At 46.4% G+C, this 123,094-nt stretch overlaps 2 protein-coding genes across 4 annotated transcripts; one reads left to right on the top strand and one right to left on the bottom strand.

Moving 5' to 3' along the window:
* The first annotated feature begins 8,741 nt into the window (after positions 1–8,741).
* On the top strand, positions 8,742–13,732 carry NINJ2 (ninjurin 2). Of its 3 annotated transcripts, none has more exons than XM_041736442.1 (4): positions 8,742–9,034; positions 12,020–12,371; positions 12,767–12,951; positions 13,451–13,732. In XM_041736442.1, the coding sequence occupies exons 1-3, from the start codon at positions 8,927–8,929 to the stop codon at positions 12,931–12,933; spliced, it is 627 nt and encodes a 208-aa protein (XP_041592376.1). In that variant the 5' UTR covers positions 8,742–8,926; the 3' UTR covers positions 12,934–12,951; positions 13,451–13,732. The 3 variants fall into 3 exon arrangements, with proteins under 3 accessions (XP_041592376.1, XP_041592377.1, XP_041592378.1); XM_041736443.1 differs by having other exon boundaries at positions 12,020–12,251; XM_041736444.1 differs by lacking the exon at positions 8,742–9,034 and adding an exon at positions 9,250–9,989.
* A 790-nt stretch (positions 13,733–14,522) lies between these two features.
* On the bottom strand, positions 14,523–115,415 carry B4GALNT3 (beta-1,4-N-acetyl-galactosaminyltransferase 3). The gene is made up of 20 exons (XM_041736744.1): positions 114,942–115,415; positions 40,933–41,036; positions 39,904–39,981; positions 32,701–32,796; positions 32,090–32,180; positions 31,571–31,671; positions 31,010–31,077; positions 29,309–29,387; positions 29,121–29,187; positions 27,470–27,613; positions 26,546–26,655; positions 25,498–25,598; positions 25,151–25,212; positions 23,692–24,493; positions 21,803–22,122; positions 20,982–21,135; positions 20,654–20,726; positions 20,096–20,249; positions 19,371–19,497; positions 14,523–16,812 (listed from the first exon to the last, which is right to left on the bottom strand). Exons 1-20 carry the CDS (start codon positions 115,108–115,110, stop codon positions 16,704–16,706), a joined length of 3,009 nt encoding a protein of 1,002 aa, XP_041592678.1. The 5' UTR covers positions 115,111–115,415; the 3' UTR covers positions 14,523–16,703.
* Between the last annotated feature and the right edge of the window lie 7,679 nt (positions 115,416–123,094).

Genomic DNA, 123,094 nt, shown 5'->3' on the forward strand with positions numbered 1-123,094 from the left:
CCTGGCTGGCTCAGTGGTTGAGCATCTGCCTTTAGCTCAGGGCGTAATCCTTGAATTCCAGGATTGATTCCCACAGTGGGCTCCTTGCAAGGAGCTTGCTTCTCCCTCTGCCTCTGTCTCTCCCTCTCTCTGTCTCTCATGAATAAATCAATTAATCAATCAATCAATCTTTAAAAAAAAAAAAAAAGAAAGAAAGAGAACCCCAGGTTCTTTGCACTTGCAAAGCACTTCAAAGTTTACAAGCCACTTTCATAAACATTATTCTCAAACTGCCCAGTAAGTCCAGACAAACACTTAAATACCAATTATGTGGTGGTTGTTTTAACATGTTTTCTTTTACTGTTCATTGGCCTTTTTTTTTACTGTACATTTATGTTCATTGAGGAAAAATAAAATACAGAGAAAGCAAAAAAGGAAAAGAATACCTTAGATCCTAGTGTCTAGAGATGACACTGTTAATATTTTAACCCATAGCCTCTCAGATTTACCTATGCATATAAATGTATTTCTTTAAAAATGGGATAATACTAGCACTGTTTTGTAATCACATGATTCCCATTTTTCGTAGGTGCCTAACGGGTCCCAGGTCACATAGCTATGGAGAGGCAGTGCTGAAGCCTGATTCCTGGTGTCCTCCGAGGCCAGTATCCAAATCCTGGAACTGAGCTGCTGCTCAAACTCCAGAGGAGCCAGAGAGACTGACTGTCCCTACTCGATGGCTGTAGGAATGGAACCCCAGCAAAAAAAGTATTTGCAATACTGGGCTTAGGGGAAAAGCCACCCAAACTGTCCTGGTGCCCCACAGTTTAGCATGCGTGAGGCTGTGCTGGGCTGGGCCTGGCTGCCCTGGAACTCCTACCTCGCAAAGCTGGACTTTGTCTTGCAGTAAACAGTCACAGGGATGACAGGGGTCGGCTCTCGGGCAGGGGGCCCAGAGGGAGCAGGTGCCAGGTGGCAGGATTGAGCCTGACCCCAGAGAGCAACTGGATATCTGTTTGGTAGCCTTGAAAGGCCGGGCTCTTTGTATTTTTAGAACAGGAGTGAGGGCACAGCAGTGACCCAGCAACTGCCTCATTGCCCTGGGGCTTTGCCCTGGGCTATAGAAGAGAGTCCTTCCAGCCTGGGTCTGGGCCAGAGGCTCAGGGCAAGGCTAGCCCACCTGCCTGCCTGCCTTCCCTCCTTCCATCCGTCCCTCCCTCCCTCCTTCCTTTCTTCTTCCTTCCTTCCCAAGCATACACTACTGGTCAGATACTGTGTCAGGCACTAAAAGAAAGATTTCCTCAGAGATCTGGGCTTCAAAAGCTAAACAGAAGCTTTCAGAACAGCACAGCTTAACAGAGTTTGAGCTCCAGCCTCAGACAGACCCGGTTTCAAATTTCGACTCCCCCATCTCTAGCTGTGTGATTGCACATATGTTGCCCAATCCCTCTGAACCTACTCTTGTCCTACAAGAAGTGAGAAAATTTGTAAAAACACTTAGAAGAGTAACTAGAAGGCAGTGAGTTCCGAACACATGCAGCTATTAAGAGAAAGGCTATAATCTGGAAAAACTCTGGAGTTCGGCATCCCCAGTAAATCTAGTTCTAGAGAATGTCTGGGGGCTGGGTGAGAACTGGCCTGGACTCACTGGCCATTTTTGCTAAGAGCTTGGCAGAGTCTGGCAGAGGTTCGTTCCCTCCGTGTCTGTAGACTGGACCATACACTAGTTCCTCACAAAGGGGGTGGGGAGGTACAAAGAAGGAAGCTGAGAAACGGTGAGGTTGCATGACTGGCCCGAGGTCACTGAGAGAAGAAAAGGCAGCCAGGCTCAGTTCTGATCCAAGCTCAATGACAACCGTTGGCTCAACCTCCATTTCCCCAGCCCCTGGCCCACGGCTCAGAGCTGTGGCCCAGAGGACAGGAGCTGGGGCGGGGAGGATGTCTGATTTGGCACCTCCCTTCCACATGTAGATCCTCAGGCTGGAAGGGCCAGCAGGTGTGAGAAGCCAGGAGGGGTCTGCTGGGCCGGAGGGGTGAGCTGGACTCCTAGGGCTGGGCAGAGCTATCCTGGCACACTGGCAGGCTGGCAGTAAGGTCGAGACCTCTTTGGATTGGCTGAAGCCATCGGGGGGCATCGACGCAGGGCTGGCAGACCCTGATGACAGATTCCACCCTGGCTGGGGTCCCTGAGACTCTGCTCTGAAAGACTCCACTCTGTCTTGATCCCATCTGCCTCTGAGGCTGCAGTGAGTGTCATAGCGTCATTCCTCAGTGGCATTTTCATCTATGTCAGTACCGAGGCACTGCAGGCACAGAGGCAGCACACACACACACACACACACACACACACACACGTGCGCTAATGCTATAGGGGGTCAGAAGTCAACATGCCCCTGTAAGGGGCTCCATGTAAGAGATGGGCCTGTGGAGCACAGCTTGTCAAGCTTCTGTGAATGAATACAGAAGTGACAAGTGCATCATCGGTTCATTCAGTGTGCCGGCCGAGGTGCCAGGCTCTGCGATACAGCAGTGAACAGCCAAGAGTCCTTGTTCCCATGACGTTGATCTGCTGGGGTGGGATTGAAAAGGTCTTTTTATCTCCTGGCTTCCCCCCTTTATACACTTTATTCTCCGCTAAGCCTTGTCACTTTAGGGGATTAGGAGAATAGGGATACAGGGAAGGCAGCGATCTCTGCCCTGTCCTAGAGGCCTAGGACATGATAGGGCCGAAAACATGTTTGTTGAACTGAACCGGGCAGGAATCTTGGCAGGCTCTCTCGGCAAGCCTGGGTGGGGTGGGAAATGCACCACCTTCCCTTTTCCCATCTCACTGTCAGATAGGCTCTGCTTCATGAGGTCTCCTCACCTGGACGGTCGCCAGAGACTGCGGGCACAGCTCTTACTGCTTCTTATTCTAATTGCCTGAAACCCCAAGGAAATCATCCGCACCTTTGAGAAGCATATCAGCTAGTGGGGACAGGGCGCCTGGGGGGCTCAGTCGGTTAAGGGTCTGCCTTCAGCTCAGGTCCTGATCCCAGGGTCTTGGGATGGAGCCAGCATTGGGCTTCCTGCTTGGCAGGGACCCCGCTTCTCCCTCTGCCCCTCTCCTTCCTCCTCCCCCTTCTTGTGTGTGCACATTCTCTCTCAAATAAATAAATAAAATCTTTAAAAAATGTATAATCTAGTAGGCACCTACAAAACTTATCCACACCGTCACGTGGAATGTCGATATTTTGCTTTAAGATTCATTGTTCTAAAAGTAATTTTCACTTACGTGTGTTTAGGCCTCCTATCTGGATTTAGGTTCCACCACAAAAATCCAAGGTTCTACAAGGCCAAAAAAGGCTCAGTAAATGTTTCTGAGTGAAGACATAAACGGAACCTCAGGGTAAATGTATCAGACCCTTACAAACAGGCACACGATCAGCAGCTGCCAGGCAGCCCTGGGCACTGGGTAGACAGGAGCCACTGGATACTCTGGCTGCTGGTGGGAAATACAGATTTCTATTTATTCACTACGCAGTGGAAAGATCTAAATATGTTACCTCTACATACTTTAGACTTATGTCCACTCTTGAGAGATTTACGTGGCCTATTCTTCTAGGGACTGTATGGTGTCATAGGTTAAGCATACAGGCTCCAGAGCCTGCCCGGGGTTCAAATCCCAGCTCTAACACTTTTAACAGCTGGGGGAGCTAGAGCAAAGTTAGTGGGTTGTTCTGAGTCTCAGTTTTCTCATCTTTAAAATAGGTATTAAAAGAATTCAGTGACAATCCAGCACGGAGCTTAGAAGCCAGCAAGCATCGGCTGTGGCAGTTTGGCAGCCTGGTGTAGACCAGTGACCCTCCAACTTGAGTTCGCAGGAGAATCGCTTGAAAACATAGATTGCTGGGTCCCACCCCTGAGTTTCTGATTCAGTAGGTCTGAGCTGGACCCTGAGAATTTGCATTTCTAACAGGTTCCCAGGTGCTGCTGCTGCTGCTTTCACAGGGACCACCCTGTAAAAACCACTCCTATAGAAGAAAGAATATAGGTTTAGGATTCTGACACTGGTGACTTTGGGCAGATGATCTCTTTGAGCCTCAACGACTTCACTTGTCAAACGGGACTGTTACCCAGCCCCCCCACACTTCATGGGGGTTGTGTCTGGCATACAGCATTATCATTATTATTGTTCAAATCTCAATTCCTTCGCCCTTGAAAGATGAATAGGCCTACAATGAATGGAGATGGGTGAGGTGGGCCTGGGGAGTGCTGCAGAGAACTACAAAGTCAAAGTGAGGCCTAGAGGGATGCCTGGGTGGCTCAGCAGTTGGGTGTCTGCCTTCGGCTCAGGTCTCGATCCCAGGATCCGGGATCGAGTCCCACATCGGGCTCCTGCAAGGAGCCTGCTTCTCCCTCTGCCTGTGTCTCTGTGTCTTTCATGAATAAATAAATAAATCTTAAAAACAACAACAACAATGTTGGGCCTAGAGCAAATGCCAGATGGGTCTGGAAGCCCCAGAGCAAAGTACTAACTTAGACAGTACTCTTGTTTAGGATATTGGGAGAGAGCAGAAAAATCCTTTGGAAATTTCTATGTGGTAAATCCATGATTAACTTTGGACCCTAACTGAGAGATGGTTTTTCCTGAAAGCCACTGACTGGGGGACCTCTTGGGGAGGTGGAAAATGCTTCCTAAGAAAGAGCAAACAGGCCCCGTGGGGTTCCTATCACAACCCCTGTGCCTTCCTGTTCCTCCCCGCACACTCTTTTCCTTTTATATATAGCCCCCTTTTGTTAGAAAGCAACCATCTCACCTCCTGAACTCACAAAGGGATCCAAAGCCCTTGTGTTCCTGGCGGCTGGCAGGTGGAGCTATTTCAGGGAGGGGGAGGGAGGAGTGGCTGGTGGACCGACAGTGGCACTGCAGACCTTCTCAGGCTCTAAAGCTCTGGTTTGCAGCCTGGGCCAAGGGATGTAGCTTCTCAGCAAGACTGCACCCAAGGCTTCGAGGAGGTTTCTGGGTTAGTTGGATATTATTATTACTGGAACAGCAAGCAAAAGACACCCCACCCGAGGTGGTTTACAGACTGTTGATTTTTAAGGGTGAGATCCACTGCTCTTGGCCTGGGGAAGCCTGTGGTCAGAGCGTTTGCCCCAGACCCAGGCCTCAGGGTCTGGGCCTTCACAGATTTTGGCCTGAATCTCTGTAGCAGCTTCCAGTCTGAGTCATTCACTCCCTGAGGCAGGACACCAGCCAGGAGGAAGGGCTATCCCTGGATCAGGGGCTTTTATTTTAAAGGCAGATTCACTGTCCAAACACCACTCCCTTCGCCCAGAAGTCACTGTGAGTGAAATCCCACCCTCAAAGATCCTTTCTTTTTACCTTTTTTTTTTTTTTTTGGGGGGGGGGGACTTTTTCAAATAAAAAATTCCAAGTTATCATTTACTGTGCATTGAATGTGGGTAAGTCACTGAGCTAAGCCCAGAAGGGGCCCAAGTACACTGAAGATGAGTCCGCAGTAAAGTAGGTGGCTGGAGGAGCCATCTAGAGAGGTCTAAACAAAGCTGAAGCCCGTACGGAGCGGGGCAGCCTTTGCCCAGGGTCTGGGCAGAGCCTGCCCAGGGACAGGTTCTAGAAGGGAGGGGAGGCTTGGTGGGTGGAGAGGGCATGGGAAAGAAAGGCCTTCACTCCTGGAGCGAGCAGGAGCAGGCCGGGAAGGGTGGGGTGTGTTCAGGGAACAGTGAGTAATCTGGTGTGGCCCAGGGCTGCTGAGCATCACTGTGCCTGGCACAGGCCAAGGGAGCGGTAATGAGTAAAGGTTAGCTCTCTGCCCCCTCCTGGGGGTGGGAGGAGGAAGAGTGCGCCAGGCCAGAGAAGGGGGGATGGAGGCCAGGTGAGAGGAGACCGCAGCTGGGGTCCGCAGCCCCAGCCCCAACAGAGACCCCAGAGGCCAGTGCAGGTGGCTGTCGAAGAATTCCCCTCCCTGCCAGATGGGCCTGGGGCAGCTCCATGGTGAGGCTCGCTGGGGTGAAGACACAGGTTGCTGAGCAGGCCGAGACAAGCATTTCAAGGACCACAGGGGTGGCTAGGACAACGAGTGATGCCTTCCTTCGAAATTTGGGCTGGGACAGGTCCTGAGTCACAACATAGTATTTAAAATGCCTCTAGGCCCACAGGTGCAAGTATAACCCTGAGTGGGAGAGATGTCTCTCTTGTCTCATATTTGAATACCTTACAGTGTTCAAAGCCCACTCACCCATTTTATCTCATTGATCTTTTTAACAACAGCTTTGTTCGAAACAGGGCAGCTACTACTCCCGTTCCGCAGACAGGAGAAGCCAAGGCCTGTGATGAAGTCATAAATTCTACTTTGTTTTAACCGTCGGCCTTGTTAGGGCGAATAGTTGTTTTCATTTCAAATTTATGATTATTATTTTTTTAGATAGTTCAAACATCCAAATGGCTGAAAATTCAAAAGTTATGGATAAAAATCTCTCTGTCAGCCCCATCTCCTCTGCTGCCTGGGTCATCTCTCTCCAGTTTGAACCCAAGCCCTTTGACTTTGGGATGAGTGTCCTTTCTGCAATGTGATGCAGGACTCAGGGATGCTGCCTAAGGGAAGTTTCACCTGCTAAGGGCATTTTACCTCCCCTTAGCAAGTGTGCATGTGTATCCTTAGGGACAAATTGTCTTCTTTCCTCTGAATTCACATGTTTATCTTTCCATCCTAAATTTTGTTGTTGTTTTTTTTTTTAAGATTTTATTTATTTATTCATGAGAGACACACAGAGAGACAGAAAGAGGCAGAGACACAGGCAGAGGGAGAAGCAGGCTCCATGCAAGGAGCCCAATGTGGGACTCGATCCCCGGTCTCCAGGATCATGCCCTGGGTTGAAGGCAGCGCCAAACCGCTGCGCCAACCAGGCTGCCCTCCATCCTTAATGCTTTGGATGCAGGGAGTATGCCTATGACTTCTGGAAGGTGGCTGGGTAGGGCCTGGTACATAGAAAACTGGGATACACACCATGCTCTGTGACCTTGTACAACTTACTTAGGCTCTCTGAGCCTACAGTTGTTCAGCCACCGTGACCACGCCTTCACCAACCTCACAGGGTTCTTGTGAGGACTCAATAAGATGACTCTGGGCCCATGTTCAACCCTGTGCCAGGCACCAGGTATGGGCTCCCTAGGCACCCTTTCAAACTTAATTCTGACAGAGGATTAGGGAGTTCAGGTACCTAATTAAGAACATATTGGCATAGTAGGTCGCCCAAGTCCAAACGCTTGAGCAAATCATTCTTCCTGGGCTGGGACCCGCCCTTTCCCAAAGCAGCCTTCCAAAGATGGGGCTCATTCCCATCTGCTTTTCAGGAGAGGCCTGGCTTTTCTGGATAGTCAGTCATTTTGAGACCAACAGAAGGGCCAACAGGCAAGGGCTCCTCTGGGCCTATTTTGTCCTCAGCCTTGAGTATGAGCTGATCCACAGGGAGATGATACACACACATGGCTTTTCTCAGGGCTGACAATAATGACTCACTGGAGGGTCACTGATGCCCTTGAGCTGCCTGAGGCAAGTGACTCATTGGATCTGCCTCTGTGCCTGGTTCCCCAGCTGCCTGACCTCTATCTCTCTCAGGGGCATGTCCTCCACCCCTGAGACTCTCAGTCCTGGGGCTTCTGCTCCTACATCACTCTGTGTTCAGAGGGACCCAAGAAATCATGTATTCTAACCCTCCTCATCTCACAGATAAGAAAAGCAGCCCAGTGGTAGCTATAGGCTTGCTTATACCTCCAGCTTGTAGCCGACCCAGGGTCTGAACCCAGATCTAGGGTGCCTTCTGCGATAACCTCCCTGGCTGACACAAAGCCCTGCATCTTGGCCTGTTCCTTCCCCACAGGGCACTCCCTGTCTCCCTCCCGGCTCCAGGTCCTAACACTCAGTAGATGCCATGGCTTTGTGGTAGAACAGCTACTTATCCCTTTAAAATCTTGTTTCCGTGGAAGGACAGAATGATCTCTTGGAGCTTGTGGTCTCCACTGACCATAATGTCAATTAACAATGTAAAAATCTGTTTACTTTTCTGTTAAAAGAGGCATTCCTTTCCTATCCAACTCAAGTTGTGTAAAGAAACAAAAATAGAGGCCAACAAGGATGAAGGGACACATAATTGTCTGGCAGAACAATGGAGCAATCCATGACTTCCAGGGATGGAATCCACACCAGCCTTGGGAGCTGGGACCTGGCAGGACAAACAGGGTGACAAGGAAATCTGAGTAGAAACAAGAGGGAAGGACAAGGAAGAGAGAGGAAATGATTGTGCTGGGGCAGGCCCAGGAGGCAGGCAAACCGGGAAACCTGTGCAGTGGGTCTGGGGTATTCTCCAGGCTCCGTGCACCTTCCCAACCCAATCAGCAAGCCCATGCCCTCTTGGTGTCCAGAAGCCCCATGGTGTTCCAGAATGGAACCCTGGACCTACTCCCATCAGCCCACACACCCACCCCTGCTCCAACCTGGTAAACCCCAACTCTCCTTCTGGTGTTCAGGTGTCACAGGCAGGCCTGATGTTGGTGGGCTGCCTTTCCCACAGGATATGCATTTTGAACAGGGACTCTGGAGTCTCTGGTTGGGCCTGCTGCTGCCCTCAAGTGCAAACGGAGGGGTGGAGCGGGGTGGGACGCAGTAAGAAGCTCCTGAGAGACAGGGTTCCTGAAAGACAGCTCAGACTGAAGGAAAACAGGAGAGCAGCTCGGAAGGGCTCTTTCCTTTAGGGAGAAACAGAGATGGAATGAGTTCCTTCTCTCCACAGCCTCCTCCCTCTCCAGGGATGGGATCTGCCTCCTCTGTCCTAGGTGTGGAAACCGAGGCCCAAAGTGCCAGGCCCAGAGGCAGAGCTGGGCCCAAAGCCTGGGAGTCCCACCCACTCCCCCCACCACCACCCAGATCCTCCTCTGAGGAGCCAGATGACAGGGGCCAGGAGCAGGGGCGAGGCCTGCGGGTTGGAGGCGAGTGGAGGGGGACACACAGGCCTCGCAGGCTGCAGCAGGGGGCCGGGGGCCGCCCCGGAGGGGGTGCGTATGGCCAGGGCCCAGACCAGAGGAGGGAGCAGGCGGGAGCCAGCGACGCCCCCCGTCCCGCGAAACACAAATGACTCAGGCTGGGTGGCTCTGCAGGCGGGCCCAGCCCACATTCCCGCGCCTTTGTTCCCGGCTTAAAGGGCCAGCGCCGAGCCCGGAGCCCGCCCCGCCCCGCCCGCCCTCGTCCGGATCCTCGCCTGTGGCCGCCCGCGGGGTTCGGGGCTTCATCCCGCTGAACCCTCTGGCGCGAGGGGGGCCCAGGATTTTACGCCCGTTCCTCTGCCTCTGCACCTAAGCCGGCCAAGGAGGATCAAGAAAAGCCTTGTCCTGCTTTTTTAAAGATGCTCCCACGAGGGGACCCTTCCGGAGCCCCTGCTTCCAGAGTCTCGAAGCACCTCGCCTTCGCCGCCATCCCCGGGCTGCCGGGTGGGCGGCGGGTCCCCTCCCCCGACCATCGCCCGACCCCGCCCCGGGCCCGTGAGTAGTGGATTTCTCTGCGGCTCACACTGGCACACGTGTTTGTCGGGTCTGGGGGTGGCCCACCCAGACTCGTAAGCCCGGCCCCCCGCTGGGCCCCGCGGCGTCCGGGCTCGGCGGCCGGGTCCTGCCCGCGGATTCCTCGGGAGAAGCAGGGCCAGGCTTCGCCCAGCCGGGGCCCCGCTGGCTTCTTTGGACCTCGGACGCCACCATGTGGACGCTGCGGGGCCTGGGCCTGGGGCTGGGGGTCACCCGCCCACGTCGCCGCCGCCGCCCAGCCAGACCCCCAAAGGGCATCCTTACCTGGAAGGTAGCCCGGGACTAGCACAAATCAAAATCAAAGCAGGCCCTGAATTAGAGAGGAAGAGATGGGCCTGCACCCTCTTCTGCCTCACGGTGCCTCCCACACCTGTGAAACTACAGAGGCTTTCTCAGAGCCATTGAACAACAGAAGCTCCATTAAAACGCACAGGTAGGGGTCCCTGGGTGGCGCAGCGGTTTAGCCCCTGCCTTTGGCCCAGGGCGCGATCCTGGAGACCTGGGATCGAATCCCACGTCGGGCTCCCGGTGCATGGAGCCTGCTTCTCCCTCTGCCTGTGTCTCTGCCTCTCTCTCTCTCTCTCTCTGTGTGTGTGACTATCATAAATAAATAAAAATTAAAAAAAAATAATTATAAAACGCACAGGTAGCAGGGATTCCCAAGTGGCTCAGTGGGTGAGCGTCTGCCTTCTACTCCAGTCATGATCCCGGAGTCTTGGGATCGAGTCCCACATCAGCCTCCCCACATGGAGCCTGTTTCTCCCTCTGCCTATGTCTCTGCCTCTCTCTCTGTGTTTCTTATGAATAAACAAAATCTTAAAAAACAAAAAACTTATAGATAGTATTTTTGGTGAAAGCTTGGGAAGATCTTTGTGTCCCCAAATAATACCCTCTATCTCCCAGACCTTCACACACTTTTTGTGCAATGCTCAAACACAACACTAGAGCTTTGGGTTTAAGGATTTGTCAGCTGTTCATATGCAAATTTTAAGAGAAGGGGTCTCCTTTGATGCTTTCACAGTAATTTCAAACTTTCTCAGATCTTGAACTAAGAGCTACATTTGAAGGGAGTAAAAAGTGCAAAACATGTAGCCACCAGACATACGGGACAGTGGGATAAGGAGAGGAGGCGTGGGGATGGCCCACAGGACAATTTTGGTACCCTTGTTCCCATGCCGGAAGCACTTTGGATTGTGGGGAGGCCTGGGGGCTGCTCCACAGATTCTCTCACTTACTAAAGTGTCCTTTGTACCCGAGACAAACCTTTACCAAATGGGCTAAAGCTTTGGGGCCTTTGTAGGGCACTGGCCAACCAGGCCAGTTGGCTCCAGACAAGCCCAGAATCCAGAAGGAACATCCAGAACCCTCTGAGACCTGCCCCATCCATCCATCCATCCGTCCATCTATCCATCTATCCACTTAGTAAATAACCTGTGTTCATCTGCAAGATTAGTTTCCCTACCTCTAGGCTGTAACATCTTTCAAAGCTTCCCCTCCCTGTCCTTTCTCACTTGCTCTGGTTCTGTTCTTTATCACCCTGACTGCAAATCAGACGGATAATCTTTCAATGGGTCTGGAGCCGATGCTTCTGGGCCCTCCTGGGCCAATCCACCCCAAGTCTCCCCTCCTAAATTAATTTCCTTAAAACACACCCTCATCCTCTTGAGGGGCTGCAGATGGCCAGTAGCATCCAGTGAGAATTTCTGGGCCTGACCCAGAGGCCACTCCGTAGGTCCTGTATTGTCATTCATTCTATTTTTCAGAGTTAATGACTTCTTGAGAGTAAGAGCTGTGTTTTATTTTTCAAAATCAAATCAAATGTAAATTACAAGTCAATAAATCCTAGCCAAAAAATATTAAAAAGACCAAATCAAATGAAGAGCTTTTCCCTAGTGTACATTGCTGTGTGCATCCATATGTACGTACAGACATGCATTCTGAGGAGCACAGCTGTGGCCTCAGTGCTCTTGGCCACAGGGTTGGGTGAGATCCAGACACAGCTTGTGACCTATTTGCTAAGCTGTGCACACAAACTTGAGGCCACAGCATTCTGGGAGAAGGGGTGCCTTTCTTATTCCAGCCAAGCCTCAGAGATCCTGCTGTCTTCCAAGATGCTTTCCTCTCAGAGAAGAAAGAGGCCCAAGGCCAGGCCTGGCCCAGGCAACATGGAGAATAAAATGAGGATGGTATATCTTACAAGCAGCTGAGGACTCTTCCCCACAGTCCCCCACTCTTCTTCAGATAGACGTGGGGAGACCCTAAGGAAACATAAATGCCAACATACCATCATTTCAGAGTTCAAAGGTCCTGAAGGACTTTCTAGTCCAACTCTTTATTCTCTCAGGCCATGAAGCTGAGAAGGGTGTTATTTGCCCTCGGTTTCCCACCCCATTAAGGGAAAGCTTTAAAACTTCTCTCCCCTTCTGGAACCTCCTCGGTCAGCCCATGTTTTCTCTGTTACAGCCTGGGAGCCCCAACCTCAGGAGGAGCCAGCCCATCAACCTGAACCACTATGCCACCAAGAAGAGCGTGGCCGAGAGCATGCTGGATGTGGCCCTCTTTATGTCCAATGCCATGCGGCTGAAAGCAGTGCTGGAGCAGGGGCCGTCCTCCCATTACTACACCACCCTCATCACCCTCATCAGCATCTCTCTGCTTCTACAGGTGGTCATTGGAATCCTGCTCGTGGTCATTGGTGAGAGCCCAGGCCAGGAGTCGGCCTCGGTGGCCCCTGGTGGGAAGAAGGGCCCCAACTGCCTCCCTGCACCCACCTGCTCTTGCACATGTCAACTTCTCAACCATACACTGACCTGTGGTAGGTGGTAGCCCTCCACACCTACAAACGCCCAACTCAACTCCTACATGGTGAGAGCAGACTCCTTGTCCTATCTCCTGGTATCCCACGTAGTGGTCACTCCACAATACCTGCTGAACAACTCTCTTCACTTTCTTGTGGTGTGCATCCCCACTCTTAAGACTCAGTATGAGTTCCCAAATCCCGATTTCTGTAAGGACTGTGTGGATGCCCGGTGCACAGGTCAGTGAGGGAGAAGGTGGCTCAGCACAGTGAATACAACCTCCCTTGCTTCTACCACATGAGAGTCTGAAGTGCCAGACTTTCTCTGACCTCTAGTGGATGCTGCGAGGAAGGTTTCGGGCTGTGGCCCCACACCCCAACCTTTCCCTCCCACTCCCCCACCTTGCCCACAGCACAGCTGAACCTCAATGAGGTAGAAAAGCAATGGCAGCTCAACCAGCTCAACAACACTGCCACCACCCTGGTCTTCATCACTGTTGTTGTCAACGTCTTCATCACGGCCTTTGGGGCACACAAGACAGGCTTCCTGGCTGCCAGGACCTCAAGGAATCTGCTCTGAACACAGCCTGGGACCCAGGTGAGGGAGGATGGGAGGTCCGTGGGTCCAAGGGGTCTCCCAAGTGACCCTTCTCTCAGCTCTAGGGGCTTGAAGTAAGAGTGAGATCTTTGCCAGCAACAAGAAAAGACAGATCTGAGGCAAGGAGGGGATTTGAGAGAAGAGTTTGGTTGGGGGCCCAGAAAGGCCCCTCCTGCTGCTAACGGGTGATTTTTCCTGAGCAGTCAAGCTGGGGTCTTTCTATAGCTGGGGGTGGGTGGGAGGCAGTGTGGTCAGTGCTTGGCTCTGCCCCTCTGGCAAGAGGAAAGATGCAGCGTGGGATCCCTCAAACTGCGGTCCGTGGACCAGTAGTAACACTGTGTGGAAGGTTGCAGGAAACGTCGAAATCTCCAGCCCCACTTCAGATCTACTGAATCAGTGCATTTAAAAAGGTTGATAGGGGAATTGTATGCAGAGTAAAGCCTAAGGACCACTGGTCTGGCCTGCCCACCTCACTGTCTCTTCTCTGCTTCCCCTATAGGTCCTAGGTCCTGGAATGGCTTCTGCCTCTTTACTCTCCACACTAGGACGATGGGCACTTTCCACAGCCCCTAGGAGAGCTCCCAGAAGGGTGGTGGAGATGCCCTTGCTCCCTACCCACAGCTTCTGAATTAAGATGTGTTATTTTACTGGTCTAAGTGAATCCCATCTTGGTCTGGAGTCCTGAGCTCAGACTGCGGTACTGCCAACCTTTCTCTCTGGTGGCGTCTCCTGCACCTAAGGAGTGTCTGCCTAAAGCCAAGCCTGCCCAGCTTCAGGCCTCTAGTTCATACTCCGCTTCATTCCTCCCCTCTGCCCTATCCATTTTCTCCTTTTTGTAAAAGGGAATGATCTCTATAAAGTTTTCTGCAAATCCGCTGAGTCAATCTATGCATCAGGCTGGTCTCTGGATGCCCTCTCCAGCTGTGTTCTGGAAAGGGCTTGACTTCCTTTCCTCTGGGTCCTGCTCTGAGTCAGTGTTCCAGGCCCCACATGCCTTGGGCTAATTACCATCTGCTACATCAATGGCAGATTAGTTAGTTCTGGATTGATCCATGTATGCACAATACTTTTTGAGAACCTGTTATAAACCTATCCAAGCTTTCAAATCAGCACCTTCCCTTAGGTGTGTGCTTAAGGCATACAAACTCACTTTGACCTTTGCCTAGGCCAAAGAGAACTGGGAAGGTAAAGTTGTGCTCATAAAGCATCAGCCAGGCATCCCTAGCTCCAATAGAAATGATTTTCAGACTGTCTCCTACTTCCAAATGAGCCACACCTTGGCTCCTTTCTATGGCCCACCAACCAGCCCCCCACCCCACCCCCCAGCCCTGTGCCTAGCCTTCTTTCCGCCAGGGCGTCTGTCAGCCCTTCTGCACTGGCCCTGACTCCTCAGGCAGTTCCCCACAAGGCAGGCACCAACTAATGGTAAAGGGTGGAGGGCATTGTGGGAGGGTCCTCAGTGTGTCCATCAGAGAGGCCTGACAACTGAGATGCGAACGCTTAGGCCCCTCAGCCCACCCCTCTCCTATCTTGATGGGCAATGGGAAAAACACACAAGGCACTTTGTTTTCTAAGAAAATGCTGTATTTAATAATTTCCCTCTCCCCATCCCGCTTCCTCCCCCCACCCAACACATTTCCCTACTGAGTAGGGGCCAGACCAGGCCCTCCCCTTAAGGCAGATGGTGTGGAGGTAACTAACGGCAAAAGAAAGGCATTGGCCAGGGTCAGGGTCGGGGTGGGGGGAACATGAGTAAGTCAGGCGAGGCTACTGTCATTAAGAGGATGGAGATGGGAGAGCTGTTTGGGTTGGCTCAGGCCTACTGGTGCCACGCCCAAGGGTGACAGTGGCCTTGGAAAGAAAGCTGGTGCCCCAGCCAGCCAGCTGTAGCTCTCACCTATTCCCTACAGCCCTTTCCCAAAGGCAGTGAGCCTGAGCAAGGGCCACGCAAAAAGCCACAGCCCAAAGGGCAGGAATAGTATCCAGAAGCCAGAACCCATTAACTGGAAAATCTTTGACCTTCCTGATTTCTTAGAGGGGGACCTTCAACCTCTAGAAGGTTCTCAATGGGCTCCATTCTCCTAAATGCCCAGGGTGTTCTCTTGGTGAATGCAGGGCCCACCAGGCCGACTCTGAAGTTGTGGCTTGGACTTTATTGCAGCAGGGAGCGTGGGCTCACTGACTACCCTCCTGGGCCCCGCCACAACCTGCCACAACCCCCATTGGTGTTTCCTTACAGCAGGGAGCCCTGCGCCCCCCTCCTTACACGGACACTGCAGTTCCAGAGCCAGTGCCCAATGCACCATTGGTCAGTTCAGCAGCAGCGGCAAAGGCAGCAGCAGCAGCAGCAGCAGAAAAATCCCCAGCCCCAAAGGCACCTGGGGATTTTTAGTGCAAGATAAGTGTGTGATCAGCAGGTGTCAGAAGGGGCAGCTGAAGACAACAAAGGCCAAAGGCTCTTCCCTGAAAGGGCTCTGCTTTTCAGTTCCTTCTGGCTCTACTCCCCTCCAATTGGGGAAGAGATCTCAGGGTGATGCCCTTGCCTCCCCAAACCCATGGTCCTGCCCCTTCTCACCCTAGCCCCTGTTCCTCCATCTTGAACACACCCCTTCCTCTTCCACGCAGGCAGGTGGGGCCTGGGGATCTCCCTGCTGGAGGGCAAGTGTGTGGGAGAGCGGGGCTGTGGGGACTCCAGTCTTCCACTTCCCTTTCTTCCCTTCCTGCTGGACGCCGCCCCCCCTCCCCCCCGCCCCGCCTTCCCAAGTCCAGGGCTTTCTTACATCCTCATCCTCTTTCCTCTCTGCTTCACATTCTCCCCAAGGCTTTAGCCTACAGGTGGGCTAGGCCAGGCCAGGGGCTTCTCTTACCTCCTCCACCATGCCTGTCCTGCGCAGCCTGTATGCCAGACCCTGGGAATGACAAGCCCATGTCCACTAGCTGTCTGTCTCCCAACCCCACTGGGCCACCATAAAAGTGCCACCAGTTCTGTGCTTGTGGTCGTCGGTCTGAAGTTAGCACCACCAGGAGGGTAAGGTTAATGCCCTAATTGGGGACCAGCTGTTCAGTGGCTCCCTGGGAGAGATGTGCATATCTCTGGAAGGCACATGCCTGGGGTAGAGCTGAGAACTGATCCACGCTGTGCCAGCTCCTCTGGTTATAAATCAGCTGCCAGATCAAGGACCGAGGAACACAACACGCTACACCGGAGTGGGTCAGGTATGCAAGTGGGGACGTGCCTTAAGTGCAAGACTGCATCTGTCTCTCATAGTCAGTGCTGGGTCTGGACAGTTACAGTTTTGGTTTTCTGTTAGAAAAGTAAAAACCCCAATGAAATATGTCCAAGAGAAGAGTTTCCAGGTCCTGGTCACTACTCCCCGGGCGGATGCTGGAATGCACCTTATGGATAGGTTGGTAGCACTCAAACAGGTCTTTCTTTCCCAGAAGACTCTGGCACCTTTCCCAGAAGCCTGTCCACCTCTGTCAACTGAGTGAACGGCCCCTCCCGGTCCCTCTCCCAAGGTCCTCCCTCTGGAGGCCTCGAGGGTAGAGACAGGGGCCTTGGCAGCTGCCTGTGTGAGGTAACAGCTCTAGGGGAAGTGACAGTGTTAGCTCTGAGGCCTCTCGGGGCCCAGCCATGGCTCCTGCTCCCCTTCCCTCTCCTCCTCAATGGTGAGCAGGGGTGCTGGGGAGCGAGCACGAGTCAAGAAGTGGGAAGCAGTTGGTTGGTCGGTCAAGTGGGCCGCCCCTCAGGATCATGGCATCTTCATCTGGCGACGGTTCCACATGCCTCGCTTGGAATGGAAGTGATGGAAGAAATTCCTGAGGGAGAGTCGCTCCACTTCCAGGCCTGCTTGGAGGATCCTGAATGGGGGAGGGGTAGGGTGAGCAACAGAAGCAGGAGAGGCAACTGGGGAGAGGCCCAGGCCCCTGGGGACCTAGCCCTCCTGTGTCTGCATCACACCTGGTCCCACCGGGTCCCTGTCTGCCTCTGTTTACTCTCCCTGGAGCATGGGCAGTGGGGTGTGGTGCATAGGGCCAAGGCTTTGGAGCCAGACAGCCTGGATTTGAAACCCAGCCCCACCCCACACCATGTAAAGAGTGTCACTCTTCAGAGTCAAGGTGTGTCAATCTTCTTCTTTTTTGTAAGATCTTATTCATTCATGAGAGACACAGAGAGAGAGGCAGAGACACAGGCAGAGGGAGAAGCAGGCTCCCCAAGGGGAACCCAATGTGGGACTCGATCCCAGGACCCTGCGATCATGCCCTGAGCCAAAGGCAGACCCTCAACCACTGAGCCAACCAGGTGCCCCATCAGTGTGCCAATCTTGAGAGAGAGGAGAATGATACACAGTTGACCCCTGAACAACACAAGCTGGAATTGTGTGGGCCCAGTGACATGTGAGCTTTTTTCCAATAAATAAAGTACAGTGCCCTAGATGTGTTATCTCCTCCTTAATGATTTTCTTATTAACACGTTCTCTTCTCCAGCTTACTTTATTGTAGTACACAGAACATACAAAATGTGTGCTAATCAACTGATTGTTATCGGGAAGGCTTCCAGTCAGCAGTAGGCTATGGGTAGTTAGGTTTTGGGGAAGTCAAAAATATTGTGTGGATCTTCCACTGTGTGGAAGTCAGGCCTCTAATCTCCATGTGGTTCAAGGGTCAATGTATAGATATTGGAGGCTGATGGTAAAGACTAGAGGTGATGGGAAGAAGTGCTCAGTACAGCTGTAGGCACACACCCTATGCCAACCACCAGGAGCTCGGCCCGCAGGGGACACATCACCACCCGTGATGGAGGTGGAGGGGGCAGACCTGACCCCAGCCCTCCCCTGTCACTATATGTGTAGCCTGTGGGGAGGAATCTCTCTCCCAGGAAGCCTATCCTTCCATCAAGGTGGTACCAGAAGTCTGCATCTACCCAACCTGGCAGGAAGACCGAGGGTGGAGGTAAGTAACCACTAGATGAGTCTTCCATCCACTCTGGGATCTGCTCTGACCTGGCTTTGTGAGAGCTGGGTTAGCTAATCTGAGCTCCCTCAAACTCCCTCCTTTGCACTTTCAATTCTCTTAGTACTGCCCCTTGTCGTTATATACAGTATACCTCCCTTATTTTTTTCTCCCTCAAGGGGAAAAAAAAAACAAAACAAAAACAAAACATAAACAGAGCTGGTTTTAAGCCTCTGATGCCCACTAGCTGTGGTATTTGGGGCAGTTGGGAACTTCTCTTCAAGGCTCATTTGGACAGCGGAGACAATCACGCCTCCCTCACAGAGGTGTGGAGAGGAGCAAACAGGGGGCAGATACAAATCACCTGCCAAGTATGGGTGCCCCTGAGGGGTAGCTGTCTCCAGGAAGAAGTGTCCCCACACCCCCAGGGCTCCTCCAGTGCTCCTGACCCACCTGTCACATCCTCTAGACACTGGCTGGTCCTTTCTTTCTTTGACGTCTCTCTCCCTTTCCTCCATCCCCTCCCCTTTAGCCCAAATCTCAAGGTATCATCCTCTTTCCCGCTCCTTCTGTGGCAACAAATTTTTTTCTTCTTCAAACTTTTATTTATTAAAAAAGTCTACCCCCTACATGGGGCTCGAAATCACAGCCCTGAGATCAAAAGCAGTATGCTCTTCTGATTGAGACAGCAAAGCGCCCCTTGTGGCAAAAAAAAAAAAAAAAAAAAAATTAAAGTAAATTTCTTTAAAAGATGAATCTCATACTAACACAGCTTCCACTCCCCTGCCATCAGCATGCCCCACAACCCCTCCAACCAGGGTCCCGGCCTGCTTGCTCCTGTCTCAATGTCCTCTTCTGTCAGCTTGCCAAGTCTGTAGCTGATCCTGTGTTTTCCTTTCTCCCTCTTGCCATTGACTATTTCTTGCTCCGTGAAACTCCCTCCTCCCAGGGCTTCCAAGGTCCCAGGACCTCCTGGATATCCTACTGCCCTTTAATGATCCACACTGTCTCTTTCGCTGGCCCCAAAGCCTTTCCTAACCCTTCATCTGACTTCTTGTCCATTCCCCCAGCCTCAGCTTCCCTGGCAGGTGGCTGCGGGGGAGGAAGGCTCCAATCCAGGAAAATGCACCTGTGTTCTTTGATGTCACAGGGCCTGTGCTGGGACCATTAGCATTTACACTCATACAGCTCAACAGCTTTTGCTTTACCCCAAAGTCTTCCCATGGACTTTAATCTCCATGCTAACCCTGGGACATAGGTAGAGGCAGTATCATTCCCCTTCTAACAGACACAGAAACAGAGTCTTGGCCAGGCAAGTAACATGACCCAAGTAAGTGGTCAGGCTTCCTCTGAGTCCAGTGCTTGTTACCTGTGGATCAGGAGCCTGCAGCCCTGAGGGCCAGGCCTTGGCCCATCTAGCCCCGTTCTGTCCCCAGAGTCCCTCTCAGACACCCCTTCCCGGTCACCTGTCCAGCAGCTCCCAGTCTTCCCCGCCCCAGCGGTCTCGGAACTCCTTGGTGTTCATGCCTCCAATTCTGTCCAGGTCTGACTTGTAGATGCCGAGCAGTCCAAACCCATTCACCTCCCAGTAGCCTGTGGCCAGACAAGAAGGCTCCAGTGAGATGAACCCGGGGCCTGGAGGCAATGGAGGCTGCTGGACTACATTCCCAGAGCCTTCTCTGAAAGAGGACGGTGTGCCTGATGCTGAAAACTGTCTCATGTGAACGAGTCCCTCCCTGTTGTGGGGGGAAAGCCCTTGCACTAAGTTTCAGGGTCCGATGGAAGCAGTGGTCTTACCAGGGGGTGACCACAGGCCCTACAACCCGATCTGACAATAGCAGCCACTGAAGACATAGCCGAGCGTGCTTTCCTTGTCTGTTTCCCTTTCCAGAGGCAGGGAGCCTATCTTTCCATTTTTCTATCTGCATAGGGCACAGAATCTGGCACACAGTGAATGTCTGATAAATGAATGAAGGGAAGATGGGGAGGAAATGTTCATTGTTGCTGCAGCTGTGGCTGTGAGCACAGCACTCAGGCCCTCTCTGGTGGACTGTCCAGATGGGTAGAAGGAGCAGGAGGGGGAAGAGGGGAGACTGCCACCGGAGACATGGTTGCGCTTCCAGCTCTGGGATGAAGAATCAAGGCCAGAGAGAGGGCTCTCCTACCCTCCCTAGCCCAAGACAGGGCTCACCCTCAGGCCACTGGGGGGTGGCCCCGCAATGCAGCCTCATCACCATGGGGGCAAAGGCCATCTTGCCCTCCACACAGTGCTTCCGGATGGTATCGATGACTCCAGCTGGGAAGTGGATGTGGAGATCACAGAGGAAGATGATGCTGTGTGGGTCCTGGGGACAGATGGGGGAGAGTCAGCAGACCCCACAGACCAGGGCAAACCCCTGACCCCACAGAAGTCAAGCCACTCCTGAGGACACTCCTCAGGCTCCTTCCCACTTGAGTGATGGACAAACTTCCACAAAACAAACCGCTGAGCTAATTTCCACAGTATGGGGCCCCAGAGTGCAGTTCTCGGAGTCAGAGGATGAATTCTGACACCTCCCCTCCACCCCTCATGGACTGCAAGGACTCTGGACAAAGGCTCCACTGTCATTTGGCCCTAGAGCAGAGCAGAAAGGACCTCCCAGGTCCTCATTCTTTCCTCCCCGAGGAGCTGACTGCCTCAAACATCCCAGATGTCTCCACCTCTTAACCAGTCTGTAACCACGTCTCCCAAACCTTCCCAGGCTATTACCTTCACCAGGTCTATGCCGGCCTGAAGCCCAGCTGAGCGCTCGAAGTTTCCACGCAGCTTCATGTACTGGTAGCTGCAGGGAGAGGAGAGGAAACAGAGGCAGAGTATAAGGGCTTGGCAGCAGCGATCCCTGGAGGATGCTGGCAGGCCGGGAGAAAGATGATGTGTGCTCCTAAGATAGGATATGGGCATATGAGTCCTCTGGAGAAAGCCAGACACTGGGAATCAGGAAAGCTACATGGGACTTCTGGCTCCACCCAGTACTCAGCATCCGGGATTCTAGAAAGCAAGTGGCTCAGGCTGGGCTCCAGCCAGGGAGCCTCCTCACCTCCGCAGCTTGGACCTCTTGAGGGCCATCTCCACGTCCATGTCCTCACTGCTGTAGTCAGTGATGATGATATTGAAGTGTGGGTCACCAGTGGCCTGGAACAGCTTTTCCATGTCTCTGATGAACTGCTGCACCCAGCGCGCCTGGTTCTTCACTACCATGGTGGGCAACAGGGAAAAAGAAGCAGTGATGCCAAGAAAGGCACCCCCACCACCAGCTCCCGTATGAGTCAGGACCCCATTGGACCTCTGCAGCTACGGAGGAAGCCAGTAGGAATGCAGCAGAGAGGCATGAGGCAGAGGGGGAGCTCACCAGTGACAGGGGCCTCTGTACCCCGTTGCCCACAGAGCCTGCAGGCAGGGCCCCACGGGAAGGCCTGGGCCTGGGGTTCATCCTCAGCTTTCTCACAGTGACCCGACCATGCTCAAGCCCCGTTTTCTGTCCATCCTGTTAGCACCCTTCATTGCCTGTCCTAGCTCACAGTTATTACAAGACTGTTTCGTGCTCCCCCTTCCCTTTATAAAAGCCAGCTAACCTGCTCTATGTTTTGTCCCCCAGAACAGTTGCAAACCCCAATATGACAACCCGGCCATGATCGCGTCCAACCCTGACACCGGGCACACCAGGAAGAGCAACTGGCCTACGAGCCAGCATCTTTTCCAACTGCAACACTTGGCCGTGTGACCTCAGGTCCTTGGCTATTAAGTGGCCTTCCCCCAGGCTCTTGTGAGATCAAATCAGGGAGCAGAGCCTTGGGTGCTCGCAGTTACATTTAGGGTCCCCACTCCACTGATAATGGCCGGGCTCAGCCTGAGGCTCACCAGGGACAATGAAGTGGACCACGGCTCGGTGATTCCAGGAGAAGCCCTGCGGCCAACACAGCTTGGGCTCTGGGGCCCGGACATTCAAGACATGTCTCCGGCGGTTGTGTGAGCCCCAAACCAGGCCCTGCAGGTTCCGGGGCTCGACCTCTTCCCCACCAGCTGGATCGATGCCCTGCCAGCCGCGGGTAGACACATACTCGGAGAGCCGCACCGGGCGCTGCCCCTGTTCCAGCAGCTCGAGCTCCAGGAGGTAACGACCCCCGCGTAGCTGGTCCTGGCGCTTCTCCACGTTCACGATGCGCTGGAGCTGGTACTTCCTGTGGCAGAAAGGGTGGGCCGCTTGAGTAATTCCTCCCCCCGCTGTGGGGAGGGGGCCGGGGGAAATATAGTATGGGAGAAGCCCATGAGGCCAGTGGTCAGGAAACTCTGGTTTTTGCCCTAGAGTTGCCATTGGCTAAGATGCTTACACCAGGGGCGCCTGGTTAGATCAGTCCGTGGAGCATGTGACTCTTGATCTCAGCGTTGTGAGCTCAAGCCCCATGCTGGGTGTAGAGCTTACTTACTTACTTACTAAATAAATAAATAAAATTTAAAGATAAAAGGCTTCCACCAGATACTTAATCTCTAGCGTTCACAGCTTCCATCTTCAAAAATGCACCTACAGACCTGGGATGACCTCTAACATGTGTTAAATCTCTAAGATTCTAAGTATGTAAAGTGAATGTGTTTCCTTCAGAAACGGACCCTCATTAATAAACTCTGTCCACTCACAGTACATAACACACAATGGATTATTAGAGAAATGTTGATTGGTAGCTCAATATCATTAATCTTCAGGGAGATGCAAATCAAAACTACCATGTGATACCATTTCGCACCTGTTAGGATGGCTATTTTTAAAAAAGGAAAATAACAAGCATTGGCACAGATGTAGAAAAATTGACACCACAGAGGGAAATGTAAAATGACACAGCTGATTTGGAAAAGAGATGGGTAGTTTCTCAAAACATTAAACACAGATATGACTCAGCAGTTCTACTCCTAGGAATATCCCAAGAGAACTGAAAACATGTTCACACAAAAAAATTATACGCAAATGTTCATAGCAGCATTGTATTCATATTATGCAGTAGTACAAAGGAATGAAGCACTCAGTACATTCTACAACATGGATAAGCCTCGAAACTGTTTTGCCAAGTGAAAGAAGCCAGATACAAAAGGCCACATATTCCATTAACGTGAAATGGTTATTATAGGTTAATCTATAGCAGTAGAAAGTCGAGTACTGGTTGCTAGGGACTGAGAGGAGGGAGAAATCAAAGTAATGCTAACAGATACCAGGTTCCTTTTAAAAGTGATGAAAATGTTCTGTAATCAGATAGTGGTGATGGTTGTATAGCATTATGAATAATACCTAAAAAACACCAAATTGTACACTCTAAAATGGCTCATTAAAAGTTATATGAATTTTATCTCAATTAAAAGAATGTCGATTGGTTAAATGAATGAATGCAAAAACAAGACGTCAGGCCATGTTTTCTGCCCTCGCCCTTCCAGCTCTTTCCTGGGGTCTTGTCTCTTCTAGTCTCAGTTTTGCCTATTCTATCCTTTACCAGCTCCTTCCCCAATAAAGGGGACCCCATCTTCCAAGCCTTCCCTGTGCTCGACACATGTCCTGGGCCAGGTACCCAGGGGTATCAGAACCATGCCTGACTGATCCGACTCATTCTCAGGAATAGGGGGTCCCAGGTGCTTGACCTTCCAGGGAGCCTGCAGCAGGGGAGCACGCTCCAGCCCCCAGGTTCCTGCCCTCAGGCCAGCTGGCTGTTGAGCCCCAGCCCCAGCCCCGGTCCCGGTCCCGGTCCCAGAAGAGCCCTTTACCTTACCCCCGGCTCCTCTGGTTGAGCTTCTTCAGGAAGACCCGCGTGACCTCGAGAGCCTCCTGCTCTGGAAGCAGCAGGTTGCCAGACGTGTTACAGTTCAGATCGATCCAGTCAGTCCGCAGGGCTTGGAAGTCAACATTCCGAGCACTGAAGGTCTGGTCCCAGTTTACCACCGGGTCAAACATGGGCACATATTCGAACACCTCACTCATATCCTCTTCCTCTTCCTCTTCCTCTTCTTCCCCCTCTTCTTCTCCTTCCACCTGTCCTTCCTCACCTGCAGCTACCACTACCTCTTCCTCACCAGGCCAACCCCTCTTGGGGGCTGGGGGCTCCATCCTATCTCCCCTTCTCTGCTCTGCAATGTATGTCTCAACTTGATTCAGCCACTGGGACTGCCCTAGAGTCTTCCTGGGACTGTTACCAGTGGGCCTGGGCCCCTTGACTGCAGGCAGTTTCCCTGCCAGGGGCCCCGGAGGCCACTTCTCAGAGTGAGGTGGATCTTCGCTAGGCTCAGGGCTGGGTCTTTTCTCTCTCTTCTCTGGTTGCTGGACTGGGACATTGGTGGTCCTCACAGAGAAGGGAGCTGTGGAGTTCTGCTTGGAAAAGGGTGCCAGAAGACCTTCCTGGGGCTGAGCCAGGAGTTTCCGTAGGCTTCGGAGGTGGTAGTCAGTGACATCCTGCCCAGGGGTAAAGGTAGGCCCTTGTTTTCCTTCTGGCATCATGGCATTCTGGTCATTGGAGTCAAGGGTTTCCTCTGCGGCTTCTCCATACTGGGATTCTTCTAGAAGGCCTTCCTCAAAACCTGTTGTTAATAACAACCATTCCTCACATCAGAGTTTCTAACCTTTCCCAGACAAGATATACAAGACAGCAGTTGATCATCCGAATGACACACCAATCAGTTTCAGATGGGGATTACACCTGGGCTCTGCTGCTTGCTTACTGTGCGACCTTGGGCAAGTTACCAACCTCAACTAGCCCATTTAATCCTCTGCATAAAAGGAATAATAATGTGTCTTCCATGGGTTATCGTGAAGATGGAGTGACATAAAATACGCAAAGTGCCTAGCAGGTGCTCGAGGGACCCAACCAATGGCCTCCAACATGCCCTAATTCAAGAAGCAAAGCCACTGGATGACAGTGCTTCTCTATAGCAGAACTTCCCCAGTGACGTGCCAGGGATAGCGATCATTCAAGCAGTCCAAGTAATCTCGTCTTGGCTCTAATTCTCTTCCAGCTGACCACAGCACACTGTTAAAAACAATGTCATTTTCCATACATGGGTTGTATGGAAAAGGTAGGCATACCATCTTCTATTCCTCCAGGTATAGGGGGAAGAACTATGTGGCTTTGATTTTTCTCTTCAGGAGAAGGGCTGGCATGGTCTGAAGGTCCTCTAGAAACAGACCGTGGTCATCCCTCCCAGCCTGACCTGGAAGCCTCAGTGGTCACTCTATACCTGGCTTCTCCGGCCCCTGCTTCTCAGGCTGGTCAATCTTGATGTACTCCCGAAAGCTGAACCTGCAGGAGGAGGGGAGAGGCAGACTGGTACCCAGTACCCTTGCAAGCTAACATGTGAGGCTCTGCTGGAGGCACCAGCAGCAGTGCAGAGTCATGCCCTGGCCTAGAGTGCAGAAATGAGGCTGTGTGGGAGAAAGAGTATCTGTGAGTGCATGGCATGCCCAGGAAGGGCCTAGACTCCTCGGGCTGGAAGGGCATTCACAGCCCCTCTTACCCAGGAAGCTCTCCTGGTCCTGCAGAGCCCTTCTGTAAGACTGTTTTCTTGCCCGACTCGGTGTTACTCACCTGTCCTGGTAGTATGAGTTTTCCTGGTAGAAGCATTTATTATGGGTCTCCATGTGGCTCAGGCGGGTATAGTCATTGGGGTAGACGAAGGACAGGTGAACCTGGAAGAGGAGAAAGCAGCCACAGGAAGGAGAGGGCAGGACCTCGGTAAGAAATCAGCCCACCAGGGTGAAGTCTGCCCCTGGCCGGGACCACCCAGGGGAGAAGCACTGTTTGGAGCTCTGAGAGACAGCACTTGTTCCATTCCACTCTTCAGGCCTCCTCTCCTAGGCTCCCTGGACCAGATGTAACCCCTGACGCAAGCTTCCCAGTGCTCCTACCTCGGCTCCTCCACAGCTGCAGCCAGCACCACTTTCTCCCTGTCCTGCCATCTCATCCTCTCCTGCCACCTTGAAACCTTTACCTGCAACCTCCCAGGGCCCTGGAACAACCCCCCTTTTGCTACTCCACTGCTTCCTGCCCCCCTTAAACAACTTCAGACAATGCCACCAACAAACTTCCCAGTTAGACCCCACCCATTCTCTGACCCAGAGGACAACTCCTGAGACTCCTGTTCACTTCTTCTTGCTTCTAGCACTCCTCTGATGGTTTCTAGATCTGGATATATAGTATGCACACTGCCTCTGCAGTTTCCATCCAGGCTCTCAGTTCTCTAGAACTAACTTCCCCTCCATAGTGCCTCATCTATGAGTTTAATAAGGACTGCTGGCTGATCGCCCAGTAGGACAGACCCAGGCAGGACAGGGTTGGGCAGCTCAAGGAGCAGAGTATAGGAAGCCTCAGGCCAGCCCACCTCCCATCATCATCAGGGTTGGTGTCAAAGGGCTTACTAAGGCCGAGCATTCATTCTCGCAGTTTATAGGGTGGTTCATTGGGCCATGGGCAACTTGGAATGCAAGTTCACCCATCCCATGGACCCCATGAGGCAGTCCTGTCTACTGCTATGTGGCATGGCGGGGAGGAAGAGTCAGCCCTGGTGCCCCTCCATCTCAGCCACAGGTGGCAAGCCCTCTTGATCCTGCCCCCACTGCCCAGCACCAAGACTTACAAAGCGGAGTCCCTGGTAACGCTGCAGGGGGAGCCCGTCCACCAGGTAGCTGGGTTTATAGGGACAATCAGGCAAGACATGGCGGAGATGAGCCTTGGGGATCAGAGGCACTAAGGACAGTAAGGGAAGAGGGATGAGGGTGAGGATGGGAGCCTGGAACGGGCTGCCCTAGAGGCACGAAGGCTCTCGGCTGAGGGGGAGGCCTGATGGCCTCTGCTCTGAGCAGGCACCTTTTTGTATTTGCTCACAGCAGTGGTAGGCAGAGTCCAGTCCATCAGCTGAGGTTGCCAAACCAAGGCTGGCATCACTCGTCTGGGGTGGGTGCATTCTGGGAGGGCCTTGGAGGTCAAGGAGTCAGATGCAGTCCCTGGCTCATGGCATTGGGACCGCTGTACAGGGCTAGCCTCAGTAAAGGTTTAGAAACATCCAAGAGGCTACTGAGTCTCACCATAGGGCAGGGCCAATAACTGAATTTTCTCCTGGTCATTATGGGGGTTGGGATGGGGCTTTCTCATCTTTTATAATGTAAACGCTCCCAAGAATTTATGACTCCAACACCTTGGTGGGAACATATTTCTCTCATTGGATTAGAAGAGTTGGGATCCAGTAGGAAACTATGATATGTGCAATTTTGGAGGGACCCGTAGGGGATTTCTGGGCTCTAGTTCTACTTCCTGTACTGAGATGTGGTTATACAATGTTTGTCGTGTAATGATCTGTATAATTGTAAAATTGTACATATATATTCTTGTACTTTTCTATGTGCATGTTATATTTTACACTGCAAGGGAAAACCAAGATTCTCTGACTTTTGGGATACAGTGGTAGTAGTGACAAGTCTGAGGAGTCTCCTCTACTAACACCCGCAGACCTAGCAGAGGATGGTCCCCAGAACGGATGACAAGTGGACGGCCACAGTTTTACCTCGATAGAGAGTATCCCGAGGGTCAGGCTGCAGCATGTCTGCGAGAGGCGGCTCCTCTCTGGGAAGAGAGTCTCGGGAGCCTACATGGCTGGCTGCTGTCTGGGGGATGTGGCCCACGTCATCCATCCTTAGGACTGTCTCATCTGGGCCCAGGGAGGAAAGAACAGAAGCAGCTGTGAGTCCCAGAGCAAACCCAGAACCAAGACCCCTGCCCCTCTAAGCCCAGGTTTCTGTATCCCCCCCAGGGACAGTATGGGGTATGGGCAATCCCTCTCCTCTCTAGCCCTGCCCCCTCACAGGCTGTGGGTTCAGCTACAGATATCCCTTGGACCCACTCTGCTCGCCCCATGGCTACCATTTTATGTAAAATGAAAAAAGATACCACTTCCTCAAATGTGTTACTGCTCCTGGCTGGAAATCCGACATTGAAGCCTGCTTCATCTATCTCATAAACAGCTATAGAGCACTTACTAAATAACGAGCTAGGCACTGCTCTAAGCAACTGATAAACATCAAGCCATTTCATGTCCATGTAAGCACTGTATGCCTTAGGTATTTACTAATTATTCCTACTTTACAGACTAGGAACTTAGGAAAGAGAATTTATAAGTCATTTGCTGAAGATCATACAACCAGTAAGTGGCAAAGGTAAATCTGAACCGAAGCAATACAGTCTCAGCCTCCAGGTTATGCTGTGTCTCAGACACATAAGCCAGCAATGCAGACTATGGCAGGGGCACCCCTCAGCAGTCCTGCTCCTCATACCCCTCCCCGCCTCAGTGTTCTCTCCAAGTCAGCCAGACCTCCTCTTTCTTCTACACCCAGGGCTGTAGAACCTCTGGTTCATTGTACTAGTTTCTTACCTGAACTTTACAATGGGCCTCTTTCTTCTCGTTTCGCATTGCACCTATGGACTCCAGCTCTCCCTCCTTCCTCTTGCACCAACTCAACAATTCGCGCCCCTTCTGCCTTGACCTTCGTTCATCAGCAACCTCCTCCCACCTGCCTTACCTATGCCACCCTATCCCTCTGTCCTGTGAATGCATACCTCCCCGGCCTGCCCCATCCTGCCCTCCCAGTCTCCTCTCAGAACTCAGCTCTCCCTCCCTCCCTTGGGGTTCTGACCCTGCCTGCTCTTCCTACACCCAGGCCACATGGCCCCATCTGCCAGGTGGTGGCTTCTTAGTGGGGCCTGTGGATGGATAGGAAATCATGAGCAACACAGAATACAACTGAAGAGTTCATTTACTGAAAATAAATCTAAAGCAGATGAGAAGGTTTCTTCAGCTCTGGTCACAGCTTTGCAAAGAACCATGGGTCCTTCAACTGTGAAATGGGAAATTAGCCTCATGGTCCCTGGATGCCCTTGAAATTGTACACAAAACATTGTGTGTGGGTAGACAAGGGCATTTTTCAGGGGCGAGGTCTTAGTGAGCTTCCAGCAGGTTCTCAAAGGGGTCACTGACCCAAGAGTTAAGGACCTTTGACCTTAGGATCCCTTTAAGTTCTGTTCCTTGTTCTGGATCCCCTTTCCACCCAGGTTCCAAGCACCCTAAGCTTTAGCCTCCATACCTCCCCTGACCAAATTCACCTGATGGACATGTTGGCACCAGCTTGCCTGTCTCCAGGGGAGGGGCAGGGCCTACTCACTTGTGAAGAGGGACAGGGAAGGGGAGTCAATAATAGTGAACTTGGCTCCAGGGTCGTTCCGTCGCCACTGGAAGAGAGAGGGTGGATGCAGAGGGTTGGAGGTGGCTGGCTTTAGAAAGGGGTTCAAGGGACAAGGGGCAAGGAGTTCACCTAGTTCAGAGGTGAACTAGGAGGGCAGGAGCTCTCACCGCAACTTCCACATGATCTGTGCCCTTGTCATTCTGTTTGTGCAGCACCTCAAAGTAGTACCTCTGGGAGGCCACCAGGCTGGCAGGAGGGAGCAGAGACACAGAAGGCGATCCTCTCGGGTCCTGTGGTCATCCCTCTGACCCACTCTTCCCCCGTGCCACCCCAGCTTCTACCTCGTTCTTACTACCTGCAGCCTCCCCTAGTCCTTTCCTCTCTGCTCCCACAATCCCAGGAGCTTCACTTTTAATGCTGGCCTGGAGTCTCCATGCTGCCACTTACTCACAGTGTGACCTCAGCATTCTCTTCTGTAAGACGGCCGTAAGAACAGTACACACTTCACAGGATAATCAGGAGAATCCACAGAAATACAGATCTTCCTCAACTTAGGATAGGGTTATGTTCTAATAAACTTATTGTAAGTTGAAAATATTGGAAGTCAAAATGCATTTAATATACCTAGCTTAGCCTGGCTCACCCTGAATGATTCAGGACACTTGTATTAGCCTACAGGTAGGTGGGATCAAGTGCCACAAACTCTATCTATAATAAAGTGTTGAATATCTCATGTAAGTGACTGAATGAAAGTGAAAAATAGCATGGTGGTTTGGGTACAGAATATCGGTGGTTGACCCTGTGATCACATAGCTGACTAGGAGCTAAGGCCACTGCCCAGCTTCGCCAAAGACTACTGTACGCCTTGTTGAAAGATCCACATTCAAAATCTGAAGTACAATTTCCACTGAATGCATATCACTTTTGCACCATCATAAAGTGGAAAAATGGTAAGTAAAAATATTATAAGACTGGCTGTCTGTAATAATAACCCTTACAGAGTTGTTACTATGAGCTAAACACTGTTCTAAGTGCTTTATATAAATGAATTCACTTAATTCTTGTTTGTAGATGAGAACACTGAGGCACAGAAATCTTGAGTAATTTGCCCCAAATCACTGAGGCAGTAAGTGGTGCAGCTGGGATTTGGATCCAGGCAGTCTTCCTTCTGGGTTCAGGACATTGGCTGCCATGCTGAATGATATGTAATGTGCTCGCCACAGAGAATGGCACATAGCAAGGGCTCTTCGGAGAGCTAGACTGGCTTCCTGTGATCGACATCAGTGTTACCACCAAGTATTGACATGGTCTCGCCTGTATGTGCAGGCCACCAGGTGGCACTCTGAAGTCAGGCTAAGTTCCCCTTCCAGCATGTTAAAGCAATTCAGCCAATACAGGCTGGGAAAAGCCTGTCTCCCTCTGGTCTACTGAGGAATCAGGGATCAAGTGATCCATGAGGAACTTTCCGTAGCACAGGCAGAGAGCCAAGTGTCTAGGCTGCACCACTGCTGACATTTACAGAGATGGAGCAAATAGGAAGGGAAAGGACTGGAAGAAGAGAGACCTATTTTGTTTTCCAGTCCTGAGTGTCACTAAATAGCTGTGTGACCTTCATCAAGTCACAACCCTCTCTGAGCCTCAGTTTCTGCATCTGTAAAATGAGGAAGGATGGGCCAGATGGTTTCTAAGTCAAATACATCATTTAGCAGAATGCATGAGTGCCCAGTCATACTGCACATCTAGACTAAGGAAGGCTGGAGACAGGCCGGGTACCATCAGGCTCCCTGCCTCTGATTTGACCTTGGCACTTGACGTAGGTTTGGGTTTTTTTCTGTGCTCAGAAGAATGTCATGAGACTCCCTACTTACCTCACTGGCTTGGAAATTTGGCTCCGAAATTTCCCAAACTCTCCAGGGGCAGTCCACTCTTTTCCAGTCTAGAGGTGTGGGGAGAGCAAGAAGAGGGAAGGAGGAAGATGACAATATGGAGGAAGGGAGGTGAGGAGTGCAGAGATGAGGAAGGAATGGGGAAAAAGGAGATATGTGAGCAAAGAAGAGGAGAGAGAGGGGAGAGAAAACAGGAGACGTGAGGGGAGTGACAGGTGACCTGGGCAAGAAGAAGCGCCACCCTTCTTATAAGGGCCCCAAGCAATAAGTCCCCATGGTGGGCATCCTTGGCACCATGCTAAGGATGCTAAAACCCAAAAAGGAGATGTGGCCCAGTCCCAGCCAAGAGATGAATCTTCACTCTTCCCCAGTTTACAGTCTATCCCTTTATAAAACAGGGCAGGGGTGATATGGAGGATGCTGTCACACCAAAGAGACTAATGGTGATGCAGGTCTCCTGATGCTAGCAGGTGCCTGAGGCACCTCTTCCATGACCTGGTTCCCGGGCCCAGTGGGAGAGCTCTGCGGATGGGCTGACCCTACCTTGCCCACACTGGCCAACAGCTGAAGGCCTGACACCTGGTCATCCCGACTGAGCCAGAACTCAGCGTTGTCATCTGCAGCAATGGCAAACTGTATTTTCCCTGGGCAGTGGGGGAAAGAGTTTTGCAGATGAGAGCAAGAAGAACAGTAGCATGAAGGGCTGAAGGCCTGTTTTACTTCTTAGTAGGTACATTCTCTTCAGGGGGCTTGGTGCTGTGGCTTCCTTCCCTGTAAGGTGGGGGTTCCTCCCCTTACGAGATACCGTGAACATGGGAAAGACTCACAAAAGAGACAAGCTAGGGCCAGACTCTGCAAAATCAGGGCATGAAGTGGCAGCTGGGGTGCAATGGATAAAACCTCATTGTGACCAAATATCCCCTCTCTCCCCAGTGATGGACTAACAGGGTCCAGGCAGCCTAGTGTGGACTTACTTCTCAGCTACAGGCTTATGTTCTCTGGGTACTGTAAAGAATCTGAAGCAAGAAGCAGGAGGATGGGGCTTTGGGGGGCTGGCCTCACCATCAGTGAAGGGGTGCAGGTAGCCAAAAATGCGGAGGCCATAGTTGGTCCATTTGGGGGAAACGGCCAGCTTCCTCAGGGTTGTGCGAATCTATACCAAGAAAGGGGAGGGAAACCATTACTCAGAAGAAGGAAGAGGAAAAAAAAAAAAAAAAAAAAGAAGAGGGAAGAGGAAACTGAAGAAAGTGGTCCACTCAGGGCTGATAGGAAGACCAGAGTTGGGGGGGAAGGGGGACAGGAAGGACTGGGCCATGGCATAGTGAGTGGAGTGTAGACAAGATCTCCACTCTTAATTGCTTCTTTGTCCCTGTGACCTTGTACAGTGCACAACCAGCCCAACTGTATTCAGTGGCTCTGGCTAATCTAGATCATGAGCCACAATGAGAACCTAAAGCTGAAATGATACAGAAAATGGCAGAGAAATCGCCAGGAATCCTGGGGAAGGGAGCCAGAGTAATAATTACAGGCAGAAAAAAAGAAGACCCAAGATATAAAGAAAAGAAAATGAACTAGAAAGGAAGCAGGACAGATGAAGAAGACAGAAGACAGGGGGAGATGAGAGATAGGAGTGGGCAAGGGAGGGAAAAGAGGCTTGGCTAGACAACACTCACGTGGGGGTACAGCGGGAAGTGCAGGTTCCTCCGGAGCTGCTGAATGGAACTGCCACACCAGTCTTCGAACACATGCAGGTTGGCATGGCCCTGGAACTGTACGGGGCAGAGAAGCAAGCGGGTGGGTGCCAGTCCCGCCCCGCGGCTGGAGGAGGCTGGGGGCAGAGACAATGCCCTGCCCTGATTGATACCGCAGCCGCAACCCCAGTCCCAACCTCAGCCCTGGTGCTCCTCTCATTGCTAAGGATCCCATCCCACCCTGACACCCGCAGCTTCCTTCTCATACCTCAACCCCACTGCCTGGCCCTGAGGCCTGGGTCTGGTTTTCTGGCCATGCTTGTGCACACATGCACACACAAAGGCACAGAGTCCCCTGGGCTCTTTCCATGCAAGAAGGGGGCTGGTTTGCATTCCCCAGGCAAGGGGAAGTAATAGCCATGACAGATAGGCAGAGACGACAGAAAGAACTGGAAGGAGGGCCAAGCTGGGGTTTCAGCTAATGATCTGCTCTTCCCCCCTCCCCGTCCCCTTCCCCTTATGCCTAATAGTAAGCTCCACAGCTGTCTGCTGGTGAAACCTTATCTACCCAGTAGTCTTCATGCTTCTGGCTCCGGTTGTGGGGAAGCAGCTGGGAAAGCGCTGCAGGAGGCCTTTGGGGGCCACAGGAGGTCTTTGGGGGCCCCATCCAGTAGGAAGGCCTCCCATTACTCCTTAAGGAGCTGGAAGCCTCTTTCACTCTGCTCAGGCCTCTCCTGGCACAACTACCTGGGTGCCTGGGACCTGGGCAGCCCTGGGAAGGTAGGAGCAGAGGATGTATGCTCTCTCCTCCTCGGCTGTGGCATCTGTGGGGCACAGACAGTTGGCAGCCAGCAGCAGAGGGCCCCCTTCAGAAAAGAGGGCCTTAGAGCCAGTCCTCTCTCTGAGTGGGTGGAAGTGCTGGGAGTTTGAGAGGGGAGGGGAGGCTTGGGGATCCAGTCCCAGGATTTACCCTGACAAAGAGTTTCAGATTACCCCATCTCAGCAATTTTCTCCTCCCCCTCCCCCAGAGCTTAATCTCCAGGTTGTGGGAGATGGGGCCTCAATCACTCTATACAAACAGGCCCTGCCCTTCCCTCCCCAGTGTGGCCCATCAGATATCAAAATCTGGGCTGCCCCAGGAAGGCAGAGGAGGAAGGGACACCCAGACTGGGAGCCCAGATAAAAGGAAGTGGCACAAGGTCTTCAGCAACAGATCTGGGGGGGACAGATGGTGGGGGGGACTCCTGCACAGGAATGCCAAAGATCTGAGGTGCGGCCTCTGAGGAAACACAGCCCCACAGCTGGATCCAGAGAGGACACAGGACAGCCTGTCACTCCCCGGCCCTTTGGAAGTCTGGCACTTCCTGCGCACATTGGCCTGGTCAAAGCTAAGAATGTGGGGCCTTGGAAGCAGCCATCACACTGGGGACTATGAGTGGGGGGCTGGGATGGGTGGGAGAGAGAATGTGGGCTGGGTAGGTGGGGGGCGGGCTGAAGCTTCTTGGAAGGAAAGAATAGGGACATTGTGCTACTTCTGGGGAAATTCCTTAAGTCCAGTTTACAAGACTCAGTTGTCTCCTATAAATGACCTCCTCTTGGCCCCTCCCTGGGAGACTTTCAGGGCAGTGTGCTCGGATCCACAGCAAACTGTGGAGGGAAGGCATCCCACCAGAGAAATCTGTTGTGTTCAGCCAAGAGACTAGAGGCCCCAGGGGGTTTGGGCAAGGGAAGGAGGGAAGGAGGAAAGGAAGAAGGAGCTGGGCTGGCCACCTCCCAGTCAGGGCCTTGCTTGCTATAGCAAGGATAGCCTGAGAAGCTGCAGGGAGTGGAAAGCAGAGGATGTGGGAGTGTAGGAAGAGGACTAGCCCTCTTGTCGGAGGTCTAGGCCCTCGCTCAGCATTACGGGAGCCCTCAAACCATGCTTCACCCACTCTCAGGCTGTTGGTGGGGATCTCTGCAGGACCAGTGGGTGCCATCTTCCTCCCCAGGCCCAGGCTGACAACCCCACTGGGATTTGTGTCTCCAAGTTTTGGAGACTTTGCATCTGGCAGGGATGAGAGATTCCAGCTCATCAGCACCACACTTTGCCCCCTCTCTCTATTGTCCAGCAGGGGCTAAGGCCCAAGGAAGGACACTGACTACTCCCATCACCAGAGTATGCCCACAGCCAATGATGGATTTGAAATTTCCAGTTGTAAGTAGTGGAGAAAATATTTGTTGGAACTGTCTCATTTTAGAGGTGAGATTATTGAGGCCCAGAGAGGTAAACCGATTCCCCCAAGAACACAGCAATTAACCCTGTAGAAGTGGGGAGGATGTCTGGGAATATGGATGCAAGAGGGTAAGGCCAAGGTGGTGGGTCCTCAGATAGGAACATCCACTATCTTCCATTCCCACAACACTGCCTCTGCCAGGACTGTAGTAGAGCCTCCTAACTGGAGACTATGAGTCTGGAGGGAAGCTTCCTTCCCTCCACTGATTCTTCACCCTGCCTGCAAGATTGTCTTTCTAAAGCATAGATCTGATCATGTCACTTTGCTGCTTCAGACCTCAGAAGGTTCCCAAAAGGCTTCAGAACAAAACCTCACCCTGGCACACGAGGTCTTTTCAACTGACCTACCTTCCCAGCCTCACTCCCAGCTCCCTTCTCCTCATGCCACTCCCTGTCACAAGCCTACACTCCACCCACACCCATCTCCCCATTCTTGTCATGCTCCTTTACCTCTTTGCGTCTTCACGAACATTTCCCAGTTGGAAGGCCTTTTTCTTTCTCCCCCACGTGGCAAACCCTGGCTCATCCTCTGACTTCTTCACCAGAATTAATAGCTTCCCTCCTCTGTGTTCCCACAAATCTTAATTATTTGAATGAACAAAAGCTTGCAGAGGCTAAGCTCAGAACCTTTTGTTCCTTCATTTATTCTATAAGCACTGAATCTGCTTTACATTAGTTAGAGATGAAGAGAGATGTGGTCCTCCAAGGAGAGAGACATATTAACAAAAGATGTCACCTGTGCCATTGCAGAGGCATCAGATGCACATGGCATGAAGGCAGAAGCAGTCACCTCTGCATCCAGGAGAGGTAGGAGTTGATCACAGGACATACACTCGAGAATGGATAAATAAAATGTGGTAAAGCCACATAAGGGAATATTACTCAGCCATAAAAAGAAATGAAGTGCTGGTACATGCTATAGCATGGAGGAACCTTGAAAATGTCATGCTAAGTGAAAGAAGCTAATGGTCACATTGTATGATTCCATTTATAGGAAATTTCAGAACAGGCAAACCTAAAGAGACAAAGTAGATTACTGGGTGCCCTGGCCTCAGTCAGCAGGGCATGTGACTCTTGATCTCAGGCTCATGAGTTTAAGCCCCATGTTGGGCATGGAGCCTACTTTTTTTTTTTTTTTTAAGATTTTATTTATTCATGAGAGACACAGAGAGAGGCAGAGACACAGGCAGAGGGAGAAGCAGACTCCCTGCAGGGAGCTCAATACAGGACTCGATCCCAGGACAGGGATCATGACCTGAGCCGAAGGCAGATGCTCAACCACTGAGCCACCCAGGTGTCCCATGGAGCCTACATAAAAAAAAAAATACTAAAAAGTACCCCAAAAAAGCACTTCTTAAAAAAAAAAAAAAGACTTGTTTGCGTAGGGTTTGGGAGGGTGGGGTGGTGAGGAGTGATGGCTAACAGATATGGAGTTTCTGTGGTAATGAAAGTGCTCTAAACTAACAGTGATGGAATTATACACCTTAAATAGGTGACTTACATGGTATTTAATTTATATCTCAATTAAATTATGACCAAAAAAGAAAAAAAAAAAAAAGGTAAACCTGAGAATAAGATTCTGGGTCTCAGCCCTCTCCTCAAGAGACATCACTCACCAAAGCCAGTGTGGCATAACCCAGGGAAATGCTGACTTGCTCTAATCTTATTCTGGATTCACCAAATTTCTTTCTTGTAGCAGTCTCTCTTACACACCAAAGAGAATGCCTATGGCTGCTTAACTTTCTAGAGTGATTTCTGGCTTCAGAGACCCTGCACTGCTGGCTAAAGACTGGGGCAGCGACACAGAGAAGAGACCATTGTCAGCCTTCTTATCCTCTATCCTTGCTCACCTTCAGAGCAGGGCTGTGTCCTAGTGATGCCATCTGGAGTAAGTGAATAAGTTAACCCCTCTCTGAGCCATTACCTGCAAAAGGGGGATGATAGGACAACCTGACAGCTCTTGACACAGCTGGATGTTCAATAAATGACATATGTCATTAACTTGCTGAAACTGTCAAAAGAGCAGGAACAGGAAAGGAGATGGGTACAGAGAAGCACCCATGGTGGTGGGGGAGAGAGCCAGAACCACTGTATAGCTCTGTGGCTACAGGTGTTAGTAATGTAGCCTTTCTAAGGGGGCCTTGTTTTCCTTGTTGGTGAAATAACATGATTGGATCAGTGATTCCCTGAAGATCCAGAAGATTGTAATAAGGATTTTGTAAGGTACTGTTTGGTTTTGGGGTTTTTTGATAAAGTCACCCCTTTTTTTTTTCTTTTAAGATTTTACTTATTTATCTGGGAGAGAGAGCGAGAGAGCACGATCAAGGGTGAAGGGCAGAGGAAGAGGAAGAAGCAGGCTCCTTGTGGAGCAAGACCCTGGGGTCATGACTTGAACTGAAGGCAGACGCTTAACTGACTGAGCCACACAGGCGCCCTGGTAGAGCTAGCTAGTTTTTTTTTATTATTATTTATTTATTTATTTATTCATTCATTCATTCATTCATTCATTCATTCATAAGAGAGACACACACACACACAGAGAGGCGCAGAGACACAGGCAGAGAGACAAGCAGGCCCCATGCAGGGAGCCCGACGTGGGACTCGATCCTGGGTCTCCAGGATCACACCCCTGGCTGAAGGCAGCGCTAAACCGCTGAGCCACCGGGGCTGCCTTAAAGCTACTTTTAATATTTAAAAAAAAAAAAAAAAGTCAATGGAAATCAGGCATTTATCACCAGAAGGCCATAGTGTGACACACTTATTAAAAAAATCAACTGTTTCTTTAAAATGTTAATCCTATTTAATCACTATTTACTATTTGTTCACTGTTTTAATTTTATATATATATATATGTATGTATATATACACACACACATGCACATACACACACCACACACACACACACACACACACACACACATATCTCCATCCTTGATTGGCCAAAAATTAATGATTAATAAATGCAGAATTTTATGCAGTAAAAATCTTTTTTAAAAATTGGTTCATTAAGAAAAATGATCCATGGGCACCTCAGTGACTCAGTTGGTTGAATGTTGGATTCTTGGTTTTGGCTCAGGTCATGGTCTTGGAATCGTGGGATTGGGTCCTATGTCTTGCTCAGTGCAGAGTCTGCTTGGGATTCTCTCTGCACTCCCCACCCCCATGCACTCACACACTCTCTCTCATTCTAAAATAAATAAATAAAATCTTAAAAAAAAAACAAAAAAAAAAAAAGAAAAATGATTTCAACTGTCCTCAAAAGATTGAAGGCTAGATTATTGGATCAATGGTCTTTAAGGCACCCTCTTTTCAAAATACTCCAGGTGAGGTGGGGTGTAATCACCTGACGATGTCACCTATACAAGTGTGACAGTACTGTAATCCGTCCTCTCTAAGGGCTTTGAACAAAGGCAATTTTATGGTGTGGATAAAGTAACATCACATTTAGCATGATAGTGCCTCCTTCACCCCCACCCCACAGCAATAGGTGGATTGGAAATAAAATCACCCAGGCGGAAGAACTTGGTCTGTGATAGGTACGGATAAAGACGGTGGGCTGGCCAATACAACTCAGCCAAGAAAAATAATACAGATCTCGGGACGAAAAGGCACTGGGTTATGGGCAAATTGTAAAATATGGAGCCCAAATTTAAAATTTTCATCCCCAAAGCACCACACTACTATGTATGGAGTCTTGGTATCTACTCAAGATAATCTTTTTTTTTTTTTTAAGATTTTATTTATTTATTCATAAGAGACGGGGCGGGGGGGTGGGGCGCGGTGCGCAGGCAGAGAAGACACAGTCAGAGGGAGAAGCAGGCTCCATGCAGGGAGCCTGATGCGGGATTCTATCCCGGGACTCCAGGATCATGCCCTGAGCCAAAGGCAGGCGCCAATCCGCTGAGCCACCCAGGGATCCCCTACTCAAGATAATCTTGAGCATGTTAATCAATCTCCTTGAAACTCAGTTTATTTACCAGAAGAAAAAGAATCTTTCAGAACCTATATAAGTAAAAGATACCATGGCAACTCTTATTCACACGTTTAACTACTTCCTATATAATTTTCTAAAGCAGCATTTCCTAGAGTGTGTTCCTTAGAACACTAGTTTCGTAGACTATTAAGAGATATTTCCCAAGAAAAAGAAAAAAAAAAAAAAAACGAGGCAGGAGGCACATAGGTTTGGTACCTACTGAGCTAAACCAAGTTAAATGGCTCACTGCAGAACTACTCAGAGCCTTTCCTGTGCTAATGTGTAATTTTCAAGAAGTGGGTGTAGTATATAGTTTCTGAGCCTTATTTAAACAAGACTCTATAAAAAACAAACAAACAAACAAACAAGACTCCTTTCTTCCTGGAATACCTTATGAGACTTACTAGTCTAAGAAAGACAGTCCAGGAAGCCTCTCTTTAAGAATGATGTGGATGTGAAAGTCATGTAGCTTTCCTGAGCCCTGTTTTTCTCACTTCTAAGACGAGGACAATGATACTATCTTACAGGGTCATAAAGATGATATGGGATGATATGCAAAAACCAGTACACACAGAGCAAATGCTCTCCTTCTCTAAAGGAAGAAAACTGAGTAAGCCTGAAGCCCCCCCTTTTTTTCAAATTTGGTGAAAACAATTTTGGGGTCAGGGGATACTTGCACAAGCTGAGGAGGCCAGGGGAAGACAGGCAGAGGGAGAGAGAATTTTAAGCAGGTTCCACCACCAGCGTGGAGCCTAACTTTGGGGCTTAATCTCATGACCCCTGAGATCATGACCTGAGCCAAAATCAGGAGTCAGATGCTGCACCAACTAGCCACCCAGGCACCCCTAGGTGAAACCTCTAGAAGAAAATTTTCTGCAGTTATCAGTGAAAACTATTTTTTGACCGTCTCCAAGAAGAAGAACAGTGGAGAATCCCTTACCTCTGAGAGCCATGGGACGGGCTTATTCCACTTCAGGTAGCTGTTGTTACCACTCCTACCTCGCTCAAAGTCTTGGTCCTACCAGAAGAGTGAAATGGGAACTTGGTGAAAAATTAGGGTCGGGGCCCTTTGAAAGTTCCTGTGGGGAGGTAGAGGGCCAGAAGACATAGTCCCTGCCCCCAGGAAGCTTATTAATATAAGGGACACTGTTGTTTATCATTCATACTGTATCCCTCAAAAATACATCTCCTTACAGTTTCACCAATATATACTCTCCTAAGGTTCTTTTACTTTCCTGAATTTTCTCAGTCTTCTCATATGGAAGAAAAAAAAATTTTTTTCTTTTTTGGGGAAAAAAATCTGATTAGATCAGTCTTCTGAGAAAAGGAACTTGCCTCCATCTTTCACTACATCCCCTCAGGACTCTGCCCAGGTCTGTCACTCATTTGTCCTAATAAGTGGAAGCCCCTTGGGAATATCCCAGCCCTTGGGCCAGCCTTGGAGATCCATGTCTGTGCTAGGCTCAGAGGCTCAACTTTAGGATTCCAGACTGCATTAGACTCCAATTTCCCTAATTTCCACCAGAGCCACTCCTGCCTCCCTAGAGACCACTGGTCCAAGAAGCACTACAGATAAAATGCTCTATTAAAGATCTATGGCCGAGTCATTTGAAGCTATATATGATGTCTACTTCATCCTCTCTGACTCCGAGCAGTGAGCATCTGGGATCATCACTAAGGCACCAAATGAGGTCTCAAGCCAGCAAGAGGCAAGGTGGGATGTCTCTGCCTTAAGCCCTCTGCTACTAATGGAGATGAAGGCCACATTTCTGGAATGGTTCAAGTCTGGGCTTCTGGAACTGTGAGGAAGGCTTTGAGGAGGGCAGGATAGACATCTCTACATCCAGCTAATGAGATCCTGTGATGTCAGACTACAATTCCAGGAACTCTCTCCTTGACCTCTCCTACCACAGAAAAGTGGGGATTTCTGTCAAGGGTATAAGGGCACAGACGGCTGAGGACCACATACCTTGGGGCCCAGCCTCTGGGGATGATGAAACTGAAGGTTTGGATCCACAGCTGGAATGTTCCTGCTGGCCAGAGCCTTGGCCAGTTCTCTCCAGCTGCCATATCCTACAGAAAGGAACAAAGAGAGAAACAGACTCAATATAACTTGAAGAGGTTTGGCGGGAATAGGAGAGGTAAGCTTCTTCCCTTCTGCTGCTCCTCACACCTCTTCGTACGGGGGGCACAAAGTGGGAGGAGAGTTGGGAGATACAACCTTGACCAAGGTCAGTAGCACAGAGGGAAAGGAAATAAGCTCCTATCCCATTAAAATTTGCTGCCATCCTTAATCAAAGAAGGAGCCAGGACAAGTGAAAATAGAGCATTGTCCATTTGTCCATGGAGTGTCCAGCACTACAGGCTGACTCTCCCAGTTGCTTCGTGAGGCTGATTTCTCTGGAAAGCCGCCTTAGGGAAATGGTTGTGAAAGGCGGTAGAATTAAGTTTGCTCCCTTTCCACCTCAGTCCCCTTCCTCCAAGCCCAGGAAGACAGCAGGGTTGTCTCGTTGGCAGCAAGGTCCTACCCCTCTGCCCACCATTATCACCAAGTTGCTAGATGGAACCAGAGCTGAGGAGTCAGGAAAGGGTGGGCCAGGACTTGGTGCAGTCAAACAAATTAATAAACTGCAGGAGAGAGATAAGAGGCCTAGCTATCCCTGGGTTGATCTGGAGGCTGATGTCTACACCTCAAAGAGTCTGTAGCTGGTTCGCTAACACACATCTAGGAAGGCCAAACTGGGTGAGAATGAGGGAACAGAAAACTGTTGGGTGCCAGCAAAGAGTGAAAAAGCAAAGCACTGTGCTGAGGGTGAGGCTGCAGGAGAGTTGGGAGTTCAGTTGTCAGCATGGCCACACACTGGGGGTCAGGGCCCCCACGTTTCAAGGGGGCCATCTGGACATGATTGTCAGACTTTAAATATGTGAAACCAAACCACTGCTGGCCATGAACCCGAATCATAGACTATTGGGAGCTAGCAGAGGCTTTCAAGATCATCTGGTCCTCATTTTAGGTGAGGAAAATGGGACCCCAGCTGGCCAAATTACTTCTCTCGGCTCACTTAGTGAACGGCGACAAGGCTAAGACTGGAACCCAAGTGTCCTGATTCCCACTAGGCTACTACTCTCTCTCCAGCAGCTCCATCAAGATGGTCCCAGACACTGCAGTGGGTGCTGCACAAAAAGGGTTAGACTCAGAGTCACTGGCCGCTGGGAACCAACAGCTGGCCCAAAGCAGAAGTGTCATGAACCCCTATGGGATCCCAGTCGAGACACAGCCAACCAGACATAGAGGAAAGAGCACAATGTATGAATGTGGGCAGGCAGAAGGTGGACATTGACATTTTGCATGTTTATGTAGTTGATTCCAGAAAAGGGATTACAGTGGGGGGGGGTGCCTTTTTTTTTTTTTTACAGTTCTGTTTGGTGTGGCCCTTTAATGCTTAATAAGTGTCTCACAGGAATGATCTCATCTGAGCCTTATAAGACTTATAAGAGGGGTGCCTGGCTGGCTTAGTCAATTAAGCATCCGACTCTTGATTTCAGCTCCCCTCATGATCTTAGGGTCGTGAGATTGAGGCCTATCTCTCAATTTCTGCTTGAGATTCTCTCTCTCCCTCTGCCCCTCCCTGCAACACACATGTTCATGCACACCCTCTCTCACAAATAAGTAAAATTAATTAACTAATTAAATTTTTAAAAGATTCTTGTGAGATAGGCCAGGTCTGATTACCCCCATTTTACAGATGGGGACCGAGCAGCATAGAGTTTAAAGTCACAGTTAGTTGTTCCAAAGCCAGGATCAGAACAGAGCCTCTCTGTCTCACAACCCAGCGTTTTCTCACTCTGCCTACATTTTCCCCTGTGGGCACTTTTTTGGCCAGACTTTGAAGAGTCCCAGGGACAGAGGCCTCAGCTGGGGATCTGTGCCTCTGGGTTTCTGCACAGACATCAAACCTCTGCTCATGTTATGTTTATGGGGACTTCTGCAGGTTTATCCTTCTGCCATCAAGGTCTCTCCTGTTTCCATGGCTGGCCAGCTGGCAGGCAGGAACAGGTCAGACTAGTTCAGTGCAGGGGGATCTCTTGAGGAAGCAGATTCTAGGGCCAGTGAAGTGAGGTGAGGATATGGGAGGGAGGGAAAGAATGCTTCCAGACCTACACCCTGCATTTCTGGATGAGCTCAGGAGAGAGCTGTTCTTTCATCTGTTAATCCCAACTCAGACACAGCAAACTGGAGAGCCCCAGCCTTCCCAAGTCCAAGGAGCTATTAGAATACTAGAATATGCAGCAGGGGATCCCTGGGTGGCGCAGCAGTTTGGCGCCTGCCTTTGGCCCAGGGCGCGATCCTGGAGACCCGGGATCGAATCCCACGTCGGGCTCCCAGTGCATGGAGCCTGCTTCTCCCTCTGCCTGTGTCTCTGCCTCTCTCTCTCTCTCTCTCTCTCTCTCTCTCTGTGACTATCATAAATAAAAAAAAAAAAAAAAAAAAAAGAATATGCAGCAGGCTAGTGGTTGGGGAGCTCAGGTGCCTGGGTGATGAATGAGTCACACTGTGGGGAAGGGTGGGCAGGCTCTGCCTTGCTTGTGCCTCTGAATCATTGGGTCATCTCTTTGACTCTGTTCTTACAACTAAAAGCCATCTACTTCTCGACAAAGTTGTAAGGAAAGAATAATAAAAACACTACTTCCGGGGATCCCTCGGTGGCGCAGCGGTTTGGCGCCTGCCTTTGGCCCAGGGCGCGATCCTGGAGACCCGGGATCGAATCCCACGTCAGGCTCCCGGTGCATGGAGCCTGCTTCTCCCTCTGCCTGTGTCTCTGCCTCTCTCTATCTCTCTCTGTGACTATCATAAATAAATAAAAATTAAAAAAAAAACAAAACACTACTTCCCCTATGGATGGGAGTTATAGTACGTCTCAGACACACATTCTTTCTCATAGACTAATTTTCAGCTCCAGAAAAATTCGCTGACCCTTGGAAGTCACACCAAAGGTGAGACAGCCTGGGGTCAGTGAACTATCACCGTAGGTTTTCAGCATGTCCTGGCATTGGCTGGGAAGTGACGAAGACTCTCTTCTTGATCAAATTTTAGACAGGCCCCCCTGAGTCCTCCTGAGTCGGCCTCGTCCTTGGGCCTTGTCTTTGGCTGGCCCAACCCAGGGTTGAAGAAGAATCCTATTAAGTCTTTTCAGTAGGAAGCCCTCCACCTTTGATACCTGGCCACCTGTGATACCTGATCAATTCCTCATCTCCCACCCTTGATGTGTAGGTCCTCAGCCTCCTGTGGCAGGAATCTTGTTAGGCCAGTTCAGCAAGAATCCCCCAACCCTGAAGTCTCCATCCCCTGGCTGCCTCACTCTGCTGGCTATAAATCCCCAGCCGTCTTTGCTGTATTCTGAATTAAGTTCAGTTTTCTCCTGAGGTCTCTTTCCCATATCATGATAGTACTGAATAAATTCTGCCTTTATCACCTGTAACTAGTGTCTGGCTCTATTTCTCTGTAAAAGAAGGTAAGAGGTGGTTATCTCAGTGAACAAGTCCATGGTGGGTGGGAGCTGGGGGGTGGGTATCAGTGAGGTTAAACCCCAGCAGGCTCTGCACCTGGTGGTCATAGGTGTTGGGATGGCTTTGAGATACTTAGAGACTGGGTAGTCAGCAGCTCAGCCTTTAGTAAGTTCAGGACTGGGAAACTCCCTTTGCAGTCTTCAGAGTATAGGAGAAAGACAAGTAAAGCTTTAGAGTCAGACCTAATTGTCTATCTACCACTTATAAATGGTGACCACTTGAGCAAGTAATCTCAAGTACTCAATAAACTTAAGTACTCAATAAACATTCCTCCCTCAATGAGTCTGGGGTTTCAGACCTGGAAGTAGGATATGAGTTCAAGCCCTTTTACGCTTCTGTAAACTGCAAATGGCCAGTAGTTTTCTTACTCTCTTCCCTCTTTGCTTACTGACCAGAGAAGCAAGCGGACTATGGCCCAGCAGGAACTTAGTGGGAGCAGAGCAGAGCAGATAATACTTCCTGTCTGTTTCCCAGGTATTACTTTCCGCTCCTCCCCACTGCCCATCCATCACTGCGGGGGAAGGGGGGGGCGGGGAGCGGGCATTAATATGTTAATATTCACTGAGTGCATATCAGGCACCAAGCAGGGTGCGGGGCATTTGGTAAATTCCTCTTCCTCTACCTTTGCCTCTGTATTAACCCTGCTAGTGGATACCCAGGCATTGCTTAGCCCCCTGGGGGAACCTGGAGCTAAAGAATGTGCTGATTTAACTATTGACACTTGTCACTTGCTCTCTGATAAGTGAACTCCTCCTGCTCCTGGCCAGACCTTTCCTCCCAGAGTGCCAGCTGCCGGGGCCTGTTTCGCCTGCAACAGGTGTCACATTTGTGCCAGGAGACAGACACCCTGATCTCAGGTGACAGATAAAGCACCACTATGGGCCGCACATTCTGCCCTCACAAAGCTGGGCTATCAAATTCACCATCAGTTGGAGTTTTGCCAACATCGCTCTTTTGTGTAATGTGAACTCGTCAAAAGCCTGAAGACAATCATGTTGGCCCTTTGCTGAAAATATGGGATACGTATATCCCTTGGTGCTTTTTTCAAAGACTTGCACGTACCTTATTTCACTGCATCCTCACAACCTCCCTGTGGACTGTTGTCATCTCCATTTTAGAAAAGAAAAAGACAGAAACAGACAGGTGAAGTTATCAGTCCAAGGTCACACAGTGAATAAGATAATCTATGTAAATTTAGGACTTAGTAGTGGCAGCATAACCAGCAATGAGTGGGTTGCAGCTTTTTTATTATTCATCACAATGTTGCAGATTGGAAACTTGCTTTCATTTCTCCTGACCTCTGGCCTGATTGTTCTCTTGGCAATGTGTCATGTAGTCAACAGGTACACTTACACCAGGAAGAATGGGAGTCCCTTGCTACTCAGGCATCTTTTGGATAAATTTTAGAGGTTCAGCTGACAGGCTTTGCTCATGGATTGGGTAGAGGAGAGGAATCAACAATGATTTGAAGATTCTGACCTGGGCAGCTGGAAGACCAGAGCTGCCATTTACAAAAATGCGGAGCCTAGGCTGGGGTGTCACCAGGACAACTGGAACTGAGAGTAATGTCTAAAAGAAAAGTGGAAGCACTGGTGGGAGCGGGTAGCAGCAAACAGAGGGCCATGAAAATGGTATTTCTGAAGCTCTGTGTCCAGCCTGGGGCAGGGCTCCACCAGAAAGGTCTAGCACCTTGCATGAACTAAAACAGTCGTTGCAAGGACAGATGACTGACCAACCCCCTCCAAGGCAGTGGGAAGGTGGAGCTGAAGGAGGAGCCTAGGAGCTCTGGTACCACAGGCTCCATCAGATGTAAAGGACCCAAAGATCCAGGGCAAATGCAGATGATTTACTTAGAAGCCCAGCCTCCGTCCAGAGAAGAGGTGATGAATCTAGAGGATGAGAGGTTGCCAAGGGAATACGAGGTCATGCCACCCAGGGCACTGTTCAACAAATGCCAGTAACTAGAACTGAGTCCTAGGATAAAAAAACAAGACTGTGGCTCTGTGGTGCTGACCTTGCCCTACCCTTGAGGGCCAGTCACATGTCCACAGCAGAACAAACCCCATGTGGCTACAAGCCAGCAGCCTGGAGACCCCCTCCCCCAGAAACTTGCAGTGACACAGTCAGGGATGAAACCTGGAACTGTCACCTGGGAGGAAGTCCCTGAGGCAAACACAAAGCTCCAGTGGTTTAACCTTTCCTTCCCAGCCCATGACACCATGATGCAAGAGAACTTATTATTCATGTAACCCTAGCAATTAACACTTATGTGTGAGGCGTATACACATATATACATTCATATTAAATGAAATAGGGAATATTTCAAATTCAAATTCAAGTATTTCATATTTGAAATATTCCTTTTCATTTAATACAACAAGCCTACAAGGAAAATAAGGCTTCGAGGTTAAAAATCTTGCTAAAAGTCAGAGGTCGTAAGTCAAAGTGGCCAGTATTTGAACCAAAGAGAAAAGCCTGTGTCCTTAATTGTACTCGTGTCTACTGAATACACTTAAGAATTCTGTCCACCTTACCATCACCATCATTATCACCTGGTGTCAGGCACTCATTTAGTCATCAAACTATCCCCTCCCTAATTACCTGCTGCTTACCAACCACACCTGCCAATCCCCACGCCCAGACTATTTCCTCACTCTTTCTAACTTGGCCACAAACACCTCTCCCATATAAGCCAAAGAAAAGCAAGGGGGAGTGTGAAGACCCAAGTATCCCAAAACAGCTGATAATTGGACATGAAAGCATCTGCATATAGTCCTGCTCCTGTCTTCCTGGTTTATGAGCCTCTTCCTTCACAACATGAAGGCAAACTATCGAACACTGTGCCTGTGAGCAGGGGATGGTCCAGAGGAAGATTAGAAGTGATTTGCTCAGTCTAGCTTGCTCTTCTTCACAGCACAGGTGTGTGCTGGGAGGGGGGGGTGAGTAATGAGGACCAGGAGCAAGGTGGTGTCCAGGTGTCTCCCTAGCTCCTCCTTGATGAGCAGATAGATACAGGTAATACTGTGATGAGCCTCCTCCCCTACCCCCGCACTGCTGCTGCTTAGAGCCGAGCTCAGGAACCAGAACAGCCAGCTGTACCTTAGCTCCCTGCCAAGCTAGCACCTGAGCTGCTGTAATGGTTTTGGCTGCTGGCAGGTTGAGGCTTGCCAGCAAGATGCAAGGGGCTGTACCTACTGCCCTAGTGGGTGCCACCTAAAAGGGCCCAAATGAAGGCATCGGAGCTGTGCCAAGTATTTCTGCTCTGCCTTCAGTTCTTCCCGTAAACTCAAACATCCAGATTCAAGGGTAAAACTTCAAGGGGGTAGATGAGGAAAGGAGATAGAGAAGGTAAATTGCCCTATGACACTGCCACTGCCCTGGGAACGTAGGGTCTGCCTGCACACAGCCTCGCTCAAAACTTTCCATTCCCCAAGCCATGGATTTGATCTGTAGAGGCCACATAAGGTTTGGCTAAGTCCCAAGGCACCTCTAGGACATCGTTATCATCATTACTACAAAACAAAAACAAAACCTAAACCCCTGACATTTAAAGTCCCGTTTGGTAGTCAGTCAGTGTCGACAGGACAATTATAGCCACAAACAGCTCTGTCCATGGGGAATTCTGACTGAAGACCCTTGATGCAATCAATGGGATGGTTTCAGGAAAATCTAGAGGTAACAGGGTCCAGGACTTCAAAGACTGGCCCAAGCCAGTTGAAGAAGTGTTTTCATCCTCTGGTGGACCTAGCAAGGACTGCTTAGGTCGTTTTAGGGTCCCTCAGATCATGATGGTAAACTACTGCGCTGGTCGTTTCCAGTCTTCTTTCTGGACTGGGACACAGACAAGCTTCTGAAAGTGGAGGAAAATGTGGGACAATCCTTTCCCTTCCTGGCATCTTTCAAAGAGGAAGCTTAATCGTACTCAAAAGTAAGCAATTAGGGGATCCCTGGGTGGCTCAGCAGTTTGGCACCTGCCTTTGGCCCAGGGCCCAATCCTGGAGTCCTAGGATCGAGTCCCACATCGGGCTCATGGCATGGAGCCTGCTTCTCCCTCTGCCTGTGTCTCTGCCTCTCTATCATGAATAAATAAATAAATCTTTTAAAAAATTATTTTTAAAAAAGTAAGCAATTAGCAGATTGGGAAAGAATGAATAAATTAATCAGTGAACCAACAAATCACCAGGCATGTACTGAGCACTTGTTGTATACTCAGAACTCCACCTCCTGCTGAAATAGGTAGAAACAGAGGGCTGCTTGGTTGGCTCAGTCAGTGGAGTACGTGACTCTCGAGCTCAGGGTTGTGAGTTCGAGCCCCAGGATGAGTGTAGAGAATTACTTAAAAATAAAATCTTTAAAGAAGAAGGAGAAGAAGAAAGGTACAAACTGAGACATGCGGACCAATATGTCTGTGGACTCGTGTGTGTGTTGGCACTCATACCTGTGTGTGACACACATAAGCCAGCTCTGCTTTATGCAAACAGACCCACATGAGACAGCTAGGCTAACTAGATGTGAATGATGTGATGTTGCTTGATGATTTTCCAGACTTGCAGGAACCTCAGGCAAAAAACGCTCTGCAAACCATTCTGAGATAAAGGAACTGGGCTTCAGGGTCCCAAAGAATTCAGGAGAAGCAGCACAGGTATAGGAAAACCCTGTAAAATGGCAATGGAGTCATCTCAGCAGAAATATCCCCAGGACGCACGTGAAGATTGACATTGCCTAGGGAAGTCTTGGCAGTTTGGAGCCATCGTGGAACAGCCAGTAGCTAATCAAAGGCAGTGCTCTTTCTTCAGCTTCTTTTCAGGTGAGAGGAGGGAGCAGTCGAGGCCCAAGATCCCAGAACTCTTTTCCATCTGGGTGGAGGTTTCCATAGTAATAGGTCTTAGCGGGCCTTCAGGCACACAGAAGGTATTATAGAAAGAAAGAGTTGAAACCAGAAGGAATAAAATGAAGCCCAGAAAGAAGACTGGGGGGGAGGGGAAGAGGAGCTTTGAAAAAGAGTGACCCCACCCTGCCAGCTAATGAGATAAGAGGGGAGAGGTGGGAATATCTGATAATGACTATGCTAATTATGAAGATTGTGCGGTTACTACAGTAAAATGCCCAAATGGACTTGGGAGGGAAACACCATGTTGACAAAGCCTTCCTCTATGCATTAACCCACTCAACCCATTCAACAGGTTAGTACCAGATGCATTTAGCAGAGAATAACCACCACAACTAACAGCTGTGACTTGCTCAGGCCACTCAGTATGCTAGGCATTCATTCATTCAATCTTTGTAATTATCCTTTCAGGTAGATACTAATATGATTCCCATTTTACAGATGAGAAAACTGAGGCTGTGGGGAGTCAAGAGAGTACACATCTACCCCAATGTCACAACCTCTAGATATTTGAGATTTTCAAATCCAAGTGCCTGACTCATTGAAAACATACACACACCCTCTTGTTCATGAGTGAAAAAACAGTAGGATCCAGATGAAGCAGGAAGAGAGAGGGGCCCAGAGGCCAAGAAAGTTTTCTAGGACCACACAAGGACTGGGTTTGGGAACGGAAGTCAGGAGCCACGCCTTCCAACTCCCTCTCCACCTGATGTCTCTTCTTAGACAACACCCTCTTTTAAGCATCCTGTTGAGTCTCTTTTCTGCACCAGGCTTGAAAACGAATCAGATGCGTTATCTGATCTGAAGGGCTGCCAGCTGCTGGATCTGGGAGGGCTGATGAAGGTGAAGGCCAAGCTGAGGTTGTTACAACCTATTTGGGGGAAGGAGAGGTGATGAATGGGACCAGGAAGGCATGGGTGACAGGAGAGGAATCTGGGGACTCTGCTTTCCTTCCACAAAATATCATTGTAACAGGGCCTCACGGGTGAGACCAGCCAACAGCAGAGACCCGAGCTGTGTGTTTGCCCCCATCCCCACGTCAACCCTCCCACCACAACCAACCCATCTAAAGTCTTTCACACTCTTGGTCTCTTTTTTACTTTTACCCCCATCCTGTGAGGCATTTCCATGTGGTGGAAGGGACATAGAGACCCACAGATAGGTTAACAGATTTGTTTAATGTCAAACAGAAGCCAGGGCTGAAGCCAGGCTAGAGCTTAGGCCTTGGATCCTTGGCTCAAGGCTGTGCATCACTACAGGGTGCATATCTGCAGCTACTGGAGTTCAGTTGAGGAAAGCACCGAAAATTAGCACTGTGTTGGCAGGAGCTAGGTCTTATTCATTATTGCACTCTCTCTGTACACATCAGCTGAAATTAGCAGTTTCTACGCATCCCAGCTTCAGAGAGGGGTTAAACTCCCTAGGCCTGATTTTATATTTTCATTGTAGAGATCAGGCACTTGACGCATGTGAAATGATGGCATGAATGAATTAATTAATTAATGAGTGAATGAATGAATGAACAAGGAGGGTTACAGGAGGGGCCTGGTACCTTTATCATCATAGAACTATTTAGTTGCCTTCTGGCCGCAACTCTGGGCTAGGCCCTAACTGAACTAACTGACAGACACTGGCCCTGACTTTCTGAGAAGTTAACCAGCTGAAAGCTTTCTCAACACCTATGGGCACTCACTCACAATGGCACAGATGTCAAAGACACAACACAAAACTACCTCTGAGAAAGCTCTCTTAGGGCCTTCTGTCTCTCTTCTCAAAACTTTAATATCCAAATCTCTGTGAGCGTGTGTGGTAAACATATAATTAACATAAAATTTATCATCTTCACCATGTTTGAGTGGTGAGTGGCATTAAGCACATTCACACTGTCCTGCAATCACCACCACCACCACCACCACCACCACCATCTCCAGAATTTTTATCTTCCCAGACTGAAACTCTGTATCTATTAAATACTAACTCCCCATTCCTCTCTCTCCCAAGTCTCCAGCAACCACCATTCTACTTTCTGGCTCTATGGATTTGACAATGCTAGATACCTCACATAAGCTGAATCATCTAATATTTGGCATTTTGTGTCTGGCTTACTTATTAACATCATGTTTTCAAGGTTCATCCATGTTACATGTGAGAATTTCCTTCCTTTTTTAAGGCTGAATCATATTCCACTGACTGTGCAGACCACATTCTGTTTCTCTATTCATCTGTCAATGGACATGTGGGTTGTTTCCACCTTTTGGCTATTGTGACTAATACTACTATGAACATGGGTGTACACATATCTGTTTGTCTCTGCTTTCTTTTCTTTCATGGAGCACTCTCTTTTAAACTGCTGAAAACTTTGTTCATTCTTTTAGAGATAGACCATGGAATCCAGGCTGCTGTCCTTACAGTAGAGACATGGCAGCAAACTTCTTTTTGGACTGAGAATACAAGAAGTCTGGGGGCAGTGAGTGGAAGGAGGAGGAGGGGTGAGTAGGTGGGATCAGGTAGGAGCAATCCCTGCCAACAAGTTAGGAATAAAAGCAGAAGTTCTGACTGGGCCCAGGGTAGGGCTTTCCCTAGGAACTGTCCTAGTACATCAGCCTGTGTAGAAATTAGCTGTTTCTACACATCCCGGCTTTGGAGGGAGGTTAAGTTTCCTGGGTCCCCAGAAACTCCAGCTCAGTGCTGAGGCTAGTCCTTGATGAGATAGGTACAGAAACTTAGAGTAAGCATTAGAACCTTTTTGTGCATTCTGATATTGCTGGAACATTAACATGGGACAGTGGAGTCATCTCACTGAACATGGTATATATAGATCATCTTTGGACTTTTGAATGCTGCATCCAGGCAATATGTAGTATGACCACATCTGTCAGTGACAGACTGGGAACTAAAAACAAAAACTGGAAAAACTGGTCCTTCACTATAGTTGTGTTCTGGTTAGCATTATAGGCCTGTCTTCCTTCTTTCCTAACTTAGGCCAAAGGTAGTTCTGGAAAAGACTGGAGAGTAGCTCACAGAATCAGAGACAACTACACAACCAAGTCCCAGCAAGGTCAAGAACCAGGGTAGTGATTGGAATCTCAGCAACTAGACCAAGGCTTTGCTCCAAACACCTTCTGTATGTCTCTAGTCAGAATTCAAATTCCCAGGAAAGATAATCCAAGTGGTTTTAGCTTGGGTCAGGTTCCAGGTGGTGGTGGAAGGGTGGGGCATGTTGTGTGGAGTGAAGATAAGACCCCTGCACCTCTTTTAGAAGAACAGATGGAGGGAGGGTGCAGACTTTTCATGGGGATTTGCTGTATCTTCCACGTGGAAATAGCTTAACTCTGAACAATTGACTGTTATGTCTTTTAAATTTCATTTATTTATTTAAAGTAGGCTTCAAGTCCAACATGGGGCTTGAACTCAAAACCCTGAGATCAAAAGTTGCATGCTCTACCAGCTGAGCCAGCCAGGCAGCCCTGACTGCTATTCCGAAGACAAAAGTAGAATTTGTCAGAGAGCCATTCCATTTTTCTAAAAAGATTTTATTTATTTATTCATGAGAGACAGAGAGAGTTGCAGAGACATAGGCAGAGGGAGAACCAGGCTCCCTGAAGGGAGCCCGATGTGGAACTCAATCCCAGGACCCTGGGATCACGCCCTGAGCTGAAGGCAGACGCTCAACCACTGAGCCACTCAGACATCCCGAGTACTTTTAAAGCAGGGGCATATAAAATGCAGATATGGCTGAGAGTACAAGGTACACACACATGGAGTTACTTCTGCAATACTTAAGAGACAGAATATGTAAAAGATGGGAAAGTTGATTATTTAGAGTATGAGAACTTTTCCTCAGGAAAAGTTCCAGACTCATACAGAGAGACAATGTTCAAAACACATTTCTAGGAACGAGGTAAAACAATCATTCGTCAGAGGCTTTGAAAGTGATCCATTTTAACCCCCATCGAATCCATTTTAGCCTCAGTTATAAAAGAGAAAGAGAACATAAGAGTTGTGGTCATGGTGGGGGAGGGGAGTCTGAGGAATCATCACTGAGGGAGCCTCAACATTAGAGCACTGAAGGCTTGAAGACTGGGGTCTTCGCTGCCTGAGGTGGCAAAGCAAGTTAGGGCTGGAATCCAGATCCCCTCTCTTCTGGATCAGGAGCCTTCCGTTCAGACCACAGAACTAACCTGCTTGTGTGTAAGGTGGTTCCCAGGTTGTGAGCCTGATGAGCAGACACAGCAGCATCAGGGTGGCAATGTAGCACTTTGTCACTTGGAATCCTAAGACTGAACACAAACCCCTCTTGTGGAAACAGGTTTGTGGTCTAAAGAGACTATCTGGAGAACAATTTTCTCTGAGTATCTGGGAGCCTGCTAGTTTGGGTCCAGACCATTCCTTTTTTTTTTTTTTTTTTTTAATTTTTTTTTAAATTTATTTATGATAGTCACAGAGAGAGAGAGAGAGAGAGAGAGAGAGAGAGAGAGGCGCAGAGACACAGGCAGAGGGAGAAGCAGGCTCCATGCACCGGGAGCCTGATGTGGGATTCGATCCCGGGTCTCCAGGATCGCGCCCTGGGCCAAAGGCAGGCGCCAAACCGCTGCGCCACCCAGGGATCCCGGGTCCAGACCATTCCTAATCTAGAATCTGTATAAAGGATGATTGTATAATGCAAGGTTTTTAAGCTTTTTGGAAACAGAAGCTGTGTCACACTTACCTTTGACCCTCCAGTAGTATGGAAGGCATTCAACAAATGACTAATGGATTTCATTTCAACAAAAACCTTTTGTTGTTTTTATTATATTCTGTTCTCTATATTTTTTAAAGATTTTTAAAATTTATTTATCTATCTATCTATTTATTTATTTGAGAGAGAGAGTGCGTGCACAGACACCAGCAGGGGAGGGGCAGAAGGAGACGGAGAAGCAGGCTCTCCATTGAGCAAGGAGCCCAATGTGGGCCTCAATCCCAGGACCCTGAGATCATGACCTGAGCTGAAGACAAACACTTATTTTTTTTTAATATTTTTATTTATTTATTCATGAGAGACAGAGCGAGAGAGAGTCAGAAACACAGGAGGAGGGAGAAGCAGGCTCCCTGCAAGGAGCCCGATGTGGGACTCGATCCTGAACCCCAGGATCATGCCCTGGGCCAAAGGCAGGCGCTCAACCACTGAGCCACCCAGGTGTCTGCGAAGACAGACACTTAACCAAATGAGCCACTCAGATGCCCCTGTTCTCTAATTATTAAAAAATACTTAACCTACATACATAGATATAACAACAAGCACATTAAATACTACTTTGCCATGCTATCTATTAACACTCTACGTGAACCGAAAAAAATGCTCTTTTCCTGGCTTAACAACTAATTTTAAAATAAATGGACAAATACAAGTATATTTGGGAATAGGAAAAAAATTTAGACTCAAACGAGAAAAAGGCTAAGTAGAAGCACTAATGGCTCACTTGATATTTGTTTTTTACCTTCACAAATAAGAATCTGCTCTCTGGACTGCAGTGTAATTAGTAAAGTATCGACTTTAGCTTAGACACTACAGGTCTTAATACTACATGACCCTACCATCAATACCATACAATCTCTACCAATCTACTCATCCTCACAAGTGCAATAAAACATTGATTCTTAAGATGGTTGATTAAACTAGTATATGGTTTTTATATCCCATACAATCAAAGCATCCGTTCTATGTCTACAGGGAAAAGTACAATAAATAGAAAAACGAATAATTGATTAAATCAACTGGTTATTTGATGTGTCTGTCAGTGACCATATTTTCTGAACCCCAAATCGGGATATGTGGTGTAACCAAGGCAACAGAAATGTTTGAAACAGTTCATCTTTCCTGGAAACTCAAGCCAAACAGTCATGTTGTTTATTTGACACTAAATCATCAGTTTCACAGACCTCTATTGTCCTTAACCTCACCAAATCTGCTAAATTCAAATGAAATGGCCAAATATGACTGATCCATACAACTCTACCAAGCCTATCTATAGCCAGATTAAGAAGAGCTCTGGCTAGAGGCACAGAGTGGGGCACCTGGGTGGCTCAGTGGTTGAGCATCTGCCTTTGGCTCAGGGCATGATAAGAGGGTCCTGGGATCCTGTCCCACATCAGGCTCCCCACAGGGAGCCTACTTCTCCCTCTGCCTGTGTTTCTGCCTCTCTGTGTCTCTCATGAATAAATAAATAAAACCTTTTTAAAAATAAGTAAATAAAGAGGTACAAACAGCTTGAGAGGATAAAAGATCATTCCAAGATCCTCTATCTCACACCCTGCCTGCCCTCGACCCTCCAACAATTTCTCCTACCACTCTCATTCTGTGCCAGCAGGCCAATCCTGGTCCACCACCATGTCTGGACAGAAGTGATTGCCAGCCCAAACCATACACAGAAGTGGAGATGGCATAGAATCACTGCTAGACCAAATATATTTTGAAATCCCCCCACACAGAGGACATATGGAGATCAGGGAGAAAAACAAAAATATGAAAGTGACCTGGCAAATGAAAGAAACTTTCAGAATTATCATGAGCACTACTGAAAGTTGAGTGAGTGGTTCAACTTACCCACTTTTTGCCAAGTAGACGGTGCCAAGAAGCCAGTCACTCAACCTGAAATTGCGTGCCTGATTGGGCTCAAAGAACCTCAGTGAAACAACAGATCAACAAGGCCTGGAGGGAAAGAAAGAGGAACCCAAGGATAGCTAAAGAGATGAGCTGATAAAAACTGCTCAAGAATTGGACAGATGTACTCTGATCCTTTACCAAAAAGGGGGAAAGTAATAGGCAGAACGTGTAGGAGAAGCCAATGCCACAAGAAAGCTCCAAAGATTAAAAAGCAAGAGAGAGGGGATCCCTGGGTGGCGCAGCGGTTTGGCGCCTGCCTTTGGCCCAAGGCGTGATCCTGGAGACCCGGGATCGAATCCCACGTCAGGCTCCCGGTGCATGGAGCCTGCTTCTCCCTCTGCCTGTATCTCTGCCTCTCTCTCTCTCTCTGTGACTATCATAAATAAATAAAAATTAAAAAAAAATTTAAAAAGCAAGAGAGAGACTACTACCACCGAGCCACGTGCCGCTAACAGTTTAATATTTCCACCTTTCGGATCTGTGTGAATCTCATTTTACCTGTGTGATACTGAAATGGTTTCAGGAACTTTCTCTGACTTGGAGTACTTGTGAACATAAGTGAGGCACAGAGAACTTAGATTATTTTTTGGCTTCCTAAGGGTAAACTTTGATATTTAATGACCTGTGATAGTGGTCAGTATCCCAGTAATACATAAAACCCTTGGGAATCTATTAACTGTTTAGCATTCCCAGGTCTTAGGGTAATACACTTTCCATCTTTCAAAGAGGCTGTTGTCAGCAGTTTGTGGAGTAAGATGGAATATTCCCTTGAGCGGGTGGAGGCAGTGTGGTAGGTTTGCCTGGAGCTCACTACTGTACAAAACAGATCTGGGTTTCTCACAAAGCCTGCACAGTCTACTACTGGTTCTGAACTGGCTTCTTGGATCAGTTTATTAGAGTTGTGATGGTTGCACTGAATGGCTGGTAGTGGGAAGGAAGCTTTACAAGAGAGACCTGGGGAATGAAAGAGGAAGCTGCATGAGTGGTCAGTGAACAAGATTTACTGAGCATTAGTACAGAGATGGCACTGGGCAGGTGGCTGACCAAATATTTGTTAAAGAACCATGTTCAGGGGTGCCTGGGTGGCTCAGTGGTTAAGCGTCTGCCTTCAACTCAGGTCTTAATCCCAGGGTCCTGGGATTGAACCCTGTGTCGGGCTCAGCAGGGAACCTGCTTCACCCCCTCCCTTTGCCCCTCCTCCCTGCTCATGTGCTTTCTGCCTCACTGTATCTCAAATAAATAAATAAAATCTTTAAAAAACACACACACAACAACAACAACAACAACAACAACAACAACAACAAAACCATGTTCAGAGTCAGAAAGCTCTAGAATTGAATCCTGGCCCTGCCACCTTCTATTTGTGTGACCTTTGGCAAGTCCCTTAACCTCTAGGGGTTTCAGCTGTCTCACCCCCACACACACTCACACACACCCCATTCTATTAGAAAGATTAATTCAGTCCATGAACGTGAACGAATAAGCATTGGTTCCCTGCAGTTGGGGTCACAGGCAGCTCCTTTAGCAGTTGTAGTACCAGCTACTTACTGATTGACTAGCTACTGACTCAGCCAGGCATCTTACATGGATAAATTTTGAAGGTACAGTAACTCTGTAAGGTGCAAGTACTACTTTCCCCATTCTCCTCATAATAAAACTGATGTTTAAAGACTTTACATGATTTGCTCAAGATCCTGTAAGTAGCTGAAGTGCGATTCAAACTGTCCTTATTGGTTCCAAGGTTCAGTCTTTTTTGTTTTTAAAGATTTAATTAAATTAAATTATTTATTTGAGAGAGCAAGCATGAGCAGAGGGGAGGGGCAGAGGGAGAGGGAGAAACAGGCTCCCCGCTGAACAGAGAGAGCAGTGTAGAGCTTGATCCCAGGACCCTGGGACCATGACCTGAGCTGAGGGCAGATACTTAACAGACTGAGCCACCTAGAAGACACCTAAAAGTCCACAGTCTTTCCACTACTGCCCAGCTAATCCTCATTGCCACCCTGCACAAACCAATATTCTGGAGATCCATTTACAGTAAGGAGATGGAGAAAAAGGAACCAACCCAGGTCAGGAGTGAGAAGTCACAGCAGACAGCTCTGCCATCGCGGCCAACGTACCACTGGGCAGGATTTTCACACCCAGGTCTGTATCCCTTCTGTGCTTTTGTCCATGACACCACTCTGCCGCAGCAGGTTGCATTTGATAACATGACATGGTGCACAACAAAGCACCAAATAAGGCTCCTGGAACTTAGGGAGGAGGGTCCTGGCGGTCAGGGCAGACTTCAGAAGCAGGTCTCAAGTAAGTATTTTGGGAAGTAGGAGGAGTTGCTGGGTCTGGGAATGGACTAAGTCACTGCCTCTAGGAGACCAAGATTTCACAGAGCAATCTAGATTGTTTCCATTTGCTCTCTCCAAGCCCCACCCAGTTCCCTGACTGGAACCCAGAAGCTTTTTTCTGGGGGAAAAAAAGTAGCCTATGAATACCATCCTCCCTCAATATCACAGTACAGGTGTTTATGGAGCAGAAAGTTATAATCCCCTGTACTCCCCACTCTCTCCCATGCCTCAATCCTTGTGCTAGATGCTCCTCATTTGCCCCATCTTTACATACCTACCTCAGGGTTCAGTCTGTGGACTACTTCTTTTTCCTATCTACACTCCTACCATTGCTAATCTCCTGGTCCTTTTGAATACCATCTATATGTCATGCCTTCCTTAGCTTTAGCCCTGACCCTGCCTGAACTCCATATTTGTATATCTGATTTACTCACTTTCCCACTTGGAGATCTGAGAGGCGTTTCAAATTTAAGAGGTCTTGGCTTTTCCTGCCAAACCTGTTCCTCCTTATCCTCCCATCTTCCCCATCTTAGTGAATGGCAGCTCCAGCCCTCCAACTGCCCAAGTCAGAAACCTCTGAACCATTCTGGACTCCTCACCCCATATCCTAATTCATCAGCAAATCCTATCAGCTGTACCTTCAAAAACTATCCCAAATCTGCCTACTTCTGACTCCTCTACTTCTAACGCCTTCATCATACCCATCCTCTCATCTAGTCTCTGAGTGCATGCCCTTGTACCCTATAGTCTAGAGCAGCAGTCACCCCACTAAAGTGTAAGTCAGACCATATCAATTCCCTGCTCAAAATCCTGCAGTGCCTTCCCAATGCACTCACATTACAATCCAAGATCCTCTGGATCACCTATGAGTAAAGTTTGCTGGGGACAGACCCAGTTCAGTGGTTGTCCTGGCAGTGTTATTAACAACGAGGACTCACTTTTCATATCAAGTGTCCCAATTTGGACAACAAGTCACCCAGCTAATGATGTCCTACAGATTAAATCCTTGGTCTGGTCTCATCTCCTATATCTCTTTAGCATCATTCCACTCCAGCTGTTTATTGCTATTTGTCCCCACTTGGAGATCTGAGAGGCATTTCAATTTTTTTTTTAATTTTTTATTTATTTATGATAGTCACAGAGAGAGAGAGAGGCAGAGACACAGGCAGAGGGAGAAGCAGGCTCCATGCACCGGGAGCCCGACGTGGGATTCGATCCCGGGTCTTCAGGATCGCGCCCTGGGCCAAAGGCAGGCGCCAAACCGCTGCGCCACCCAGGGATCCCAGAGGCATTTCAAATTTAAGAGGTCTTGACTTTTCCTGCCAAACCTGCTCCTCCTCATCCTCCCTTCCTCCCCATCTTAGTGAATGGCAGCTCCAGCCTTCCAACTGCCCAAGTCAGAAACCTCTGAACCATTCCTGACTCCTTACCCCATATCCCAATTCAGATATACTGTATGCCAGATATAACTGCACTTCCTTTACCTGAAACACACTCCCTGAGGTATTTACATTGCACACTTGTTCTCTTTACTCCAGTCTCTGCTAAAATATCAGAGGCCTTCCTGATCATTCTACCTACAACAGACACTGTCTACCCCCAGCCCATCAGTCTTTCTCCCTTACCCTGCATTATCTTTCTTTTTTTTTTTTTTTTTATTATTTTTATTTTTTAAAGAGTTCTTTTTTTTTTTTTTTTTTTTTTTAAATTTATTTATGATAGTCACAGAGAGAGAGAGAGAGGCAGAGACACAGGCTGAGGAAGAAGCAGGCTCCATGCACCGGGAGCCCGATGTGGGATTCGATCCCGGGTCTCCAGGATCGCGCCCTGGGCCAAAGGCAGGCGCCAAACCGTTGCGCCACCCAGGGATCCCTGCATTATCTTTCTTAATAGCACTTACTACCACTCGACATATTGTGCATGCATGTGTATAAAATCTCTTCTCCCCACATATATTTTGTTCATTATGCTTAGCACAGGAGTAGACACAGAATGAATAATGTCACTGTTAAGAGTATCCATATATTTTCACACAAGGGAAAAAAGCAAGAACTTAACAATCACAATGATATGTAACCTATGTAACCTTAATCTCTAAATCTTGGTTTCCTTCTCTAATGTAGTGACATTAGGGGCACCTAGGTGGCTCAGTCAGTTAAGTGTCTTCTTTGGCTCAGGTCATGATCCCGGGGTCCTGGGATAGAGCCCCATGTTGGGAGCAGGGAGTCTACTTCTCCCTCTCCTTCTGCCTCTTCCCACCCTCATGCTCTCTCTCTCTATCTCTCTCTCCCTCAAATAAATAAAATCTTTTTAAAAATAGCAATATTAGTAGGATTTACCTTGTTTGGATTATTATGAAGATCAAATGAGAGTAGCATATAGTAAGTGCTCAATAAATACTGGAAATAATAATAAGAGTTAATATATTTAGCATTAACTATGTACCAGGCAGTGGGCTAAACATTTTACAAATATTACCTCACTTAGTTCCATAAAAACTCTTTGAGAAAGGTACTATTATTACCTCCCTTTATAGATGAGGAAATTGAAATTCAGAGAGGTTAAGTAACTTCCCAAGGTCACACAGCTAGTAAGTGGCAGAGAGAGGATCCAAACCCAAGATCTCTGGTTCCCATGTCTGTTCTTATCCACTATTCTGCTTTTTTTTTTTTTTTTTAAGATTTTATTTATTGATTCATGAGAGACAGAGAGGGAGAGAGAGGCAGAGACATAGGCAGAGAAGCAGGCCCCATACAGGGAGCCCGATGCAGAATGCAGGACTCGATCCCCAGGACTCCTGGAACACACTCTGGGCCAAAGGCAGGCACTCAACCACTAAGCCACACAGGCATCCCAATTATGCTTTGCTTACAAACTCTTTCTATTGCATAGTTCCTTTTGTTTCCTAAAAATTCCAAGTGTACACCACATCAAGTGAACTATAGACATATTTTTTAAAGTACCTCATCTCCTTCTATCCCTCCCCACCATAACTAATATTAACAATTAAGTAAACTTTTTTTAAAGATTTTATTTATTTATTCATGAGAGACAGAGAGAGGCAGAGACACAGGCAGAGGAAGAAGCAGGCTCCCCGCAGGAGCCTGATGTGGGACTTGATCCCAGGACCCAGGGATCATGACCTGAGCCAAAGGCAGATGATCAACCACTGAGCCACGCAGGCATCCCAGTTAAGTAAACTTCTATACTTTTCTACTTGTTCACACACTAATAGAATTTATCCATTTTTTTGTTTTAGAAAATAGGTTCATACTACATACGTATTACTCTGGAACTGCTTTCCTCACTCATAATAATGGACATTTCTTTGGGTCAAAACATTATTAATTTTTTTAAATAGCTGCAAAAATATTCTATAGTGTGGCATTAGCACAATTTAGCAAACTACTTTCCTACTGATAGACATCCAATTGTTTCCAAATGGTGCTTCAAACATGTATGGCTGCTATGGTTTCTACAGATCAAGTTCCAAAGTGAGATTGCAAAGTAAAGTATATTTTTAAAATGTCAGCAATTGAATATTACCTTTAAAAAAAAAGATTTATTTATTTATTTGAGAGAGAACACAAGCAGGAAGGGCAGAGGGAGAGAGAATCTCAAGCAGAGACTGGGACACAGGGCTTGATCTCACATCACCAAGATCATGACTTGAACTGAAATCAAGAATCAGATGCTTAATCAACTGAGCCATCCAGGCACTCCTGAATATTACTTTCTAAAAAGGTCTGAAAACAATTAACATTTTCACCAGCATTATTTACAAGTTTCCAGGCAACTTCATCAGCAGCACATATTAATCTTATAAATTATTGCCAATATCATGAGAGTGTACATTTTAAAAACATAGATGGGCTTATACTATACATCTTATCCTGCAATTCTCTTTTTCCTCCCTCAACAATATTATGGATATTTTTTCAATAGTTTAAAAATGTTGCTGTTTATGTCATACAATTCACCTTTGTGACCTGGAGTACATTTCTTTCCCACCTGCAATAGTTGATGTATAAATAAAATGGCAATGATAATATTGACCTTCCTGAATTGACCAGAGAAGGTAGAAATTATTTCAAAACGGGGCACCTGGGTGGCTCAGTGGTTGAGCATCTGCCTTCATCCTTGGTCGTGATCCTGAGACCGAGTCCCACATCGGGCTCCCCACAGTAAGCCTGCTTCTCCCTCTACCTATGTCTCTGCCTCTCTCTCTGTGTCTCTTATGGGTAAATAAATAAAATCTTGAAAAAAAAAAAGAAAGAAATTATTTCAAAACAAGTACAGAAGCACTCCAAACCCACTAGGATAGCTATCATCAAAAAGACAAACACTTATTATAAGTGGCAAGGATGGTAAGGATGTAGAAGAAATTGGGACCCTCATATAGCGCTGCTGGGAATGTAAAATAGTGTGACCTCTCTGGAAAACGGTTCCCCTCTGAGGAACGGTAGTTCCTCAAAACATTCTATACAGAGTTATCATACTTCTATTCCTTGGTAGATACCCAAGAGAAATTAACACGTGGCAGCATTATTTATAAGAGCCAAAAAGTGGCAACAACCCAAATATCCATTGGTTGATGAAAGGACAAACAAAATGTAATTATACTCATACAGTGGAATACTATTCAGCAATTTTAAAAACCGAAGTACCGATACATGGATGAGCCTTAAAAACATTGTGCTAAGTAAAAGCATCCAGACACAACTTCTCACATATTGTGTGGTCCCATTCATATGAAATGTTCACAATAGGCAAATCCAGGGAGAAAGCAGAGAAGAGTTTCCCAGTGCTGGGGGTGAGGGAAACAGGGAGTGACTGTTAAGTGGGGATGATAAGAGCGCTCTAGAATTAGAGGGCAGTGATGAGTGCACAACCTCGTGAGTATACTAAAACTACCGAGTATTACATGTTAATGAACAAGTAACACTCCCGCAGCCCTTACCTCTCTTTCCACCTCAACATCTGGGTCTCCCTATGCTCCCTTTCCCCCCAAGGACCACCACCCCCAGTTTAATTATCTTGATCCCTAGAGAGCAGGCAACAGGTTTCTTTTCAAAGCTGCCTAGGATCACTTGCCATCAGGGAAATACAAATCAAAACCACAATGAGATCCCACCTCACACCAGTGAGAATGGGGAAAATTAACAAGGCAGGAAACAACAAATGTTGGAGAGGATGCGGAGAAAAGGGAACCCTCTTACACTGCTGGTGGGACTGTGAACTGGTGCAGCCACTCTGGAATACTGTGTGGAGGTTCCTCAAAGAGTTAAAAATAGATCTGCCCTACGACCCAGCAATTGCACTGTTGGGGATTTACCCCAAAGATTCAGATGCAATGAAACGTCAGGACACGCACCCCGATGTTTCTAGCAGCAATGGCCACAATAGCCAAACTGTGGAAGGAGCCTCGGTGTCCATCGAAAGATGAATGGATAAAGAAGATGTGGTCTATGTATACAATGGAATATTACTCAGCAATTAGAATCGACAAATACCCACCATTTGCTTCAACGTGGATGGAACTGGAGGGTATTATGCTGAGTGAAATAAGTCAATCGGAGAAGGACAAACAGTGTATGTTCTCATTCATTTGGGGAATATAAATAATAGTGAAAGGGAATATAAAGGAAGGGAAAAGAAATGTTGGGAAATATCAGGAAGGGAGACAGAACATAAAGACTCCTAACTCGGGGAAACGAACTAGGGGTGGTGGAAGGGGAGGAGGGCGGGTGTTGGAGGGGAATGGGTGACGGGCACTGAGGTGGACACTTGACGGGATGAGCACTGGGTGTTTTTCTGTATGTTGGTAAATTGAACACCAATAAAAATTAATTAAAAAAAAAAAAGAACAGAAAAAAAAAGATGGACTAAAAGAATAAAAAAAAATAGATATAAACAACTACTTAGCTTATAAGTTTCATTTTTAAAAATTTTACTACTCTAAAATTGTGTGGATTATTAAACAGCATTATACTTTAACTGAAAAAAAAAAGAAAACAAGTAGCTGAATCACTCCTATTATTTGTGTAATAATAATAATTTAAATGTTCATTAATTTTCTCTCAAAACTTTATTTATAAGGACACTTGGGTGGCCTAGCAGTTGAGCATCTGCCTTCAGTTCAGGTCGTGATCCCGGGGTCTTGGGATTGAGTCCCGTATCGGGATCCCTACGGGGAGCCTGCTTCTCCCTCTGCCTGTGTCTCTCCCTCTCTCTGTGTGTCTCTCCTGAATAAATAAATAAAATCTTTAAAAAAAAAAAAAAAATCAAAGCTGCCTAGGTAGGGTTTATAGCTAGCACTGCCCCTCCCTTACAGGCCCAACCCCCTCCTCTTTGTACCTAGATCGTTTACTTATTAAACCAATTAGATTAAATGACTCACATTGCACCCTTGGGCATGAGGCAGGATAAACAGCTCAGGAAAGAGTCTGGCTTGCACTTGAAAGGGCCTGCTTCCCTCTCCTTACTTGTCTCACCCCCTGTCCACCCCTCCACCCCCACCACGTCTTTTCTCAGACCACTGGAGGAAACCCTGAGGATAAGGGGTTGTTGCCATGCCTGCCTACCTACTGTGCTCTCTCACCCCCCAGGAAGGCTATAGCAACCCCTCAAGGGGTTGACACAATAGTCTTATTTCAGGACTTATGAGGCCAGCTTGCAACCTGCTCTGCATCTGAGCAAATGTTTCCAGAGTTATTGGTTCTTCAAAGGCTTGTCACATGCAAGATTGCAGGAGGGAATCTGGAGCCCCTTGCCTGCCCTTTACTGCCTCAGAGGGTGGTATCCTACTCCCACTTTGGGTGCTCCATCCCTGCCAAAACTCCTTTGAGTCGAATACTCCTAAAGTAACCTGGACATAGGTGAAAAATATGGGTCAGGGTCTAGATTATTTCTCTAGGCTAAAAGACTGGTGAATTTTCTGCTCAACAAACACAGACTAAACCCTCTAGGTCCTGGAGGAGGAATGAAGGTATGTCGAACACGGTCTCTACCTGCAGGAAAGACTCGGTGGTCCAGCAGAGTAAAAGAGGACTGACACATAAGTAACAATGTATATCAACAAGGGATGAAATAGGGGTGGGCACAGAGGCTCTCCAAGCCTCTACACTTTGTCCAAGAGTGTGGACAAAAGGTTTCTCCGCATCATCTCCTCCCTGCTCCCACCACCCCACCCACAGTGCACTTCTCTGCCCCCGCACCCTTGGGCACCAGCAGGACACACATTACCAAGGCTGTCAGGAGCTTCTCAAGGCCACAGTTAGAAAACAACCCAGCTCTGCTCTCACACCTCCTTCCAAACACCACCTCGGAGGCATCCCTCCTGACAGCTTGGAATCTTGGAGAGAGGTGTGATTTGAGTCAGATCCTGTCCTGGAGTAGAACCACATCCTCTTGCCACCCCCACCTCAACCCAGGCATTTCCGCCTTTGTATATTTATAAGACTCTCTTAAAATAGGTCCCAGCAAACAGGAGCAGAGACCTGATTTGAGTTGATGAAATCAGCGTTTGGGAGAGTAAAGACTCCCTCCTGAGAGCAAAGTTGCTATTTTTCTCCTATCCCGTATCCGGGTTTCAGTATCATCCAAATCCCCCAGGAAGCCTCCCCCTCCCCCATTCAGTTGTTGCTTCTGGGATTTCTCCTGCCCTGGAAACTTCTCTCCTGTCCTCTCAATGAAGATGAGTCTCCTAAAACAATGACGCCAGGTCACCTTCTAATGCTCATATTATTATTATTATTATTATTATTATTATTATTATTATTAGAGAGAGAGAGAGAAGGAAGCTGGGGTACAGGAGCAGGGGAGGGGCAGGGAAGAGGGAGAGAACTCCAAGCAGGCTCCACACCCAGCACAGAGCCCCATGCATGGAGCTCACTCTCACAACCCCGAGATCATGACTTGAGTCGAAATCAGGAGTCAGACACTTAACCCACTGAGTCACCCTGTGCCTCTAATTCTCCTTTTTTTTTTTTTTCCTAATTCTCATTTATTATTAAACAATCACACTTTGCAAAGTACCTGTCGGCTGTCAGTCCCTTTAGCTCAACAAGCCCATTCACTCACTCCTGCATGAGGTCTGAGTTCCACAGAGGAGGGGGAGAAAAGTGACAGTAGAAGGTCTGTACGTACAGATGTCCAGGACCACCAGCAGCCTTAGGACAAGTTGTCCACCATCTTTAAGTGTTGGAAAGCAGGCAGAGATGGGGAAAATAGTGTCATGGGAGTGTGTTTCAAATACTTGCTGAGACCTGGCAGAGATTCTGTGTCGGGTGAGAAAAACCAGCTGAGTGTGTTATGTCTACACCTTTCCCAAGTGGAGCAACTCCCTCACAAGGCATTTGGAGCCTGGCACCTCAGCCCAGCTTGGGTCACACACTATCCTGTAGGGCCTCCCTGGGCTGCATGGCAGGAAAAGACTCTGGCTCCCAGGCTCCTTTCTGAGAAAGGACTGATTCTATTTTGCAGTGGGGAGAGCTCTGTGGAATGAGACAGAGAGGGCTGTCTATGTCTTTCCTTCCTCTGGTTTAAGTCTCAAGTCAGAGAAGGCCAGTCCGGAGTGTGTCTGTAAGCCCAGGCCGGGGGAGGACAGCTCTGGAGCTCAGAAGTCCACGAGGGGTCAGAGGGTGAAGGCCAGGGCTGAGGCAGAGAACAGGAGGCCTGGATGGAGGTGAATGATTCAGTCGAAAGGTGTGAGGCAGATCAGAGGCTATGATGTTCCCAGGGGCATCTGCAGAAAACCAAACCTCAGTGAAACAGGAGAAATGTTAATAACATTAAAGTTGTTTCAAAGTATGCATTAGCTCTTCTGAGGTGACAGAAACAATCTGTGAAGGAAGGTGTAAGCTTTGTCTTCAATAGCTCATACTAACAGGATGTCCAGCCTGCGTGGGAGGGGAGCAAGAGAAGACATTCTGCCCTCGCTGGCTGCAGGACCTCAGGCACATATGTTCTTAGATCTTTTCTTAGATCTTTTATAATAGATAATCATCAGAATAGCTGTTCTTAGATCTTTTATAATAGATAATCATCAGAAATTTCTGTCACAAGTTTATACCAACCTTCTTCTACTCAAGCACTCCTGACAGGTGGCCACCAAGCCACTACCAGAAATAGCCAGTGGCCGGGAATGTTCTGCCTGCCAAAGTAGCTGCCCCACTGTTGGTCCAAACTGGGAGCCAAATTATTGTGTTTTGCAAGGCGTCCCAGAAAGAAGTCCTTCATGGGAGAGGTCTTCAACTGGAAGTGTGAACTCTCACACCATGGAGACATATGTAGGGTGCAGAGGGGCAGGATGCCAGCAGGACCACAGGCCCTTGGTTCCTCTTGTCTGAACTCTGTCAGTCTATTTACACCTGAGTCTCTGCCTCTGATAGTGTCAGAACTCTTGAGGCAGCAGCAAGTGTCTAATTCACTAGACAGCACCAAGCTCAGACAGACGCTCTCTGCCAAGGGCAGTGTAAAATGATGGGGTAGAGCCATTCCATGGAGATTCTAAAAGATGGGCAAGGCCTCACTCACTAACCCAGAAACATGTTCAAGACATATGGTTCTGTGAAAAAAAAGTTGCCATGAAATGTTACAAAAGTGAAGTGATCTAAAAAAAAGTTGTTTTTTTGTTTGTTTGTTTTTTGTTTTTAAACTGTCATAGCCAAGGAACCTAAGGAGACATGACAAGTGAATATAATGTGATGATGTGGATGAGATCCTGGAACAGAAAAAGGACATTTGAAAGGGAATAAGAATAAAGTACATACTTTAGTTAATAACAATGTATCAATATTAGTTTATTAATTGTAACAACTGTACCATACTAATGTTAAGACATTAATAATAGAGGAAACTAGGTGTAAGGTAAATAAGAACTCCCTGGGGGTGCCTGGCTGGCTTAGTTTGTGGAGCATGGGACAAGTGATGTCAGTGGTCCTAAGTTCCAACCCCATGTTGGGCTTTGAACCCCACAATGGGCATGGAGACTACTTATAAAAAAAAAAACAACACAAAAACAAAACAAAAAAACAGACTTTCCTGTACTACTATCTTTGTAATTTTTTGTGAATATAAAACTATTCTAGGGATCCCTGGGTGGTGCAGCAGTTTGGCGCCTGCCTTTGGCCCAGGGCGCGATCCCGGAGACCCGGGATCAAATCCCACGTCGGGCTCCCGGTGCATGGAGCCTGCTTCTCCCTCTGCCTGTGTCTCTGCCTCTCTCTTTCTCTCTCTCTCTCTCTCTCTCTCTCTGTTACTATCATAAATAAAAAAATAAAAAAAAATTTTTTAAAAGATTTAAAAAAATTTAAAAAAACTATTCTAAAATAAAAGCCTTATTTTAACATGCACTTATGTCGGGATGCCTGGATGACTTAGTCGGTTAAGCGTCTGACTCTTGATTTCGGCTCAGGTCATGATCTTAGGGTCATGGCATCGAGCCCCAAGTCAGGCTCTACACCTAGTATGGAGTCTGCTTATCCCTTTCCCTTTATTCCTCCCCCGGTTCATGCTCTCTCTCTCTCAGCATAAATTAATAAGTAAAATCTCTTTTTAAAAAATGCCCTTATGTCTACAAATATAGGGGTTTATAAGGGTACATGTATCATATAGGCATAGAGAAAACCGAGAGGAAGGCATATTAGACTTTTTATGGTTGTTACCTCTGGGAAGACACTTTACATTATATACTTGTAAATATATTTTTTAATGTATTTAAGTAGTAGAGATAGGAATGAAAATATAGGAGAATCAAAACTGGAACATTCTGCCATATTCTGTTGTTCCTGTGATGGGAAGGGCATGGCGCTAGGTGTCAGGAGGCCAGGGTTGTGGGTCCTGTTTTTCTACTGGCTTTGAGATCCCAGTGACCCTCTCAGACCCTTGGTTTTCTCACCTATTAAATGATGACATTTAGGAGTATTCCAAATGTTACCGTCTGTGATTTGATGATAAACACACACAAAGAAAAGCCTCATGTTGCTAGCAGATCCATCATGGTTTCCTTTAAATAATAAAGCCCCCCTAAATGCATTCAAAGCATTTCAGCCCCTAAAAAAATCTGAACCACACAGAATCTTTTAGGGATATATATCTACAGGTACACTGTGGTTTTAGAAGTTAAAAAAAAAAAAAAAAAAAACGAGGGAGACAAATTGGGTTACAGACTGATTTTTAAGAAGTGTATTGGCTGATGCTTAACTGGCTCGAATCTATGCAAATGAAGGAAGACAAAAAAAGATGGATGGAGTTGCAAATGGCAATGCTCCCACTTGTCACTGATCTAGGGCTCTTCATGGGAGAGGGTTGAAAGTCCTTGGCGGGTTCCACAGAGCTTTGTTTCCAGCTCCCCATTCACTTCCCCAACTCCTATCAACTCCAGATACAGGACAATTTGAGAGGCAGACCTATTCAGACCCCTATCTCTCTGAAGATAGCAATCCTGGACTTGGTAATGTGAAACAAGGGTCTTCAGGACACCATCCCCCATGACAGTGAAGTGTGCCAGAAAGACAACATCTAATCCATTGCAAATGTTCTGAAAATGGGACAAGAAAGCATGAGAAAGGCCAGAAATCACAAAAGCCAAACCTAAGGATGGGGCAAATCTCTCCCCCAGGCAAATTTCAGCAAGAGGTAACTCTTGATTTGGGGTTTATCCAAAGCAACTCTCCAATCCAAGAAGGATGGGGATGGAGGGAGCAGTGTAGACTGTACCCTCCTTTCCCTGGCAGGGCTCTTGGGAGTCCAAGGTCGAAGGCTGCAGTAGGAATCAACAGGGAAGAAAGCTATTGTGAGAGCCATTTGTGCTGTTGCCATTTCTCTGCGTGAAGTCAGCATGGTGGTCACCCATCCCTCTCTTTACTCTTTCACCTGATGTTAATTTATTCTAGGAAGACAGCCAACCCCCAGGTTGTCTAAAAGCACAGCTACCAAATAACTAGTTAATTCACTGGTTACATAGTGTAGAATACCTGTTAAATCCTATGATGAAGTCTTCATAAGACCAGTGTGATGTGTATGTGCATGTGGTGGGGGAGGTGTAAGGTTTGAGGGCAAAGGGTAAAGAAAGAAATAGAAGGTTTAGGAATTTATCTTAAAAGAGTTTTTATATTCCCAAGTCTGCGAACACTAGACTAATAGTTTTGGGTTTTTTTTACAAAAGCAACAACCAGCAAATATAAGTTAATATAGTATGAACTAGTAAGTAAACAGTACACATGGAATAATGGAGTGATTAGTATTGAATAGAGTTAGTCTTAGGCCTCTTGGAAGTAGTAAATTTTTATGAGCCCAGCCTAGGCTCTCCCTGAGGTGAATGTACTAACTCTGGCATTCAAGGCAGACAGAACTTTGGATCTGTAAGTCAGACCCACACCTTCATGCTGCTTCTGCCACTCACCCATGCTGCCACATTTGGCGAGTGGTGGGCCATTTTCTGTTTTGGCTTCATGTCATAAAATAATAACTATTGCCCTTTCCGGGATATTATAAGAATCAGTAAAACATGCACACACAAAACCCAAAACTGTTATATATATATATAATTTGTGCTCAGAGGTTCATGGAGGGAAAAAGTGCACAGATCAATTCAAATCAGGTCTGCTTATTAGTTCCCAATATGAAATAAGAGAGATTTCAAAAGCAAACCCAAACTGAGCAGTGGTCTGTGTTATGCAGTCCATGCTTCATTCCAGTCCGTGCGTATGTCATGTGCACATGTCAGCAAATACAATAAGTCTCTCAATGACCCACCACTTGGCACAAAGAGGGGAAGAGACTGGCTTGGCAGGACACCAGTTCTGCCCACTGTCTCAACTAGCTTCTCCCTTATCTCAGCGGGACACCCAAACCCTACTCCTCTCCCCCTCAACTGCTGCCAATGATTTTATAACTGTGGCGGGGCAGAGCCTTTAATTGCCTCCTTCTTTCCATAAAACCCATTGCTTCTGGCAGCTTTTGGATTTCAAATACAGTAGAGGCCTATGGCTGTAGGAACAGCCTCCTCTGGAAATCCTTTTTTGTCTGTACTCCTTTCTGGTCTTCCTCAGCTCCCTTCTTTCCCCAACTCATCTTCTTCTCTAATTTTCTTTCTTCATCCTTCCTTTTTTCCCTGGGGTGGCATCTCTCCCAATTTCTGACTAAGGAGGTCCAAGGCAGAGAGACAGGGGTATGAGGACAGTGCTGTGGGCAGCAGAGACATGGTTTGTCTTGTAATCTTTAGTTGCTGCACAACAAGTTAATTTTATGGTACCTTTTCTCCATAATTAACTGCAGATTGGTAGGGGATGGGGGATGGGGACAGCATCAGAATCTCATTGTCGGGGGCACCTGGGTGGCTCAGTCAGTAAAGTGTCTGACTCTTGATTTTGGCTCAGGTCATGATCTCAGAGTCGTAAGATCGAGCCCCATGTAGCCCCACACTGAGCATGGAGCCTGCTTACAATTCTCTCTCCCTCTCTTTCTGTCCCGCCCCCCCCCCCCGCACCAAAAAAATTTTTTTTAATTTCATTGTCCAAGGGCTGCCTGCTCAGCTTTAGGCTAGTAGCACTTGCTAATACAAGGCAGGTTTAGCTGTCACGTTGGCCAAACATCCTGCGGTACAAAGAAATGGGCCACATTTAATGATCCTTCATTAGTGACCCAGTGACAGGCTGATAGAACCTCCAGGCAAAGTGCCAGAGAAAGGGATATGGACTTTAGAGTCATACAGACCTACATTTGACTCTTGGCTTTGACACTTATCAGGTATATATCCTTGGACAGACTCTAGCTCTCACTGAGCTTTGGTTTTCTCAACTGAAAACTGCAGTTAACAAGATATAACAGAATGGAACTGAAAAATTTCAAGTGGAATCATTGAAACAGCCAGTACTTTTTTTTAAAGATTTTATTTATTTATTCATGAGAGACACAGAGGGAGAGAGAGAGAGGCAGAGACACAGGCAGAGGGAGAAACAGGCTCCATGCAGAGAGCCGGATGGGGGACTCAATCCCGGGTCTCCAGGATTACGCCCTGGGCTGAAGGCAGAGCTAAACCGCTGAGCCACCCGGGCTGCCCCCAGCCAGTACTTTTTTAACTGAAGATCACAACTCATTAGTGGCCCATAGAAACAATTTAGTGGGTTGCAAACAGTATCTTTAAAAAAACGAAAAAAATCGGGATCCCTGGGTGGCGCAGCGGTCTAGCGCCTGCCTTTGGCCCAGGGCGTGATCCTGGAGACCCGGGATCGAATCCCACGTCGGGCTCCCGGTGCATGGAGCCTGCTTCTCCCTCTGCCTGTGTCTCTGCCTCTCTCTCTCTGTGACTATCATAAATAAATAAAAATTAAACGAAAAAAATCACAATATTCCCATAGTTACAAGAAGTATTGTGTTGTTTTGTTTTAGTTATATCCATATATGCAAGTGTGTGTGTTTGTACTGGCAATGTAATGTGTACTTTTTTGGTGGATCACGGTAAAAAGTTTGAATTTCTGACATGGAAGGATCAGCAGAGATCTGGAGAAGAAGCAGCTGATGATGTCACAACTGCCTCCCTGCCCATGGGATAACCTGTCCGAACCATTAAAAGTTGATCTAAAATTCATTCTTTCATTCTGCTCATACTAATGACTCAGCTTGCATCCCCACACATACTTTCAGAAGCTCTCTTCCTGTGTCTTCCTCCTTTTCCCTCCCCAAACACTGGTCCTTTGACTCAGCATCTGTACAGCAGCTGCATGGGGTAGGGCTTGGCTACATCTCCCCAGTCAAACCATAAGCTCCCTGAGAGCAGGCTAGTAACTTCCTATCCCCTTCTCAACAGCTGGCAGTACAGGCTCTACACATTGGGAGTGTTCAACAGCCAGGGGGTGGGTCCAGGTTTGTGCAGGGAGAAGGGTCCCTTTAGAATCTGACTCACAAGCATCATGCTGGTGCTATTTCTGACATCATATTCAATTTCAAAGGAACCCCATGGGGTAGCAGGGAGGTCGTGAATTATTATTTCCATTTTAAAGATGAAGAAACTGAGGTCCACCCAACAAGGAAGCAGCAGAGATATGAATGCCAGTCCAATTTTCTTATTACTAACTCATTCATGGCCTCATTTATTCTTTCAACAGATACTTAATGAATACCTACAATATGGTAGGTGTTGTGCCCAGCAATAAAGACATATAGATGGACAGTCACTGGCCTCAAATAAGAGGTAACAGACAGTTAACACTTGAATATGGTAAATGCCTAAAAAGGGGGATGAGGAGGGGGAGCCGAATTGAAGGCATAATCCATGACTATATGGGGGATGTTTGGAGAACCAGTAGTTTTTATATTTTACTTGAATTCAACTCTGTAGTGTTGGATTCCTTCTTTCTTTTTCTTTCTTTCTTTCTAAAAAACAATGAACATGCATTATTTGTACAATCTTAAAAAGAAAGTAGGTGGTCAACAGTGTCAAATACTGTAGAGGTGAGTGGGATGGGAGGATGGGTTAGAGAACTGGGGTCTCCCAAGTTCCACAGACCTCAAGTGACTTGTTTTGGTAATCAAGGGCCCACCTGCATGGTAAACACTAAGAAAGGGAAGAGCAGGATTTGGTTCAGGAGTGAAGGGGAAGCGGGGGAAGGGAGGAAGAAGAGGGGAAGCTGACTGTGCATCTTTCATCTGACAAGCTCCAAGCTCCTTAAAGACACTTTAAGTGAATTCACTGCTCTGCACAGCAAGGAGGAATTAGCAGTGAGCCTCAGGTTCCGTTTCCCAGGTCAGAAATCTGAGACACAGACAGGAAGGATGCCTGGCACAGGAGCCTGCAAAGGATTTGACACCTGACTGAAGAGAAGTCATGGCTCCCAGGAAACTCTTTGAGGGAGGTGTCAGTTGGAGGGAAGAAGATAAGATAGTGTGTGCATGCAGTCAGGGCCCTGCCTGCTGGTGGAGGAAGCAGGAGTGAGGACATCTGAGACAGTGGGGTGTGGTCCCTGAGTGGATGGTGGGTAGGTGTGTAAGTAAGTGAGAAGAGGTAAGCAAGGGCCAAGGCTGTAGAGCAGGGAGACCTTGTTATCATGTGAGTCACTGAGCAAACTCCCTACAATTCCCAGGATCTCACTGCTGGGAAACGTCAGTCAGTGCTTGCAAACCCCAAACAGCCTACCTATTGCCTCTACTGAATCACTGCATCTGTCTAGGGGTTCCTATTCAGGATATTGTAAACAAAAAGGATATTGGGCTCATGGGTGCCACTCCTCAAATAAGAGCACAGACTTCAACACTCTCCAGGTGTGTGCTAAGAATACCACGCACCTCTCCACTAGCTTCCCAGATTTGATTTGATTTGATTTGATTTTTAAGATTTTATTTATTTATCCATGAGAGACACAGAGAGAGGGAAGAGCAGGCTCCCATGAGGAGCCTGATGCAGAATTCGATCCCAGGACCCCAGGATCACAAACTGAGCCAAAGGCAGATGTTCAACCATTGGGTCGCCCAGGGACCCCTGGCTTCCCAGGTTTTAAACTCTCTTTCCTTAGGTCTTTCTTGGCTTCTCTTCCTGAAACTTTTTTCTGTCTTTGGCTTGTCCTTTCCTCTTCAGATCTCTCTGCATCTGTCTCTCAGCCCTCTATCCCCATGTCGCTTTCCATGTCCTTATCATTTGGAACTAATGTAACGCCGGGAGAACTCTCAAGGTGATGCTATAATATTCCGCCTTCCAGGAAGGCCCCCCAGGGGTCTAATTATGAGGTACCGAGTGCAGCTGCCCAGGCAGAAGAGGCGCTCAACAATGACAGCTGCTATAGGTCAGAGTGTCTGACGGAAGAGGAGGGGGCAGGAGGGGGCTGAAGACCCAGCTCAGGACACAGGAAGCCCTGTCAACAGGTGCCTTCAACAAGGTCAGCCAACTGGGTCCTTGCCCTAAGAGGATGTGATGGAGAAAACACTCATAAACAAGCTAATCTGACTAGACCAGATCTCCCCTCCTGGGAAGGAAACCTGACCCTGTGTGTCTAGTTTATCTTGAAGCCCAACAAGATCCCTGGGCTTCTTCTCCCCTTGCCCTTTGCCTTAGGGGATGCCTAGATCCCTCTGGTTGGTGGTGGAGGGGGGATGGGACAGAGGAAGCAACAAAGGGTGGGGAGAAGGCCCCCACCCCAACTGGCTAAGGAGCATTCATTAGTTCACACAGCCCATCAGTCAATCCTGTGCCCTGAGCACCTCATGTAGGTAGACTGCGGCACTGAGTTCTGTGTCAAGAGGCAGAGGCAGGAGCTGACACTGTCACTCACCTTGACAAGACAATATAATAGTTCCTGGATTTGGCTTTCAATCAGGATCATCTAAGGGAACTTGATAAAAATAAAGATTCCTGGACCCCACCATACCTACAGAATTAGAATTTCATGAGGGATCTTTTTTTTTTTAATTAATTTTTATTTATTTATGATAGTCACAGAGAGAGAGAGAGAGAGAGGCAGAGACCTAGGCAGAGGGGGAAGCAGGCTCCATGCACCGGGAGCCTGATGTGGGATTCGATCCTGGGTCTCCAGGATCGCGCCCTGGGCTAAAGGCAGGCGCCAAACCGCTGCGCCACCCAGGGATCCCTCACGAGGGATCTATATTTAACAACCTCTCAGTGGTTCAGCAGTACCACCAACTTTGGGGACCCAGCAAGTCACATCACTGTGGAAACTCCAGCCTCTACTCTCTGACCTCTACTTCTCTAAACTCTGTGTACAGATGAGGTTAGAAAGGATGTTGTTTTGGGGCATCTGGGTGGCTCAGTCGGTTAAGTGTCTGCCTGTAGTTCAGGTCAGGATCCCGGGATCGTGGGACCGAGCCCCACATCAGGCTCCCTGTTCAGCTCCCCTTGCTAGTGCTCTTTTTCTCTCTTACTCTCTGTCAAATGAATAAATTAAATCTTTAAAAAAAAATGCTGTTTCCTGCTTAGAATTTGGAAAACAGTAGTAATAATAGCCTGACATCAGTTAATTTTCACAACAACACTACCAATAGGAGAGTATTATCGATAGTATCCCCATTTTATGGATGAAGAAAGTTAAGGTGAAAGAGGTTAAGTAATCTGTCAAGGAATACTCCAACTAAGAAGTGGAACTAGGATTCAAACTCAGGTTTACTTAGGGGTGGTGGGTTCAAAATACTTGACAGCACTACAGCACCAGCCCTGATTACTGAGAATAGATGCTGGCCCTGGCAAAGGAGCATGATACTGGAGACTCACTAATGGCCAGGCGTTGACTCTTTGGTTGCTAGATTGCATGGAGGTTTAGAGATTTGGGGGTGGGGGTGGGGTGGGGGGAGGTGGGGATTCAGGGCAGCATCTATTTACTTCCCAATACAGAAATATTTCAATATTCATGCCTATCAGCTGACTATCCATGCTCCAAATCCTAGGCTTCTTCCACTATACCATTCTGCCCAGTTCAGTTATCCTGGCTCCCTCCACATACCACTGGAACTTGTTTACAGGTAGAACTTGATTCACACAGGAAGACATGGTAGGCACCAGCCACAAGTACAACTTAAATAGTCAAAATCTTAGATTTGCCTCCTCCCATGAATCTCCTCATTCAAACTTGCTCTAAGAACTTTATTATTGGGATCCCTGGGTGGCTCAATGGTTTAGAGCCTGCCTTTGGCCCAGGGCATGATCCTAGAGACCAGGGATCAAGTCCCACATCAGGCTCCCTGCATGGAACCTGTTTCTCCTTCTGCCTGTGTCTCTGCCTCTCTCTCTCTCTCTCTGTCTCTCTCTCTCTGTGTGTGTGTGTGTGTGTGTGTGTGTGTGTTTGTCTCTCAGGAATAAATAAATAAAATCTTAAAAAAAAAGAACTTTATTATTATTATTATTATTATTATTATTATTTTATTTGGCAGGTGAGTTGTTACACTTTAAGACTTTTATTCAGCTTGCGAGGTGCATGATAACATTTTGAAGAGATACTTCTATAACCTTGTGTGTTTGCCAGATCAAAAGCTTTAAGTTAGGAGTTGCAAACTCCTTAGGGTTCACAGAGCTTTAAATAAATCTGAGCCAATACTTAAAACTTGGGAGATTTCACCTAAAACCCCAAATTTCTAGTTTCTTTTGAAAAGTAGGATGAACTGGCAAAACAGGGCTCATAACCAAATGGAAATAAAGGGTTGGAGCCAAGTAGTGGCCACCCCTTCTCTCTATTGTACTATGGTCGATAAAACTCATACAAACTGTGTGTTTGTACTTACATTCAGCCTGCTTCATTTACTTAAGTCACCTGCTCAGACCTTAAGTTTCTGACACCTCTCCTCACCCCAAGCTAAATGTACAAAGGTCAGAATGGCCAAGGCCAGGTAGGCAACTTTCATGATGCTCTCCCTTCACCAGCTCAGGCTTCCTAAAGACTGAAGCTCCTCCAGCTCCCTTAAAGAGTCCTGTCCTCAGATTTTACATTGTTGGGGTCTTTGGGTTCTGACCCAACTCCTACCAGATCTTCTCTCACACCAAAGCTCCATTGTTCTGCCTCTAGATTCACCAACTTGCCATTATCATTGGATTTCCCAATTCCACTATTGAGATAACATCATCTTTGAGATATTTTTTTCAAGGCAGGGCAATGCTCCCTTGACTGTCCAACTTGCTGGAAGGAGCCTCTTTTAAGGATGGACTTAGAAATGCTGCTTTATTAATATAAATTCCTCTACTTTGCTATTCTGTGTCTTCAAACCTAGCCCCACATGTCTGCTTTCCTCAGCTTATTATTCCAATCTGAACATTTACTTTTTCTGGAGCTGCCATCCAGCCATACCTGCCTCTCCCACCTACCCCAAGCCTATTATCTGACGCATGTACAAATCCTTGCTTCCTGAGAACTAATCAAAACTCACAAGGAACATATCAAGAACAAAATAAAATCAGAAGTCAACATTAAATGGGGCAACAGACATAGTTATTTAAATTTAACATGGATCAGAGAGCATCAATTCTAGAGCATGGTGGGGAGCAATGGTTTGGACCATCCAAAGCAGCATAATGTAGCCTTCCAGTGACCTGCAGTTTGAAGTGTCTACTCTTTGGGTAGCAACTGGACCTGGGTAGAAACTGTGGTGTAGGGCAGCCCGGGTAGCTCAGCGGTTTAGCACCGCCTTCAGCCCAGGGCCTGATCCTGGAGACCCAGGATCAAGTCCCATGTCGGGCTCCCTGCCTGGAGCCTGCTTCTCCCTCTGCCTGTGTCTCTGCCTCTCTGCCTCTTTCTCTCTCTCTCTCTCTCTCTCTCTCTCTCTCTGTCTCTCATGAATAAATAAATAAAATCTTAAAAAGAAAAAAAAAGGAATTGTGGTATAGGAGCTAGGGAGTTGAGCATCTCATTCAAAACCACCTCTCAGCAGTAAGAAACATAAAAGTTGGTGTCATGATACCCAGTCAGAAGCTGCATCAAGTAGGAAGAGGGAAAAATGATCTCTCTTTGGGTCAACTGCAGGGCGTGCTAAGATATTAATAAGACCAGGAGAAAGAACAGAAGACTTGGCAAATGGCCTGGGCAGTAGGGGGGAGGAGGGCATAAAGCTAGACGAGTAGTGGGACATCTGGGTGGCTCAGTGGTTGAGCATCTGCCTTCAGTTCAGGATGTGATCCCCAGGTTTGGGGATCGAGTCCCACATTGGGCTCCCTATGAGAAGCCTGCTTCTCCCTATGCCTGTGTCTCTGCCTCCTCTCTGTGTCTCTCATGAATAAATAAATAAAATCTTAAAAAAAAAAAAAAAAAAAAGCTAGAAGAGTCTGTTTATTGTTTAGCTACTACCCAGGAAATTTGGAGTAGGTGTGAAAGAGGAAGGGTGAGGGTGGGAAGAGATTAAGTAACGCAATATGCACTGTACCCAGGAGGGGCCTTAAGGATCACAGTGACTGGAAACAACCTATGAAGTGCTTAGGTTTGGAAATCAAAACACTATGAGGATGGTTGTGCTGTTGAATAAGAGGCACACCAAGATGGCAAAAACAGCTTATGAAAGCTGGGTTTGGGAATGTTAGTGATGAAAACAAGAAAAATAAAATGTCTACATCTTGACTTGGAGATGAGGTGAGATGTAGGGATGGAGAGGGAGAGAGGTGCCTGGATGGCTCAATAGGTTGAGCATCCAACTCCTGGTTTTAGCTCAGGTCATGATTTCAGTGTCATGAGATTGAGTCCTGCATTGGGGGAGGAGGAATCCAAGGCTAGAGGGGAGTCTGCTCAAGATTCTCTCTCTCTCTCTCCCTCTGCCCCTCCTCCAGCTCACACATGTGTTCTCTCTCTCAAAATAAATAAATAAATAAATAAATAAATCCTTAAAAAAAAAAAGAATGAAGAAGGAGAGACCAAGCATGACCTGGTTCAGTGCAACAAGAATGAATGAAGGGAGTTCTTCAGAAAATTAAACATATATTTACCATATAACCCAGCAATTCTACTCCTAGGTGTAGCCCCAAAAGAGCTAAAAATGAGTATTCAAAAAAATACTTGTACATCAATGTTCATAGCAGCACTACTTACAACAACCAAGGTAGAAGCAACCCAAATGTCCATCAACATATAAATGGATAAACAAATGTGATATATCCCACATAGTGGAATATTATTCACCCATAGAAAGGAATGAAGTACTACTGGCACACTATGATATGGATGAATCTTGAAAACATTATGCCAAGTGAAAGAAGCCAGACACAGAAGTCCTATATTATATGAATTCATTTATATAAAGTATCCAGAATAAGTAAATCCAAAGAGATAGAAAGCAGACTAGAGGTTGTCAGGGGTTGGGGGCAAAGGAATGGTAAATGACTGCTTCCTGGGCATAGAGTCCCCTTTAGGAATGATGAAAAAAATTTTGAAACTAAATAACATTGTTGATGTAATAAATGCCATTGAATTGTACACTTTATTATTTTTTAGAGATTTTATTTATTTATTTGTTTGTTTATTTATGAGAGAGAGTGTGTGTGTGTGCAAACAGGCAGAGGAGTAGAGAGAGAGGGACAAGAACATTCTGAGCTGAGCATGGAGCCCTGGGGCTCCATCCCAAGACCCTAGGATCATGACCTGAGCTGAAATCAAGAGTTGGACGCTTAACTGACTGAGCCACGCAGGCACCCCCTGAATTGTAAAAGATCAATGTTATATGAATTTCACCTCAGTTTTTTTTAATGAATGAGTGAATGAATAAATGAATGAAGGCAGCAAAGGAGTCTAGGGAACAAGGCTTAGAGATACTACCATCTGTTCTCTAGTTCTGCAGTTCTAAATCCTTTTTCTGCCATGATCCTTGACAGGTGCCATGGCATCACCTATCTACAGGCATATTTTAGAGTTCTTCACAACTCTCAAAATCTAACAAATTCCAAACTTTTCTCTACCCCTTAAGAAAGGGTATTGGAATACATGTGAAGGACAAGGACATAAAATTGCTTTTACATTGATAGATACATATACAAACACAAAATATATACTATCAGTAAAATATAATAAATGCATACTTTTTTTTAAAGGTTTTATTTATTCATGAGAAGAGAGAGAGAGGCAGAGGGAGAAGCAGGCTCCATGCAGGGAGCCTGATGTGGGACTCGATCCCAGGACTCCAGGATCACGCCTGGGCTGAAGGCAGGAGCTAAACCGCTGAGCCACTCAGGGATCCCCAATAAATGCATACTTTTAAAATTTAAATCAGGGATCCCTGGGTGGCGCAGCGGTTTGGCGCCTGCCTTTGGCCCAGGGCGCGATCCTGGAGACCCGGGATCGAATCCCACATCGGGCTCCCGGTGCATGGAGCCTGCTTCTCCCTCTGCCTGTGTCTCTGCCTCTCTCTCTCTCTCTGTGTGACTATCATAAATAAATAAAAATTTATTAAAAAAATAAAATAAAATTTAAATCATTCATGAACATTGATATTCTTGTAATTCTTAAAACCAAGTGGCCCCTGCTTCCATTATTTCATGGGGATACAATTCTAAGATAAGATAGCTCCCAAGGGCAAGACTTAACCTTGAACCACTCTAGCACAGTCACAGTCACCATTAGTCTATTTAGTGCCTTTGTGCTCTTCCTCCAGGCATGCAGCTTGGTAGTGGGGCTCATGCTAGATTTTGGTTCCTGGTAGGGCAGCACCTATGCAGTATATAACCTGCACAACTGTACACAATAACCCTGAGCACAGCCCTGGAAATACAGTAGGTACTCCCACGTGCTGAAAATAGGAGGCAACCTTAGAGGTAATCATATGTCATCTATGGCATTTTTGAGGTCCATATGACTCTTCAGTTTCTTATTTCAGATAGTGTATTTGGGGAAGGGTGCATTGATCAACTGAATTAAGGTTTACAATGAAAGTCAAAGTGACTAAGGGGAGACAGAGAAAGTCCCAAGAATTCAGGAGAGCATGAGGAACCTCAAAGAAGGCACCTGGAAAGCCTCCCCAGTAAGGTGAACCCCCAAACCAAAGGTAAACCAAAATCACTTTAGAAGAGCAGGTATACTGAAGTAATTGGGAGCATGGGTTCTGGAGTCAGACAGACCAGGTTTCAAAACGAGACTCTGTTACAATGTGACTATGTAACTTAGGGCAAATTATTTAACCTTTCTGATCCTCAGTTCACATACCTGTAAAAGAAAAATAATACCTACTTTGCAAGGAGGCTTTGAAGATTTTAAAGAACTACTGCATGCAAAGTACTTCACATTGTGCCTGCACACAGAAAGTACTCCACATACACAATTTTTTTTGAGAGAGAGAGAGAGAGAGAAGAGTGAGAGGGCATTGAGCAGGGGGAGGGACAGAAGAAGAGGAAGACAGAGAATCTTTTTTTTTTTTAAGATTTTATTTATTTATTCATGAGAGACACACAGAGAGAGAGGCAGAGGGAGAAGCAGGCTCCCTGCAGGGAGCCCAATGTGGGATTCGATCCCGGGACTCCGGGATCACTCCCTGAGCCAAAGGCAGATGCTCAACCACTGAGCCATGCAGGCATCCCAAAGACAGAGAATCTTAAGCCCAATGTGGGTCTTGATCTCACAACCCTGAGATCAAGACCTGAGCCAAAATCAAGAGTTGGAGGCTTAACCAACTGAGCTACCCACGCACCTCTACAAATACTAATTATTACTAAAATTCCAGCACCATGTTTGTGCCAGAGCCTGAAGCTAATTAAAACTCTATGTCTCCTTTTATACCCCCAGATTTTTTAACTCCTAACCAAAGAGGGTAGGTAGAGGCTTTTACCATACTCTCAACATAGTAAAAGTAAAATCTGAGTCTCAGTCCTGAAAACGCTCTGATTAGTGACTGTTAACAAAGAAGAAAGACTGGGATGCCTGGGTCCTCCCAAGGTCATGATCTCAGGGTTGTGGGATCATGCCCAACATTGGGCTCCCCACTTAGCAGAGAGTCTGCTGGAAATTCTCTCTCTCCCTCTGTCTCTCCTGCTCATGTGCTCTTTCTCTCTAAAAATAAAATAAATGTAAAAATCTAAAAAAAAAAGAATAAGACATCCCACCAACATTAGGTCATAGCTTGTCTTTCCAATTTACTTTCCCATCACTGCCCTCAGGAGCTCTGCATGCTCCACTTTTTTGATGTTCATGCCACTTGCTCATCAATATGGCTGGTGACAAGGGGCCAATTTGTGGGTCTTCCTACATCCCTGTACTACAGCCTCAGCTTCTAATAATACTCATGGATCTCAGACAAGAAAACAATATCTTTCAGGAAGTTCTCCCAAGCCATACAATTTATACCCAGGTGTTGTTCCAATGCCTTAAACTATAGTCCCTTCCAATCCTGTATGGCTGCTATGGAATGGTGGAAAATGGGAGAGAAAAAAGAGAGAAGAAACTCCAGAGCCCAAAGACTCACTCTCCTGAACTCTTGCCTCCTAAATTCAGGTTGAGGACTGGTTAAAGAAAATGCACTTTAGGGACTCCTGAGTGGCTATGTGGTTGAGCAGCTGCCTTCAGCTCAGGTCGTGATCCGGGGTCCTGGGATTAAGTCCCACATCAGGTTCCCCACAGACAGCCTGCTTCTCCCTCTGCCTATGTCTCTGCCTCTCTCTGTGTCTCTCATGAATAAATAAATAAAATCTTTAAAAAAAAAGAGAGAGAGAGAGAATGCAGTTTAATGTAAGGGATAGGTTGTTTGAAATATCAGAGCCTGTAATGGAGCCCTCTGACTGATGGTGCTAAGATCCTTTACATTTTAAAGAACAGACAATAAGGTCCTTTTCTAAAGATGACCTATGCCCATGAAGATGAGAACTTCATTTAGGCCTCCAATGAGTGACTTATGACCTATGAGGACTCAGCTGATGCTGGGCCATCAGTTCCAAGAGATACATAAAACTTACCACCCATATCTAGGGCTACTGTTACTCTTTATTATTTTTTAAAACTACTTCCAAATCTTGATGATTCATGTTTAAATGAGATGGAAAATGTACTCAAGGTTATATAAAAAGTTAGTGGGTAAAGGCAGGAACTGCTAAGGAAAGTGGCTGAGATGCAGACATAGCTTTTAAAGTCTTCCTAGAGGGTCATGTGGCTGGCTCAGTCAGTAGAGCATGTGGCTCTTAATCGTCAGATCATGAGTTCAAGCCTCATGTTGGGCATGAAGCCTACTTAAAATTTAAAAAAGAAAGTCTTGCTAGAAATAATGGTGAATTAATGAATGCTAAGATCAAAATGACATTGTATTTCAACATTGTACTAAAGGTCTTAGCCATTAAAAAAAAATTTAAAAAAAGGGATCCCTGGGTGGCGCAGCGGTTTGGCGCCTGCCTTTGGCCCAGGGCGCAATCCTGGAGACCCAGGATCGAATCCCACGTCAGGCTTCCGGTGCATGGAGCCTGCTTCTCCCTCTGCCTGTGTCTCTGCCTCTCTCTCTCTCTCTGTATGACTATCATAAATAAATAATAATAATAATAATAATAATAAAAAATTAAAAAAAAATTTAAAAAAAAAGAAATTCCAAACCAAATAAAGTTCAGAATGACACACTAAAAACAAATAAAAATAAAAAAATATTAAAGGTCTTAGCCATCACAATAAGGCAAGAAATATAAAATATAAAAGGCAAAATGACTGAAAAAGAGTAAAGAAATTAAGAAAGTATTTGAACTAATGAATTACTTAGGAGGGTTGCAAGATACAGGGTCAATACACAAAAATCAATTATATTTTTTATATACTATCAATATACAATTGAACATGAAATTCAGGGGCACCTTGGTGGCTCAGTGGTTGAGCGTTTGCCTTTGGCTCAGGTGGTGATCCCAGGGTCCTGGGATTAAGTCCTGCATTGGGCTTCCCACAGAGAACCTGCTTCTCCCTTTGCCTATGCCTCTGCTTCTCTCTGTGTCTCTCATGAATAAATAAACAAACAAATAAATAAAAAAGAAAATGAAATTTAAAATAATACTATTTATAGTAGTATCATAAAACATTAAATACACCACAATATATTTAGTGAAAGATGTATAAGACTACATAGGTAGTCTTATCTACATAGGTAGAGAAATATTCCATTTTTATGGATTGGAAGATTCAGTACTATTAAGATGTCCATTCTCCCCCAATTTTATTCCATTCAAAATGCCTGCAGACTTTTTTCTAGAACTTAATGAGCTAATTTTATATGTAATGGAAGGCTGAAGGACCATAAATAACCCTGACAATCATAAAGAAAAAGAAAAAAGCAGAAGACTTACATTGTAAGATTTCAAAACTTACTACAAAACAATAACAACTAAGTGTGATACTGGTGTCAAATCTGGACTGTTTCAATAGTCCAATAGTCCAAATACACACATACTCTCTCTCTCTCTCACACACGCACACACAAAATTTTCAGTAAGGATTCCAATGCAATTCAATGGAGAAAGGAAAACGGAAATCTTTCCAATAGAGTTGGTACATATCAATATTTGTATGGAAAAAATTAACCTTAATCCATACCTCACACCCCAAAAATCAATCCAAAATGGGTCACAAACCTAAATTCAAAAGCTAAAACTATTTTTCTCATAGAAAATATTTCTAGAAAATAATTTCTTAGTAATCTTGGGATAAGCAGGACACAAAAGGAACTAATGATAAAAAATTAAAAAGTAATTCGACCACATCAAAACTAAAAACTGCTCTTTAAAAGACAAAGAAAATGAAAGGCTTGAAACCAGGAAAATGTGTAAAACTTATTTAGTGGAAGACTCATATCAGATATAAAAAAATAATTCCTATAAGCCAGTAAGAAAACAATCCAATAAAAACATGAGCTAGGGGACACCTGAGTGCTCAGCAGTTGAGCATCTGCCTTTGGCTCAGGGCGTGATCCCGGGGTCCTGGGATCAAGTCCTGCATCAGGCTCCCTGCAGGGAGCCTGCTTCTCCCTCTGCCTGTGTCTCTGTCTCTCTCTCTCTCACTCTCTCTCTGTCTATCGTAAATAAATAATTTTTTTAAAAAAAGGATTTAAAAAAAAAAACCAAAAACATGAGCTAAAGACTTAATACTTCATGAAAGATATAGTAATGGCTAACAAATACCAAGATCCTCTACCTCATTGGCCATTTAGGAAATGCAAAGAAAAACCATGAGATCCCACTTCACACCTACTTGAATAACTGAAATTATAAAGACTGATAATGGGCGCCTGGGTGGCTCAGTGGTTGAGCATCTGCCTTTGGCTCAAGGCGTGATCCCAAAGTCCGGGGATCAAGTCCCACATCAGGATCCTTGTATGGAGCCTGTTTCTCCCTCTGCCTGTGTCTCTGCCTCTCTCTCTCTCTGCCTCTTCTCTCATGAATAAATAAGTAAAATCTTAAAAAACAAAAACAAAAAACAAAAAACAGACTGATAATGCTAAATGTTCCCAGGGATGTCAACCAACTGGAATGGTTACACCTTGGTAGTGAGAGTGTAAAATAATACAAATATTGTATAAAAAAAAAAAAAAAAGTTTGGCAGTTTCTACAAAAATTAAACATACACATACCCTATAATGTATTATTCTACTCATATACCCAAGAGAAATAAAAGCATATATCTACTAACAGATATTAAAATAAAATAAATTAAATAAATTAAAGACTGGATAGGTTATAGTGCAAGGTTATCTCTCATCCACTACTGCTTATAACTTATATGGCAAAACTTCTAATGAAAGTTTGTATTATCTATAAAGTTTACCATGCACCTACCCATGATCCAACAATTCCACCTCCCCGTGTTTAATAGAGAAATTCTTCCACATATGCGCCAGGAGACATGTTAAAAATACGTTCATAGCAGCATTTTAGGTAATTTTTAAAAACTGGGGATCCCTGGGTGGCGCAGCGGTTTAGCGCCTGCCTTTGGCCCAGGGTACGATCCTGGAGACCCGGGATAGAATTCCACGTCGGGCTCTCGGTGCATGGAGCCTGCTTCTCCCTCTGCCTACGTCTCTGCCTCTCTCTCTCTCTGTGTGACTATCATAAATAAATTTTAAAAATTAAAATTAAAAAAAAAATTTAAAAACTGGAAACAACAATAGAATGGATAAACTGGAATATTCAAACAAGTATATAATACCACAGAGCACTGAAAATAAACCATAACTAAAGGCATCAACATAAATGAATCTCAAAAGCACAGTATTAAGGAATGAAGCAAGTCACAAAAGAAAGCACACAATATTCCATTACATTAAAATGAGGCACAACCAAGCTGTATGTATTTTTTAGGAATGCATATATTAATAGTATAACAATACAGAAAGACAAGAGCATCATTAACACAATTACTGATGCTGATTATCTGTGGGGTAAATGGAAGAGATACAATAAAAAAAAGTGGCCCACAGACAGCCTTTTAAAGTCTAATATTGATGTAGTTTTTAACCTAGTTGGTGAGTATTTTGGTAATTATCTTATTATTGTTCTTTATAGGTATATATGAATGTTTTATAAATTTTTTGCATATATGATAAATTTTTATAAATTAAAATAAGCAGTTTTTTACAAGTAATTAAAAAAAATTTTTAGGTAATCTCCACACTCAATGTGGGGCTCAAACTCACAATCCCAAGACCAAAAGTTGCATGCTCCACCAACTGAGCCAATCAGATGCCCCTAAAACAGGCTGTTTTTTAAAAAGCTTGTATAAGACACAAAGGCTTGTATAAGAAAGTTTATAGCAGTTTTATTCGTAATCGCCATATTGGTAAAAACCTGAATTTCAAAAAATAAAAATAATAAAAATAAATAAAACTGAATTTCTAACAAGAGAACAATGGATAGACAAACTGTGGTTTAGCCAAAATATGGAGTACTATTCATCAATTAAAAACACAAAAGAGGGATCCCTGGGTGGCCCAGCGGTTTGGCGTCTGCCTTTGGCCCAGGGTGCAATCCTGGAAACCTGGGATCGAGTCCCACATCGGGCTCCCGGTGCATGGAGCCTGCTTCTCCCTCTGCCTGTGTCTCTGCCTCTCTCTCTGTGTGTGTGACTATCATTAAAAAAAAAAAAAAATTAAAAAAAAAAAACACAAAAGAACTACTGATAAAAGCAACAACATGGACAAATCTCAAAACCACTTCTAGTGCATTTCAGATAAAAGGGTACATATTGTATGACTCTATTGATATATGAAGTTCAAGAACAGGCAAAGCAAATCTACTACAGAAATCAGAACAGTGGTTATCTCAGGGATGAAATGATTTAAAAGGGATTTTAGGGAATATTCCAAGGTGGTTAAAAATATTCTATGATTTGGATAATGGTAGCATGGGGTATATACCCTGAACTATGTGTGTAATTGAGATGCAATTTACATGGATATTCCTGCATGTAAATTATTCCTCAATAAAGAAAACATGCAAAACATATATAGGAATCTCAGAGACCAAATACAAATGAGTCTTATGATGGGTAGGAATTTATTGGGAAAACAAGATACACAGCTTTTGTGGAGGCTGTGTGAAGAAAATGAGGATGTAAGATTTAAATAAATCAGATCAGGGTACCATAAATCCTCAAATCACTATGGGACTGAATTCCCTGCTACTTAAACTTTTCTTGTTTTGTTTGTTTTGTTTTTTCCCAGAAAGAGGTACTATATAGAGAGAATGGAATTTAGATGAGGTTAGTCTAAGAGTCTGAGAACATAGGTATGGTGCAGTCTAGGAGGCTTATAAGACAATAGGTTAAGGAGGCTGAGGATAATGACTGGAAAAAATGTTCATTAGGGCTGGTCAATAGGAGGCTTCATTTCCAGTCTGTGTACATATTTGTAAAACGAGTGGGTTTGGCCAGATTATCTTTGAGATTCTTTCTGCTCCATAATTTTTAACCCTAGCTGCAGGTAACAATCATCCAGGAAACTTTTGGAAAATGTCAATGCCTGAGTCCTGCCCAGACCAAATAAATCAAAGCATTTGGGGGGATGGGGTGGTGGTAAATAGCAATTTTTTGTTGGTTCTTTATAACTTTAGACTCAGGGACACATACCCCACAGACTACTCCCACAATGTTTTAAACTAATAAACTTATTTTTTTAAGAGCAATTTTAGGTCAAAGCAAAAAGTACAGAGTTTATACCCTCTGTCCAAAATACTCACAAACTCCCCAACTATCAACATTCTCATCAGAATGGTACATTTGTTAAAATTGATGAACCCATATTGACACATTATTGTCACTTAAAGTTTATAATAGAGTTTATAATACAGTTACTATTGTGTCTCTTGGTGTTGCACACTTTACAGGTTTTGACAAATGTATAATGACATGCAGCCACCACTGTATTATCATACAGAATAGTTTTACTGCCCTAAAAATCCTCTTTGCTCTGCCTATTCATGCCGCCCCTCCCCCTAACCTCTGGCAATCACTGACTTTTTTCTTTAGGTCTCCATAGTTTTGCCTTTTCCAGAATGTCAACTAGTTATAATCATAGAGCATCTGGCCTTTTCGGACAGCTTCTTTCATTTGGTAATGTGCATTTAAGGTCCTTCCATGTCTTTATAGAGCTTGATGGCTCATTTCTTTTTAGTACATTGTCTGAATGTACCAGTTTATCGAACCATTCACCTACAGAAGGACATCTTGATTGCTTCCAAGTAGTGATAATTATGAATAAAGCTGTTATAAACATCTGTGTGCAGGTTTTTGTGTGGACATAATTCTTCAACTCCTTTGGGTAAATACCAAGGAGCATGATTGCTGGATTATATGGTAAGAGTATGTCTAGTTTTGAAAGAAACAGCCAAACTGCCTTCCAAAGTGACTGTACCATTTTGCATTTCCATTAGCTATGAATGCTCCATAACACCTTGCCAGCATTTGGTGTTCTCCATATTCTGGATTTGGGTTATTCATTTATTCATGCTAAAAACTTTCAGCAAACTAGCAATAGAGGTGAACTGCCTCAACTTGATAAAGAACATCTACAAAATACCTACAGCTAACATCGTACTTAATGGTGAAGAGCTTGAAGTCTTTTGCCAAGTTCAGAAACAGACAAGGATGTCCTCTACCACCACTGCTTTTCAACAGAAGTCCTAGTTGTGCAATAAGACAAGGAAGGGAGACAAAAGGCATACAGATTGGAAAGGAAGAAACAAAATCATCTTTGTTCATGAAAACAAGATAATTTATATAGAAAATATGAGAGAATTGACAAAAGACCCTTGGAACTAATAAGCAATTATAGTGAGGTTGCAGGACACAAAATTAATATACAAAAGTCAATCTCTTTCCTATACACTAGCGATGAACAAATGGAATTTGAAATTAAAAATACATTGCTATTTACATTAATGCCCCCAAATGAAATATATAGGTATCTAGCAAAATATGTACAAGATCTATATGAGGAAAAGTACAAAATTCTGATGAAAGAGAACATGGAAGAACTAAATAAATGGAAAGATAGTCCATGTGCATGTATATGAAGACTCAATATTGTTAAGATGTCAGTTCTCCTCAACTTGATCTATAGATTCAATGGTATCCCAATCAAAATCCTAGTAAGTTATTTTATGAATATTGGCAAACTGATTCTAAAGTCTATATGGAGAGGCAAAAGATCCATAATAGCCAAGTCAATATTGAAGAAGAACAAAGTTGGAGGACTGACATTACTCGACTTCAAGACTTAATATAAAGCAACAGTAGTAATCAATGTATTATTGATGAAAAGAAATGGACAAATAAGTGGAACAAAATAACGATTCTAGAAACAGACCCACATATAATCAACTGATCTTTGGCAAAGGAGCAAAGGTGATACAAGGAAGCAAAGATAGTCTTTCCCAACAAATGGTACCAGAATAACTGGGCAGCCACATGCAAAAAAAGAAAATAAATAATCTAGACACAGACCTTAACAACTCTCACAAAAATCAACTCAATCTGGATTACAGACCTAAATCTGAAAAGCAAAATTATAAAACTCCTAGAAGATAACAAAATTCTATGTTGGTGGGTTTTTCTCTTGACATTTTAAATACTTCACACCACTCTCTTCTTGCTTACATGGTTTCTGAGATGACAAATAGAATTCTTTGCTCCTCTATAGGTGAGGTGTTTTTTTGTTTTTTTGTTTTTGTTTTTGTTTTGTTTTTTCCTCCTCTGGCTTCTTTCAGGGTTTTTTTCTTTATCTTTGATTTTCTGAAATTTGAATATGATTGGGGGAGGGAGGCATTTAGCCTGCTTGGTGTCCTCTAAGCTTCCTGGATCTATAGTTTGATGTCTGACATTAATTTGGGGAAATTACCAGTCACGATTCCTTCAAATATCTCTTTTGTTCCTTTCTCTCCTTGTTCTGCTCTGGTGAATATTATGCCTTTATTATACCTTCTACAGTTGTCCCACAGTTCTTTGACAGTTTGTTCTATTTTTTTTTTTCAGTCTTTGTTTGCTTTTCAGTTTTATAAGTTTCTACTGTCATATCGTCAAGACCAGAGATTCTTTGGACATATCCAGCAACTAATGAGACTCTTCAGGGGTGCCTGGGTGGCTCAGTTGGTTAAGCATCCTACTTTTTATATCAGCTCATGTTATGATCTCAGGGTTGTGAAATCAAGCCGTGTCGGGCTCCATGCTGGATGTGGAGACTGCTTAAGATTCTCTCCCTCTCCCCCACCACCCTCCTTAAAAAAAAAAAAAGGCACTCTTCATTTCTGTTACAGCATTTTTTATCTCTATAATTTTTTTCATTCTTTCTTAGAATTTCCATCTCTCTGCTTAGATTATCCATCTGTATTTGCATGTTGTCTACCTTTTCCATTGAAGCCCTTAGCATATGAATCAGATTTTTTTAAAGTCCTGATCTGATACTTCCAACACTTCCACATACCTGATGCTGGTTCTGATGTTTAGTCCCTTCAAACTGTGGTTTTGCCTTTTAGTATGCCTTGTAATTTTTTATTGAAATATACTAGGTAAAGGGGTTGCAGAAAATAGGCCTTTAGGGACATGACAGTAGGGTGTGGAGGAAGGGGAAATAGTCTAGTCCTATGATTAGGTCTCAATCTTTTGGTGAACCTGTCCATCTGGACTGTGACCTTCACTAGTGCTTCTCTCTTCCCACTCCTTGTCCTTAGGTGGGACAGTATGACTAGAGTGGGCTGAAGTTGGGTATTTCCCTTCCCCCAGGTAGTTTAGGCCCTGGTAAAAATAGTTTCTCCTTACAGCAGGCCATGTTAAGAACAGACTGCTCTGGAGTATTTCATAGTGGTTCCTTTCTCTTCCCCTTCCTGGAAGCACAAGGGGATTTTTCTCCAGGATCCACTGTGAGGACCTGGCAGAGCTCCTAGAAGTAAAACACAAAAGTGGGAGGGCTCCCCTATGAATGAATCCCCCTAAAATTTTTTGTCTGTAGAGATATAATTGACCTACAACACCGTGTAAGTTTAAAGCATATAACAGCGTGGATTTGCTACATTTATATACTGCAATATGATTACCACCACAGAGTTCACTAACATCTCTACTGTGTCACATAATTATCTTTTTGTGTGTGTGTGGTGAAATAAAGATCCAGTCTTAGTAACTTTGAAGTTTATAACACAGTATTGTTGACTATAATCACTATGTTGTGCATTAGATCTCCCTGCTGAAGTTTTTAACTCTCAGACTTATCCACACTGAGCCTCTAGCAATTTGTCAATTACAGTTTAGGTTTTCCTATGCTGGCACTGGTTCTCATGGAAGTTTCTGCTCCAGTGTATTTTGTTTTAAAATTAACTGTGCTTGGGATCCCTGGGTGGCGCAGCGGTTTGGCGCCTGCCTTTGGCCCAGGGCGCGATCCTGGAGACCCGGGATCGAATCCCACATCAGGCTCCTGGTGCTTGGAGCCTGCTTCTCCCTCCGCCTGTGTCTCTGCCTCTCTCTCTCTCTCTCTGTGACTATCATAAATAAATAAAAATTAAAAAAAAAATTTATATCCTTTTAAAAAAAAAATTAACTGTGCTTAAGTGTAATTTGTATACAATAAAATGTGCCCATTTTAGTGAACAGTCTGTGAGTGTTGACAAATGTATATACTTATATAACCTCCAACCTTTTGCCTCAATTATTTTTAAGCTTCCTGGATGACCTGGTATGCAGCCAGGGTTGAGAACCACTGCTCTGTCATTCTTCGTTGCCAGCCGAGGCCCTGGGGCTGTTAATCCTGAGGTTATTCACTTATTTCTGGGTCATGGTTTCTCCACATCTTTTGTTCCTAGATGGAACACCTGTAAACACCACCCCACCGCAGGGGTCTCAATTTATAGATTGCTCATGTTATAGAATCAGGCTCAAAATAGAGATAGAAAATTTATTTAAATGATCAAGTAAAAAAAATAAAAATAAATAAAATAAATTTTATTTTATTTTTATTTATTTTATTTATTTTTATTATTTATTTATTATTTATTTTATTTTTATTTATTTTATTTATTTTTTATTTATTTTATTTATTGATCATAAATGATCAAGTCATTCATCTATCTACTGAGCATGTACCCATTTCCTATAGCTGATTCCTTCCTCCCTTTCTCTCAACATTAGTTGCCCTTGGACAATAAGGACCTCGTTCCTCTTCCTGACCACCCTCCCTAAGGAACATAATAGCTTCTTCTATCAAACAGGGTTCTTCATCATGCTCCTGGCACATCCTTGCTTGTTCCCTCTGTCTTTAAGCTCCTTTATCTCTATCTAAGCCTTCTGTACCATTTAGTCCTAATTCAAATCTCACCTCCACCACAGAGGCTTCCTCCCCTAACTAGATTTCTCTTACTTCTACCAGGCACTTGAGCACATAATTATGCTCTCAATGCCCATACAGCTCACCTTGCTTTAGTTATTTCAAATAATCAAATTCAATAAACAAATACAGAATAGTGGAGGGTCTTCTTTGAAGTGGACATAATGCTAGGTTCTGGGCATTAGAGTAGTGACTAAGACACAAAACAGACATGTTTCTTACCCTTACATGACAGACTCTAAACAAGTGTAATAAGCTCTACCCAAGGTAAGAGGGTTTCTGGATGTTGGAGAGAGTACTTGTCAAGGGAATGCATTATTTTTGATATTTATATCCATCTGTGCAAGAACACCATAGCTCTTAGAATACCAGCTAGGTGGAGCTCACACTTCTTTGCATGTCCTGCAGTTCATACATACCACATGATCAAATATTTATTGGGTGAAACAACTCATGAAACAGGTACCGTTGGGAAGGTATGGGGTCATTATAGGGGCAGTTTAGCATCCTCTAACACCACGCACCCTCCCCCTCCCGGTTTTTTCCTTTTTCCTTTCTACTTCATTGTCTCCTTCCTTCTCTGTTACTGGTCCCATTTCCAGTCTTCACTGGCCTAATCCTGGATCAGCCTGGGGCCCAGGACATTCTCAGTCATTGCTTAGCTTTGTACTCTCTTATCTATTCATCATCCTTTATTTCTAAGCTCATCTCATCTGGAGAGAAAGTGCAGACCTGGAAAGCTGATGCTTTGTTCCTCCCCCCTTTTCACACCTAATTGATTGACTTTAAGTGAGTCTTGGTATGGATAGTTCGTAAAGCTCCCTGGGTGATGCAGATGTATAGCCAGACTGAAAACCACTGATAGATTAAAGTTTTCAGAGCCTCCACCTTCCTCAGCTGAGGGTGATGGCCCCCAGAGATAAACATGGAATCTGGCATGCGCCAGCAGTGGCATTGCTTGCACTAGGGGTGGGGTAAGGACAGATGCTTCATATCTCTAGCATTTCAGCTCTAGAATGACTGCCACTGACAAAGTTAAGCCAACACCCTGGGGAAGATAGGGAGAAGAGATTTGTTAATAGAGGAATGCTGAGAGCAAGGAGGCAAACTGCCCTGTAAAATAGGAATCATGTGGTCTTGATGGGGGTTGAAGGAAGATGAGAAGGAATACCTGAAAAGTAGTTGGAATACTATTAGTTCTTAATAAATGCCAGTTTTTACAGTGCTATAGTGCTTTTATATTCATATTCAAACTGTTTACACAAGAAGGAGCAGAAAGTAAAATTAGTTCCATTTTATAGATGGGAAATAGAAGTTTAAAGAGATTATCCTCACAGGCCAGCTCTTTGTGCAAATCAACTCTGTTGCATCATAGTGTGCAATGGCTAAAGATGTTAGCACTCAAACTTGACTGCAAAGATCATTTACCACAAAACCCTGAACAATGCAAGTAACCTCTCTGAACTTCAGTTTCCTCATCTGTAAGAAGAGGATAGGTTCCATGCTTTTTGGGTTCCTTTTCAGTATAAGTCTACGATTAACCCAGGAGATGTGTCCTGGGGCTGGGACTGAGCATTCATAAGGACTAGGGCCCACTGCTGAGGAGTATCAACTTCCCACCCAGTGTGCCATGGCCTACTAGTGGGCTTCAAGTGGGTAAAGGATATGCCAAGTATCAACCCCTCGGGTTTTGGAGTGAGTGGAACTCCAGGGTTAGCTGCATTCAACTACAAATACCTTTACGTCTTTACACTCATGTGGGAAAATATCTTTTCCTGTCACTTTCTATGTGTGCCAATAAGAAAAAGGCTGAGAAGCCCTAAATTCAATTCTTCACTTGGTGTTGAGCATGAGGCTGGATTTAGTCTACAAACTCAGGATAGTTTGGGGATATGCTCTTCTCATTACCCCCAGCTGCCCCTTTTCAGAAACCATCAGCCATGGAGGTGTGACATCAGTAGTTCCTGGAAAGGAATAAAGGATAGAAATATCTTAATGCAAGAAATATCTTGACGTGGGCAGCCTGGGTGGCTCAGCGGTTTAGCACCGCCTTTGGCCCAGGGCGTGATCCTGGAGACCCAGGATCAAGTCTCATGTCGGGCTCCCTGCATGGAGCCTGCTTCTCCCTCTGCCTGTGTCTCTGCTTCTCTCTGTGTGTCTCTCATGAATAAATAAATAAAATCTTTAAAAAAAGAAAAGAAATATCTTAACGCAAGAACTATCTTAATGCAAGAGCCTTAGAGAAACAGGCAGCTTCAAGGCCCCACCCTCTGCGCAAAGGAACCTGTATCTTCGGCTTTCCCCCGCAGCTAAGGCAGAGGCAGGAATATGCCCGAGAGCAGACCCGGAGGGTTGTGTCCACGCCTCTCAGCAAGAAGACTTAGAACTCCCCACAGGCGGCCCAGCCAGCTGCCTGGGCCCAGCCACAGCTGCTGGCAGGGAATCTCCAGGTCTAAAATTAGCCTCCAGCTCTCCACCCAGGCAGTTCCACCACTCACTCTGGCAGACAAGGCCCTGCGGTGAGGTAATGACTGGGAGCCTGTCTGCCCCAGGACAACAAGGGGTTAGGAGGAAGGCGGCACAGAGCAAAATCCCACTTTCCTGTTCTGGTCAGCCTCAGGCTGGAACTGGGCAACCAGGGGAAGCAAGAGGGTCTGTGTACGTGGGAGACTTGACTTTTGCTCACAACCTTGTGAGGTCAGGATCATTATTCCCATTATACTGAACACCATGAGGATGCTCATCAAATTAACTGACCTAAGTCAGTAACCCTGTGAGGAAGAATCCAGAAGTATCAGTCCCCTTCTTTTGGAGGGGATGTCTGCTTCCTGTAGGGACACCTCTAGGGAGGGCTTCTTCCCTGAGGCGGAGCCCAGGTCCATGACTCACTGACCTCTACCTCTAGGTCCTTAATCTTCTGATGGTCTGCTCAAGAAGCCTGTGGTTGGAGCTCCCAAAATAAGCAGCCAACCCCATGGCCAATCCCTGGAAACAAGTTTCTCCCACTCCTGGGCTGAGCTGCAGAGGCAGGGGGGGCACAGCTTAGAAGCACACAGAAAGAATAGGTAGGAGGGCTATAGGAAAGATGACCCTGCTCACTAGGGCCCATGGAAATGCCCCTCAAAGTCACTAAGCCTCTCCAACCAAAGGCTTCCCAGAGACCTAACAATCATTACCCCCTAATGATCATTATCCCAGGCTCCCCCTGCTCCCCTCGTACTTCCAAGTCTCCTTCACTGCCCCGCCTATGGAACCTGTCCTTCCCAAATGAGTGGGGGAGGAGAGAATGCTAGAAGAAGGTGAAGGGGGGCTTCTGTCTCTGTGATAAGAGCTAGGCCCAGGACCCAACTCCTAGTCCTGTTGAATGAGAAGGCAAGGTCCGGCAGCTAGTGACTGAGCCAGGATTTGAATACAAGTATCTCTCTGAAATCTTTTTTCCAATCTTTCTCTAGCCACTTCCAGCTCAGAACCTCAGTGCTGGTGCAAATACTACTCTCTTGAAAATAATGTTGGAGCCAGAGGGGACCTCAAGGACCAAGTAGCCCAGCCTTCTCATTTACGAATAAGAAAATTGAGGCACATCAGAACCAAGATTGGAACCCAGGTGCCCTGACTCCCAGCCTAGGGTTCTTAGCCCTAACCGTGTGCCTACAATAAAAAGACTTCCAAGTTCTCCTCTAGCCCAAACACTCTATGATTCTATAACTTGGCTTCTAATTTCTGCCTTCTGGTACGACAGATCTCAATTGATCATGCAATTCATCAGTGACTCTCCTTGCTCCTTAGCCAAATACACTGGTTTCCTCTCAGGTCTCATCCTTCTGGGCCTTTCATCTGTACCTGACCCTGTTGCTCACCTTTTTCTGTATTTCTGACCCCCTAGAAGAATGACCCCCCTCCTCCACATTTCCCTCATTGCTCATTTTGTCTCCCTCATTGGCTAGTTCCAGGCAGCCAGATGAGCAGATTCCAGCACATGCTCTCTCTACCCCAGTTTTGATAGTCCAACAAACATCAGCTCGCTGGTCTAGGGGAAGGCTCCTGGGCAGGGCCACAGCCAGGAAACAAAATACCCACAGTGAGTGTTAAGTTACTCAAGAGGGATTCTAGACTGCATACTGAGGCCTGCTGAGCTTTAGAGCCACCCCACAGCTCTGACCTAGAGCTGAGAGCCAGTACACTTGAGTGAACTTCCTTCATCAGCAGGCTGAATAGGTTTGTGTATACCTCTTACCACCTCTTGCCTTAGTTTTTCCTCTATGTAAGTAGAGGCAGGCTGTACCTTCTGTCTTCCAAGTGAATTTTCCAGGGCTCATCACGCTGGATGAGTGTCATTTCCCACCCACATTGCTCCATATGCATCCCGAGACTGTAGCAGGGGACCCCTTCTCAGACGGGTGGAAAGGTGCAATCTTCCTTCAGGGAGAAATAGCAATCTTTGATCCTAAAATGTGGATGTAGCCTAAGTTGCTCCAAGTTTCCCAAGAGCAAAGTTCCTCATGAAAACAAGGTACTATTGTTCTGCCTTGCCTTCTACTCCTTCCCTCACATGACTGGATCACGAAAACCCTGCCAGCTGGGGAAAGCGTTCACTACCCTGGAACTTTCCAAACCTTCTTAGAGATAGAAAGGGACAGAAAAATATAGAAAAGCAACCCTTTCGGGCAGCCCCGGTGGCTCAACGGTTTAGCGCCGCTTTCAGCCCAGGGTGTGATCCTGGAGACAGGGGATCGAGTCCCACGTCGGGCTCCCTGCATGGAGCCTGCTTCTCCCTCTGCCTGTGTCTCTGCCTCTCTCTCTCTCTCTGTCTCTCATGAATAAATAAATAAAATCTTTAAAAAAAAAAAAAAAGAAAGAAAGAAAGAAAAGCAACCCTTTCTTGAGGACTTTTTTCTTGGTTTTATTTTTTTTTTATTTTTTTATTAAATGATTTTATTTATTCATTCATAGAGAGAGAGAGGCAGAGACACAGGCAGAGGGAGAAGCAGGCATCATGCAGACAGCCTGACGTGGGACTCGATCCAGGGTCCCCAGGATCACGGCCTGGGCTGCAGGCGCCACTAAACCACTGCGCCACCGGGGCCGCCTTTTCTTGGTTTTAAAAGAAACAACTTTGGGGTTTCTCTCCCACCCCCACCAACTCACCTCTCTGGCTTTCCAATTTCTAAATATACCAAGCATAATCATTTGAGCAAACCAAGTTATGTATGATATATGTTTATCTTGCTAACAGAAAATGACTTCAGATTAGTAAGGGGCACTAAAAAATTTAATAACTGTTTCCCTAAACATATTACAATATATTGCTATTCCTCAGAAATTAAAATTCCCTAATTTTTGTATCAATAAGTCCCTTAAGCACTTTATGCTCATTTCTTTTGCTCAAGTGGTAAATACCAACTTCCAATTTAATATCACTTCTTCGATAAATGTTTTCCCATGACAGACAGGTGGTATTTCCTGAGAAACATAATTAAAGCTTCACTATTGTAGAAGGTTCCTTATGCAAATATTTTTCTTTCATGCATCAGAACAAGGTTGAATTGTTATTCAACATGTTAAATCAAACTTTAATATTAGTTTTTTCACCTCCTCTCTATAGGCTTCCAAATGTCTTCCGAACCCACTTATCACTTCCTCTCTGCAACTGGTCTTCAATTTGTCATCCATTTCATTTTTTACCCCCACACAGAATTGCTGGCAGTGGACTTCTATTTGCTAACTGGGATTAGGATTATGAAAACATCAGCCCTCATCAGCTTGTTTCTTTCTCCAGAGATGAGAATAAAGGAGATGACAATATTTTTTTAAAACAATAAGTACTTTTCTACCAAAGGCTCTCATGATTTATATGTTTCAAGACTATTGATTTAAAATCAACTTCATTGGGATCCCTGGGTGGCTCAGCGGTTTCGCGCCTGCGTTTGGCCCAGGGCGTGATCCTGGAGTCTCGGTATTGAGTCCCACATCGGGCTCCCTGCATGGAGCCTGCTTCTCCCTCTGCCTGTGTCTCTGCCTCTCTCTCTCTGTGTCTCTCGTGAACAAATAAATAAAATATTTTTAAAAAAAGAAAAATCAACTTCATCTAAGCCTATTCCCTATCCCTTCTCAACTCAAGGAGGTGAAATAGGATATCATAACTCCATTTGCCTTTTTTTTTTTTTACTCATGAGAGATACAGACAGAGAGAGAGGCAGAGCCCGACTGTGGGCTCTCGATCCCGATCCCGGGTCTCCAGGATCACGCCCTGGGCCGCCGGCGGCGCTAAACCGCTGCGCCACCGGGGCTGCCCTTGCTTTTTTTTTTTTTTTTTTTTTTTTTATGAAGCTCTCTACTTTACTGGAAAGGGCTGGTCTAAGGCAGAGAGGGTATGAGAAACAAAGGGACCTGCTGAATGAGAAAGTGTCACATCTTGGCCTGCCCTTTGCAATATGAGAAGTCAACAAGAGCCTCTTTGCTGATTACCCACAGCTATCAATATCAATGCAGGGTGTCACAAGAGAAATTTCAGAAAATCCACAAGTCACCCTCAACAGCAGCTGAATTGGGTATACAATCCCCCCCAGCTAGGTAACAATAACTTCAGTTCATTGGCTGGCAAGTAAAGATAGATTAACAGACTTGAGAATGGGTTATATGCTTACTTTGTACACCACCAGATTGCTTGTATGGGTAGGAAAAAGGACCTCATGAAAGTCAGACAGCAAAAGAAAGCATTCCCAGCAAACAAAAAGGGAACAAGTAATGGCAGAATGGTGAGGGGCATGGTGTGCTGTAAAGCGCACTACTCAGGCATCAGGAATTCTGGGCTTAGCGCTGCATTCTTGCTAAAACTCTCTAGGCCTTAAATTCTGCATCAGTGAGATGAGGAGTTTGGGCAGATTATACTCTAAGAGGCAACTCACCACTGCGTTGAGAAAGATTTTGAGACTGCATCTAGGCTCAGGGGAAGAATTATATGTTCTACTGAAGAGGTCTGCCATTGGCCTGGAATAAGAAATGCAGGTATTTTCCATCTCAGATTTTTAAAATCTCTGAGATCCATTCTGTTCTAGGATTCTCTACAATATGTGAAGAACAGCTCCCAAAAAACAATCAAAGAGAAACAAGGGATGCCTGGTGGCTCAGCCGTTGAGTGCCTGCCTTTGGCTTGGGGCATAATCCCGGGGTACAGGGATCAAGTCCTGCATCAGGCTTCCTGCATGGTGCCTGCTTCTCCCTCTGCCTGTGTCTCTGCCTCTCTCTCTCTGTGTCTCTCATGAATAAATAAATAAAATCTTTAAAAGAGAGAGAGAGAGAGAAACAAAGGAGCCTTAGAGGCTGATTACATGAATTAAAAAACAATAACAATTTAAAAAAACAAGATGATAGTAAAAACAAGCATACATAAACATGTATTCAGACTGTTCTAAGTACCTTATATGTCTTATTTCATTTAGTTGCCACAACAAAAACCCAATGAAGTAGAATTAGTAATATCTCCATTTTACAGATAAGTAGCTAGGACATAGTGAAGCTCAGTCCTCTGCTCACTAGAGCACAGCTTACTGAGAATTGGAGCTAGGATTCAAACCCAGGTAGTCTTAATTTCAGAGATTTGCTTCTGACCCCTATGCTATGACAAAGGAAGAAAAAGCGGGGTAAAGACACTGGCAGATGGCACAGAAGGCATAACAGCAACCTCAAGAGTTAAGGTAGAAAGGATGGCTATGTCCATATGGAGGAAACATGCTGTGCCCACTCAACTCCAAGTTCACCACCTGCCTCTTCCAAGCACTTTATCCATGCTCATGGGGAGGGTGAAGCGAACCGCCATCATCAGATCCCCTGGGGCCATCTCTGGCTCTTTAACAACCCTACTTGGAGTACATAAGACCACCCCAGATATAGTAGAAATAAAAGAAAATATCTAAAATAACAAAAGAGGGGTGCCTGGGTGGCTCAGTCGGTTAAGCATCCGACTCTTGATTTCAGCTCAGGTCATGATCTCAGGGTTGTGAGATTGAGCCCCTGGGCATGAAGCCTGCTCAAGATTCTCTCTCTCTCCCTCTTCCCCTCCCTGTCTGCCTCTCTCTCTCTCTCTCTCTCTCTCTCTCTCTCTCTCCCAATAAAGAAAAGAAAGAAGAGAAAAGAAAAGAAAGGGATCCCTGGGTGGCGCAGCGGTTTGGCGCCTGCCTTTGGCCCAGGGCGCAATCTTGGAGACCCGGGATTGAATCCCACGTCGGGCTCCCGGTGCATGGAGCCTGCTTCTCCCTCTGCCTGTATCTCTGCCTCTCTCTCTCTCTGTGTGACTATCATAAATAAATAAAAATTTAAAAAAATAAAAAAAAAAGAAAAGAAAGAAAATAATAAAAGAAAATATCAACTTTGAGTTTCAGACAACTTCAGTGCAACAGAAGATCCAAAAAGAGTAAGGTCGGCTGGCACAGAAATAACTGGAAGGCTTCAAGGAAGAGATGGGATTGAAAGAATGGGCAGAGCTTTGAAAAGCAAGCATTAGCAATATCATGAGACTGGACAGCAGCATTTAAGGGAGTAGGAGGAGACCAGCCCAAAAGGGCTGACTCTGCAGGGATGAAAAGCGACAATGAAGCTAATGCTCTCTGGATGGTTACTTGCAGTTCATAAGGCTCTTCTCCATCTCCTACCAGTGGGACGGCTTCCTGGCTCTCTTTCTCCCACATAACATCTGTCTCCTGCAACTAAAGTAAAGGGATTTAATTGGGAGAATGTCCCCAAATCAAACTCTGGGAACTTACTGTGTACCAGATAGTAGGCAAAGCACTCAGGCAGAGTTCTTGACTAAGGACCCATGGATAGGTGTCAGGGGCCCAGCAGAGCGTGCAAAACATACGAGGGGACAGATTTCTGCACAAATTTCCACAGTTTCATTAGATTCTGCAAGTGTATGTGAGCCACAAAAGGTTAAAAGTCTCTGCCCTAGGAAGACAAAGTGGGGGAAAGTGCCCAGGTCTAGCACTCTAGAAATTCACTATCCCGTGGGGGAAGGCAAACACAGACATAAATAACTTTGATGGAAGGCAGACTTTGATAAGTGCTCATAGAGGTTAAAAAAAAAAAAAAAAGCCATAAAGCCATGATGGAAGGGGTACAGAGGCAGATTTCAACTGTGTGGTGGTGAAGATACCCTCTCCTCCCAGCCTGGTTTTGGGATCCAAGTTTGGAATGAGGAAAAAAAAAACAAAAAACAAAAAAAAATCCCTCTTACTTCTCCTCAGACCCAAACAGAGCATTTGGCTACCCCTCTTTCTCAGGTACTCCCACTAGAAAACTGAGTCTAAGGCTGACCCTATTCTAGCCAGAGAGGTGAAGGAGGACATAGTTTTCAGGACAACAGGAGGTGGTAGCAAGGAGATGCTCTCCTGAATATGAGCAATGACTCAGTTCTACATTTTTCCCCCTCTTTTACCCAGTTCCCATTCTCTGAATTCCTGAGGTACTCACTCATTTTTGTGCTTAATCATGTCCTCTACCCCTAGTTATCTATTTTAGGTAAATCACTCCTAGACAGCCACCTCACTCTCCAAGCTAGTCTTCTCTCTCACCCCTCCGCTTGGAAATTTTGTGCCATTGCTGTGTTTCACACTTTCTTCCAAGAACTATTAATCATCTCAAATTCTTGTATTTGTTTATGTGTTTATTTATTTATTTTTTCATGAAATGTAAGCACCATGACAGCTTTGAATTTCTGGTTCACTTTAATATTCTAATACCTAGCACAGTGCCTGGACATAACAAGGGTGCAATAAATATTTGCTGAATAGATGAGTGACTGTCTCCTGTCCCTCTATATTGTCCTACAGGACCAGCATAATATCTAAATCCTAGAGAAGAAAGTGTAAGGAGAAATGAAAGCACTTTTTTTCTCATGAGAACATCTTTGGAGATGCTGGCTGGCCAGGGCTGCCCTTAATTAAAACGATCATAGCAGTGTAGCCAGAGAACCGTGTGTGAAACTCACAATCCGACATTCTGTCACCGACATCAACTCTACCACCAAATTCTGACACTTCTTTCTTCAACAGGTCTCAGCAATTGTCTGTCACCCTTCTCAGCTAGACACTCACTACCCATGCCTTAGGTCACTGAGAGAAGTACCTGAGTAGCCTCTCTAACTCCAGGCCATCCTGTAATCTTCCAATAGTTTTCATCTACCTATAGCCACAGTTCCAAGGACATAAAAGGTATTATCCAACAAATGCCTGAAGGATCAAGGTAAAATCAATGAATGAAAATAAGAAAACATTGCCTTATCACATCAAATCCCTGCTTTAAAAAATGTATGTTACTCCCCACCAAATCCAACCTCAGTAGCCTAGCACTTGAGACCCTACAAGCATGTCACAACCATTGTCCCAACCTCATCTTCATACCACGTGTGCCTCTGTGCTACAGGGTTTGCATTCCCTGGAAGTTTACGTAGCTTCTACTATAACCCTCAAATGGGAACCTTCACCTTTGCTTACACACACACAATTCCCAATAATTATAGGCTATTGGGGTTGGAAATAGTCTTAAAAATTCAAGCCAAAGGACTTCCTTTTGAGAAATACAGTGAAATACTAAGATATGCTGGACAAAATATGACTTTTTATTTATAAACTTATTTTTATTTACATAATTAAACAGTCTATAAAGCAAGGGAAATCCCCAGGAGTCAAAATATAAAGAACTGAGGGGTGCCTGGTTGGCTCAGTCAGTAGAGCATCCGACTCTTGATCTTGGGGTTTTAAGTTCGAGCCACAAGTTAGATGTAGAGTTTAACGATTTTTTGTTTTTAATTTGAGAGCGAGATTGTGAGAGAGAAAGAGAGAGAGTGTGCACAAGCTGGTGGGAGGGGTAGAGGGAGAAGCAGACTCCCTGCTGAGCAGGGAGCCCAATGCGGTACTCGACCTCAGGATCACGACCTGAGCCAAAGGCAGACACTTAACCCACTGAGCCGCCCAGGCGCCCGAGTGTAGTTTACTTAAAAAAAAAAAAAACTGAATGTCAGAGCAGCAAGCAAATACTAACACTTTGGCAGCCTCTTAGTTTAGGGAAACCAACAACTTTAGATAATAGATTAGAAAAAATAAATTTTTAGGTTATTATAAACAGAAGAACAATATAGTATCTAAATAGTATTTTTAAAGGAACCAAATAAAACTTAGAGCTTTGCAAATTATAGTTATTGAATCCCTGAGAAAATGGGGTGGGTCATGTCCTTTTCTCAATTTCTCCCCTCCGCTGTGCCTGTATACTTCTCCCAGAAGCTGTTTGCCTGAGATTTGCTCCTCATCGTCCTCTCCCTTTTTTCAGGCTCTCTCAACTGAGCTGTAACAAAAAAGACAACCAAGAACTGAGATGCTCCATTAACACTCAGTCCCTGGTTCATGAGGAAATCCTCAATGTCCTTACTCCTCCTGCCAATCCTTGACTCAGAGGTGGTGGTAAGCAGTCAGGAGACCAGCTGTTTGGTGAGAGGAGGGTGTGTATGTGCACATGCCTGCATGCATCTATTTGAACCTTGGGCTGGCAGGCAGGGTGGAAAGGAGTGGATCAGAGGATTTGTAAGAAGATCTCAGCAGAGAGGCCTTTAATCTTTGAGGCAACTGCTTGTATGGTGGAGACCATGTTGTCAGAAATGACCTTGGAGACCAAGCAGCCAGGAGCACTGGGATAGCTGCCACCTCTCAGTTCAGGCAACTGAGTCATGAAAGATCAGTGCCAGTGTGGCGAATACTGACTGTCCCCTTGACACCTCAGTGACACGGGAGAGGTTCCAAGCCTAGTCCTGAAAGAGGCAGCTCCTTCCAAAGATTATGAAACTGAAGCCCTCAAAAGAAAAGGCACCTGCCCTAGGACCCTCAATAAGTCAGTTACAAAGCTAAGATTGAAATGAAGATAACTGCCCAGTGTTCCTGGCTTCCAGTCCCAGAAATCCTCAGAGTGTGCTCGGGGACGCGCAGCACATTGACAGGCTCCCATTTCCCAACTGCAGAGCTCTTGTGCCCTGACACCTCCCCAACAGATCCCTCGTTCTCAGCAAAATCCTTGACTTCAGACCCACCCCTCCTACCCCCTAATGCAAATCTTTGCCTGGGATGGGGATGGAAAGATGGGAGTCAGTGCTGAATATGACAGAAGAAAAAAAAAAAGGGTGGCTAAAGAACATGCATTTGATGGCAGGTGCTGGACATGGATGGCCTGAGAACTGCTGAGGACCGGGCAGTACTGTATCATGGATTGAGGTGCTGGCAAAGAGCTGGTTGAGGAATGTATCTATCGACTCCTGCCTGTCCAGCCATTTTCTAATTCCTACTAGACTGCAAACTTTCAGGGGGAAGAGATGGGAACTCATATTCATTGAGCTCTTAATATGTGCAAGGCTTATATTAAATAATTGGGCACCTAATATGTGCTAGGCCCACTAAATCTTACTAAGTCATAAGAAAAGCTCTACAGCGAGGGCATTATAACCCAAAGTGCGCCCCCATCCCCTTACCCAGATGAAGCATCTGAGTCTTGAAAAGGACTAAGTACCTCATGCAAAGTCCTGCAACTAGTGAGTAACAGAGCTTGGATTAAAGCCCTGCCTTGTCTTCAGAGTTCATCATTTTTTCCAGGAACTATCAATGCTTTTTACCCCCACTCAGTCCCCCACAAGAAGGTAAATGCTCCATAAGCATTTTAAGTTTTAAAGTGAATCACTTCAGCAGACACTCCAGATTCATAAAATAAATAAAAATTGAAAAATACACAACAATCTCTGGGCATTTATATATAAAATCCTTGGTCTGCTTGGAATGTTATTTCTCTATTCCCACCCCCACCTTTCTTTCTCTTTTTTCCCATCCTTGGGCCGTTTTCCCAGGTCTTCATACTGGAAAGCACAATTCTATCTGGTATGGAATAGGATGCATGCATAGCCTCTGCTAGGCACCACAAGAAAACAGTTTTTTTTTTTTTTTTAATTATTTATGATAGTCAGAGAGAGAGAGAGAGAGAGAGAGAGAGAGAGGCAGAGACATAGGCAGAGGGAGAAGCAGGCTCCATGCACCGGGAGCCCGACATGGGATTCGATCCCAGGTCTCCAAGATCGCGCCCTGGACCAAAGGCAGGCGCTAAAGCACTGCGCCACCCAGGGATCCCTAGAAAACAGTTTAAATGAAATTGGTAGAGGAGAGAGATAACATCTCTTCCCCGGACCTGTTTTCCTCATCTGTTAGTAAAGGGGCTGGATCTCTGATGTTTGTGACTTTATGCACCCATAAGCCACAGGCTGGGCAATGGCCACAGGTCTTCATGTTTATGGTCTCACCATTGGTCTGCTAGGGTAGAAGCCCATATGACAAAGGTTCCGCAGCCTCTCTGACCAGTCTCCTAGCTGCTTTATCAGGGGTGATGGGGTCCCCCAAGTTTTATTGAATTTTCCTTGTATTTATGTCACTGTTCTTAATGATGCTGACTCAGGCCCCAACATCTCAGTAAATTCTAAGCTTTTAACGATACTCATAAAGAGGTGAGAATTTATTTTTGAATGCCATTCAACTTTTCAACACATAAGTAAACTAAAGACCAAAAAAAAAAAAAAAAAAAGACTGGGAAGATTATTTTCTAGCTTATTTATCTAGAATTCTTGTTTAAGGTATTCCAGCATCCAGCATCTGGTTATCACAGCTTATTATACTTTATTTCTTTTTCTTTTTTTTTAAATTTATTTATTTATTTATGATAGTCACGGAGAGAGAGAGAGAGAGAGAGAGGCAGAGACACAGGCAGAGGGAGAAGCAGGCTCCATGCACTGGGAGCCCGACGTGGGATTCAATCTCGGGTCTCCAGGATCGCGCCCTGGACCAAAGGCAGGCGCTAAACCACTGCGCCACCCAGGGATCCCCACTTTATTTCTTTTTCTTTTCAACAATCTCTAGGTCAAAATAGAATTATAGTGATTTTTCATTTCTTCTTCATGCTTTTTTTAAAAAGATTTATTTATTTATTCATTCAGAGAGAGCGAGAGAAAGGCAGAGACACAGGCAGAAGGAGAAGCAGGCTCCACACAGGAAGCAGGACGTGGGACTCGATCCCCGGTCTCCAGGACCACACCCCGGGCTGCAGGCAGCGCTAAACCACTGTGCCACCAGGGCTGCCCTTCTTCATGCTTTTTTACATACCATAGCACTTCTATTGATTTTTTGTATGCTTTAATTAGCTTCAGAAAAAGTTAAAGTGGTATACAAGGACCATGGAATGTAAGATGACATAAACTAGAAGTCATTGTTGGGGGAAAGAAAAAATAAAGATATAGAGGTATAAAATTCAAACCAAAAGACGGATCATAAAATCTTTTATACTTTTTTCCAGATGAACCAATAATTGAATTCTAAACCTTTCTAGTAACCAATACAAAGGGAAAAACCAGGTAGTTGCACCATTTACATAGCCAATAAAATTTTAAACAAATTGACTGCTCAAAAGAAGCACAACTATTTCTAAAGTTTTCTGGTTTTTTGTTTTTTTTATGACAGACATAGAGAGAGACAGACAGACAGAGAGGCAGAAGGAGACATAGAGAGAGAGACACACACACAGGCAGACACAGGCAGAGGGAGAAGCAGGCTCCATGCAGGGAGCCCAATGTGGGACTCGATCCTGGGTCTCCAAAATCACACCCCGGGCCGAAGGCAGCGCCAAACCACTGGACCACTGGGGCTGCCCACTATATCTAATATCAAGACCAAAGAAACCTTTTTGGAGGGTTCTCACACACAGGATAAGTAATGTTTTTCAACTCCACCCTGGTAGCAGTTTTTTTTTTTTTTCAAAGGTTTTATTTATTTATTCATGAAAGACATAGAGAGGCAGAAACATAGGCAGAGGGAGAAGCAGGCTCCCTGTGGGGAGCCAACCCAGGACTCGATCCCAGGCCCCTGGAATCACCATCTGAGCCAAAAGCAGACGCTCAACCAATGAGCCACCCACGTGCCCCACTGGTAGCAGTTCTTATGGAGAATTTCATAGGGCTGTCTCTCATAGTATTTAGGTCACTGGTCTTCATTGGCCACTCCTTAAGTTATTGTATCAGTTGTATTAGAGGACCAACAGCACAAAAAAGTAATTTTACTGGGGTTAATGTGCTTGAGACACACAGATGTCATCTGGTATAATGAACATGCATTATTTTTGTAATCATAAACATTAAAATAAAGCATGTAAAAAAATAAAGCATGTATTTTCATACAGAAAACATAAAAATAGGCTAAGTGAATCTGTCCTTGTGGTAGCCACTGAAAGGGAATTCTTTTTTTTTTTTTTTATTTTTAAGATTTATTTATTTATTCATGAGAGACACAGAGAGGCAGAGACATAGGCAGAGGGAGAAGCAGGCTCCCTGCAGGAGCCCGATGTGGGACTCGATCCCGGGACTCCAGGATCACGCCCTGAGCTAAAGGCAGATGCTCAACCACTGAGCCACCCAGGCATCTCTGAAAGGGAATTCTTAAGTGGGGCTGCTGGGGTGCTGGTCATGTTCTGCTTCTTCATCAGGGTGCTCATTGCACAGGGAGATTCAAGCTGTATGTGCACTTTTCTGAACATATAAGATACTTCAATGAAAACTTATGAAAAACAAAACACACACACACACGCACACACTCACACAGCCAGGGACCATAAGGACAATCTGTATCCTTATTTTCTAAAAATGTTGGTTAGTGGTTTAAAACGATTTTTTTAAATTTAGCTAGAAAATAAATTACATACTAAAATATCACAAGGATAAAAATAATATTCATTTTTGCTTGTCTCATGGATACTTCTAACATTGAAAGCAGCACTTGTTAGAACCCAAAAGTCTGCAAAATTTAAAGAGCTATCCATCATGCTTTGCTCAGAATATATAACATATTCTGCCCAACGCCCTTTATATACACCATCCAAACTGTTCTTCCCTCTTCCAGGAGTATTTTTTTTATATCAGGTAACATATAAATCTATTAATTGTGGATCACAGGCTAAAGGGGTCTGAAAGCTCAAACTATATCATTGGCCTGGTTTAGACTTCACCATCCTTGGATATAATGAAAAGTCTTTGTGGAAAATCAAAGGGCAGATTTTTGAGACTGGTGGAACTTGGTACAGAACTAGGCTCCAAGAACAGCCTCTAGGCCCCCTTCCAAAGCAAACTGTGCTATGGCGGCTGCTCCGCTCTGCTCCATAAAGCTTAGCACTGGAGGGCAAGACCAGGCTCTGTGGTCTGGAAAATCACTGCAGTGCAAGTACCAGCAGCTCCTAAAACCAGCACAGAGGTGGTTACTTCAGAAGACCTGGTGCTGCAAGCAGTTATAATCAGGCAGGGCATCTGAACAACTTCCGGGACGAGGAGTGGTAAGGAGCCTCAGCAACCCTGAGCAGGCGAATGGAGCCTCAGTTTGGAATGAGGGTCCGTGGGTGGCATGGGTAGGAGAGATGGTGAGGTGTGCTACTGCAGTTCTCCTGGCCATGTCAGAAGAAGGGAAGAGACCAGGGAAAGGAGATGCCAAGTCTGGGTAAGGTCTCCTCCTATCTGTCCCACACAGCATTCCTGGTACACATGGTGCTGAGTCCAAAGAAAACATGCTTATATAAAAAAAGCATTGATAGCTTAATTCTTATTTTGCATATGTATTGAAAGGTTATTGTTATTTATATGTATTATGGTACAAGGAACAAGAATTCCTAGGTTCTATTCTTGGATCCATCACTGAAAAACAAAGTATTTGCCAGTGGAAAATATCAGGTGCCTGGAAATTCAGAGCTTACCATCCATAACCAGGAGGTATTTATTCAAGCACCTAGTGTGTGCCCAGAATTGAATACTGATTTGAAGATACACACAGCAGCCAGGTGGCCAGGATGGCAGCATAAAAAGACATAAGTAGGACAAAGGAACAGGAGTCAGAGGTCCCACAGGTTTGAAGGGCAGTCCAGCCAGGGCATTGGGAGATGAGGTCCAGGGCACAAGGAGCACAGGAGTCAGGCTTGGCTTCCCCTCACTACTCACCTCTGCTCTGAGTGTCAACTCTAAGCCACACCATCCCAGCTCTGCCCACACATCTGTCTCATTTGTTCTACCTCTTTCCCTGCCTGCGGCTCAGATTACCATTCTGCCCTGAGTTACCTCTGCCTTGGAGGGTTTGTATCCTTTTCAAATCAGAATGGCTGTGGTGACCTCAGGAGCTGAGCTGCCTGCCTGCCTGACATCTGTGGGTGTGCCTCCCTAGGCCCATTCAAAGTCAATCAGAAGTCACAAGGGCCAACCAGAGAGATGTGTTTTAGATTTAAGGCAGCAAAAGCTGATTAATTACTGAGCCTGGAAACACTTTAGGGTTCAGTGGGTAAACGTGACACTTCAACAGGGACATACCAGAACCAGCCCCGTGAGATCTAGAAAGAGGCTAGCATGCTATCATTCTGCCCTGGCTCTGTGCCCAAATGCAATCTCTTGGCCAGCACCAGGTTGGTCCCAGCAGTAGGTCAATTATAGAGCAAAGAACCTAGAAACCATTTTAGTCCAGACCTCTGCCCCAGGCAGGATTTAGCTAATCCAATCTGAATAAATGGGTATAACTTGTTAAAACCTGCCAGGATGGAGAGTCTTTAAATTTCCAATAATAGTCTGTTCCCAGGGCTGCTTTTCAGCCAGTACGCTCCAGTACAGCTGTACCAGTTATTAAAATACTGAAATATTTATGACTGTGTTAGTATATAGTGCCTGCCCCAAGCCCTCTGAATGCCCCACTACCACCTTGACCTATCCCCAGGAGAGCTTCATGATTCAGCAGTCAATGGGCTAATGCCAGCCACAGCAAAGGACTTTCAATACCCTGTTCAGGCATCATCCATGCTAAAGTACCGTAAAACTGCTTTACCCTTGTCAGTTCCATTCTCCAGTGTTAGCTACCCTATCCTAAAACTGCTTTCTCTTATCTACCAAAGAAATGCCAGTCTTCAAGGTTGCTTTCAAAGTCTTTCATAATATAACACCATCCTATATTCTCCCTCCTACTCTCTGTTTCATCAAACCCAGATGCTCAACATTCCCAAACACTAACTTTTCCCTGGTCTTTATTTATACTGCTTTCTGCATTGAATAGCCTCCTCTTTCCATATCCGTTAAAGTCTCCCAACTCCTCAAGATCTCCTGAAATGTCAACACTTGCATGAAATATTAGTTGAAAGAGCTGTATCCCATTTCCAGAAGTGTCACAGCAACATCTAGGCTCCACATCTGTAAAATGCAATAATTGTTTCATATTGTGATTATTTTTATATATGCACCTAAACTTCCCTCCTGGAGAGAAAGCCATTGAGAGGGCAGAAACCATAATGTAGTCATCATTCTATCTAAATGACCTGGCACAACGCCTTGCTCAAAGTATGTGCTAAATAAATATTTGTTTAAATGAATGACTGAACAGTTCTAATTCTTTTGTCCAAGGGACCCATTTTCTATCTGTTAAAGATTTGGGTTGTTTTTCTCTGAAGTTACTCCAATTGTGGTTGTATCTCTTTCTACATATGGAACCCAAATTGCACGTCATCCATATCTTAAACTACTGGGTTATTCCATGAAGATGAAGCAGGAAGCATGCTCCCCTGTCATTACTTTACCACCCTGGAGTTTGTGACTGCTTTTTCACCATACACTTCTTCCAGCATCAGATCAATGTATCGGTCACACAAGGACAGGCAAATGAAAGGTTCTTGGTAAAGGAGGCCAGCCTTACAGATGACAGGAAGTCTGATGGTAGAGTGAGTTGGCAGGAATTGCTAGAGAGAGGAGGGTGGCTTGTTGGGAAGCAGAGCCAAGCTGGGACTCTGGTTGCTGTGGTCAAGGCCATGGGTGCAGTCCTGGGAGGGAAGTTCTATTGCCTGGTTGCTGTTGGTGTGCCAAGGAGTAAAGAAGGGAATGCTAGCAAGCCTTTCCTTACCTCTACTCTTTAATTCCTCCTCCCTTGCTCTCCCTCCAGAGGAATAGCTCAGAGCTGGGAGTAAAACCTATAGGACACGAGAGGACTTAGATGAAAGATATCTGGGCTTCTTAAAAACAAAGGAGGAGAAGAAACCACAGCCACTGTCTAAATCACATTCCAAAAGGAAATCCAGGCAAGAGTAGAAGAGAATGGGACAGCCCAGAATGAAAAGTCCCCCTGCAGAGCAAATGGGTCTCAGGGTTCTAGGAGGCTGAGACAGGACACAAATGACCCATCAGTGCCCAGGCTTGGGCTCTCATTAAAACAAAAACATTGGCGACTTCCCTGACTCGGGCCACCTCTCTGAGTCATGGAACCTCGCCCGGGAACGCTCCCCATTAAAGCACTCTTGAACCTACAAAAAAAAAAAAAAAACATTGCTGGAATTGGAAGCTGGGAACACCTTTTTGGAGAAGAGTCCATTTGGAAATGGAAGCAAAGAATAAGGAAACCCAGTCAGAGAGTTATGATTCAAACCAAACAGCCCCACAAACTGATAGCTAAGGCTGAGCCAGCCAACAGGAGTCAGAGGTTAGGAGCCAGAGTATGAAATTATGATGATGGCAAACTGGTTCTGGCCTCCAAGGAGAAAGCACACTTGAAGTAAAGGAAAAGTGTGTTGGGGATGGGAAGAAGAGACGTTACTAACAACAGGATCACAAAGCAACTGCTTTCCTCTGTTTTTAATCTGTGCTGAGGATCCCACTGGCTACCACACTAACAAAATGGTGGCCACGCTGAGAAGGGATGTCCCAAGGAGGAGAGAAGGGCGATCCCTTCCTGGGGCCTCCCACCTGTACACATTCTACCTGGGCTCACCCACTTGGGACTGAGTGACTACAGTATGGAAGAGTCGATTCACTGTCTTTCAGAGGGAAGAGCAAGGCTCAGGGGAGGGAAGAACTAACTAGGGGAAGGCAAATTTCGGTCATCGGAAGGAAGAGCTCTTCTATTTAGAGCTGTGGAGTGTGGCTAAGTAGAGCCCTCCTCATGATGTGGTGAGCTCTCTGACCCTGGAAATGTTCAAGCAGGGGTGATCACACAATTTAAGCATCCAGACTCAAAGGGACCTTGGAGATCAATTTAGTCCAACTTTCTCCTTCTACCTGAGAAGCCATCATTTCCCCTTGGATCCCCCCGACTCGTTCATGGCAGAACCAGGATTGGAACCCCAGTCTCCCTGCTCAGAGCCAGAATTACTCCAACAGAGAGGTTCTGCCATAAATATATGTCTCTACCTTGAACCAGCTCAATTACTGACCCTAGTAATTCCCTCTCTTTGGCCACAGGAGGAGGCAAAGCACCACACCCAGCTCTGGGCAGAGCAGTTGACACAAGGACATGTCGAAGCATCTTCTCACCAGCCACTTCATCACTGCATATACCTTCAGAATTTCCTCAAAGGAGAAAGTGAAGGCTTGGGAAACAGTGTGCTTGAACTATGAAGCTCCACTCCTCAGGCTTGGGGAGGGAACCTCCTCATCTGGAGTTTCTCCACTTTTTCCTGCTATTACACTGACCTTTTCCAGTTCCTGACACTTCCAGAGTTTTACTTTGTTAGGTCCATCTAGAGTAAACTGAAAATGACGGTCGGATAGCCATGGCTATTGAAGTAAAACGAGACCTTTCCCTCCCATTTTCCTAGGAGGAAACTGAGGCACAGAAAAGTTAAGTGGCTTTAGCTAAGTTAAAAAGAGGAGTAGGAATCTGACCACTGCCTGGTCCACTGTCTCCACGACCAGGGTGGGTCTGGTGAGTTCAGTATGTTCCAAAGAGAGCTTCAGATGACTCGCTCGAGGGGTGGCCAGGTCCTGGCCAGGACCAGGAGAGAGCAGAGGAAGGGGCTGGGAGGGGGCGGGGGAGGGGCAGGGGGAGGACGGGGGCTCTCCGCCGTCTAGCTAAAGTAAAGAACCCCAGAAAGTGCAGCGGGAGAGGAAGCGCCGCGAGCCCTAGAGCAGGCTGCGGGCAAAGTTTGGGCCGCGCTCCCTGGAGCGCGCCGCCTGGGGGGACACACGGCCGAGGGCGCCGCGACTCCATCCCCAGCGCACACTGCTCCGCGCTGCCTCGGGGGGCTGCAAGCCCGGCGCGCGGGAGGTGCCCCCCTAGGCAGCTGCTCCGCGGGGCGGCTCTGGAACCCGGCGACCGGCCCCCGCGCCGCCCTCCGCCGCCCGGGCGGGCACCAGGACCCGGAGAGGAGCTGCAAGTCGGGTCTGGGGACCAGAGGCTGGTCTCCCCGCGCCGGGAGCCACGGCCCTGCCTCCTCCCACCTCCGCGCCCTCCTCGTCCCCCCGCGCTACTTACTCCGGTTCAGGGGGTTCCCGCCGACCTGAGCCGACGCCGCCAGTTCCAGATACAGAGTCCAGAGCCCCACGGACACGAGCGCCAGCGCCAGCAGCAGCCGGAAGCGCCTCCGCAGCAGCTTGGCCGGGCGCAGGAGCAGGAGGAGCAGCGCGGCCCGGGGGCTCCCCATGGCGCGGGCCGCTCCGCACCCGGCCCCCGGCCCCCGCGGGCCCACCCCGGGCGTCTCAGGGCTGCGCCGCGACCGCGCTCCCCGGGCGCTCTCCAGCCGGCCGCCGGCTCATGCTCCGCGCTCGCGGGGCCGCTCAGGTCTCTGGACACTCAGGTCCCCGAGTGTCCCCGGCGGCCGGCTCTGCCCTCCGCGCCCCTCCTCGCCGCCGCCCGCCCGCCCCCTGCCCCGCCCCGCCCCGCCGGCTCGCGGCTCCCACTGCCCGCAGCGAGGCTCCCTCCCCTAGGTGCGCGCCCGCGCCTCGGGTCCTCGCCGCCCGCAGCTCCCGCGCCTTCTCCCCGCCCAGGGAGCCCAGGGAGCCCAGGGAGCCCAGGGAGCCCGGGGAGCGGCCGCACACCCACCTGTCCCGCCCCCTTCCCGCCCCGGCCGGCCCGCCCCGCCCCCGGGCACAGGTGGGCCCGCCCCTGGGAAGCCCGGGGGACCGGGAGGGGCGACGCTCGGCCTCCCCGGGGCCGCGACGGGAGCCGCCGGGGACTGGCTGGCGCCTCCTCCGCCTCGGGACGGCTGGGGCTGCGGGAGGGGCGGGCTCCACGCAGGCTCCGTGCAGGCGCTCAGCAGCTGCGCCCGCGGCAGAAGCGACCTGGGGGCCGAGCACGAGCGGGGCGCGGCGGGGGCCTGGGGAGGCGTTCCTGCTGGGGAAGAGCTGAGGGCTCCGGGCCCACGGACGACTCTGCCTCCTCCGTTAGCTGTAAGGGTAGACGTGGTGTTCGCTGGGAGGCAGGGGCCGTCAGCTCAGCCAGGACTCCTCGTCCAGGTGCGGTGTGAAGACCCTTGCACCCCAGCCTCCACCGCCTCAGCAGGAGACTCCGGGCAAGTCATGCACGCCTCACGTTGACTCCCAGGTGTTTTTTCCCAGTCTGGGATGAAATAGCTGTTGGAGGAGAGCAGATGTTGGAAAGTTCTGAAGAATTAGAAATCAAAAAGAGAGAGAGAGAAAAGAAAAAAATCAGAAAGAAAGGGGCGCGGTGGGGGAGGGGGCACTCAGTCGGTTAAGCATCTGCCTTTGGCTCAAGTCATGATCTCAGGGGCCTGGGATTGAGTCCTGGGTAGGGCTCCCCGCTCAGCTGAGAGCCTGCTATTTCCTCTCCCTCTGCCTCCTGCTCTGCCTACTTGAGCTTTCTCCCTGTCAAATAAATAAATAAAATATATTTTTTAAAAAACATAAAAAAGAGGGGCACCTGGCTGGCTCAGTCCAAAGAGCAAGCTCTTGATCATTGAGGCCCCACCTTAGATGCTGAGATTACTTAAATAAATAATTTTTTTGGCGGGGGGGATCCCTGGGTGGCTCAGCAGCTTGGCGCCTGGCGATCCTGGAGTTCCAGATCGAGTCCCACGTTGGGCTCCCAGCATGGAGCCTGCTTCTCCCTCTGCCTGTGTCTCTGCCTCTCTCTCTGTCTACATACATACATACATACATACATACATACATAAATAAATAAATAAATATTTAAATAAATAAAAATTTTTTTTTAATAAACAAGAAAGGCACTCAAAGAATTGAAAAGATGACATCAAGATATTCTTTATTCCAGTGCTCTGCCTTCTAGCAGGTAAAATATTTATCATCTGATTTAAATGAAATAATTAAGGTCCAGTGGAGCAGAGTTGCCTAAGGACAATCAACAGGTAATAGTGGAATTTTCTTTCCACTCTCCTGGGGAAAGTGGTCAGGAGACTATGAAGAAAGCGAAGAAACAGAAAAGCAATCCCAGATATTTTTAACTCAAACAACATGCAAATAGTGCTCCAAGACAGAAGTTTCCCAGAACTGAGTGCTATGTTTCCCATTCTCTCTGCTACTATCTTAATTGGCTACTGAATTGTCCAATAATCTCTAGGGACTGTTGTAATTCCCCACCCCCAACCCCCATCATCCTCTTCTGTACTACCAGGTAGTCCATACAATTCTTTAACAAATTCAGACACTTGCTCAAAAATATTTAATGGCTTCCTAGTGTTTACTGATTAAAACGCAAACTGTAAATCTGGAATTCAGGGCTTTCCAAAAACTTTTCCAACTTTATGTGACCATATGAAACCTGCTGGAGGTAAAATTAACTAATTTACTGCCCCTCCCCCTGCCAGTACATTTTCTTTTTAGTTAGTCGGATTTGATCCTTGCTTCAAGGTCCGTTTCAGGCTCTATGAAATTTTTTTGGTCGAACCCAGTCTTGAGCAACCCCATCCTGCTTGGAGCTTTAGTAGAACTGGCAGCCTGCCCCACCCACTGATATGTACAGACTCCCCAACCTCACTGCAAGGCTCCAAAAATGAAGCTTTGCCTCCTTGATACGTGGCACAATGTCCATTTTAGCATAGTGCTCAGGGCAAGCATCCCCCAGAACTTTTGATGTAGTTCTTTAATAAAAGATAGATCTAAAAATAAATAAATAAATAAATAAATAAATAAATAAATAAATAAATAAAAGATAGATCTAAAGAACAATTCTCTAACAACCCCAGGGAAATGTCTCTGCAAAGTTCCAAACCATACACGTGTGCACTTTTCATGCTCCTCTCTCTCTCTCTAAAAGGCTGAGATACAAGAGCAGCCAGCATGGACAAGCTTGGCTGAGGCAGGTGCAAAGTGATCACGGTCTCTGTAAATAGAGTCTGTCTGTCTGTCTCTCTCCTATTGGGAGCAACCAGACTGGCTGTTAGGCTGAGTCACTTTCAGGTACTTTGTTACGGCAACAGGTGGCAGCCCTACTACAATCCTCTCCTCAAGACTGGTCCTCCTGAGAGAACACATGTAATCACTTCCATTGACCAAACTCTTGAAATATCTAGTATGTGGGAGCTGGGAGAGACATAAAACAGAGAGCGTGCCATTTAGTTGAGGAGAAAAGATATTCCACAGAAAAAGAGATCTGACAATAGAAAGACTAAGCTTCTGGTCCAAATAGTGAATTCCAAAGAAATTCAGAAAAGGAAAGAAATCACTCTGCACGTCTCATTTCTTTGCCCTCCTCTTCTCACTCTATGCTCTTATACCTTAAGCAGATCATTTCTGGGGCACCTGGCTGGCTCAGTTGGAAGAGGATGTGACTCTTGATCTTGGGGACATGAGTTCAAGCCCCACAGCGGGTGTAGAGATTACTTTAAATAGGTAAGTAACTTTTTTAAAGATCTTTCTTTCTCTACCTATGGTGAGAGGGTACAGGAGTGGGCAAGGATAAGAAAGCCAGAAAACCCCATGGCTCTCCATCTTCTGTCTCCTCAGCCCTGAGATTTCCTCACACCTGGCATACCCAGATGCTTTCACACAGCTTGTGCCTTTCAATTCCTAATATTACAGCAAGGCAGCATCCAGACTTTGAGACTCAAATTCTTTTTTCAATAAATTGAGCTAGCTGTCATTCTCCCTCAGGTCCAGAGCTAAGTATACAGGTTGAGGTATAATTTTAGTGGCACAATATTGTCACCAGTGTCTGTTCATTGTCATGTCAATTTATCTGGATACTCACTGGTTCTTCCGATGATTCTCACTGTCCTTTCACGCTCCCACTGTTGCTGGCATCTGTCCAGAATGGCCCAGGGTCACATTGCAGAAATCACACCTAGAAGGAAAAATCATTTCCATCATGTCACCTGTAAGATGGATGGGCTGGGCTCTGGTCTTTGGCTTGACTAGGATGTCAGCTTCAGGTCAAACCACAAAGTCTCGTATCCCAAATTACAGAGGCTTTGTGAGAGATGTCAGTCTAAGCTTTCTAAAATGGGCCGAAGCTAGCACAGGGACCACAAAATTCTGGTTTGTAGAGAATTCAAAAGGGAAACGTGTACAGTGACCATAGGTGTGATAGCAGAGCTCTGTGTCCAGAGCAATACTTATTCTAGTCATAGGGATGTTAGCATATGCTAAGTAACTCCCGTGATCCCAGGGCCCGCCTTCCGATCTCCTCCCACGTTATAATGTGGCACCTTGAACTTACAGAGCATTTTTTAAAAAGATTTTATTTATTTATTTATTTGTCAGAGCACAAGCAGGGGAAGCAGCAGGCTGAGGGAGAAGCAGGCTCCCCACTGAGCAAGCAGCCTGATGTGGACTTGGTCCCAGGGTCCCAGGATCATGACCTGAGCTGAAGGCAGATGCTTAACTGACTGAGCCACCCAGGTGCTCCTTACAGAGAATTTTACATATTTATCATATATGTTTTATTTCTCACAACCACATGACAATAGTAGGAAAAGTATTCTCCTCTAATGACAGATGAACTGCACAAAACTGTTTCTTCAAGGTGATCTGCACCAAGTTCATGTAACCAGTAAGTGATGGAATCAGAACCAGAACCAGAGCTTTAGGCTCTGGTTCTCTTTCCACTGGACCCTTCTCTGGCCTGACTTAACATATCCCCTTCTGCCCGTAGACACCCTCACTCTTGTCTTTTACTTCAGGAGCTTCTCCGCTATTCGTAAGTATTTCACGGAGCTCTCTTGGCTTGTGGAAATTCTGATGATAATTCAGTGAGGGTTTCTGGGCTATTGCTAAGTCAATGTCTTAGACTGTGACATGGGGAGCGCCAAGTTCCTTTACTTTGAGAGGATTCCTAAAAGAGAAAAGAATAGCACTGAAGCTATCTTCAAGTGCCATGACCATCTTGGCAAGCATTTATTTGTTTTATTTCCTTCAACTCATGGAAAACATCCATGCCTATAGGTTTCACCAGTTCCGTTTTACAGATAAGGAAATGGGCTCAGAGACGTTAACTAACTGGTTAGAGGTGATGTAGATGACTTGTATCTTAGATGGGACTCACACTCAGGCTTTCTATCCAATGCCATTTTTTTTTCCTTTACGGATATTTCCCTGGAAGTTCCCCTGGAGCAATGTATTCACCCTGGAAACTCTGAGCTCACTCTCAGCACATCCATAACTCACTGAGCCACATGATAATTCTTCTTTTCCTCCTCCTCCTCTCCACCCATTTCAATGATGCCTGCTCTGCTCTTTACAGAAGAGGTTGCATTTTCCTCTCTACCTTCCACAAGTGCATCTTTTACAAGTCATTCTGCAGAGTTTGCTACTATGGAGGTGAATCCCAAGAGAAGGTGGAAACCTTCCCTGAATGCTTCTTATTGGCTACTTCTCTTGATTGCCAGTGCAGTTGGGCCCTTCTCTCTGGATGGTGGAAAGAATTGGGTGAACTCTGGCCAAACCCCAAGCCTTAGTTTTTCTCCATTTGCGGTCTTAAATAATTTTGCATACTGGATTGGGAAACAGATGAGTGTTTACCATCTTTATAGAAGAATATGTGCAAGATTGCATCATAGAGAGTCAAAGGACCCAGGTGAAAAGAGTCAGAGGGAAGATGAACAGAGGACACAGATGTTATGCTGAAGTGTCAGAACAAAGCTAGTTAGCTTTCAGGAAAGGATGCCCGACATTCACATACTGAGGGCTTATGACTTCATCTCCCTCCCAAGCAAATGAGTTGTTGATTTGATCTTCAGCAAACGCAAGGCATAACCCAGACCAGAACTATATGCTTCAAAGCTTAAATTTGGCATCTATTGCTGGGACTTGCTTCCCTTTCCAGTCTGCAGTGTGAATACCTCCAAATTATTACAACCTCTCTTCCTGCCTTCCTCCCCCAAGGAAAGGATTCTCCAGCAAGTCAACACAATTATCCAAGTGAAAAAATTAACTTTGACTTGTTCAGGCTTTTCAACTGAGTAGGAGCAATTATTCCCCTCCACTCAGATTTGCTTTGTTGCTGGGAAACCCACAAGGAGAAAGGGTGAACAGCCCTCTTTGTTGCTCATTAGTTGGTGCTGAAACAGAGGCTAAGTGAGCCTTCCCTGGAGTTCCATCTCCTGTCTCTCTGACCACTAAACCCTACTAGAAAGGCATTCTCTCACCCTTTAGTGGAAAGACATTCTCTCCTATCTGCATCCTGCAATCTGCTACTCTTGATAATGGTGTGGGGCTTTGTAGTTGAAGCTAAGGCATAGCGACCCCCAGCTCTGAGTGGCTTCTTTCCACCCCCAAGTCCTGGTGATGTTTGATGTTTAAGAGCTATATGGCTTGCCATGGCTTAAAACTCCATGACCCATGTACCTGAGTAAACCCTTTGTCCTTTCTTCTCTTCTCCCAAGACACATCCCATAGGCTTGGTCCCCACAAATACAAATATATACAGGTGTACACACACTGCCCTTTGGAGGGCTGTATAGATGGTAGACTCAGAGGCAGCTTTTTTGCACGACTTAGCTCTCTGGCACCACCTTCTGCGGCACTGAGGGTGTTCTCAGCATTTTCAGAATAAGCTGTGGGTCTCTGACCCTCTGAGGGAAGCTGAATGTCCTACCTCTGTTCTTTCATCCTGAAGAAACTCTTAATATACATCTACCATTCCAGAATTCAGGCTTCTCAAATCCCTAACAGGGCTTGTCAATGACCATATCTGTTCTACACTCTACAACCTGTATTCCTTCTATAGCATCCAGCCCAGAAGTCATTCAATAAACAAACTGTAATAATGGAAAATGTTACTTCCCATCCTCTGAGGCTCTGCCTTCTCTTAAAGCCACTCATTTAAGGATGTCTTCCTCTATTAGCGCAAAAGTGGGGATATGGATGTTCCTTCCTTTGCCTTAAACACAGTCGAATCCACTCACCTGCTGGGAATGCTGCAGACAACGCAGGCAAGTGGACAACATGGCTGGATTAACCTACCTTATGGCTTTGTGAGGGAAGAACAATGATCCTAACGGCCAGGACATGTGCAGAGTGCCACAAAACAGCTCCAGTGCTCAAGCCCCAGACAGACTTTCTGAAAACCTTCTTTGTCTAAGTTCATAGGTCCAGGCTATAAACTCTGGTGAGAGAACCCCAGCCATGCCACTTAACACTCAATCACTGTGGCATCTCAGCAGCATGTCTCAGTTTCCAGACGGTGATGCTGGGCACTGATGAGAGTCAGAGCTGTTGGGTTTCAGGTTTCTCAGCTGTGTTATCTAAGGACTGGCTGCTCGGGATTTGATCAGGGCTGGTTTAGGAAAGAGGCAGACGCCGTCTTTTCCCCAGAACAGACTACCCTTTGAGTTCTGCCGCCACCCGGACTGGGGATGGAAGAAAGAAAACAAAAATCCTCACTGTATGTGGTTCTCCGGAATTTAACTTGGCCCTGGAGAGGGAAAATTAAAGAGCAACACTGCTCATCCACTCTCAACGCCCTCTGCAGGCAGCTAACCCCGTTAACGCTGAGGCTTGTCAGGACTGGGAAGGGTTTAGGTAGGGTGAGGACAAGGATTTCTGACCCTCTTTTTTTTTTTTATGGTGAAAAAATTTATATTTAGATTTATAGCCGGCTGGACTCAGTTTAGATGATCCCAATTTTGTTGGCAACATCCAAAGCATCATAGTCAGGAGCCAGTCGAACATATGCTTTCTTCTCTCCATCAGGCCTGATCAAGGTGTTGACCTTGGCCACATCAATGTCATAGAGCTTCTTCACAGCCTGTTTGATCTGGTGCTTATTGGCCTTGACATCCACAATGAACACAAGTGTGTTGTTGTCTTCTATTTTCTTCATGGCTGACTCAGTAGTTAAGGGGAACTTGATGATGGCATAGTGATCAAGCTTGTTTCTCCTGGGGGCGCTCTTTCGAGGATATTTGGGCTGCCTTCCGAGACGCAGGGTCTTGGGTCTTCGGAATGTAGGTGAGGTGCGGATCTTCTTTTTTTTGTGACTGTGCACGCCTTTCAGCACCAGTTTCTTAGCTCTCCAAGCCTTTGCTTTGGCTTCGGCTTTGGGAGGGGCAGGGGCTTCCTTCTTCGCCTTCGGTGCCATCTTCGTGAAAGGGATTTCTGACCCTCTTGATGGTGGAGGAGGCTTCCACCTCCTACGTAGGTCAACACTAAGGTGTTGAGTAGGGGAGTCTGATTTAGAGTCAGTTTACAAGAACCAACCCTGGGCAGCCC

Source organism: Vulpes lagopus, chromosome 21 (genome assembly GCF_018345385.1).
Source record: "Vulpes lagopus strain Blue_001 chromosome 21, ASM1834538v1, whole genome shotgun sequence".
NCBI classification, from domain to species: Eukaryota; Metazoa; Chordata; class Mammalia; order Carnivora; family Canidae; genus Vulpes; species Vulpes lagopus.

Excerpts from the sequence above, each read along its gene's own strand:
- NINJ2 (XM_041736442.1), top strand. The coding sequence starts at position 8,927 with ATGACAGGGGCCAGGAGCAGGGGCGAGGCCTGCGGGTTGGAGGCGAGT. Across the intron at positions 9,035-12,019 it reads CGGGGGCCGCCCCGGAGGGG|CCTGGGAGCCCCAACCTCAG; the intron begins GTGCGTATGGCC and ends TCTCTGTTACAG. Across the intron at positions 12,372-12,766 it reads CAACCATACACTGACCTGTG|CACAGCTGAACCTCAATGAG; the intron begins GTAGGTGGTAGC and ends CCTTGCCCACAG.
- B4GALNT3 (XM_041736744.1), bottom strand. The coding sequence starts at position 115,110 with ATGGGGAGCCCCCGGGCCGCGCTGCTCCTCCTGCTCCTGCGCCCGGCC. Across the intron at positions 25,213-25,497 it reads AACTCATACTACCAGGACAG|GTTCAGCTTTCGGGAGTACA; the intron begins GTGAGTAACACC and ends CTCCTCCTGCAG. Across the intron at positions 20,250-20,653 it reads CCGGCATAGACCTGGTGAAG|GACCCACACAGCATCATCTT; the intron begins GTAATAGCCTGG and ends ATCTGTCCCCAG.